We start from the raw sequence: 144,179 nt of genomic DNA on the forward strand, positions 1-144,179 counted from the left end.
CCAGAGCTCTACAGGATTCTCGCTGTTTGAATTGTTATACAGACAACACCCTCGGGGACTTCTGGACATATCAAAGGAGACCTGGGAAGCAGAGGTTACACCCCACCGGAGTGTCATCGAGCATGTGGCCCAAATGCAGGACCGGATTGAAAGGGTAATGCAAATCGTGAAGGAGAGCCTTCTACAGGCACAAAAAGCCCAGGCGAGGTTCTACAAGCGGGCCGCAAGGCTGAGACAATTCAGCACTGGAGATTGTGTGTTGGTATTGGTACCCACGGTCGAGAGTAAGTTTCTGGCTAAGTGGCAAGGACAGTACGAAGTAGCTCAGAAACTGAGTAAAGTCAACTAAAAAGTTCACCATCTGGGTAGAAGGAAGCCGTACTAGACCTACTACATCAACTTACTGAAGCTGTGGCGAGACAGGGAACCAGTGGAAGCTCCATCCTTAGGGGCAAATCCTGAAGCCAAGGTCAAGGACATTACAGTGGCAGAGACACTGTCACCAGCCCAGAAACAACAGTGCCAAGAACTCTTGCAGAGAAACCGAGACCTGTTCTCAGAATTGCCCTGGTGTACGCAAGTTGTGGAACATGAGATCCCGACGGAACCTCATGTACTGGTGAACCAAAGGCCATATCGAATTCCTGAAGCCGGCCGTGAGGTGATCTCCAAGGAGGTGAGGAGAATGTTGTGCCTGAGCATTATTGAGGAATCTAAGAGCAGCTGGTTCAGCCAATTGTTTTTGTGCTCTAGCCGGACAGAGAATGGCGGCTCTGTAATGATTACAGAAAGCTAAACGACGTGTCCAAGTTTGACGCCTACCCGATGCCCCAGGTCAATGAGCTTATTGAGAGGCTGGGGCCTGCCAGGTGCATCATTACCCTGGAACAAACAAAAGGGTATTGGCTGATCCGCCTGGCCCCAGGGGCCAAGGAGAAAACGGCCTTCTCTAAACCCGACGAGTGTTTTCAATACACTAGGGTGCCGTTCGGGCTACAGGGAGCCCCAGCTACCATCCAGAGGGCCATGGACTGGATTCTGGGCTCACATAAAAAATATGCTGCTGCTTACTTAGACGACATTGTGATTTTCAGCCCAGATTGGGGAACCCACTTGCAGAAGGTCCAGACAGTACTGGATGCCTTGAGAAATGCCAGGTTTGCCATAAACCCAAGAAAATGTGCCATAGGAAAGGAAGAGGCAAAATACTTGGGCTACGTGATTGGAAGGGGCAAAATAAAACCGCAAATTAACAAGGTGGAGGCATTCTAGAATTGCCCGCAACCGACCTCCAAGAAACAGATACGGACCTTTCTGGGTAATGTGGGATATTATCGGCGGTTTATCCCGAATTTCACCAAAATATTGGCACCCCTAACCGACTTACTTTGAGGTACGAAGACGATGATGGCTAAGTGGTCTTCTGAGGCAGAGAAAGCGTTCCAGGAGCTGAAATGCACCCTTTTTAACCAGCCGGTCTTGATAGCGCATGATTTACGGAAAGAGTTTGTGCTCCTGGCGGACGCCTCAGACGTCGGCATATGAGCCGTCTTATCACAGGAGGTAAATGGGGAGAAATACCCCATTCTGTACCTGAGCAGAAAACTCTCAGCCTGTGAATTATGTAATTGTGGAAAAGGAGTGCCTGGCCGTCAGGTTTGCGGTTGATACCCTTAGGTACTACCTATTAGGCTACAAATTCAGACTGGTCTCAGACCATGCCCCCTGAGATGGATGAGGGAATGGATGGGAAAAAATGCCTGGGTGACCAGGTGGTTCCTGTCCATCCAGGACTTTAGTTTTTTGGTAGAGCACAGGCCCAGGAAACTGCAGGCTAATGCCAATGCCCTTTCCAGACTTCCCTGTCTAGTGAGTGAATGTGCAAAAACCCCCGACTTTGGGTAGAGGGGGGAATATGTGACAAAGTCACTGGTAGTGTGTCAGAAGGGAGGTATGTATCGCTGAGACAAGTAGGCGCAGAGAGGGTTCAGAACCACATTTACAAGGGAATGTTTTCAGTGGATAACGAAGTGCAGGGAGGGACATTATCCACCATCCCTCCGATTAGGGGACTGTCTGGGCTTTAAATAGCCATCACTGACACTCAGATGTGTTCAGTACCTGGGGAAATTTTGCTCCAGGAAGGAGCTAGCACATGCTGTGCTGAACATGTGTGTGGCTAATTGTGAGTGGCCAGACCTTGGTCGAGTTTCGGACTGTGCTGCAAGTTTTGGATTTTGTTTTGCCTCTTTAGCCGAATTGGCTGTGTTTTCTTTACGGACTCCAGGGTAGTTAATGACTGCTAAATAAACTAACCTGAAAATTTAAAGACACAGTATCCCGTGTTTTACCTCCGCATGCAGCCGAGCTTGTCGCTTTACCACAAATATACAGTATATATATATACTAGCTATTGAACCCGTTCTACACCCGAGTGGCGAGCATTATCATTGGTATATGGTCTCCCATGCTGGTATTTGTGCTGCTCCCATCCTGGTATTTGTGCTGCATAATCCTGTTCCCCCATCCTGTTATGTGCTGCGCCCATCCTATCCTGGTATGCATGGCACCCCTCATCGATATCCTGGTATGCATGGCACCCATCACCCCCAATCCTGGTATGCATGGCACCCCTCACCACCAATCCTGGTATGCATGGCACCCCTCACCCCCCAATCCTGGTATGCATGGCACCCCTCATCCCCCATCCTGGTATGCATGGCACCCCTCATCTCAATCCTGGTATGCATGGCACCCCTCATCCCAAATCCTGACATGCATAGCACCCCTCACCCCCAATCCTGGTATGCATGGGACCCCTCACCCCCAATCCTGGTATCCATGGAATCCCTCACCCCCAATCCTGGTATACATGGCAGTCCATCACTCATCCTGGTATGTATGATACTTCTCATCCCTATCCTGGTATATATGGTACCCCTCATCCTGGTATACATGGCACCTCTCATTCCAATTCGGGTAGGTATTGTTAAAACTCTCCTGTTAGGTTTTTTTTAGTTTGCTGGTCACATGACCATTTTTGCCTATTTAATCCAGCTCCGCCCTCCTGGTCTTGCTGGACTTCATTGTATTTACTACTCTTGAGCTAGCTTGGTGCTCTGTTGCCGTTCTCTGTTAGTTTTGCTAGGTCTTCTGACCTCTATGCTTTTTGTTGTGTGTTTGTCTTTGACTGCTACTATTTCTGCTAGGAGGTGTCCAACTTATCCCAGTCCCTAGTTCTTGTAGGGATCCCTCCCTCACATCTATAGGTCTTCGTTCAGATTAGCCGAAGACTTTAGTCCAGCCCTAAAAGAAAAAAAAAAAAAAATTTTTCTAAGGAAAGACCTCCAGTTTTCCATCATGGTCTCGGTTCAAGATTTGGCTCAACGCTTGCAGGGAATCTCTCTGGAGGTGGCCAAGCTCCAACAACACGTGAGTAGCTGTTCTGGAGCACATTTTGTGGAACCAAAGGTACGTCTTCCTGATTTATTTTTTGGCGAACAACAAGATTTTTTTTCTTTTAAAAATGCTTGTTTATTGTATTTTCGTTTGAGACCCGGATTCTCTGGTGATGAATCACAGCGCATAGGGTTCATAATGTCACTTTTGCACAAAGATCCTCAGGGATGGGCCTTCTCTCTCCAACCTAGTGATCCGTGCTTTAGATCAGTGGATAGTTTTTTTTCTGCTTTGGGTTTGTTGTATGATGATCCTGATCGTGTCTCATCTGCTGAGTCTGAATTGAGACGTTTGAGGCAGGGATCAGGTAATGTGGAAAAATATTGTTCTCACTTCCGTCGGTGGTCTGCCCAGGTGGGGTGGAACGATTACGCTTTGAAAAGCTTGTTTCTTGCAGGGCTAGGTGAAAGGGTTAAGGATTTACTGATTGCTTATCCCACACCTGGTAACTTGCAGGAGGCTATGCAATTAGCTATACGGGTGGACAGGAGACTGCGTGCAAGGGTTAATGAGAGCAAATCCTCTGCTATGTCAGCTCCGAGTCTTGAGAGGGTCTGTGCTGACAATGGAGAGCCGATGGAGATTGGGGCGATGGCACCCCGCTCTCAGGAAAAAGATCGCAGGCTTTCTGAAGGCTTGTGCTTCTATTGCGGAAATTCTGGTCATTTTATTAAGAATTGTGTGCTTCGTATGAAGAAAGAAAAAAAAATGGTCAGTTATGCCCGTATTGCCTGTTTAAATTCTAAGGGAGTATTCCTATCTGCCACTACTGCTGCTCAGGATGAATTAATTGAATTTCGGGTATTTGTGGATTGTGGTTCTACTCTGAATGTGATTGATGGGGGATTCTTGGAAAAACTTAGATTAGAACCTAAAACTTTGTCATCCCCTATTGTTGTGGTTTCTGTTGATGGCTCTCCCTTGAAGAGTGTTACTCATAAGGTCTGTGAATTTCCCCTCACTATTAATGGTATTCACCAAGAAAATTTGGATTTGGTGGTATTGGATAATTTGCCTTCTCCAGTAATATTGGGGTTACCCTGGTTAAAATTGCACAATCCTGTACTGGATTGGTCTACCAATGAAATTAAGTCCTGGAGCCCTAAGTGTTATGACAAGTGTTGTAACGGACGTATTGCTGCTGTGGATAAAGGGGAATTGCCTGTACCTATTCAGGATTTTTGGAGAGTTTTTTCTGAGGAGGAGTCACAAATTTTGCCTCCCCATAGAGACTATGATTGTACCATTGAATTTGTCCCTGGAGCGACTCTTCCTAAAAGTCGTTTATTTAATCTTATTATTCCTGAGAGAAAGGCTTTGGAGGAATACATACAGACAAGCTTGGCCGTCGGTCACATTAGGCCTTCCAAGTTTCCTGTGGCTGTTGGATTTTTTTTTGTAAAAAAAAAAGATGGCGGTTTACGTCCTTGTCTGGACTTTCGTGAGATTAATAAAATTACTGTACGCAATCCTTACCCACTGCCATTGATTCCTGATTTATTTAACCAGTTAGTGGGGGCCAAGTGGTTCTCTAAAATTGATCTCCGGGGGGCATACAATTTGTTTCGCATGAAGGAGGGTGATGAATGGAAGACTGCTTTTAACACTCCTGTGGGTCATTTTGAGAATCTGGTTATGCCTTTTGGTCTTACCAATGCTCCAGCATTTTTTCAGAATCTTATTAATGACATCCTTAGACCTTTAATCGGCAAAAATGTGGTTGTGTATTTGGATGACATTCTGATTTATTCGCCTGATCTGGAGTCTCATTGGCGGAGCGTACGTGAGGTATTACAGTTATTAATGGACAATTCGCTTTTTGCTAAGCTGGAGAAATGTGAGTTCGCTGTACAGAGAATTAGTTTTTTGGGCTACATTATCTCCAGTGAAGGTTTTGAGATGGACCCGGTTAAAGTTCAAGCTGTCCAGGAATGGCCTAGGCCTATTGGTTTGAAATCGATACAGAGGTTTTTGGGTTTCGCCAATTATTACAGAAAATTCATAAAAAAATTTTCTATTATTGTCAAACCGCTGACCGATCTCACCAGGAAAGGTGCTAATGCATTTCAGTGGACTTCTGAGGCCATTGAAGCTTTTGTGTTTCTAAAGGAGAGGTTCACATCTGCTCCCATCCTTATTCAGCCTGATGTGACTAAGCCGTTTTTGGTTGAGGTTGATGTTTCTTCGGTGGGGGTCGGTGCGGTGTTGTCTCAGGAAAACAAGGACGGAGTACATCCCTGTGCCTTTTTTTCAAAAAAATTTTCTGAGACTGAACTTAATTACGATATTGGTAATCAGGAATTGCTGGCGATTAAACTCGCATTTGAACACTGGCGTCACCTCTTGGAAGGTGCTGAATTTCCCATTCAGATTTTCACTGATCATAAAAATCTGATCTATCTTGATGCTGCCAAGCGCTTGAATGCCCGTCAGGCTAGGTGGGCACTTTTTTTCTCGCGGTTTAATTTTTCCGTTACTTACATCCCGGGTACCAAGAATGTTAAAGCGGATGCTTTGTCTCGCAGCTTTTCTCCCATGGTCGGTGTTGAGGAGGAAGAGGAGAGCATTTTACAAGAAGGTGTTGTGATTGCTGCTTTGGACTCCGTTTTGGAGGATGAGATTCTTAAAGCTCAGGAGAATGCCTTATCTAACACTCCCCATGGGAGGTTGTTTGTGCCTAGGACCTTTAGGAGAGATTTGTTTGTTGAGTGTCATGAGTCTCGGTTGGCAGGTCATCCAGGAATTTCTGAGACCAAGAGACTTGTGGGTCGCAATTTTTGGTGGCCTGGATGGCAGAAGGAAGTCATTAAGTGGGTGCGCCAATGTACTGTGTGTGCTAGATCCAAGTCTTCGCATGCTCCTGCTGCGGGGTTGCTTTGCCCTCTGGAGGTTCCTAGTGCACCTTGGACACATCTGGTTATGGACTTTATTACTGACCTTCCCCCCTCTGAAGGTTTCACGGTCATCTGGGTGGTCGTGGACCGTTTTAGCAAGATGTGTCACTTGGTTCTCTTCATCAAACTGCCTTGCGCTAAGACACTCGCTAAGGCCTTTGTCAAGGAAATTGTCAGATTACATGGTGTTCCTACTGACATTGTTTCTGATAGGGGACCTCAGTTCGTGGCTCGTTTTTGGCGTGCCTTTTGTGACAGGTTGGGAGTTCATTGGTCGTTTTCATCTGGATATCATCCTGAGTCTAATGGCCAGACAGAAAGGAAGAACCAGGATGTTGAGCAGTTCTTGCGTTGTTTTGTGGCAGACAATCAAGAGGGGTGGTCTGAGTTTCTGCCACTTGCTGAATTTGCTCTTAACAACCATACATCCTCTTCTGCTGGGTGTTCACCTTTTTTTTGTTGTTCTGGGAGACATCCGTCTTTTGGGTCATTCTCCAAATTGGTTTCGGCTGTGCCTGAGGAGGAGAGTTTTTCCGGTGATTTGGAGAGAGTTTGGATGGATGTGCGTGGTAATCTTCAGGAGGCTAACAAAAAATCTAAGAGGTACTTTGATAGGAAATGGCAAGAGGTTTTGTTTGCTGTTGGTGACATGGTTTGGTTGTCCTCTAAGAATCTGCGATTGAGGATTCCTTCTAAAAAATTGGGTCCCAACTTCGTAGGGCCCTTTAAGGTGCTTCAGATAGTTAACCAATCTGCTGTTAGGTTGGAGGTTCCTACGTCCTGGAAGATTAACCCGGTGTTTCATGTTTCTCTGTTGAAAAAAGCTGATGTGTCTGATGGTGACGCCTCTGCCACTGTTCCTCCGGTGGTGGAGGACGGGGAATATGAAATTTCCCGCATCCTAAATTCTAGACGGTATAGAGGGAGTTTGCAGTATCTCGTCGCTTGGAAGGGTTTCGGACCTGAGGATAACTCATGGATGAGGGCGGATGATGTTTCTGCTTCCAGACTTGTCAGAGCGTTTCACAGGAGGTTTCCTGGTAAGCCTGGGCCTAGGGGATCCGGAGGATCCTCTTAGAAGAGGGGGTACTGTTAGAACTCTCCTGTTAGGTTTTTTTTAGTTTGCTGGTCACATGACCATTTTTGCCTATTGAATCCGGCTCCGCCCTCCTGGTCTTGCTGGACTTCATTGTATTTACTACTCTTGAGCTAGCTTGGTGCTCTGTTGCCCTTCTCTGTTAGTTTTGCTAGGTCTTCTGACCTCTATGCTTTTTGTTGTGTGTTTGTCTTTGACTGCTACTATTTCTGCTAGGAGGTGTCCAACTTATCCCAGTCCCTAGTTCTTGTAGGGATCCCTCCCTCACATCTATAGGTCTTCGTTCAGACTAGCCGAGGACTTTAGCGGGTCTGATCGCAAGATCAGGTTCCCCGTTACATCGTAGGGATCTAGTTTAGTTCTATTGTAGGGACAGTTCTCCTGTCTTTCCTTAGTCCCTGTAGCAGATCATAATAGGTATGGCATCCCTCATCCCCCAATCCTGGTATGTATGGCCTACTCATCCCCCAATCCTGGTATGCATGGTCCCCTCACCCCCCTATCCTGGTATGCATGGTACCGCTCACCTCCCATTACTGGTATGTATGGTACCCCTCACCCCCAATCCAGGTATGCATGGCACCCATCACCCCCCAATCCTGGTATGCATGGTCCCCTCAACCCCCAATCCTGGTAAGCATGGTACCCCCTCACCCCCCAATCCTGGTATGCATGGCCTCCTCATCCCCCAATCCTGGTATTTGTGGTACCCCTCATCCTGGTATGCATGGTACCCCATTCCTCATCCTGGTATGCATGGTCCCCTCACCCCCCAATCCTGGTATGCATGGTCATCCCCTCACCCCCAAATCCTGGTATGCATGGTACTCCTCTTCCCTATCCTGGTATGTAAGGCACCCCTCATCCCCCAATTCTGGTATGCATGGTTCTCCTTCATCGCTATCCTGTTATGCATGGTCCTCTCACCCCCCAATCCTGGTATGCATGGCATCCTCATCCCCAAATCCTGGTATGCATGACACGCCTCACCCCCAATCCTAGTATGCAGGGTCCCATCACCTCCCAATCCTGGTATGCATGGTCCCCTCACCCCCAATGCTGGTATGCATGGCACCCCTCACACACCAATCCTGGTATGCATGGTCCTCCTCACCCTCCATCCTGGTATGCATGGTCATCTCACCCCCCCCAATCCTGGTATGCATGGTCCCCTCACTCCCCCAATCCTGTTATGCATGGTCCCCTCACACCTCAATCCTTGTATGCATTGTATTCCTTCATCCCTATCCTAATATGCATGGTCCCCTCACCCCCCAATCCTGGTATGCATTGCCTCTTCATCCCCAAATCCAGGTATGCATGGCACCCCTCACCGTCCAATCCTGGTATGCATGGCACCTCTCACCCTCAATCCTGGTATGAATGGTCCCCTCACCCTCCAATCCTGGTATACATGATCACCTCACATCTCAATCCTGGTATGCATGGTACCCCCCATCCCTATCCTGGTATGCATGGTCGCCTCACCTCACAATCCTGGTATGCATGGTCCCATCACCGCCCAATCCTGGTATGCATGGTCCCCTTACCCTCAATGCTGGTATGCATGGCATCCATCACCCCCCAATCCTGGTATGCATGGTCCTGCTCACCGCCCATCCTGGAATGCTTGGTCCCCTCACCCCCCAATCCTGGTATGCATGATCCCCTCACCCCCCAATCCTGGTATGCATGGTATTCCTTTATCCCTATCCTGGCATGCATGGTCCACGCACCCCCCAATCCTGGTATGCATGGTACCGCCTCACCTTCCAATCCTGGTATGCATGGCCCCCTCATCCCCCAATCCAGGTATGCATGGCACCCCTCACCCCCCAATCCTGGTGTGCATGGAACCCCTCACCTCAATCCTGGTATGCATGGTCCCCTCACCCCCCAATCCTGGTATACATTGTCCACTCACACCTCAATCCTGGTATGCATGGTACCCCCTCATCCCTATCCTGGTATGCAAGGTCCCCTCACCCCACAAGCCTTGTACGCATGGTACCCCCTCACCCCCCAATCCTGGTATGCATGTCCTCCTCATCCCTCAATCCTGGTATGCAAGGCACCCCTCACCCCCCTATCCTGGTATGCATGGCACCCCTCAACCACCTATCCAGGTATGCATGGCCCCATCATCACCCAATCCTGGTATGCATGTAACCCCTCACTCCTCAATCCCGGGATGTATGGCTCCCCTCATACCCCTATCCTGCTTTGCATGGCACCCCTCATCCCCAATCCTGGTATGTATGGTACCCCTCATCCACAATCCTGGTATGCATGGCCCCCTCATCCCCCAATCCTGGTTTGCATGGCACCCCTCATCCCCCAATCCTGGTATGCATGGCCTCCTCATGCCCCAATCCTGGTATGTGTGGCCTCTCACCCCCCAGTCCTGGTATGCATGGCACCGTTCATCCCTATCACGCTGCACACATACAAAAAAATAAACACTTATACTCACCTTTCTTCCCTGTGCTCCAGCGCTGTGTCCCGTTCTGCCAGAGGCTGGGGGAGGAGTGCAGTGCCGGAGTACGCACGTGTCCATAACGTGCTGTCCGGCACCATTGTGCTGAAGACACACTGCAAATGGGTCTTCAGTAAAATGGCGCCAGATAGCGCAATGCGCATGCGCCGATTCCGATGCCTCACTCCTGCCCCGATCTCCGGCTAGAAGAGAGGCGCCGCGGCAACACTCCTCCCGGTCAGGTAAGTATGTGAGTATGGTGCCAGAGATCGCGGTGTGCGTTCAGTGTCTACAGATTCCACGATCTCCAGCACCATACACACTCCTCTTACCTGTAACGGCTCCATGCGTTCTTCTGTCTGGACCCAGACTGCACTGGCGTGTTGCGCTTGCGCAGTCTATAGAGGCATCAGACAGAGGTACGTATCTCCGGTTATATTATAGATATACAGTACAGACCAAAAGTTGGACACACCTTCTCATTTAAAGATTTTTCTGTATTTTCATGACTATGAAAATTGTACATTCACACTGAAGGCATCAAAACTATGAATTAACACATGTCGAATTATATACTTAACAAAAAAGTGTGAAACAACTGAAAATATGTCTTATATTCTAGGTTCTTCAAAGTAGCCACCTTTTGCTTTGATGACTGCTTTGCACACTCTTGGCATTCTCTTGATGAGCTTCAAGAGGTAGTCACCGGAAATGATTTTCACTTCACAGGTGTGCCCTGTCAGGTTTAATAAGTGGGATTTCTTGCCTTATAAATGGGGTTGGGACCATCAGTTGTGTTGTGCAGAAGTCTGGTGGATACACCGCTGATTGTCCTACCGAATAGACTGTTACAATTTGTATTATGGCAAGAAAAAAGCAGCTAAGTAAAGAAAAATGAGTGGCCATAATTACTTTAAGAAATGAAGGTCAGTCAGTGTGAAAAATTGGGAAAGCTTTGAAAGTGTCCCCAAGTGCAGTTGCAAAAACCATCAAGCGCTACAAAGAAACTGGCTCACATGAGGACCGCCCCAGGAAAGAAAGAACAAGAGTCACCTCTGCTTCTGAGGATAAGTTTATCTGAGTCACCAGCCTCAGAAATCGCAGGTTAACAGCAGCTTAGATTAGAGACCAGGTCAATGCCACACAGAGTTCTAGCAGCAGACACATCTCTTCAACAACTGTTAAGAGGAGACTTTGGGCAGCAAGCCTTCATGGTAAAATAGCTGCTAGGAAACCACTGCTAAGGACAGGCAACAAGCAGAAGAGACTTGTTTGGGCTAAAGAACACAAGGAATGGACATTAGACCAGTGGAAATCTGTGCTTTGGTCTGATAAGTCCAAATTTGAGTTTTTTGGTTCCAACCACCATGTCTTTGTGCGACGCAGAGAAGGTGAACGGATGGACTCTACATGCCTGGTTCCCACCGTGAAGCATGGAGGAGGAGTTGTGATGGTATGGGGATACTTTGCTGGTGACACTGTTGGGGATTTATTCAAAATTGAAGGCATACTGAACCAGCATGGCTACCACAGCATCTTGCAGTGGCATGCTATCCCATTCAGTTTGCGTTTAGTTTTACCATCTTTTATTTTTCAACAGGACAATGACCCCACAGGCTGTGTAAGGGGTATTTGCCCAAGAAGGAGAGTGATGGGGTGCTACGCCAGATGACCTGACCTCCACAGTCACCAGACTTGAACCAAATCGAGATGGTTTGGGGAGAGCTGGACCGCAGAGTGAAGGCAAAAGGGCCAACAAGTGCTAATCATCTCTGGGAACTCCTTCAAGATTGTTGGAAGACCATTTCCGGTGACTACCTCTTGAAGCTCATCAAGAGAATGCCAAGAGTGTGCAAAGCAGTCATCAAAGCAAAAGGTGGCTACTTTGAAGAACGTAGAATATAAGACATATTTTCAGTTGTTTTACACTTTTTTGTTAAGCATATAATTCCACATGTGTTAATTCATAGTTTTGATGCCTTCACTGTGAATGTACAATTTTCATGGTCATGAAAATACAGAAAAATCTTTAAATGAGAAGATGTGTCCAAACTTTTGGTCTGTACTGTATATGCTGTATATATTTACATGTATGCATTTGAACCATAGTATACAGGGTGGTCCAATAGTAGGTGGCCAGGAAATAATAACATTTATTTTGATTTATATATAAAATTATACTAACACAAGCATGACATTGACAATTAAATTTTATTCTGAATAATAATACAAAAGCCCTTAAATTTTATCAACGCAGGTGCACAATCTGTTTTCCATTGCAATTTGCACATGTTTGAAGTCTGCCTCTTACGCTTCGATAAACATTTTTGCACAAGTCTCTTTGGGTATTAATTTCTTGAAATGCATCTCTTATGTCATTTTTCAAATCACTGACACTTTTTGGTTTTCGACTATAAACTTTGTCCTTGAGTACTCCCCAAAAGAAAAAATCCATTGGGGTCAAGTCTGGTGAATGTGCCGGCCAATCAAGTGGGCCTCTTCGGCCAATCCATTTTTTAGGAAATGTTTCATCAAGATACTCGCAGACTACTCTTGAATAATGTGGAGGGGCCCCATCTTGTTGGAAATAAAGGTCATCTGAAATAGGCTGTTGCTGTAACTGGGGAACAACTTGATTCATTTGAATTTCGAGATACTTATCTCCTGTGACTGTTCCATCAAAAAATATTGGTCCTAAAACACCAAAACTTGAAATACCACCCCAAACATTGACACCAGGCTCATTTAGTTGTTGCTCTAATGTTAAATGCATGTTCTCATTATACCAGTAAATACAATTATGTCTGTTAATATGGCCAGATAATTTAAAAGAAGCTTCATCACTCCACATAATGTTATCTAAAATTACTGGATTTTCTTCAATTTCGTTAAGCATAATCTCACTAAATTGCAGCCGCCTGTCTGGATCATCCATGAATTAGACGTGTACGATAAGCTTTCCACCCAATAGATTTCAGGATTTGCATGATAGAAGCTCTTGAAATTCCCAATTCCAAAGAGGCTCTTCTGGTGGACTTTTTTGGACTCTGAACAAATGTTTCAGCAACAAGTTGTTTATTATCTTCTGTACAGACTGTTTTGGGTCGACTAGTTTTTGGAGCATTAAGGATTGAGCCAGTGGCATTGAATTTGTCACGAATGCGGTACATGGTTTGTCTCCCTGAGGCTTGAGTGCCAAATGTTTCAATCCAATTTCAGCATTTTAAGATTTCCAATACTCTTAAAATCCATTTTCTTTGATCTGTATTTAAATTATTTGCCATTATGTGTTATCTGAATTATCTGAAAAGAAAACAGATTTGGAGGAGATCTATCTGTGAAAACTAGATCTGTGAAACTGGCTCAGTCGCCCTTAGCAACCAATCAGATTCCACCTTTCATTTTCCAAAGAGTCTGTGAGGAATGAAAAGTGGACTCTGATTGGTTGCTAAGGTCAACTGAGCCAGTTTCACTTTACACCATGTTTGATAAATCTCCCCTTTCATAACCTTATTACACTTTCTGTCCACCAACTTTTGGACCACCCTGTATTATAATATATTATTACATAATAATGATAAATTCATGGATTGTTCACTTACTTCTGAAAGGATCAATATTAATTAATACAGTGGGTGCACAGAAAAAGTAAAGTAGGTTTATGACAATGGATCAGTAATCTGATTTGTTGCTATAAGCAACTATTCAACTTTTTCTTTATTCAAATTTTAATCAATCTCTCCAATGGGTTAACAAATTGCTCATTTCCACTTCAGTTATTGTACCTGAAATTATAGAAACTGATTATAATTCCTTCAGATGGTAGTAATGTGGTTTACATGACTTTTGAAGTTGTCTTCAGACAATCTTAGAGGCCATACTGTTGATGCATTTCTCTCTTTTGGGATAATAAATGGCTTCAAGATAGGATGCTAACAGCAACTACAGTCAAAGGCCCTTTTTGTTGACATACTTGCATGAAATGAGTTTATAACCTTTCTTTATATTCCATTGTTAATAATACTGCATGGTCTATTGTCCTTTTGTGTTTTGCTGCTCCTATTTTATCTAGAAAATGTAAACTAATTGTGTCAATTCTTTGTCTGATTTTGCTTTAGAATGACATGCTATACTTTCCATTCAATGGATGTAATGGAACAATTTAGTCTGAGATTATTTTTGACATATTCTAGATGTACATCTGTTCTCATGTTTAATTTTAAGAACATTGCTTTTGCTTTGGAATATGTGCTAGAATGTGTTTATTCATACTTACTTTAGACGGACGTCTTTTTGTGTGCATATTTTTTGAATTGATCTGTTGACTACTTTCTGCTTTAAAAAGCAGTACCAAAGAGAACATAGATGAAAGGGAGAAAAGTGAAAGAAAATTGCAGGAGTATAATAGAACCTCTATTCAAAGATGCTTCTATCAGAGGTTAAAAGAACAGACATTTGCTTCAAATACTTATTTTGCTATTTTCAACTAGAGACCAGAATAATATTCTTTTATGTTACTTCTCATGTCCTAATTTCAAGCATATGCTTATTTTGTATATTTTGCATTTCTTTATATTTGATGCACTTGTTTACATATATTTACAGACAGTTTTGCTTGCAATAATAACAAACTGTAGTTGATTGCTTATGTGAGTGCTGTCTGAAAGCTATTTTATAAAACATTAACCTTTGTTATAAACACGGAGCATATATTTTAAAATAAAGTGTATTCAGCTTAACAACTCATTCTTGGGTGTGTTACATCACTTTTAGGATTTTACTGTAATTGATTATAATTTTACCAACTATATCTTCGTTACTAAAGACGTAACTGGTCTGTTTAACTAATCATTTACATAATAAGATTTTTTTAACCAATTCTTCAGAAAGTATTTTTTGGTAGCAACTAGTATCAATTTTCAGAAAAACACTTTTTAAGAAAGTAAATGTAGCAATAAATGTTTTAAAAACAATCTACATGTGCTTTAATGCATTCTAAGTATTTGCAGGAGAAGCATATCTGCAGCTGAGCTGCAACAAAATACACAGGGTGGGATTCCCCATCTGATGCCACTAAGTCTGCAGAGATACTGTGAAGAAAGCCTAAAGGAGTGAGATGGCATACAAAAATGTGACAGCATGAGAGGCGAGATGGTTACCAGTGGTTATGTAGGGCTGGTATCGTGCAAAGGCACAATTCTGGGATAGCAGGTGAACATTTGAGAGCTGCAAGAGATGACCTGCACAGCAATAAAACACAGTTGTAGAAGATGACTCTTACACAAAAGAAGCTCCTGTAATAGGATCCTGATGCAGAGAGGAATATAAAGGAGAAGACCTGAGACTGTGTGGGGCTGGAAACTGACTTTACGGGCATTGCAGTGGGATGCTTGATGCCATGGTTGCTTAGAGATAACAAGAATCCCAGATATTTGGGTTAGCTGCTGCCTAGTGAAACATAATGTAAGCCACTGACTTGAGAGTTGACATTTGGATGTGGACCCCCCCCCCGACTCCAGATACCTAGATACCGTCATTTGCCTAAGTTGCAGAAAAAGAAAGAGAAAAAGAGAAAGTCAAAGAAGATGTTGCATTTATGCCTGGACCTAATTCTTTCATGTCTGCTTTTGTCACTTGGCACTGCGATATACATTCTGTGATTGGCGGTGGTGATCGAGGAGATTGCAGGCCCAGCTGGGTGCCGCAGACCTTGCTCAGCTGATGATGCTAGTATTGCTGGTACCTGTAATGGCATCCAGGCTGCCTCTACAGGCTGGGGAACAGGAGGTCTTTGGGAGGACAGAACCTGGCGTGACAGTTTACCTCTACGCCTTGCACGTCTGGACTGCCTCTTGAGGTTGGGAAAAGAAGTATTCTGTGGAGCATTGTCATCCTGTGTGGATTCTGGGTGGGCAGCAGTCTCTTTGGGCTGGAGGACTGGTAGGCTACCTACACACATTACCCATCGGGGCTGCTCCGGGATATTGGGAAGGGAAGCTTTAGCAGAGGCTTCAGGATTAGGGTCATCGAAGACCATTAGAAAGGCCACCAGGAAGGCCTGCAGGTCAAATATGATAGGATCCCATGCTTCCCATAGGGGGGTGATCCATTTCAAGGCATCACTCGATAGGTAGGACATCATGAATGCTACTTTAACCTGATCAGTAGGAAAATAGTGAGCATAGAACTTGAAATGCAGCATGCATTGCTCCTCAAATGCACGGCTTCGTTTTGGATCCCCATAGTACCGTGGTGGATCCGCAGGAACGAGTGCAGGTAGATCCATTTGGGCTGGTGCATAAATCGCCAGGGCCATAGCTTGAGAAAAAAAAATTTCTAAGTGCACGTATTCGCCAGACAAGGATTCAAAATGTCTCTGAGAGCGAAAGGCCGTGGGGCTCAACGGGAACCATGGCCTGAGCAAACTGTTACACTCGCGCCCGGACTGACTGGCGAGAGCATGATTAGTGATCCCACTGTACCATGAACCGAGGAGTGCCTGGAGGGGCGTAACTAAGTATCAACTCGATCCGACCAAGGTCGCACGGTGGCTTAGTCGACTCCGTGGACCAAGGAGGAACCGGGCAGAGGGACCAGGTGCGACTCCAGGTCAGACCCCGGTCACAGTTGTTGACCCACACCGGGGAATGCAGGAACACGCAGGTTAGACTGGCATACAGGCAGGTGGGTATTGGCAAGTACGACTGGTATGCAGACAGGTGGGTACTGGCAAGTACGGCTGGTATGCAGACAGGTGGGCACTGGCAAGCACAGCTGGTATGCAGACAGGTGGGCACTGGCAAGCACAGCTGGTATGCAGACAAGTGGGCACTGGCAAGCACGGCTGATGTGCAGACAGGGAGATACTTGCAAGCACGGCTGGAGTGCAGACAGGGAGATTCTGGCAAGCACGGCTGGAGTGCAGACAGGGAGGTACTAGCAGGTTGGAGCGCAAGCTGGATAGGGTCCAGTACAGACTTGGAGACAGGTACAGAGCCACAGATGCGGTAGACAAGCAGAGTAAAATGAAACCGCCGGAGCGGAGGACAAAGCAGAGCAGAGAGGAACCGCTGGAGTGGTGGGTAAGTCAGAGCAGAGAGAAACCGCCAGAGTGGTGGGCAAGACAGAGCGGAGCGAAACCGCAGGTGCGGTGGACAAGGCAGAGCAGAGCGGAACCGCTGGAGCGGTGGGTAAGTCAGAGCAGAGAGAAACCGCCGGAGCGGTGGGCAAGTCAGAGCAGAGAGAAACCGCTAGAGCGGTGGGCAAGTCAGAGTGGAGCAAAACCGCAGGCACGGTGGACAAGGCAGAGCAGAGCGGAACCGCCGGTGTGGTCGGTAAGTCAGAGCAGAGAGAAACCGCCGGAGCGATGGGCAAGTCAGAGCAGAGAGAAACCACCGGAGCGGTGGGCAAGTCAGAGCAAAGAGAAACCGCAGGTGCGGTGGACAAGGCAGAGCAGAACGGAACCGCAGGAGAGGTGGGTAAGCCAGAGCAGAGAGAAACCGCCGGAGCGGTGGGCATGACAGAGTGGAGCGAAACCGCAGGTGCGGTGGACAAGGCAGAGCAGAACAGGGCTGAAGGTGCAGGCAGAGAGGACAGGGCTCTGTTCACATGGAACAGACTGGAAAATGCAGGAAGATGGCTAGAACACAGGAGGTGGATAAGGAGGAAGGGAAAAGGGAAAAGTAGAACCAGATACACACAAGGTACTTACTATGAAGTAGCGAGTGGGCTCAAAACTCACAAACAGAACTAGAGAGACAACGAGTTGGAGTTAGGTGCAGGTTCAGATACTGCAGGAAAAGGGAAGGTACGGATATAGAGAAAAACAGGTAACAGGCTAGGATACAGTTCAGACAGAAACTGCTACTGCAAAGAGATACAAGAACGAGCCTGGGTATACAGCCCCCAGAGAGGCGGAAACAGACAAGAAGTCACAGATAACAGGTCTGGGTATGCAGCCCCCAGAGATGGCGGAGACGGACAAGAAGTCACAGATAACAGGTCTGGGTATGAAGCCCCCAGAGATGGCGAAAACAGACAAGAAGACACAGAACTGGACCTGGCAACTTCAGAGTCAAGGAGAACACTGAAAGATAGTGTTGCTCAGGCACCTCCTACTGGGTGGAGGGGGTTTAAATATCCAGAGACTCATAGCAATAGGCTGGAGACGCATTATGGGTTCGCCCACAGCAGCTATAAGAATCAGGAAGTAACCGGGCCGCCGCCCTAAGCAGTCAGTCAAGAGAAAAGCAAACAGCATGAACTGGAGCAAGATTTGCAGGCTGGACTGACAGGTAAGATTGCGGTCTTGCATAGTGGGAGGTGGTGCACTATGCAAGCACGCCGCCAGGGATGTTACAATGTGTGTGCCATCCACCAGAAGTAATTAGCTCACACTTAGCACACATCCTTCTAAAACTTCCTGCTTTTGTTCAATCCTCTGTTTCAGCTCTTGCATAATCTGTTAGATTCCAGTTTTTTTTTACCTTGGCCCATGCTTGGTTGTGTTTGAGCCTAACAATTTTCTGTCTCTATCCATTGGATTCTGACCCTGTGACTTGAACCATTCATGTCAATCCACTCCAATGTTCGATGGCCACTCTGTGGACCAGGACCCTTGTGTAAGCAGAAAACCTGTCCATAGAAGCCCTATTTAGACCTGCAAGGAGACCACAGACAGAACTTCATACCTAAGCAAAGAAAAGGAAGGAAAAAAGAAAGAAAAAAATGAAAGAAGGAAAAAAAAAGGAACGAATTAAAGCATTGAAAGTAAATGAAGGAAAGAAGAAAAGAAAAAGAAGGAAAACTGGAATGAGAAAAAAAAAATGAAAGAACAAAAGTTGAATTAAAGACAAAGAAAAAAGGAAACATAGAAATTGAACAGAAGCTTATAGGATACTATTATTTAGAACATTTTATAGCATGTCACTATCAATTATAACTTGTCACTATAATTTAAAAGATATCAATATTGAGCTCTAAAAATAATAATGTGACTCAGACAAAATAGACTTGATTGCATGCCATAACTCATCTACAACTGATGTTCTCCATTTAGTATTTTTATGAGAAAACAAAACAATTGATTACAATTTGTTGTTCTTTCTTTCACTAACAAATGGCTGTTGCTATTATCATAAATGTTATGATTTTTGCAAAAAACCCTTTGGTTTCTTTTGTAATACACAATACAGGTTAATCACCTAAATAAACAATACAGCCACCATCTAAAATTTTAATTGCTTTTTTTAAAAATGCAAAAAGTTAAAATATTATAAATCTTACAAATGTTATATTGTGAATTTTATTTCTCGTAAATGAGGTTAATGAAGAAATCAAAATTGATTAATTTTAAGAAAATAATTTGCTTTCACCCATGCTAAATATAAAGAAATAAATAAAAAATAAGAGTTAATCAGATTATTGATCCCACTTACAAAGCTGAGGAATTTAGACTGCTAATTTGCATCTGTTTGGCAATGAAATATGTATGTGTTTTTGTATGATGCATCTTTCAGTAGATCTGTACACAAGTACTTTAGTATACATCAGAACTTTTAAAAATGAATAGCAAAAATCACCTAAGACTACATTATTTTAGTTTTAATTCATTAAAAAGTAATCTTTAATTACTTAGTTATTACTGAAAACAAGATTATTCGACTACAGACTTTCAACTGTTTTTCCCTTTATATATTGCAGGTACAGATGGTAATTTCCAAATTGAAAATACAAAATATGAATGCTCTCCAAATACTATAAAAAAAAAGTATATACACAATCAACAGATTAGTTACAAAAAATTCTGTAGCTAAAATTCTGTTCCAAAAAACAAAGGATTATTTTTCTACAATCACACAAATATCCAAAATGTGACTATAACTTAATTGTTCCTTGTTCAGTTAAAAAATATTTCCATAAAATTCTTATTTCTGTAATATCTGAACACTTCCTTACTTCCTTAAATAATTTGGAATGCTTTAAGAATAACTTCATATGGTGCATAAAAAGCTAACATACAGTAATTAGTATGAAAAATCTTCCCAGGAACTTTGATGGCAATTTTTTGCTACAAGTTTTTTTTCAGTTTGCTGATATATTTTAAACTTTACTCTAAAAACAGCAGTCCTGATCCACAAAACAATGCTATGTTGTAACTTTTTTTCCTCCACTATAGGCGTTTAGCTGTTCCTTATAGTCCTTGTACACTATGTTTAAAGGAAGAGTCAGACAGCTGTATAACTTGGACAAGGATTACAACATAATGCTAGGACTGGCCAGCGGCACTTCCGACCCTAGCGAGACAGCTGCATAGAAATACCTGCTGTCACACTCAGATCAGGAGAGCTGACAGCCAGTCCAAGCATTGTGTTGCAATCCTTGCCCACAAAGCTGGTTTCAGACAGCAGTATTTTCATTCAGTGGGTGGTTCATGTCATCCAGGGACAGTACATTGATATTGATCCAATAAGCGGTATGTCTGTATGCATTAGTAATATTGTGCATACTTTGATTTGGAAAAAATAATTTATAGCATGTACTACTTGGGTTCGTTTTATGGATGAGACTAGTATTTATAAAGGCACACAGCTCCAGCACCCGTACACTATGTGGACAATCACGATGAGCAGCACATGGAGCAAGCCAAATTTAGAATGCTAATGACTAGTGTTGAGCGAGCACTAAAATGCTCGGGTGCTCGAAGCTCGGGCCAAGCTCACCGTGATACTCGGGTGCTCGACCCGAGCAATGAGCCCAATATTAGTCTATGGGAGGCCAGAGCATTTTTGCGGCGGCACCCCCGGCAGTCTGTAGAAAGCCTAAAAAGTGCCCAAAACAATAGTGACAGTGCTCAAAAGACACGGGGGACAGCATGGGGATCGCCCCTGGAAGCATTTCTGACTTCCAGGTCACTGCTGTCAACAACGTGGTCAGAGGTATTAAGCAACTTTTACGGGCTCACAATAAAACGTTCAAAAACGAAACTGAAACGGTTTTCCTCTGAAATATGTAAGGAATTTCCTTTCCAGAGTAAAGACTTGTGTATAAGGTAAAATAAATAACCAAAAACAAAAATACTCCTCCACACATTGGGCTATGTTCTCAAGTAGCATTTTTCATGCGTTTTTGCACTTTTGTATTGCTTTCAACCATGACAAATGCATTCACCGGGAAATGTCATTTTAACATTTTACAACCTTATTTGGCCATGTGCTGTGTGACACATGCCGGGCACGACCAATCAGCGATATTGGCATCAAATTTAAACACCGCTCTGCTGATTGGTCGCGACCTCCGGCCGCGACCAATCAGCGATTTTGGCGCCAAATTTAAACACGCTCTCCGGTCCTCAGTAACAGCGTTCGCTGATTGGTCGCGACCAACCAGCGATATTGGCGCCAAATTTAAACACTGCTCTGCACAGAGGTCAGCGGCGATGCAGCCGGGATATGACCGGCGCTAGGCGGTCATCTCCCAGCTGCTCGCAGCACAAGTACCCCGACCGGCGGAGTTGCTGACCTCCATGCGGCTACCGTCGGGAGATCAGCGGCTAGGGCAGCTGATCTCCCGATGGCAAGTGTGAAGGGAGGACCGGGGAGCGGTGCCGCCGGTCGGGATAATTCTGCTGCGAGCAGCCGGTCATCTCCTGGCTGCTCGCAGCGGAAGTACCCGCACAGGCTGCGCCGCTCCCCGGTCCTCACTAATACGATTTGCTGATTGGTCGCGGCCGCCAGCCATCAAATTTAAACACCGCTCTGCTGATTGCGCCCGGTCGGACGCATCCATATTCTAGAATACCCGATGCGTTTGAATCGGGCCACCATCTGGTACTTCTATAGTACTCATCAAACAGTTAGTGTTGTACTGACAAAATCCCTGAAGGCTACATGACAATGACATATTATGAATAGAGATGAGCGTTGTTCTACTCGAACTGTTCGCCAATCTCAAATTCGAGCTGTTTTGGGCGGTGTTCGATCCGATCGGCGAACACGAACAATTTGAGAAAAATTCGGCTGTTCGAGGTTATGTTCGATAACTGTTCGTGCACCAAAATCATAACTGGATTTTTTCTCAGTAATGATGAAAATTAATGTTAATACGCAGTTTGAGTGTACAGCGGGGCGGGGGGAGGGGCAGGGGATGGATCTCTGCAGGAACAATGAAGATCTCCATTTTTTTTTCTCTTTCCCGCATTTGCAGTGGGGAGGTGCAATCTGTCAGCCTATCAGCAGCGCACACACGGAGCGAAGTGCTTTTTTTCACACAAGCAAGGGCATGTGTGATTGGCAGTGTATGTCACATGTCCTTGCCCTATAAGACCAAGCCATTTTCCCCGTCGCCACCATTTTCTCACTGCTGCAGCTGCGTGTTAGACGGCACCGCTGTTGCTGTGTGCGCTATACCTTGTTAATTTCAAGCCAATTTTCGCACAAATATACAGATAGCTTGGGAGTAGGGAATAGTTGTGATTGCAGTCCTTTTAAGGACTAGGTTACAGCATTTCCTACGACTTTTATCAGGCAGTTCTGTGCTCTTAAATAGATAGATTGTGGGAGTAAAGACTAATTGTAATTGGAGTCCTTTTCAGGACTAGGTTACATCAGTTCCTATCAGTTTTTGCCAGGCAGGTCTGTGCCAGTGCTATGCAAGTTTTTTTCACAGCATTTGGCTGAATCTAGCAAAGCTAATCCTTTTTGGCCTATTGCAGAGTGTGTTAGTCAGTGGAGTAGCCTATCTGTGTTGCAAGATATACCACCTGTGTATAGAATACCAATTTTTTTACTGCACCTAGTGAAGTAAAATCTTTTGGGCATAGCATCATTCTATTAGTCCATCTATACTGACCTCCATCAGGTTGCAAACTGAATATAATTTTTTTCTGCATCTAGCTCTGAAAAAATATTTGGGCTTCTAGCAGTGTGTGGGACTTGGTCTATTAGTCCATCTATACTGACCTCCATCAGGTTGCAAATTAAAAATAATTTTTTTCTTCATTTAGCTCTGAAAAAATATTTGGGCTTCTAGCAGTGTGTGGGACTTGTTCTATTAGTCCTTCTATACTGACCTCCAGCAGGTTGCAAATTGAATATAATTTTTTTCTGCATCTAGCTCTGAAAAAATATTTGGGCTTCTAGCGGTGTGTGGGACTTGGTCTATTAGTCCATCTATACTGACCTCCATCAGGTTGCAAATTAAAAATAATTTTTTTCTGCATCTAGCTCTGAAAAAATATTTGGGCTTCTAGCAGTGTGTGGGACTTGGTCTATTAGTCCATCTATACTGACCTCCATCAGGTTGCAAATTAAAAATAATTTTTTTCTTCATTTATCTCTGAAAAAATATTTGGGCTTCTAGCAGCGTGTGGGACTTGTTCTATTAGTCCATCTATACTGACCTCCATCAGGTTGCAAATTAAAAATATTTTTTTTCTGCATCTAGCTCTGAAAAAATATTTGGGCTTCTAGCAGTGTGTGGGACTTGGTCTATTAGTCCATCTATACTGACCTCCATCAGGTTGCAAATTAAAAATAATCTTTTTCTTCATTTATCTCTGAAAAAATATTTGGGCTTCTAGCAGCGTGTGGGACTTGTTCTATTAGTCCATCTATACTGACCTCCATCAGGTTGCAAATTAAAAATAATTTTTTTCTGCATCTAGCTCTGAAAAAATATTTGGGCTTCTAGCAGTGTGTGGGACTTGGTCTATTAGTCCATCTATACTGACCTCCATCAGGTTGCAAATTGAATAAAAAAATTTTCTGCATCTAGCTCTGAAAAAATATTTGGGCTTCTAGCGGTGTGTGGGACTTGGTCTATTAGTCCATCTATACTGACCTCCATCAGGTTGCAAATTAAAAATAATTTTTTTCTGCATCTAGCTCTGAAAAAATATTTGGGCTTCTAGCAGTGTGTGGGACTTGGTCTATTAGTCCATCTATACTGACCTCCATCAGGTTGCAAATTGAATAAAAAAATTTTCTGCATCTAGCTCTGAAAAAATATTTGGGCTTCTAGCGGTGTGTGGGACTTGGTCTATTAGTCCATCTATACTGACCTCCATCAGGTTGCAAATTAAAAATAATTTTTTTCTGCATCTAGCTCTGAAAAAATATTTGGGCTTCTAGCAGTGTGTGGGACTTGGTCTATTAGTCCATCTATACTGACCTCCATCAGGTTGCAAATTGAATAAAAAAATTTTCTGCATCTAGCTCTGAAAAAATATTTGGGCTTCTAGCGGTGTGTGGGACTTGGTCTATTAGTCCATCTATACTGACCTCCATCAGGTTGCAAATTAAAAATAATTTTTTTCTGCATCTAGCTCTGAAAAAATATTTGGGCTTCTAGCAGTGTGTGGAACTTGGTCTATTAGTCCATCTATACTGACCTCCATCAGGTTGCAAATTGAATAAAAAAATTTTCTGCATCTAGCTCTGAAAAAATATTTGGGCTTCTAGCGGTGTGTGGGACTTGGTCTATTAGTCCATCTATACTGACCTCCATCAGGTTGCAAATTAAAAATAATTTTTTTCTGCATCTAACGCAGCCAATAGTTTTGGCCTAATACCACAGTTTGGCCACTCAGCTCTGCTCGGTTACCATCCATTGTTTTTTTGTGCAAACAACTCCAGAGTTGTGAATTAGTTAACCACCAAAATGAGTGGAAAAAGGCCTGCTGCTGGTGGAAAGGGGAATAGGCGTGTTGGGAAGGGGAAAAAAGGTTGTGTCCGTGGGGTAGGTGCAGAAGAAAGACCATCTTCCAGCCAAACTAAAATGTCTACTTCTTTTAGCGGACAATGTGATAAGATCCCTTTCTTACGGCCACGCCAATCGCTACAAATTCCAGATGAGGCACAAAAACAGCAGGTGCTTCAACGGATATCAAGTGCTCCTTTAAGTGGGCTCTCCTCCACATCAACTTCAACATCACAAATACTCCAGTCCTCAAAGGTGTCACCCAAATCGCACTTGCTTCCTCACAGCTCCCAAATCTCCAGCTGCCCGTCTGAGTATGAGGTAGAACAGATGGTTGAGTCTGCAGAGCTGTTTACTCATACTATAGCCTGGGAATCAGAGGTCGACTCCAGCGCTTCTGTGAATCCAGACGAGGAAATGATCTGCACTGATGCCCAGAATCTTTATGAGTCGGATCCAGGACCAGACGCAGAAGGTTCTGACCATAATGTAGACCCTCATTCCCAAACTGTAACTCCTGTTGGTGGAGACAATGAGGAAGACGATGATAAGACTCAAATACCTGATTGGAGCGACAACTTTAGTTTTTTGTCAGGGCAGGAACAGGTTGGCTCTGAGGACGACGGGTGTGATAACGCACAGGGTGATGATGATGAGGTCGGAGATCCCACTTACTGTCAACCCACAGTCAGCCAAGAGATGAGGTCAGCAGAGGAGGTGGAGGAAGATGCTAGTGACGACGAGGTCAGGTTGCGCCTTCCTGGACAGAGACGTAGTACTGGAAGCACGTCAACAACTGCATCCTCAAACACAACTCTGCCTCTCACCACAAGTCGTGGTGGCTCTTCAGGTCGCATGGGTGCTAAGCCTTGCATAGCCTGGGCATTTTTTCAGATCGATAAAGATGACCCAACTCGTGTTATCTGTAACATTTGTCAGCAAAAGCTAAGTAGAGGCCAAAAAATACATAGTTTGAGTACTTCATGCATGAACCGGCACATGGACATGAAGCATAAGTTGCAGTGGGAAGCTCAGTGTGCTACAATGCGGTCTAGCCGGCCAGGCCAACCACCGTCTGCCATATCTTGTGCATCCGCGGCCTCTTCATCCTCTGTGACTGGGGGGACAGCAGTCACACCTGTTTTGGGGCGCAGACCTGCCACCTCTTTACCCGCAACAGCCAGCGTGATTGGCAGGTCATCATTTTCTTTGGAGGTGGTAACACCAGCTGGTCTTGAGCGCTGTCCGACATCGATAGCACCACCTTTGGATCAAGGCAACCTAACATGTCCGCCTGCATCTTCCTCACAGACCGGCAGTTTGCCGGGGACACCCTTATCAACCCCGTCTAAGCACAATAGCCAGCCCTCGGTCCCTCAGATGTGGACAAGTAAAAGACCATTTCCTCCTAGCCATGAGAAAGCTAAGAGGTTGAATTTCACCATCTGCAAGCTCTTGGCTACAGAAATGCTGCCTTTCCGCCTGGTGGACACAGAGGATTTTCGAGACCTTATGTCCGTCGCAGTGCCCCAGTACCAGATGCCCAGTCGGCACTACTTCTCAAAGAAAGGTGTGCCTGCGCTCCACCAGCATGTCGCACACAACATCACCGCTTCTTTGAGAAACTCTGTGTGTGACAGGGTGCATTTCACCACAGACACTTGGACGAGTAGGCATGGACAGGGGCGTTACATGTCGCTGACTGGGCACTGGGTAACTATGGTGACAGCAGGACAAGGGGCTGCTGTCCAAGTCTTGCCGTCCCCACGAGTTGTGCGTCAATACTTTTTATGTCATTTTTCCTCCACTGCTTCTGCCTCCTCAACCTCCTCTCGGTCTTCCACCTGCACCCAAAGCCTGTCTGGTCATGCCACAAGCTTTCTAACTGCGCAGAAGGGATCCTGCACACCTCCTTACTATGCTGGCAGTAGGGCTCAACGTCATCAGGCGGTTTTTACATTGAAATGTCTGGGAAATGTGAGTCACACAGCTGAGGAGTTGTGGTCAGCTCTGGAGAACCAATTTCATGAATGGTTGTCTCCACTGGACCTGAAACCAGGGAAGGCCGTGTGCGACAATGCTGCAAACCTGGGTGCGGCCCTTCGCCGGGGCAATGTCACACACGTGCCTTGTATGGCTCACGTGTTGAACCTGGTTGTCCAGCAATTTTTAGCCCACTATCCCAGACTAGATGGCCTTCTGCAGAGGGCACGGTCGCTGTGTGCTCACTTCCGCCGTTCGCATCCCGCAGCTCAGCGACTTACATCTCTACAGAAGTCGTTGGGCCTGCCACTTCACCGGCTAAAATGCGATGTGCCTACCCGGTGGAATTCAACTCTGCACATGTTGCAGCGACTGTGGCAGCACCGACAAGCCATGGTGCAATACGTTCTGACGTATAGCCTGGGCCAACGAGATTCAGAGGTGGGGCAAATCACGCTGGAGGAGTGGTCTCAGATCAGGGACCTATGCACCCTTCTGCACAGTTTTGAAATGGCGACGAAGATGTTTAGTGCTGACGATGCCATTATCAGCATGACTATTCCGGTGATTTACATGCTGGAGCACATGTTAAACAGAATTCGGAGTCAGGTGGTGGCACAAGAGGAGGTGGAGGAAGTAGAGGAGGAGGAGTTGTATGCGGAAGGGCTAACATCTGCAAGGTCCAGACGGTCGGCAGCACCAAGGCGGCAGGCATGTGAGGGTGGGGGAGATGATTTTACCAGGGCGCATGGTAGCAGCCAAACTAGTGAGGAAGGTGCAGGAGCCCAGGAAGAAGTGGAGGACGAACTGATGGAAGACTCATCAGATGAGGGAGACCTTGATCACATTTCTGTTGTGCGAGGTTGGGGGGAGAGGACAGAGGAAGGAAGAATGATTGCTACCTCGCCACCAACATAACAGGGACTTGGTGCTCCTGGATGCGCAACACACATGAGTGCCTTCTTGCTGCACTACCTGCAACATGACCCTCGAATTGTGAGAATTAGAAATAATCCTGACTACTGGGTTGCCACACTGTTAGATCCCCGGTACAAAAGTAAATTTGCAGAAATTATTAATGCCATAGAAAGGGATGCACGCATGCAGGAGTATCAGCAGAGACTGTTGCAGAATCTTACATGTGCTTTTCCACAAAATACCAGTGGTGCACGTAGTGAATCTCACAGTTCCAACTTGCCAACCGTGGGACCGTCAAGTGTTCAGCACTCAAACCGTAACAGAACCACAGTATCTGCTGGTAACATCAATTTTGCGGAATCATTTCACCACTTTTTTAGCCCATCCTTTGCAAGGCCACAGGAGACAAGAAGTCTGACACATAGTCAACGCCTAGAGACGATGGTACAGGAGTATCTCCAAGTAAACATTGAAGCCACGACTGTGTCACTGGACCCTTGCTCTTTTTGGGCTTCCAATCTGGATAAATGGCCGGAGATAGCCACTTACGCCTTGGAGATCTTGTCATGCCCCGCAGCCAGCGTTCTGTCTGAACGTGTGTTCAGCGCTGCTGGTGGTGTGCTGACAGATAAGCGCACGCGGCTCTCCACTGATAATGTAGACAGACTCACGTTCATAAAGATGAACAAATCATGGATCCGAAACGACTTTTCTACCCCTGTGTCATCCTGGGGAGAGTAAAAGCTTGATGATTGGTTAAAATCACCCTACCAACCGTTTTAAGCTTTCAAATTACTAATCATGTTTATCTGTATCTTGACTGGAAAATAATTTGGGCTTTGTAGCAGTGTGCAGCACTGATCCTATTAGGCCATCTATAATAAGCTTCACCAGATTTAAAATTAAAAATAATTTTTAGCTGCATCTAGCCCGGAAAATAATTTTGGGGCTCCGAGATGCGCAAGACACATAAGTGCCTTCTTGCTGCACTACCTGCAGCATGACCCTCATATTGTCAGAATTCGAAGTAATCATGACTACTGGGTTGCCACACTCTTAGATCCCCCAAACTTTTCGATCAACCTTTTCATTTTAATAAAGACCAAAAAAATGGTCATTTTTGAAATTATAAGCATTAGCAGGTTGTTAGAAACTGAAATCAAACAGTTTTCAACTCAAAACTTTATTCTAGGTGATGTTACATTTTCACATAGGACCCCTTGTTCGAAAGGAGTTTCTGAACTCTCTCGTCCATTGAATTTGTCAGGTTTTGGATGGTTTCTGCTTCAATTGTTTTGCATGAGGACAGAATACCCTCCCAGAGCTGTTGCTTAGATGTGAACTGCCTCCCGCCATCATAGACACTCCTTTTAATGATGCTCCAAAGGTTCTGAATGGGGTAGAGGTCAGGGGAGCATGGGGGTCACACCATAAGTTTGTCCCCTTTTATGCCCATATCAGCCAGAGATGCAGATGTTTTATGTGCAGCATGAGATGGTGCATTATCATGCAGAAAAATGATCTTGCTGTGAAATACACGGTTCTTCTTCTTGAACCATGGCAGGAAGTGCTGTTTGAGAAAATCCACATACATTATGGAGTTCATCTTTAGCGCCTTCAGGGATCCTAAAGGGGCCGACAATCTCTCTCCCCATGATTCCAGCCCAAAACATTACTCCACCTCATCCTTGTTGGCGCTGTAGCCGTGTTTGCGTGGGGTGTCCATCAACCAGCCATCCTCCACTCCATTCATCTGGACCATCGAGCGCTGCACGGCACTCATCCGTGAACAAAACAGTTTTGAAATCAGTCTTCATGTAATGTTTGGCCCACTGGAGCCGTTTCTGCTTGTGTGAAGTGGATAGAGGAGGTCGACAGGATGGCATATGCACAGCTGCAAACCTCTGAAGGACCCTGCATCTTGTTGTTCGGGGGACGTTGGAGGCACAAGCAGCTTCAAAAACTTGTCTGCTGCTATGACAAGGCTTTTTTGCCGCTGCTGTTTCAACCTGACGTAATTGCCTGTAGGAAAGAGTCCTCAATTTGCCCTTATCAGCACGCACACGTGTGTACTGTGAATCAGCTACATACTTCTTGATTGCCAAGACACTTCATCCTGATCATCGCACAATGTTAATTGTAGTCATGCCTTGACCTAAACACTCCACAATTTGTTGCTTCTCAGCAGCCGACACATCCTTTTTCTTTCCCATTTTGGCAGAAAATGTAGGCTGCTTAATAATGTGAGAGAGCCTTCTTAAGTAGTCTTGCCTTTCATTGGACACACCTGCCAAACTAATTAGCACAGGTGTCTGCAATTGCTTACAGTGATATAAAGAGCCCTGACACACATCACCATCAATGAGTTTAACTGACAAACAAACAAATTCTTCCCTTATCACTCCTAAACACTTTTTGCATAATAATTTGGAACGCGGTGTACATGTGCTTTTCCTCAAAACACCAGTGTTTCACGTAGTGAATCTTACAGTTCTAACTTGCCAACCGTGGTCTGTATGGAATTGTTCAATAAAGGGCCCAAAATTAAGATAACATAGATGGGAGAGGTCTCTATGAATAGGAATTCCTAAGTATTTGATACCCTGTGAGGGCCAGGCAAAGGGAAAGTTGGACTGGATGGAATCCTATATGGATTTAGGGAGGGAGACATCGAGGGCCTCAGACTTCGCTGCATTGATTTTAAAATTTTACCATGTAACAAAGTGATCTATTTCAGCCATAACAGCAGGGATGGATATATGTGATTGAGTGATATATACTAGGACATCATCAGCAAATAGAGAGCACTTGTACTCGGTGCCTCCCACCTCAATCCACCTAATATTGGGGTTATGGCGAATTGATGAGAGCAGGTGCTCCGTCACTAGGATGTATAAGAGAGGGGACAGAGGACATCCCTGCCTTGTCCCATTGGTGATTGTGAAAGGTGATGAAAATGTTCTGACGCACCCCCTGGGCCTTGGGACACCCGGAGCCGGACCCTTTTTGGTGGATGCTGGTGGTTGTAGTCTTCGGGGCGGCGATCCGGTTCCGTGGCTCAGGGCGGTCAAACCAGTGGCGGAACTATTTATGTGGTTTTGATGTTTAAATGTCCGACTACGCCACCCGTGGATTGCGGTCAGAGTGAACCGCCGCTACAGGGCAGACCGCTAAGGCTGGTGTTGTGGGTGCAGCAGAGCGTAGCATAACTCCCCACGGGAGGAGTATAGCCTCAGGGCAGTGTATGCGGAGGATGGGGGTGATGGTGCAGGGCAGCAGCAGTAACGACACGGAGTCAGTGATGCAGTTCAGGGCCTTTACTCACAGTTCTTATTATCCAGACCACGTCTGCAGGTAACGGCTGCCCACGTCGTACTGTGCTCACCAGGTGAGGGGCTCAGACAACTCCCAGATAACTTTGGAGCGCTTCACAGGACCCCCTTTGTGTGTCCTTTGTCTGGCCTTTCTTACCAACACTTCTGTCCGGCTGCCTCGGGCCTCCTCTTGGTAAACTTGGCGCCAGTTTCCCTGACCCTATGTGGTGCCTTCCTAGCGGGTGGAGCAAGGGGCTGCGCCACATAAAATGTCAGAGCCTCCGGTTTCTAGCTGAGGGTCGTTTCCTGCCTCCACTAGTTCGGGGACCGGTCTCCCCCTTTGGCCTGACCCCTCCACGCAGGTGGATTCGGGCGTGCGGTGGCGACTCGCCCGTCCGCACCCCTGGGATCCCTTCATTCCTCGTTCCTGGAGCCTTCTCCGCTCCTCTTCCTTCCTTCTCCCTCTTGCAGGCCTGGGCCTCTGTTACTAGGCCCGCCTCCGGAGCAGAGCTCATGCAGAGCCCCTGCTCCCTGCCACTTCTGCTCAGACTTCTCTGCACTGAACTAAGATGGTGCCCACCTTTTATACTCCCTTCTCAATGCACCCAGGAACTGCTTCCTCCCTGCTCCTGCACTGCAGGGTTCCCCTTCCTCAGTGTTCCCTCCCCCCACTCCAGCCAGGGACAGGGACTGTCGTGCCCATCTCAGGGGCATATTGGTCGCCCTGCCCCACGGCAATGTGGTGTAATGCATGCAGGTGTCGGGTCCTGATCCACACTCCATCTTTATCTGAGAGTGAGATATCACACCTCTGGGTGAGGTGCAATACGTCTGTAGCAACCGAGCCCTCGGTGCTACAGTTCCATTTATCTTCAGCCTAGGTGACGTATTGTGATACAGGGCCGTGATTTTGGCTATAAAAGGGTCCCCTAGACCCCTACCCCAAGCTTTTTAAGAGAATCATATATGGCGTGCCAGGAGACTCTATGGAATGCTTTCTCAGCATCCAACGAGAGTATCTACTTACAAATTTTTAACTGCATCTAGCCCAGGAAATACTTTGTGCCTAGTAGCAGTGTCTGCTAGTCAGCGGATTATCCCGGCTGTTAAGCAAGCTACACCACCTGTAGTTTGGACACTTAATTTTTTCAAAAGAAATGCTTCGGGACCACGGGATACTTAGTGAAGAGCATCAGGAGGCACCCCAAGGCATAGGGGCTGGGACTGGCACTAGGATGCCTTGCGGTGGACAGCCGAGCTCGATCCTTATAAAAGCTTTTTAACTGCAGCAGCTTTAGTGGACGCTACTGGAGCTGGAATTACGCGGCTGCTGGCATGAGACTTGCCCTCCAATAGATCCTTGTAAATGGATTTAAAGTGTATTCATTCAAATTAGAGGGACAATTTAAATTAAAAAGCTTAGAGCTGCCTCCACCACAGGGGGGCTCTCTCGACCCACCAGCGGACAGGCACCAGTATTGGGAGAGGGGGGCTGGCCGTCAGGGTTCACCGCGGCTCTGGCACAAACCCGGCGACACGGAGGTGGCACGGGCAGGAGCGGACTGGCCGTCTCGGCTTCTCACTTTTTGGATTTTAGAAGGGCATGACATGCCTATATCTGTGTCTCCCCCTCCTTTTACTCCTCCACCTCTTTTCTTTTCGCATGACTATATGTACTTGTCACTTTTCCATGTGTTAGTTGTGTCTTCTGAGCAGTTTGTCAGCTTTTGGACACCTTTGAAGGTGTTTTCTATGTGTTTCTATGTGTTTTTGTTTGCCTGCCATTGGTTTTAACGGTGTTCGAAGGTGTTCGACGAACAGTTCGGCGAACACACGGGTGTTCGACGAACCGAACCGAACTCGAACACTACGGGGGTGGCTCAACACTAATTATGAACCCTTGCACTCCACCCTTTTGATACTTTAATACTTTAAAAATATTTCACCCTCCCACTCCCAAAAAATTGATTCAAATGCATATGTGTGGTATTGATGGAATGTCATAGCAGATATATCCAAATGTAAAAAGATGTACCAAAAACAGCATAAAATGAACATACAGTTTTTTCCCTTTATTTACAGTATACCTGGATATGAATCTAGTGTAAGGGACTGTTCACATTACGATCTAAGTGTAGTGTCGGCATTCCTGCATGCTTCCCATCCTCCTCTCCCTCGGCAAGGACGCCGACTCACTCACCATACCAGCACTCGCTCTCGCTTCCTCTTACTGCTGCTGCCTCCCGGTCTGCACACATCTGGCAGATTCTCGGGTACTGCTTCTAGGGTGCGCGCACGCTCCCCGTCTCTTAAAGAGACAGTGAGTGCCATCCTAAAATGACCCCAGCCAATGGCTGGGAGAAACTTATTATTTAAAGCACCTCCACCTGTTGGGAGGTGCCTGAGCAATGTGTTTAGTCAGTTGTCTTCATGCTTGTTTGTTATCAGGTCCCCAGTGCTCATATCTCAGTGTATCTGTCCTATCTACCCATGCTTGCTGTGCCTGCCTGTATTTCAGTCGTATCTTCCAGTATACCCATTCTGTCTACCAGTACCTGCCAGCACCTGCCGTCTCAGTCTGTATACCAGCCGTACCTACCTGCACCTGCTGTACCAGTCTGTATACCAGCCGTACCTGCCTGCAACTGCCGTGCCAGTCTGTATACCAGCTGTACCTGTCTGCACCTGCCCTGCCAGTCTGTATACCAGCTGCACCAACCTGAACCTGCCGTGTCAGTCTGTATACCAGCCGTACCCACCTGCACTTGCCATGCCAGTTGGTATACCTGCAATACCTGCCGGCACCGGCTGTGCTAATATGTACCTCCTGATGTCCATCTGGAGCCAAGTCTAACCGCACCTTCAGGGGCTTTAGCAAAGAATGAGATGCTTGCCTAGCTATGCCCCTCCAGGCTCTCCTCGGTCCACAGCACAGTAGTTTCACCACTATTTCCGTTACACTCAGCATGTGTTAAGCTTCACTTTCCTTTTAAAAAATGTATACCCGAAATAATTATGGTTCAGCATAAGCACAAGTTTCACTACGGCTGACCATTACATTAGTGTTTTAGTATGATTCCCCTGAGAAGCAGCAGCCTAACAGATTTTAAGATCATCATGTGAGCTAAATTACAGTTAGCAAATATGCAGCAAACCTCTGAATCTGGGTGCACTTTTACCCACATGCGCGCACACAAACAGCAATACAGTTATTACTAGTGTTGAGCGAGCACTAAAATTCTCGGGTGCTCGAAGCTTGGGCCGAGATCACCGTGATACTCGGGTGCTCGACCCGAGCGACGAGCCCAATGTTAGTCTATGGGAGACCTGAGCATTTTTGCGGCGGCACCCCCGGCAGTCTGTAGAAAGCCTAAAAAGTGCCCAAAACGATAGTGACAGTGCTCAAAAAACATGGGGACAGCATGGGGATCGCCCCTGGAAGCATTTCTGACCCCCAGGTCACTGCTGTCAACAACGTGGTCAGAGGTATTAAGCCACTTTTACGGGCTCACAATAAAAAGTTCAAAACGATTTTCCTGTGAAATATGTTAAAGAATTTCCTTTCCAGGGTAAAGACTTGTGTATAAGGTAAAATAAATAACCAAAACCAAAAATACTCCTCCACACCTTGGGCTATGTTCACAAGTAGCATTTTTCATGCATTTTTGCACTTTTGCATTGCTTTCAACCGTGACAAATGCATTCACCGGGAAATGTCATTTTAACATTTTACAATCTTATCTGGCAATGTGCTGTGTAGTGTTGAGCCACCCCCGTAGTGTTCGAGTTCGGTCCGGTTCGTCGAACACCCGTGTGTTCGCCGAACTGTTCGTCGAACTGTTCGTCGAACACCTACGAACACCGTTCAAACCAATGGCAGGCAAACAAAAACACATAGAAACACATAGAAAACACCTTCAAAGGTGTCCAAAAGCTGACAAACTGCTCAGAAGACACAACTAACACATGGAAAAGTGACAAGTACATATAGTCATGCGAAAAGAAAAGAGGTGGAGGAGTAAAAGGAGGGGGAGACACAGGTATAGGCATGTCATGCCCTTCTAAAATCCAAAAAGTGAGAAGCCGACACGTTCAGTCTGCTCCTGCCCGTGCCACCTCCGTGTCGCCGGGTTTGTGCCAGAGCCGCGGTGAACCCTGACGGCCAGCCCCCCTCTCCCAATACTGGTGCCTGTCCGCTGGTGGGTCGAGCGAGCCCCCCTGTGGTGGAGGCAGCTCTAAGCTTTTTAATTTAAATTGTCTCTCTAATTTGAATGAATACACTTTAAATCCATTTACAAGGATCTATTGGAGGGCAAGTCTCATGCCAGCAGCCCCGTAATTCCAGCTCCAGTAGCGTCCACTAAAGCTGCTGCAGTTAAAAAGCTTTTATAAGGATCGAGCTCGGCTGTCCACCGCAAGGCATCCTACTGCCAGTCCCAGCCACTATGCCTTGGGGTGCCTCCTGATGCTCTTCACTGAGTATCCCGTGGTCCCGAAGCATTTCCTTTGAAAAAATTAAGTGTCCAAACTACAGGTGGTGTAGCTTGCTTAACAGCCGGGATAATCTGCAGACTAGCAGACACTGCTACTAGGCACAAAGTATTTCCTGGGCTAGATGCAGTTAAAAATGTGTAATTAGATACTCTCGTTGGATGCTGAGAAAGCATTCCATAGAGTCTCCTGGCACGCCATATATGATTCTCTTAAAAAGCTTGGGGTAGGGGTCTAGGGTACCCTTTTATAGCCAAAATCACGGCCCTGTATCACAATACGTCACCTAGGCTGAAGATAAATGGAACTGTAGCACCCTGAGGGCTTGGTTGCTACAGAGGTATTGCACCTCACCCAGAGGTGTGATATCTCACTCTCAGGTAAGGATGGAGTGTGGATCAGGACCCGACACCTGCATGCATTACACCACATTGCCGTGGGGCAGGGCGACCAATAAGCCTCTGAGATGGGCACGACAGTCCCTGTCTCTGGCTGGAGTGGGGGGAGGGAACACTGAGGAAGGGGAACCCTGTAGTGCAGGAGCAGGGAGGAAGCAGTTTCTGGGTGCATTAAGAAGGGAGTATAAAAGGTGGGCACCATCTTAGTTCAGTGCAGAGAAGTCTGAGCAGAAGTGGCAGGGAGCAGGGGCTCTGCATGAGCTCTGCTCCGGAGGCGGGCCTAGTAACAGAGGCCTAGGCTTGGAAGAGTGAGAAGGAAGGAAGAGGAGCGGAGAAGGCTCCAGGAATGAGGAATGAAGGGATCCCAGGGGTGCGGACGGGCGAGTCGCCACCGCACGCCCGAATCCACCTGCGTGGAGGGGTCAGGCCAAAGGGGGAGACCGGTCCCCGAACTAGTGGAGGCAGGAAACGACCCTCAGCTAGAAACCAGAGGCTGTGACATTTTATGTGGCGCAGCCCCTCGCTACACCCGCTAGGAAGGCACCACATAGGGTCAGGGAAACTGGCGCCAAGTTTACCAAGAGGAGGCCCGAGGCAGCCGGACAGAAGGGTTGGTAAGAAAGGGCAGACAAAGGACACACAAAGGGGGTCCTGTGAAGCGCTCCAAAGTTATCTGGGAGTTGTCTGAGCCCCTCACCTTGTGAGCACAGTATGACGTGGGCAGCCGTTACCTGCAGACGTGGTCTGGATAATAAGAACTGTGAGTAAAGGCCCTGGACTGCATCACTGACTCCGTGTCGTTACTGCTGCTGCCCTGCACCATCACCCCCATCCTCCGCATACACTGCCCTGAGGCTATACTCCTCCCGTGGGGAGTTATGCTACGCTCTGCTGCACTCACAACACCAGCCTCAGCGGTCTGCCCTGCAGCGGCGGTTCACTCTGACCGCAATCCACGGGTGGCGTAGTCGGACATTTAAACATCAAAACCACATAAATAGTTCCGCCACTGGTTTGACCACCCTGAGCCACGGAACCGGGTCGCCGCCACGAAGACTACAACCAGCAGCATCCACCAAAAAGGGTCCGGCTCCGGGTGTTCCAAGGCCCAGGGGGTGCATCAGAACATTTTCATCACCTTTCACAATCACCAATGGGACAAGGCAGGGATGTCCTCTGTCCCCTATCTTATACATCCTTGTGACGGAGCACCTGCTCTCATCAATTCGCCATAACCCCAATATTAGGTGGATTGAGGTGGGAGGCACCGAGTACAAATGCTCTCTATTTGCTATGATGTCCTAGTATATATCACTCAATCACATATATCCATCCATGCTGTTATGGCTGAAATAGATCACTTTGTTACATGGTCAAATTTTAAAATCAATGCAGCGAAGTCTGAGGCCCTCGATGTCTCCCTCCCCAAATCCATATAGGATTCCATCCAGTCCAACTTTCCCTTTGCCTGGCCCTCACAGGGTATCAAATACTTAGGAATTCCTATTCATAGAGACCTCTCCCATCTATGTTATCTTAATTTTGGGCCCTTTATTGAACAACTCCATACAGACCACGGTTGGCAAGTTTGAACTGTAAGATTCACTACGTGAACCACTGGTGTTTTGTGGAAAAGCACATGTACACTGTGTTCCAAATTATTATGCAAAAAATGTTTAGGAAAGATAAGGGAAGAATTTGTTTGTTTGTCAGTTAAACTCATTGATGGTGATGTGTGTTAGGGCTCTTTATATCACTGTAAGCAATTGCAGACACCTGTGCTAATTAGTTTGGCAGGTGTGTCCAATGAAAGGCAAGACTACTTAAGAAGGCTGTCTCACATTATTAAGCAACCTACATTTTCTGCCAAAATGGGAAAGAAAAAGGATGTGTCGGCTGCTGAGAAGCAACAAATTGTGGAGTGTTTAGGTCAAGGCATGACTACAATCAACATTGTGCGATGATCAGGATGAAGTGTCTTGGCAATCAAGAAGTATGTAGCTGATTCACAGTACACATGTGTGCGTGCTGATAAGGGCAAATTGAGGACACTTTCCTACAGGCAATTACGTCAGGCTAAAAGAGCAGCGGCAAAAAAGCCTTGTCATAGCAGCAGACAAGTTTTTGAAGCTGCTGGTGCCTCCAACGTCCCCCGAACAACAAGATGCAGGGTCCTTCAGAGGTTTGCAGCTGTGCATACGCCATCCTGTCGACCTCCTCTATCCACTTCACACAAGCAGAAACGGCTCCAGTGGGCCAAACATTACATGAAGACTGATTTCAAAACTGTTTTGTTCACGGATGAGTGCCGTGCAGCGCTCGATGGTCCAGATGGATGGAGTGGAGGATGGCTGGTTGATGGATACCCCACGCAAACACGGCTACAGCGCCAACAAGGAGGAGGTGGAGTAATGTTTTGGGCTAGAATCATGATCATGGGGAGAGAGATTGTCGGCCCCTTTAGGATCCCTGAAGGCGCTAAAGATGAACTCCATAATGTATGTGGATTTTCTCAAACAGCACTTCCTGCCATGGTTCAAGAAGAAGAACCGTGTATTTCACAGCAAGATCATTTTTTTGCATGATAATGCACCATCTCATGCTGCACATAAAACATCTGCATCTCTGGCTGATATGGGCATAAAAGGGGACAAACTTATGGTGTGACCCCCATGCTCCGCTGATCTCTACCCCATTCAGAACCTCTGGAGCATTATCAAAAGGAGTGTCTATGATGGCGGGAGGCAGTTCACATCTAAGCAACAGCTCTGGGAGGGTATTCTGTCCTCATGCAAAACAATTGAAGCAGAAACCATCCAAAACCTGACAAATTCAATGGACGAGAGAGTTCAGAAGCTCCTTTCGAACAAGGGGTCCTATGTGAAAATGTAACATCATCTAGAATAAAGTTTTGAGTTGAAAACTTTTTGATTTCAGTTTCTAATAACCTGCTAATGCTTATAATTTCAAAAATGACCATTTTTTTGGTCTTTATTAGAGATGAGCGGTGTTCGACTAGAATTGTTTGCCAATCTCAAATTCGAGCTGTTTTGGGCGGTGTTCGAGTTGTTCGACGAACCCGAACGATTTGCAAAAAATTCGGCTGTTCGAGGTTATGTTCGATAACTGTTCGTGCACCAAAAGCGTGTCCTGCATGTCTGGCGCTATTTTGAGCACCAATCATGCAGGGATTGTCTGCCACTCACTGTAATGCCACAGCCATGGTGGTTTTGGCATTACAGTGATTGCCCAAATCGATGGGAACAGTGCCAACAGTGAAACATGAAAAGCGGCAATTCAGCAGCGGCATAGACCGGTACCCGACAATTTAGAACAGAAAGAATAGAGCATCACACATAGATTAGATAGATAGAAACAAGTCAGCCACATATATACGAAGTACAGTGACAGTGTTGCTTACTGTACTTGTCATTTAGTGTAAAGGATTTATCAAAAAAAATAATAGTGTTTTCATGCAGCGTCTCTTTAAAAAAGCCGGCCGGCAATTCAGCAGCGGTACCCGACAATTTAGAATAGAAAGAATAGAGAATCACACATAGATTAGATAGATAGAAAGATGTCAGTCACATATATGAAGTACAGTGACAGTGTTGCTTACTGTACTTGTCATTTAGTGTAAAGGATTTATTAAAAAAAATAATAGTGTTTCATGCACTGTCTCTTTAAAAAAGCCGGCCGGCAATTCAGCAGCGGTACCCGACAATTTAGAATAGAAGGAATAGAGAATCACACATAGATTAGATTGATAGAAACATGTCAGTCACATATATATGAAGTACAGTGACAGTGTTGCTTACTGTAGTTGTCATTTAGTGTTAAAATAAAGGATTTATTAAAAAAAAATTGGCGTGGGGGTCCCCATAATTTTAGGCTCTAGCGGAGGTTAAGCAGACGGCTGGGGCAGATGTTTGAAGCCTGGGAGGGGGGTAATACCCACGGAGCTTCCCAGGCTACTAATATCAGCCCCCAGCTGAATACCTAGCCTTTACTAGCTATTTAAATGGGGGATCCCCCCCAAAAAATGACGTGGGGTCCCCCCTATTTTAATAGCTAGCAAAGGCTAGGCAGACAGCTGGGGGCTGATATTAATAGCCCAGGAAGGGTGCCATGAATATTGGCCCCCTCCCAGGCTAGAAACACCAGCCGTCAGCCGCCCCAGAACTGGCGCATCCATAGGATGCGCTAATTCTGGCACTTAGCCTCGCTCTTCCCACTGCCCTGTAGCGGTGGCAGTGGGGTAATAGGGCTGGGGTTGATGTCAGCTTATAATGCCAGCTGACATCAAGCCCAGGTTAGTAATGGAGAGGCGTCTATAAGACACCCCCATTACTAATCCCATAGTCAAAGTTAAAAGAAAACACAAACACCCAGAATAAACTCCTTTAATTGAAATAAAGACACATTCCTTTATTGTTCTAAATTAAACCATACTTACCACCACGCCTATTCCAGCTGAAGCCAACGATCTCCTGCAATAAAAGTAAAATAATAAAGCAACATCATCCTTACCTTTCCATGGTTCCCACGACAGCTTCTGCTCTGCTACATCGAGATGACAGGCTGGACCGCAGCAGAATGCTGCCATCCAGCCTGTCATCCCGCTGACACTGAGAAGCGCAGGCATGCTTGCGCTCCTCAGTGTCTCGCTGTGACGGCATAAAGATGAGACGAGTTCATGTCCAATGAGCTCAGCTCACCTCATGCACGTCACTGACAGCGTGGGAGAATTCTCCTGCACTCAGCGCTACAGCGTGAGAATTTTCCCACGCTGTCAGTGACGTGCATGAGGTGAGCTCATTCATGTCCAATGATCTCAGCTCACCTCATGCACGTCACTGACAGCGTGGGAGAATTCTCACGCTGTAGCGCTGAGTGCAGGAGAATTTTCCCACGCTGTCAGTGACGTGCATGAGGTGAGCTGAGATCATTGGACATGAACTCGTCTCATCTTTATGCCGTCACATCGAGACACTGAGGAGCGCAAGCAAGCCTGCCCTTCTCAGTGTCAGCGGGATGACAGGCTGGATGGCAGCGTTCTGCTGCGGTCCAGCCTGTCATCTCGATGTAGCAGAGGTGAAGCTGTCGTGGGAACCATGGAAAGGTAAGGATGATGTTGGTTTATTATTTTTCTTTTATTGCAGGAGATCGTTGGCTTCAGCTGGAATGGGCGTGACGGTAATTATGGTTTAATTTAGAACAATAAAGAATTGTGTGTTTATTTCAATTAAAGGACTTTATTCTGGGTGTTGTGTTTTTTTTAAATACTTTACTAGAAATTCACGGCGGTCATGTCTAATATTGGCGTGACCCCATGAATTTCGGGCTTAGGACCAGCTGATAATGCCAAGCTGGCCCTAACCCCTTTATTACCCAGTGAGCCACCGCACCAGGGCCCTGGATGAGTTGGGTACAGCGCCAGAAGATGGCGCTTCTATGAACGCGCCATTTTCCGGGGTGGCTGCGGACTGCAATTTGCAGCGGGGGGGACCCAGAAAGCTTGGGCCTCCCTGCGCTGCAGATTCCAGACCCCAGCTGCCTAGTTGTACCTGGCTGGACACAAAAATAGGGCGAAGCCCCACGTATTTTTTTTTTAAATTATTTCATGAAATTCATGAAATAATTAAGAAAAAAAGGGCTTCCCTATATTGTTGTGTTCAACCAGGTACAAATAGGCAGCTGGTGGTTGGGGGCAGCCCGTTCCTGCCTGCTGTACCTGGCTGGACACAAATATAGTGCGAAGCCCCACGTCAATTTTTTTTTAAATTATTTCATGAAACTAGATGGTGGCCCGATTCTAACGCATCGGGTATTCTAGAATATGTATGCGGCAGACCCGGCGCAATCAGCAGAGCTGTGTTTAAATTTGGGGCCAAAATCGCTGACTGGTCGCGGCCAGCAACCGCGACCAATCAGCAAAGCGGTGTTGAAATTTGGCGACTATATCGCTGATTGGTCACGGCCGGCGGTTGCGACCAATCAGCAGAGCGGGGTTTAAATTTTGCGCCAATAATGCTGATTGGTTGCAGTTGCGACCAATCAGCAAAGCGGTGTTTAAATTTGGCGCCAATAACGGTGATTGGTCACGACCGCGACCATTCAGCAGGGCGGTGTTTAAATTTGGCGGCAACAATGTTGATTAGTCGCGGCCGGCGGTCGCGACCAATCAGCAGAGCGGCGTTTAAATTTAGCGCCAATAATGCTGATTGGTCGCAATCGCCGGCCGCGACCAATCAGCAGAGCGGTGTTTCAATTTGGCGCCAAAATCACTGATTGGTCGCGGCCGGCAACCGTGACCCATCAGCAGAGCGGGGTTTAAATTTGGCGCCAATACTGCTGATTGGTCGCGGCCGGCAACCGTGACCAATCAGCCGAGCAGGGTTTAAATTTGGCGCCAATACTGCTGATTGGTTGCGGACGGCGACCACGATCAATCAGCAGAGCGGTGTTTAAATTTGGCGCCAATAATGCTGATTAGTCGCGGCCGGCATCCGCGACCAATTAGCAGAGCGGGGTTTAAATTTGGCGCCAAGATCACTGATTGGTCGCGTGCGGAGAGCGCGACCAATCAGCGAATCGTATTGGTGAGGACCGGGGAGAGCCGCTGCCTGATCGTATACTTCCGCTGCGAGAAGCCGGGAGATGAACGACTGCTCGCAGCAGATGTATCCCGACCCGCAGCTCCGCTCCCCAGTCCTCCCTTGACACCCTAGCCGCTGATCTCCCCACAGTATCCGCATGGTGTTACAAAGATCCGGACATTTGTGTTAAAAATCGCTGATTGGTCGCTGGCGCTGGGCGCGACCAATCACCGATTTGGCGCCACATTTAAATAGCGTCCGCGACCAATCAGTACAGCGGTGTTTAAATGTGGAGCCAAGATGGGTGATTGGTCGTGGCCGATATTTAAATTTGGCGCCCAAATCGGTGATTGGTCGCGGGCAGCGCATGCGACCAATCAGCGATTTTTAACACAAATGTCCGGACCTTTGTAACACCATGCTGTGGGGACATCAGCGGCTAGGGTGTGAAGGGAGGACCGGGGAGCGGCGCTGCGGGTCGGGATACTTCTGCTCCGAGCGCCCGCTCATGTCCCGGGTTCTCGCAGCGGAATTATCCGCACAGGCAGCGCCGCTGACATCCATGCGGCTAGGGCGTGAAGGGAGGACCGGGGAGCGGCGCTGACATCCAATTGGTTGCGGCCGCTATTTAAATGTGCCGCACAAATCGGTGATTGGTCGCCGTCTTGACAGCGACAAATCACTGATCTTGCCGCCAAAGTTAAACACTACTGTGCTGATTGGTCGCGGACGCTGCCCGTGACCAATCACCGATTTGGGCGCCAAATTTAAATATCAGCCTCATGCACGTCACTGACAGCGTGGGAAAATTCTCCTGCACTCAGCGCTTCAGCGTGAGAATTCTCCCACGCTGTCAGTGACGTGCATGAGGTGAGCCGAGCTCATTGGACATGACCTCGGCTCATATTTATGCCGTCACAGCCAGACACTGAGGAGCGCAAGCATGCCTGCGCTTCTCAGTGTCTGCGGGATGACAGGCTGGATGGCCGCGTTCTGCTGCGGTCCAGCCTGTCATCTCGATGTAGCAGAGCTGAAGCTGTCGTGGGAACCATGGAAAGGTAAGGATGATGTTGGTTTATTATTTTGCTTTTATTGCAGGAGATCGTTGGCTTCAGCTGGAATGGGTGTGATGGTAAGTATGGTTTAATTTAGAACAATAAAGAATTGTGTGTTTATTTCAATTAAAGGACTTTATTCTGGGTGTTTGCGTTTTCTTTTTACTTTGACTATGGGGTTAGTAATGGGTGTGTCTTATAGACGCCTCTCCATTACTAACCTGGGCTTGATGTCAGCTGGCATTATAAGCTGACATCAACCCCAGCCCTATTACCCCACTGCCACCGCTACAGGGCAGTGGGAAGAGCGAGGCTAAGTGCCAGATTTGGCGCATCCTACGGATGCGCCATTTCTGGGACAGCTGACGGCTGGTGTTTCTAGCCTGGGAGGGGGCCAATATTCATGGCACCCTTCCTGGGCTATTAATATCAGCCCCCAGCTGTCTGCTTAGCCTTTGCTAGCTATTTAAATAGGGGGGACCCCACGTCATTTTTTTTGGGGGGTCCCCCATTTTAATAGCTAGTAAAGGCTAGGTATTCAGCTGGGGGATGATATTAGTAGCCTGGGAAGCTCCGTGGGTATTACCCCCTTCCCAGGCTTCAAACATCTGCCCCAGCCGTCTGCTTAACCTCCGCTAGAGACTAAAATTACGGGGAACCCCACGCCAATTTTTTTTTTAATAAATCCTTTATTTTAACACTAAATGACAAGTACAGTGATCAACACTATCACTGTACTTCTTATATATGTGACTGACATGTTTCTATCTATCTAATCTATGTGTGATGCTCTATCTTTCTGTTCTAAATTGTCGGGTACCGCTGCTGAATTGCCGGCCGGCTTTTTTAAAGAGACGGTGCATGAAAACACTATTATTTTTTTAAATAAATCCTTTACACTAAATGACAAGTACAGTAACCAACACTGTCACTGTACTTATTATATATGTGATTGGCATGTTTATATCTATCTATGTGTGATGCTCTATTCTTTCTGTTATAAATTGTCGGGTACCGCTGCTGAATTGCCGGCCAGCTTTTTTAAAGAGACGGTGCACGAAAACACTATTATTTTTTTTAATAAATCCTTTACACTAAATGACAAGTACAGTAAGCAACACTGTCACTGTGCTTCTTATATGTGTGACTGACATGTTTCTATCTATCTAATCTATGTGTGATGCTCTATTCCTTCTTGTCTAAATTGTCGGGTACCGGTGTATGCCGCTGCTGAATTGCCGGCCGGCTTTTTTAAAGAGAGCGTCTTCTGAGCAGTTTGTCAGCTTTTGGACACCTTTGAAGGTGTTTTCTATGTGTTTCTTTGTGTTTTTGTTTGCCTGCCATTGGTTTTAACGGTGTTCTAAGGTGTTCTAAGGTGTTCGACGAACAGTTCGAGAACAGTTCCTCGAACATCCCGGTGTTCGACGAACCGAACCGAACCCGAACACTACGGGGGTGGCTCAACACTAGTCTTTATTAAAATGAAAAGGTTGATCGAAAAGTTTGGGGGATCTAAGTGTGTGGCAACCCAGTAGTCATGATGACTTCGAATTCTGACAATATGAGGGTCATGTTGCAGGTAGTGCAGCAAGAAGGCACTTATGTGTCTTGCGCATCTCGGAGCCCCAAAATTATTTTCCGGGCTAGATGCAGCTAAAAATTATTATTAATTTTAAATCTGGTGGAGCTTAGTATAGATGGCCTAATAGGATCAGTGCTGCACACTGCTACAAAGCCCAAATTATTTTCCAGTCAAGATACAGATAAACATGATTAGTAATTTGAAAGCTTAAAACGGTTGGTAGGGTGATTTTATCCAATCATCAAGCTTTTACTCTCCCCAGGATGACACTGGGGTAGAAAAGTCGTTTTGGATCCATGATTTGTTCATCTTTATGAACGTGAGTCTGTCTACATTATCAGTGGAGAGCCGAGTGCGCTTATCTGTCAGCACACCACCAGCAGCGCTGAACACACGTTCAGTCAGAACGCTGGCTGCGGGGCATGACAAGATCTCCAAGGCGTAAGTGGCTAGCTCCGGCCATTTATCCAGATTGGAAGCCCAAAAAGAGCAAGGGTCCAGTGACACAATCATGGCTTCATTGTTTACTTGGAGATACTCCTGTACCATCGTCTCTAGGCGTTGACTATGTTTCAGACTTCTTGTCTCCTGTGGCCTTGCAAAGGATGGGCTAAAAAAGTGGTGAAATGATTCCGCAAAAATGTTACCAGCAGATACTGTGGTTCTCTTACGGTTTGAGTGCTGAACACTTGACGGTCCCACGGTTGGCAAGTTGGAACTGTGAGATTCACTACGTGCACCACTGGTGTTTTGTGGAAAAGCACATGTAAGATTCTGCAACAGTCTCTGCTGATACTCCTGCATGCGTGCATCCCTTTCTATGGCAGGAATAATTTCTGCAAATTTACTTTTGTACCGGGGATCTAACAGTGTGGCAACCCAGTAGTCAGGATTATTTTTAATTCTCACAATTCGAGGGTCATGTTGCAGGTAGTGCAGCAAGAAGGCACTCATGTGTGTTGCGCATCCAGGAGCACCAAGTCCCTGTTGTGTTGGTGGCGAGGTAACAATCATGCTTCCTTCCTCTGTCCTCTCCCCCCAACCTCGCACAACAGAAATGTGATCAAGGTCTCCCTCATCTGATGAGTCTTCCATCAGTTCGTCCTCCACTTCTTCCTGGGCTCCTGCACCTTCCTCACTAGTTTGGCTGCTACCATGCGCCCTGGTAAAACCATCTCCCCCATCCTCACATGCCTGCCGCCTTGGTGCTGCCGACCGTCTGGACCTTGCAGATGTTAGCCCTTCCGCATACAACTCCTCCTCCTCTACTTCCTCCACCTCCTCTTGTGCCACCACCTGACTCCGAATTCTGTTTAACATGTGCTCCAGCATGTAAATCACCGGAATAGTCATGCTGATAATGGCATCGTCAGCACTAAACATCTTCGTCGCCATTTCAAAACTGTGCAGAAGGGTGCATAGGTCCCTGATCTGAGACCACTCCTGCAGCGTGATTTGCCCCACCTCTGGATCTCGTTGGCCCAGGCTATACGTCAGAACGTATTGCACCAGGGCTTGTCGGTGCTGCCACAGTCGCTGCAACATGTGCAGAGTTGAATTCCATCGGATAGGCACATCGCATTTTAGCCGGTGAAGTGGCAGGCCCAACGACTTCTGTAGAGATGTAAGTCGCTGAGCTGCGGGATTCAAACGGCGGAAGTGAGCACACAGCGACCGTGCCCTCTGCAGAAGGCCATCTAGTCTGGGATAGTGGGCTAAAAATTGCTGGACAACTAGGTTCAACACGTGAGCCATACAAGGCACGTGTGTGACATTGCCCCGGCAAAGGGCCGCACCCAGGTTTGCAGCATTGTCGCACACGGACTTCCCTGGTTTCAGGTCCAGTGGAGACAACCATTCATGAAATTAGTTCTCCAGAGCTGACCACAACTCCACAGCTGTGTGACTCACATTTCCCAGACATTTCAAAGTAAAAACCGCCTGATGACGTTGAGCCCTACTGCCAGCATAATAAGGAGGTGTGCAGGATCCCTTCTGCGCAGTTAGAAAGCTTGTGGAATGACCAGACAGGCTTTGGGTGCAGGTGGAAGACCGAGAGGAGGTTGAGGAGGCAGAAGCAGTTGTGGAACTTTGACATAAAGAGGATTGACGCACAACTCGTGGGGACGGCAAGACTTGGACAGCAGCCCCTTGTCCTGCTGTCACCATAGTTACCCAGTGCCCAGTCAGCGACATGTAACGCCCCTGTCCATGCCTACTCGTCCAAGTGTCTGTGGTGAAATGCACCCTGTCACACACAGAGTTTCTCAAAGAAGCGGTGATGTTGTGTGCGACATGCTGGTGGAGCGCAGGCACACCTTTCTTTGAGAAGTAGTGCCGACTGGTCATCTCGTACTCGGGCACTGCGACGGACATAAGGTCTCGAAAATCCTCTGTGTCCACCAGGCGGAAAGGCAGCATTTCTGTAGCCAAGAGCTTGCAGATGGTGAAATTCAACCTCTTAGCTTTCTCATGGCTAGGAGGAAATGGTCTTTTACTTGTCCACATCTGAGGGACTGAGGGCTGGCTGTTGTGCTTAGACGGGTTTGATAAGGGTGTCCCCGGCAAACTTACGGTCTGTGAGGAAGATGCAGGCGGACATGTTAGGTTGCCTTGATCCAAAGGTGGTGCTATCGATGTCGGACAGCGCTCAACACCAGCTGGTGTTACCACCTCCAAAGAAAATGATGACCTGCCAATCTCGCTGGCTGTTGCGGGTAAAGAGGTGGCAGGTCTGCGCCCCAAAACAGGTGTGACTGCTGTCCCCCCAGTCACAGAGGATGAAGAGGCCGCGGATGCACAAGATATGGCAGACGGTGGTTGGCCCGGCCGGCTAGGCCGCATTGTAGCACACTGAGCTTCCCACTGCAACTTATGCTTCATGTCCATGTGCCGGTTCATGCATGAAGTACTCAAACTATGTATTTTTTGGCCTCTACTTAGTTTTTGCTGACAAATGTTACAGATAACACGAGTTGGGTCATCTTTATCGATCTGAAAAAATGCCCAGGCTATGCAAGGCTTAGCACCCATGCGACCTGAAGAGCCACCACGACTTGTGGTGAGAGGCAGAGTTGTGTTTGCGGATGCAGTTGTTGACGTGCTTCCAGTACTATGTCTCTGTCCAGGAAGGCGCAACCTGACCTCGTCGTCACTAGCATCTTCCTCCACCTCCTCTGCTGACCTCATCTCTTGGCTGACTGTGGGTTGACAGTAAGTGGGATCTCCAACCTCATAATCATCACCCTGTGCGTTATCACACCCGTTGTCCTCAGAGCCAACCTGTTCCTGCCCTGACAAAAAACTAAAGTTGTCACTCAAATCAGGTATTTGAGTCTCATCATCGTCTTCCTCATTGTCTCCACCAACAGGACTTACAGTTTGGGAATGAGGGTCTACATTATGGTCAGAACCTTCTGCGTCTGGTCCTGGATCCGACTCATAAAATTCTGGGCATCAGTGCAGATCATTTCCTCGTCTGGATTCACAGAAGCGCTGGAGTCGACCTCTGATTCCCAGGCTATAGTATGAGTAAACAGCTCTGCAGACTCAACCATCTGTTCTACCTCATACTCAGACGGGCAGCTGGAGATTTGGGAGCTGTGAGGAAGCAAGTGCGATTGGGGTGACACCTTTGAGGACTGGAGTATTTGTGATGTTGAAGTTGATGTGGAGGAGAGCCCACTTAAAGGAGCACTTGATATCCGTTGAAGCACCTGCTGTTTTTGTGCCTCATCTGGAATTTGTAGCGATTGGTGTGGCCGTAAGAAAGGGATCTTATCACATTGTCTGCTAAAAGAAGTAGACATTTTAGTTTGGCTGGAAGATGGTCTCTTCTGCAGATGTTACTGTTGCTTTAACACCTACCCCACGGACACAACCTTTTTTCCCCTTCCCAACATGCCTATTCCCCTTTCCACCAGCAGCAGGCCTTTTTCCACTCATTTTGGTGGTTAACTAATTCACAACTCTGGAGTTGTTTGCACAAAAAAACAATGGATGGGAACCGAGCAGAGCTGAGTGGCCAAACTGTGGTATTAGGCCAAAACTATTGGCTGGGTTAGATGCAGAAAAAAATTGTATTCAATTTGCAACCTGATGGAGATCAGTATAGATGGACTAATAGTACAAGTCCTACACACAGCTAGAAGCCCAAATATTTTTTCAGAGCTAGATGCAGACAAAAAAATATTTTTTAATTTGCAACCTGATGGAGGTCAGTATAGATGGACTAATAGAGAAAGTCCCACACACTGCTAGAAGGCCAAATGTTTTTTCAGAGCTAGATGCAGATATAAATTATTTTTAATTTGCAACCTGATGGAGGTCAGTATAGATGGACTAATAGAAAAAGTCCCACACACTGCTAGAAGGCCAAATATTTTTTCAGAGCTAGATGCAGAAAAAAATTATATTCAGTTTGCAACCTGATGGAGGTCAGTATAGATGGACTAATAGAACAAGTCCCACACACAGCTAGAAGGCCAAATATTTTTTCAGAGGTAGATGCAGATAAAAATTATTTTTAATTTGCAGCCTGATGGAGGTCAGTATAGATGGACTAATAGAGAAAGTCCCACACACAGCTAGAAGGCCAAATATCTTTTTCAGAGCTAGATGCAGACAAAAAATTATTTTTAATTTGCAACCTGATGGAGGTCAGTATAGATGGACTAATAGAGAAAGTCCCACACACTGCTAGAAGGCCAAATATTTTTTCAGAGCTAGATGCAGACAAAAAATTATTTTTAATTTGCAACCTGATGAAGGTCAGTATAGATGGACTAATAGAGAAGGTCCCACACACTGCTAGAAGGCCAAATATTTTTTCAGAGCTAGATGCAGATAAAAATTATTTTTAATTTGCAACCTGATGGAGGTCAGTATAGATGGACTAATAGAGAAAGTCCCACACACTGCTAGAAGGCCAAATATTTTTTCAGATGTAGATGCAGAAAAAAATTATATTCAGTTTGCAACCTGATGGAGGTCTGTATAGATGGATTAATAGAACAAGTCCCACACACAGCTAGAAGCCCAAATATTTTTTCAGATGTAGATGCAGAAAAAAATTATATTCAGTTTGCAACCTGATGGAGGTCTGTATAGATGGATTAATAGAACAAGTCCCACACACAGCTAGAAGCCCAATATTTTTTCAGAGGTAGATGCAGAAAAAAAATATATTCAGTTTGCAACCTGATGGATGTCAGTATAGATGGACTAATAGAGAAAGTCCCACACACTGCTAGAAGGCCAAATATTTTTTCAGAGCTAGATGCAGACTAAATATTATTTTTAATTTGCAACCTGATGGAGGTCAGTATAGATGGACTAATAGAGAAAGTCCCACACACTGCTAGAAGGCCAAATATTTTTTCAGAGCTAGATGCAGATATAAATTATTTTTAATTTGCAACCTGATGGAGGTCAGTATAGATGGACTAATAGAGAAAGTCCCACACACTGCTAGAAAGCCAAATATTTTTTCAGAGGTAGATGCAGAAAAAAATTATATTCAGTTTGCAACCTGATGGAGGTCTGTATAGATGGATTAATAGAACAAGTCCCACACACAGCTAGAAGCCCAAATATTTTTTCAGAGGTAGATGCAGAAAAAAATTATATTCAGTTTGCAACCTGATGGAGGTCTGTATAGATGGATTAATAGAACAAGTCCCACACACAGCTAGAAGCCCAATATTTTTTCAGAGGTAGATGCAGAAAAAAAATATATTCAGTTTGCAACCTGATGGAGGTCAGTATAGATGGACCAATAGAAAAAGTACCACACACTGCTAGAAGGCCAAATATTTTTTCAGAGCTAGATGCAGACTAAAAATTATTTTTAATTTGCAACCTGATGGAGGTCAGTATAGATGGACTAATAGAGAAAGTCCCACACACTGCTAGAAGGCCTAATATTTTTTCAGAGCTAGATGCAGAAAAAAATTATTTTTAATTTGCAACCTGATGGAGGTCAGTATAGATGGACTAATAGAGAAAGTCCCGCACACTGCGAGAAAGCCAAATATTTTTCAGAGCTAGAAGCAGAAAAAAATTATATTCAGTTTGCAACCTGATGGAGGTCAGTATAGATGGACTAATAGAACAAGTCCCACACACAGCTAGAAGCCCAAATATTTTTTCAGAGGTAGATGCAGAAAAAAATTATATTCAGTTTGCAACCTGATGGAGGTCTGTATAGATGGATTAATAGATCAAGTCCCACACACAGCTAGAAGCCCAATATTTTTTCAGAGGTAGATGCAGAAAAAATATATATTCAGTTTGCAATCTGATGGAGGTCAGTATAGATGGACTAATAGAGAAAGTCCCACACACTGCTAGAAGGCCAAATATTTTTTCAGAGCTAGATGCAGACAAAAAATTATTTTTAATTTGCAACCTGATGGAGGTCAGTATAGATGGACTAATAGAGAAAGTCCCACACACTGCTAGAAGGCCAAATATTTTTTCAGAGCTAGATGCAGATATATATTATTTTTAATTTGCAACCTGATGGAGGTCAGTATAGATGGACTAATAGAGAAAGTCCCACACACTGCTAGAAGCCAAATATTTTTTCAGAGGTAGATGCAGAAAAAAATTATTTTTAATTTGCAACCTGATGGAGGTCAGTATAGATGGACTAATAGAGAAAGTCCCACACACTGCTAGAAGGCCAAATATTTTTTCAGAGCTAGATGCAGAAAAAAATTATATTCAGTTTGCAACCTGATGGAGGTCAGTATAGATGGACTAATAGAACAAGTCCCACACACAGCTAGAAGCCCAAATATTTTTTCAGAGGTAGATGCAGAAAAAAATTATATTCAGTTTGCAATCTGATGGAGGTCAGTATAGATGGACTAATAGAGAAAGTCCCACACACTGCTAGAAGGCCAAATATTTTTTCAGAGCTAGATGCAGACAAAAAAATATTTTTTAATTTGCAACCTGATGGAGGTCAGTATAGATGGACTAATAGAGAAAGTCCCACACACTGCTAGAAGGCCAAATATTTTTTCAGAGCTAGATGCAGATATAAATTATTTTTAATTTGCAACCTGATGGAGGTCAGTATAGATGGACTAATAGAAAAAGTCCCACACACTGCTAGAAGGCCAAATATTTTTTCAGAGCTAGATGCAGAAAAAAATTATATTCAGTTTGCAACCTGATGGAGGTCAGTATAGATGGACTAATAGAACAAGTCCCACACACAGCTAGAAGGCCAAATATTTTTTCAGAGGTAGATGCAGATAAAAATTATTTTTAATTTGCAGCCTGATGGAGGTCAGTATAGATGGACTAATAGAGAAAGTCCCACACACAGCTAGAAGGCCAAATATCTTTTTCAGAGCTAGATGCAGACAAAAAATTATTTTTAATTTGCAACCTGATGGAGGTCAGTATAGATGGACTAATAGAGAAAGTCCCACACACTGCTAGAAGGCCAAATATTTTTTCAGAGCTAGATGCAGACAAAAAATTATTTTTAATTTGCAACCTGATGAAGGTCAGTATAGATGGACTAATAGAGAAGGTCCCACACACTGCTAGAAGGCCAAATATTTTTTCAGAGCTAGATGCAGATAAAAATTATTTTTAATTTGCAACCTGATGGAGGTCAGTTTAGATGGACTAATAGAGAAAATCCCACACACTGCTAGAAGGCCAAATATTTTTTCAGAGCTAGACGCAGAAAAAAATTATATTCAGTTTGCAACCTGATGGAGGTCAGTATAGATGGACTAATAGAACAAGTCCCACACACAGCTAGAAGCCCAAATATTTTTTCAGAGGTAGATGCAGAAAAAAATTATATTCAGTTTGCAACCTGATGGAGGTCTGTATAGATGGATTAATAGAACAAGTCCCACACACAGCTAGAAGCCCAAATATTTTTTCAGATGTAGATGCAGAAAAAAATTATATTCAGTTTGCAACCTGATGGAGGTCTGTATAGATGGATTAATAGAACAAGTCCCACACACAGCTAGAAGCCCAATATTTTTTCAGAGGTAGATACAGAAAAAAAATATATTCAGTTTGCAACCTGATGGATGTCAGTATAGATGGACTAATAGAGAAAGTCCCACACACTGCTAGAAGGCCAAATATTTTTTCAGAGCTAGATGCAGACTAAAAATTATTTTTAATTTGCAACCTGATGGAGGTCAGTATAGATGGACTAATAGAGAAAGTCCCACACACTGCTAGAAGGCCAAATATTTTTTCAGAGCTAGATGCAGATATAAATTATTTTTAATTTGCAACCTGATGGAGGTCAGTATAGATGGACTAATAGAGAAAGTCCCACACACTGCTAGAAAGCCAAATATTTTTTCAGAGGTAGATGCAGAAAAAAATTATATTCAGTTTGCAACCTGATGGAGGTCTGTATAGATGGATTAATAGAACAAGTCCCACACACAGCTAGAAGCCCAATATTTTTTCAGAGGTAGATGCAGAAAAAAAATATATTCAGTTTGCAACCTGATGGAGGTCAGTATAGATGGACCAATAGAAAAAGTACCACACACTGCTAGAAGGCCAAATATTTTTTCAGAGCTAGATGCAGACTAAAAATTATTTTTAATTTGCAACCTGATGGAGGTCAGTATAGATGGACTAATAGAGAAAGTCCCACACACTGCTAGAAGGCCAAATATTTTTTCAGAGCTAGATGCAGATATAAATTATTTTTAATTTGCAACCTGATGGAGGTCAGTATAGATGGACTAATAGAGAAAGTCCCGCACACTGCGAGAAAGCCAAATATTTTTTCAGAGCTAGATGCAGAAAAAAATTATATTCAGTTTGCAACCTGATGGAGGTCAGTATAGATGGACTAATAGAACAAGTCCCACACACAGCTAGAAGGCCAAATATTTTTTCAGAGGAAGATGCAGAAAAAAATTATATTCAGTTTGCAACCTGATGGATGTCAGTATAGATGGACTAATAGAGAAAGTCCCACACACTGCTAGAAGGCCAAATATTTTTTCAGAGCTAGATGCAGACTAAAAATTATTTTTAATTTGCAACCTGATGGAGGTCAGTATAGATGGACTAATAGAGAAAGTCCCACACACTGCTAGAAGGCCAAATATTTTTTCAGAGCTAGATGCAGATATAAATTATTTTTAATTTGCAACCTGATGGAGGTCAGTATAGATGGACTAATAGAGAAAGTCCCACACACTGCTAGAAAGCCAAAAATTTTTTCAGAGGTAGATGCAGAAAAAAATTATATTCAGTTTGCAACCTGATGGAGGTCTGTATAGATGGATTAATAGAACAAGTCCCACACACAGCTAGAAGCCCAATATTTTTTCAGAGGTAGATGCAGAAAAAAAATATATTCAGTTTGCAACCTGATGGAGGTCAGTATAGATGGACCAATAGAAAAAGTACCACACACTGCTAGAAGGCCAAATATTTTTTCAGAGCTAGATGCAGACTAAAAATTATTTTTAATTTGCAACCTGATGGAGGTCAGTATAGATGGACTAATAGAGAAAGTCCCACACACTGCTAGAAGGCCAAATATTTTTTCAGAGCTAGATGCAGATATAAATTATTTTTAATTTGCAACCTGATGGAGGTCAGTATAGATGGACTAATAGAGAAAGTCCCGCACACTGCGAGAAAGTCAAATATTTTTTCAGAGCTAGATGCAGAAAAAAATTATATTCAGTTTGCAACCTGATGGAGGTCAGTATAGATGGACTAATAGAACAAGTCCCACACACAGCTAGAAGCCCAAATATTTTTTCAGAGGTAGATGCAGAAAAAAATTATATTCAGTTTGCAACCTGATGGAGGTCTGTATAGATGGATTAATAGATCAAGTCCCACACACAGCTAGAAGCCCAATATTTTTTCAGAGGTAGATGCAGAAAAAATATATATTCAGTTTGCAATCTGATGGAGGTCAGTATAGATGGACTAATAGAGAAAGTCCCACACACTGCTAGAAGGCCAAATATTTTTTCAGAGCTAGATGCAGACAAAAAATTATTTTTAATTTGCAACCTGATGGAGGTCAGTATAGATGGACTAATAGAGAAAGTCCCACACACTGCTAGAAGGCCAAATATTTTTTCAGAGCTAGATGCAGATATATATTATTTTTAATTTGCAACCTGATGGAGGTCAGTATAGATGGACTAATAGAGAAAGTCCCACACACTGCTAGAAGCCAAATATTTTTTCAGAGGTAGATGCAGAAAAAAATTATTTTTAATTTGCAACCTGATGGAGGTCAGTATAGATGGACTAATAGAGAAAGTCCCACACACTGCTAGAAGGCCAAATATTTTTTCAGAGCTAGATGCAGAAAAAAATTATATTCAGTTTGCAACCTGATGGAGGTCAGTATAGATGGACTAATAGAACAAGTCCCACACACAGCTAGAAGCCCAAATATTTTTTCAGAGGTAGATGCAGAAAAAAATTATATTCAGTTTGCAATCTGATGGATGTCTGTATACATGGATTAATAGAACAAGTCCCACACACAGCTAGAAGCCCAATATTTTTTCAGAGGTAGATGCAAAAAAAAAATATATTCAGTTTGCAACCTGATGGAGGTCAGTATAGATGGACTAATAGAGAAAGTCCCACACACTGCTAGAAGGCCAAATATTTTTTTAGAGCTAGATGCAGACAAAAAAATTATTTTTAATTTGCAACCTGATGGAGGTCAGTATAGATGGACTAATAGAGAAAGTCCCACACACTGCTAGAAGGCCAAATATTTTTTCAGAGCTAGATGCAGAAAAAAATTATATTCAGTTTGCAACCTGATGGAGGTCAGTATAAATGGACTAATAGAACAAGTCCCACACACAGCTAGAAGCCCAAATATTTTTTCAGAGGTAGATGCAGAAAAAAATTATATTCAGTTTGCAACCTGATGGAGGTCTGTATAGATGGATTAATAGAACAAGTCCCACACACAGCTAGAAGCCCAATATTTTTTCAGAGGTAGATGCAGAAAAAATATATATATAGTTTGCAACCTGATGGAGGTCAGTATAGATGGACTAATAGAGAAAGTCCCACACACTGCTAGAAGGCCAAATATTTTTTCAGAGCTAGATGCAGACAAAAAATTATTTTTAATTTGCAACCTGATGGAGGTCAGTATAGATGGACTAATAGAGAAAGTCCCACACACTGCTAGAAGGCCAAATATTTTTTCAGAGCTAGATGCAGACAAAAAATTATTTTTAATTTGCAACCTGATGAAGGTCAGTATAGATGGACTAATAGAGAAAGTCCCACACACTGCTGGAAGGCCAAATATTTTTTCAGAGCTAGATGCAGAAAAAAATTATTTTTAATTTGCAACCTGATGGAGGTCAGTATAGATGGACTAATAGAGAAAGTCCCACACACTGCTAGAAGGCCAAATATTTTTTCAGAGCTAGATGCAGAAAAAAATTATATTCAGTTTGCAACCTGATGGAGGTCAGTATAGATGGACTAATAGAACAAGTCCCACACACAGCTAGAAGCCCAAATATTTTTTCAGAGGTAGATGCAGAAAAAAAATATATATAGTTTGCAACCTGATGGAGGTCAGTATAGATGGACTAATAGAGAAAGTCCCACAGACTGCTAGAAGGCCAAATATTTTTTCAGAGCAAGATGCAGATATAAATTATTTTAAATTTGCAACCTGATGGAGGTCAGTATAGATGGACTAATAGAGAAAGTCCCGCACACTGCGAGAAAGCCAAATATTTTTTCAGAGCTAGATGCAGAAAAAAATTATATTCAGTTTGCAACCTGATGGAGGTCAGTATAGATGGACTAATAGAACAAGTCCCACACACAGCTAGAAGCCCAAATATTTTTTCAGAGGTAGATGCAGAAAAAAATTATATTCAGTTTGCAACCTGATGGAGGTCAGTATAGATGGACTAATAGAGAAAGTCCCACACACTGCTAGAAGGCCAAATATTTTTTCAGAGCTAGATGCAGATATATATTATTTTTAATTTGCAACCTGATGGAGGTCAGTATAGATGGACTAATAGAGAAAGTCCCACACACTGCTAGAAGCCAAATATTTTTTCAGAGGTAGATGCAGAAAAAAATTATTTTTAATTTGCAACCTGATGGAGGTCAGTATAGATGGACAAATAGAGAAAGTCCCACACACTGCTAGAAGGCCAAATATTTTTTCAGAGCTAGATGCAGAAAAAAATTATATTCAGTTTGCAACCTGATGGAGGTCAGTATAGATGGACTAATAGAACAAGTCCCACACACAGCTAGAAGCCCAAATATTTTTTCAGAGGTAGATGCAGAAAAAAATTATATTCAGTTTGCAACCTGATGGAGGTCTGTATAGATGGATTAATAGAACAAGTCCCACACACAGCTAGAAGCCCAATATTTTTTCAGAGGTAGATGCAGAAAAAAAATATATATAGTTTGCAACCTGATGGAGGTCAGTATAGATGGACTAATAGAGAAAGTCCCACACACTGCTAGAAGGCCAAATATTTTTTCAAAGCTAGATGCAGACAAAAAATTATTTTTAATTTGCAACCTGATGGAGGTCAGTATAGATGGACTAATAGAGAAAGTCCCACACACTGCTAGAAGGCCAAATATTTTTTCAGAGCTAGATGCAGACAAAAAATTATTTTAAATTTGCAACCTGATGAAGGTCAGTATAGATGGACTAATAGAGAAAGTCCCACACACTGCTAGAAGGCCAAATATTTTTTCAGAGCTAGATGCAGAAAAAAATTATTTTTAATTTGCAACCTGATGGAGGTCAGTATAGATGGACTAATAGAGAAAGTCCCACACACTGCTAGAAGGCCAAATATTTTTTCAGAGCTAGATGGAGAAAAAAATTATATTCAGTTTGCAACCTGATGGAGGTCAGTATAGATGGACTAATAGAACAAGTCCCACACACAGCTAGAAGCCCAAATATTTTTTCAGAGGTAGATGCAGAAAAAAATTATATTCAGTTTGCAATCTGATGGATGTCTTTATAGATGGATTAATAGAACAAGTCCCACACACAGCTAGAAGCCCAATATTTTTTCAGAGGTAGATGCAAAAAAAAAATATATTCAGTTTGCAACCTGATGGAGGTCAGTATAGATGGACTAATAGAGAAAGTCCCACACACTGCTAGAAGGCCAAATATTTTTTCAGAGCTAGATGCAGACAAAAAAAATATTTTTAATTTGCAACCTGATGGAGGTCAGTATAGATGGACTAATAGAGAAAGTCCCACCCACTGCTAGAAGGGCAAATATTTTTTCAGAGATAGATGCAGATATAAATTATTTTTAATTTGCAACCTGATGGAGGTCAGTATAGATTGACTAATAGAGAAAGTCCCACACACTGCTAGAAGGCCAAATATTTTTTCAGAGCTAGATGCAGAAAAAAATTATATTCAGTTTGCAACCTGATGGAGGTCAGTATAGATGGACTAATAGAACAAGTCCCACACACAGCTAGAAGCCCAAATATTTTTTCAGAGGTAGATGCAGAAAAAAATTATATTCAGTTTGCAACCTGATGGAGGTCTGTATAGATGGATTAATAGAACAAGTCCCACACACAGCTAGAAGCCCAATATTTTTTAAGAGGTAGATGCAGAAAAAAAATATATTCAGTTTGCAACCTGATGGAGGTCAGTATAGATGGACTAATAGAGAAAGTCCCACACACTGCTAGAAGGCCAAGTATTTTTTCAGAGCTAGATGCAGACAAAAAATTATTTTTAATTTGCAACCTGATGGAGGTCAGTATAGATGGACTAATAGAGAAAGTCCCACGCACTGCTAGAAGGCCAAATATTTTTTCAGAGCTAGATGCAGATATAAATTATTTTTAATTTGCAATCTGATGGAGGTCAGTATAGATGGACTAATAGAGAAAGTCCCACACACTGCTAGAAGGCCAAATATTTTTTCAGAGCTAGATGCAGAAAACAAATTATATTCAGTTTGCAACCTGATGGAGGTCAGTATAGATGGACTAATAGAACAAGTCCCACAAACAGCTAGAAGGCCAAATATTTTTTCAGAGCTAGATGCAGACAAAAAATTATTTTGAATTTGCAACCTGATGGAGGTCAGTATAGATGGACTAATAGAGAAAGTCGCACACACTGCTAGAAGGCCAAATATTTTTTCAGAGCTAGATGCAGACAAAAAATTATTTTTAATTTGCAACCTGATGGAGGTCAGTATAGATGGACTAATAGAGAAAGTCCCACACACTGCTAGAAGGCTAAATATTTTTTCAGAGCTAGATGCAGACAAAAAATTATTTTTAATTTGCAACCTGATGGAGGTCAGTATAGATGGACTAATAGAGAAAGTCCCACACACTGCTAGAAGGCCAAATATTTTTTCAGAGCTAGATGCAGATATAAATTATTTTTAATTTGCAACCTGATGGAGGTCAGTATAGATGGACTAATAGAGAAAGTCCCACACACTGCTAGAAGGCCAAATATTTTTTCAGAGATAGATGCAGACAAAAAATTATTTTGAATTTGCAACCTGATGGAAGTCAGTATAGATGGACTAATAGAGAAAGTCCCACACACTGCTAGAAGGCCAAATATTTTTTTAGAGCTAGATGCAGACAAAAAATTATTTTTAATTTGCAACCTGATGGAGGTCAGTATAGATGGACTAATAGAACAAGTCCCACACACAGCTAGAAGCCCAAATATTTTTTCAGAGGTAGATGCAGAAAAAATTTATATTCAGTTTGCAACCTGATGGAGGTCTGTATAGATGGATTAATAGATCAAGTCCCACACACAGCTAGAAGCCCAATATTTTTTCAGAGGTAGATGCAGAAAAAATATATATTCAGTTTGCAATCTGATGGAGGTCAGTATAGATGGACTAATAGAGAAAGTCCCACACACTGCTAGAAGGCCAAATATTTTTTCAGAGCTAGATGCAGACAAAAAATTATTTTTAATTTGCAACCTGATGGAGGTCAGTATAGATGGACTAATAGAGAAAGTCCCACACACTGCTAGAAGGCCAAATATTTTTCAGAGCTAGATGCAGATATATATTATTTTTAATTTTCAACCTGATGGAGGTCAGTATAGATGGACTAATAGAGAAAGTCCCACACACTGCTAGAAGCCAAATATTTTTTCAGAGGTAGATGTAGAAAAAAATTATTTTTAATTTGCAACCTGATGGAGGTCAGTATAGATGGACTAATAGAGAAAGTCCCACACACTGCTAGAAGGCCAAATATTTTTTCAGAGCTAGATGCAGAAAAAAATTATATTCAGTTTGCAACCTGATGGAGGTCAGTATAGATGGACTAATAGAACAAGTCCCACACACAGCTAGAAGCCCAAATATTTTTTCAGAGGTAGATGCAGAAAAAAATTATATTCAGTTTGCAATCTGATGGATGTCTGTATAGATGGATTAATAGAACAAATCCCACACACAGCTAGAAGCCCAATATTTTTTCAGAGGTAGATGCAAAAAAAAAATATATTCAGTTTGCAACCTGATGGAGGTCAGTATAGATGGACTAATAGAGAAAGTCCCACACACTGCTAGAAGGCCAAATATTTTTTCAGAGCTAGATGCAGACAAAAAAATTATTTTTAATTTGCAACCTGATGGAGTTCAGTATAGATGGACTAATAGAGAAAGTCCCACCCACTGCTAGAAGGCGAAATATTTTTTCAGAGATAGATGCAGATATAAATTATTTTTAATTTGCAACCTGATGGAGGTCAGTATAGATGGACTAATAGAGAAAGTCCCACACACTGCTAGAAGGCCAAATATTTTTTCAGAGCTAGATGCAGAAAAAAATTATATTCAGTTTGCAACCTGATGGAGGTCAGTATAAATGGACTATTAGAACAAGTCCCACACACAGCTAGAAGCCCAAATATTTTTTCAGAGGTAGATGCAGAAAAAAATTATATTCAGTTTGCAACCTGATGGAGGTCTGTATAGATGGATTAATAGAACAAGTCCCACACACAGCTAGAAGCCCAATATTTTTTCAGAGGTAGATGCAGAAAAAAAATATATATAGTTTGCAACCTGATGGAGGTCAGTATAGATGGACTAATAGAGAAAGTCCCACACACTGCTAGAAGGCCAAATATTTTTTCAGAGCTAGATGCAGACAAAAAATTATTTTTAATTTGCAACCTGATGGAGGTCAGTATAGATGGACTAATAGAGAAAGTCCCACCCACTGCTAGAAGTCCAAATATTTTTTCAGAGCTAGATGCAGACAAAAAATTATTTTTAATTTGCAACCTGATGAAGGTCAGTATAGATGGACTAATAGAGAAAGTCCCACACACTGCTAGAAGGCCAAATATATTTTCAGAGCTAGATGCAGATAAAAATTATTTTTAATTTGCAACCTGATGGAGGTCAGTATAGATGGACTAATAGAGAAAATCCCACAAACTGCTAGAAGGCCAAATATTTTTTCAGAGCTAGATGCAGAAAAAAATTATATTCAGTTTGCAACCTGATGGAGGTCAGTATAGATGGACTAATAGAACAAGTCCCACACACAGCTAGAAGCCCAAATATTTTTTCAGAGGAAGATGCAGAAAAAAATTATATTCAGTTTGCAACCTGATGGAGGTCTGTATAGATGGATTAATAGAACAAGTCCCACACACAGCTAGAAGCCCAATATTTTTTCAGAGGTAGATGCAGAAAAAAAATATATTCAGTTTGCAATCTGATGGAGGTCAGTATAGATGGACTAATAGAGAAAGTCCCACACACTGCTAGAAGGCCAAATATTTTTTCAGAGCTAGATGCAGACAAAAAATTATTTTTAATTTGCAACCTGATGGAGGTCAGTATAGATGGACTAATAGAGAAAGTCCCACACACTGCTAGAAGGCCAAATATTTATTCAGAGCTAGATGCAGATATATATTATTTTTAATTTGCAACCTGATGGAGGTCAGTATAGATGGACTAATAGAGAAAGTCCCACACACTGCTAGAGGCCAAATATTTTTTCAGAGCTAGATGCAGAAAAAAATTATTTTTAATTTGCAACCTGATGGAGGTCAGTATAGATGGACTAATAGAGAAAGTCCCACACACTGCTAGAAGGCCAAATATATTTTCAGAGCTAGATGCAGAAAAAAATTATATTCAGTTTGCAACCTGATGGAGGTCAGTATAGATGGATTAATAGAACAAGTCCCACACACAGCTAGAAGCGCAATATTTTTTCAGAGGTAGATGCAGAAAAAAAATATATATAGTTTGCAACCTGATGGAGGTCAGTATAGATGGACTAATAGAGAAAGTCCCACACACTGCTAGAAGGCCAAATATTTTTTCAGAGCTAGATGCAGACAAAAAATTATTTTTAATTTGCAACCTGATGGAGGTCAGTATAGATGGACTAATAGAGAAAGTCCCACCCACTGCTAGAAGGCCAAATATTTTTTCAGAGCTAGATGCAGATAAAAATTATTTTTAATTTGCAACCTGATGGAGGTCAGTATAGATGGACTAATAGAGAAAGTCCCACACACTGCTAGAAGGCCAAATATATTTTCAGAGCTAGATGCAGAAAAAAATTATATTCAGTTTGCAACCTGATGGAGGTCAGTATAGATGGACTAATAGAACAAGTCCCACACAAAGCTAGAAGCCCAAATATTTTTTCAGAGGTAGATGCAGAAAAAACTTATATTCAGTTTGCAACCTCATGGAGGTCTGTATAGATGGATTAATAGAACAAGTCCCACACACAGCTAGAAGCGCAATATTTTTTCAGAGGTAGATGCAGAAAAAAAAAATATATAGTTTGCAACCTGATGGAGGTCAGTATAGATGGACTAATAGAGAAAGTCCCACACACTGCTAGAAGGCCAAATATTTTTTCAGAGCTAGATGCAGACAAAAAATTATTTTTAATTTGCAACCTGATGGAGGTCAGTATAAATGGACTAATAGAACAAGTCCCACACACAGCTAGAAGCCCAAATATTTTTTCAGAGGTAGATGCAGAAAAAAATTATATTCAGTTTGCAACCTGATGGAGGTCTGTATAGATGGATTAATAGAACAAGTCCCACACACAGCTAGAAGCCCAATATTTTTTCAGAGGTAGATGCAGAAAAAATATATATATAGTTTGCAACCTGATGGAGGTCAGTATAGATGGACTAATAGAGAAAGTCCCACACACTGCTAGAAGGCCAAATATTTTTTCAGAGCTAGATGCAGACAAAAAATTATTTTTAATTTGCAACCTGATGGAGGTCAGTATAGATGGACTAATAGAGAAAGTCCCACACACTGCTAGAAGGCCAAATATTTTTTCAGAGCTAGATGCAGACAAAAAATTATTTTTAATTTGCAACCTGATGAAGGTCAGTATAGATGGACTAATAGAGAAAGTCCCACACACTGCTGGAAGGCCAAATATTTTTTCAGAGCTAGATGCAGAAAAAAATTATTTTTAATTTGCAACCTGATGGAGGTCAGTATAGATGGACTAATAGAGAAAGTCCCACACACTGCTAGAAGGCCAAATATTTTTTCAGAGCTAGATGCAGAAAAAAATTATATTCAGTTTGCAACCTGATGGAGGTCAGTATAGATGGACTAATAGAACAAGTCCCACACACAGCTAGAAGCCCAAATATTTTTTCAGAGGTAGATGCAGAAAAAAAATATATATAGTTTGCAACCTGATGGAGGTCAGTATAGATGGACTAATAGAGAAAGTCCCACACACTGCTAGAAGGCCAAATATTTTTTCAGAGCAAGATGCAGATATAAATTATTTTAAATTTGCAACCTGATGGAGGTCAGTATAGATGGACTAATAGAGAAAGTCCCGCACACTGCGAGAAAGCCAAATATTTTTTCAGAGCTAGATGCAGAAAAAAATTATATTCAGTTTGCAACCTGATGGAGGTCAGTATAGATGGACTAATAGAACAAGTCCCACACACAGCTAGAAGCCCAAATATTTTTTCAGAGGTAGATGCAGAAAAAAATTATATTCAGTTTGCAACCTGATGGAGGTCAGTATAGATGGACTAATAGAGAAAGTCCCACACACTGCTAGAAGGCCAAATATTTTTTCAGAGCTAGATGCAGATATATATTATTTTTAATTTGCAACCTGATGGAGGTCAGTATAGATGGACAAATAGAGAAAGTCCCACACACTGCTAGAAGCCAAATATTTTTTCAGAGGTAGATGCAGAAAAAAATTATTTTTAATTTGCAACCTGATGGAGGTCAGTATAGATGGACAAATAGAGAAAGTCCCACACACTGCTAGAAGGCCAAATATTTTTTCAGAGCTAGATGCAGAAAAAAATTATATTCAGTTTGCAACCTGATGGAGGTCAGTATAGATGGACTAATAGAACAAGTCCCACACACAGCTAGAAGCCCAAATATTTTTTCAGAGGTAGATGCAGAAAAAAATTATATTCAGTTTGCAACCTGATGGAGGTCTGTATAGATGGATTAATAGAACAAGTCCCACACACAGCTAGAAGCCCAATATTTTTTCAGAGGTAGATGCAGAAAAAAAATATATATAGTTTGCAACCTGATGGAGGTCAGTATAGATGGACTAATAGAGAAAGTCCCACACACTGCTAGAAGGCCAAATATTTTTTCAAAGCTAGATGCAGACAAAAAATTATTTTTAATTTGCAACCTGATGGAGGTCAGTATAGATGGACTAATAGAGAAAGTCCCACACACTGCTAGAAGGCCAAATATTTTTTCAGAGCTAGATGCAGACAAAAAATTATTTTTAATTTGCAACCTGATGAAGGTCAGTATAGATGGACTAATAGAGAAAGTCCCACACACTGCTAGAAGGCCAAATATTTTTTCAGAGCTAGATGCAGAAAAAAATTATTTTTAATTTGCAACCTGTTGGAGGTCAGTATAGATGGACTAATAGAGAAAGTCCCACACACTGCTAGAAGGCCAAATATTTTTTCAGAGCTAGATGGAGAAAAAAATTATATTCAGTTTGCAACCTGATGGAGGTCAGTATAGATGGACTAATAGAACAAGTCCCACACACAGCTAGAAGCCCAAATATTTTTTCAGAGGTAGATGCAGAAAAAAATTATATTCAGTTTGCAATCTGATGGATGTCTGTATAGATGGATTAATAGAACAAGTCCCACACACAGCTAGAAGCCCAATATTTTTTCAGAGGTAGATGCAAAAAAAAAATATATTCAGTTTGCAACCTGATGGAGGTCAGTATAGATGGACTAATAGAGAAAGTCCCACACACTGCTAGAAGGCCAAATATTTTTTCAGAGCTAGATGCAGACAAAAAAAATATTTTTAATTTGCAACCTGATGGAGGTCAGTATAGATGGACTAATAGAGAAAGTCCCACCCACTGCTAGAAGGGCAAATATTTTTTCAGAGATAGATGCAGATATAAATTATTTTTAATTTGCAACCTGATGGAGGTCAGTATAGATGGACTAATAGAGAAAGTCCCACACACTGCTAGAAGGCCAAATATTTTTTCAGAGCTAGATGCAGAAAAAAATTATATTCAGTTTGCAACCTGATGGAGGTCAGTATAGATGGACTAATAGAACAAGTCCCACACACAGCTAGAAGCCCAAATATTTTTTCAGAGGTAGATGCAGAAAAAAATTATATTCAGTTTGCAACCTGATGGAGGTCTGTATAGATGGATTAATAGAACAAGTCCCACACACAGCTAGAAGCCCAATATTTTTTAAGAGGTAGATGCAGAAAAAAAATATATTCAGTTTGCAACCTGATGGAGGTCAGTATAGATGGACTAATAGAGAAAGTCCCACACACTGCTAGAAGGCCAAATATTTTTTCAGAGCTAGATGCAGACAAAAAATTATTTTTAATTTGCAACCTGATGGAGGTCAGTATAGATGGACTAATAGAGAAAGTCCCACACACTGCTAGAAGGCCAAATATTTTTTCAGAGCTAGATGCAGACAAAAAATTATTTTTAATTTGCAACCTGATGAAGGTCAGTATAGATGGACTAATAGAGAAAGTCCCACACACTGCTAGAAGGCCAAATATTTTTTCAGAGCTAGATGCAGAAAAAAATTATTTTTAATTTGCAACCTGATGGAGGTCAGTATAGATGGACTAATAGAGAAAGTCCCACACACTGCTAGAAGGCCAAATATTTTTTCAGAGCTAGATGGAGAAAAAAATTATATTCAGTTTGCAACCTGATGGAGGTCAGTATAGATGGACTAATAGAACAAGTCCCACACACAGCTAGAAGCCCAAATATTTTTTCAGAGGTAGATGCAGAAAAAAATTATATTCAGTTTGCAATCTGATGGATGTCTGTATAGATGGATTAATAGAACAAGTCCCACACACAGCTAGAAGCCCAATATTTTTTCAGAGGTAGATGCAAAAAAAAAATATATTCAGTTTGCAACCTGATGGAGGTCAGTATAGATGGACTAATAGAGAAAGTCCCACACACTGCTAGAAGGCCAAATATTTTTTCAGAGCTAGATGCAGACAAAAAAAATATTTTTAATTTGCAACCTGATGGAGGTCAGTATAGATGGACTAATAGAGAAAGTCCCACCCACTGCTAGAAGGGCAAATATTTTTTCAGAGATAGATGCAGATATAAATTATTTTTAATTTGCAACCTGATGGAGGTCAGTATAGATGGACTAATAGAGAAAGTCCCACACACTGCTAGAAGGCCAAATATTTTTTCAGAGCTAGATGCAGAAAAAAATTATATTCAGTTTGCAACCTGATGGAGGTCAGTATAGATGGACTAATAGAACAAGTCCCACACACAGCTAGAAGCCCAAATATTTTTTCAGAGGTAGATGCAGAAAAAAATTATATTCAGTTTGCAACCTGATGGAGGTCTGTATAGATGGATTAATAGAACAAGTCCCACACACAGCTAGAAGCCCAATATTTTTTAAGAGGTAGATGCAGAAAAAAAATATATTCAGTTTGCAACCTGATGGAGGTCAGTATAGATGGACTAATAGAGAAAGTCCCACACACTGCTAGAAGGCCAAATATTTTTTCAGAGCTAGATGCAGACAAAAAATTATTTTTAATTTGCAACCTGATGGAGGTCAGTATAGATGGACTAATAGAGAAAGTCCCACGCACTGCTAGAAGGCCAAATATTTTTTCAGAGCTAGATGCAGATATAAATTATTTTTAATTTGCAATCTGATGGATGTCAGTATAGATGGACTAATAGAGAAAGTCCCACACACTGCTAGAAGGCCAAATATTTTTTCAGAGCTAGATGCAGAAAACAAATTATATTCAGTTTGCAACCTGATGGAGTTCAGTATAGATGGACTAATAGAACAAGTCCCACAAACAGCTAGAAGGCCAAATATTTTTTCAGAGCTAGATGCAGACAAAAAATTATTTTGAATTTGCAACCTGATGGAGGTCAGTATAGATGGACTCATAGAGAAAGTCGCACACACTGCTAGAAGGCCAAATATTTTTTCAGAGCTAGATGCAGACAAAAAATTATTTTTAATTTGCAACCTGATGGAGGTCAGTATAGATGGACTAATAGAGAAAGTCCCACACACTGCTAGAAGGCTAAATATTTTTTCAGAGCTAGATGCAGACAAAAAATTATTTTTAATTTGCAACCTGATGGAGGTCAGTATAGATGGACTAATAGAGAAAGTCCCACACACTGCTAGAAGGCCAAATATTTTTTCAGAGCTAGATGCAGATATAAATTATTTTGAATTTGCAACCTGATGGAAGTCAGTATAGATGGACTAATAGAGAAAGTCCCACACACTGCTAGAAGGCCAAATATTTTTTTAGAGCTAGATGCAGACAAAAAATTATTTTTAATTTGCAACCTGATGGAGGTCAGTATAGATGGACTAATAGAACAAGTCCCACACACAGCTAGAAGCCCAAATATTTTTTCAGAGGTAGATGCAGAAAAAATTTATATTCAGTTTGCAACCTGATGGAGGTCTGTATAGATGGATTAATAGATCAAGTCCCACACACAGCTAGAAGCCCAATATTTTTTCAGAGGTAGATGCAGAAAAAATATATATTCAGTTTGCAATCTGATGGAGGTCAGTATAGATGGACTAATAGAGAAAGTCCCACACACTGCTAGAAGGCCAAATATTTTTTCAGAGCTAGATGCAGACAAAAAATTATTTTTAATTTGCAACCTGATGGAGGTCAGTATAGATGGACTAATAGAGAAAGTCCCACACACTGCTAGAAGGCCAAATATTTTTCAGAGCTAGATGCAGATATGTATTATTTTTAATTTTCAACCTGATGGAGGTCAGTATAGATGGACTAATAGAGAAAGTCCCACACACTGCTAGAAGCCAAATATTTTTTCAGAGGTAGATGTAGAAAAAAATTATTTTTAATTTGCAACCTGATGGAGGTCAGTATAGATGGACTAATAGAGAAAGTCCCACACACTGCTAGAAGGCCAAATATTTTTTCAGAGCTAGATGCAGAAAAAAATTATATTCAGTTTGCAACCTGATGGAGGTCAGTATAGATGGACTAATAGAACAAGTCCCACACACAGCTAGAAGCCCAAATATTTTTTCAGAGGTAGATGCAGAAAAAAATTATATTCAGTTTGCAATCTGATGGATGTCTGTATAGATGGATTAATAGAACAAATCCCACACACAGCTAGAAGCCCAATATTTTTTCAGAGGTAGATGCAAAAAAAAAATATATTCAGTTTGCAACCTGATGGAGGTCAGTATAGATGGACTAATAGAGAATGTCCCACACACTGCTAGAAGGCCAAATATTTTTTCAGAGCTAGATGCAGACAAAAAAATTATTTTTAATTTGCAACCTGATGGAGTTCAGTATAGATGGACTAATAGAGAAAGTCCCACCCACTGCTAGAAGGCGAAATATTTTTTCAGAGATAGATGCAGATATAAATTATTTTTAATTTGCAACCTGATGGAGGTCAGTATAGATGGACTAATAGAGAAAGTCCCACACACTGCTAGAAGGCATAATATTTTTTCAGAGCTAGATGCAGAAAAAAATTATATTCAGTTTGCAACCTGATGGAGGTCAGTATAAATGGACTAATAGAACAAGTCCCACACACAGCTAGAAGCCCAAATATTTTTTCAGAGGTAGATGCAGAAAAAAATTATATTCAGTTTGCAACCTGATGGAGGTCTGTATAGATGGATTAATAGAACAAGTCCCACACACAGCTAGAAGCCCAATATTTTTTCAGAGGTAGATGCAGAAAAAAAATATATATAGTTTGCAACCTGATGGAGGTCAGTATAGATGGACTAATAGAGAAAGTCCCACACACTGCTAGAAGGCCAAATATTTTTTCAGAGCTAGATGCAGACAAAAAATTATTTTTAATTTGCAACCTGATGGAGGTCAGTATAGATGGACTAATAGAGAAAGTCCCACACACTGCTAGAAGGCCAAATATTTTTTCAGAGCTAGATGCAGATAAAAATTATTTTTAATTTGCAACCTGATGGAGGTCAGTATAGATGGACTAATAGAGAAAATCCCACAAACTGCTAGAAGGCCAAATATTTTTTCAGAGCTAGATGCAGAAAAAAATTATATTCAGTTTGCAACCTGATGGAGGTCAGTATAGATGGACTAATAGAACAAGTCCCACACACAGCTAGAAGCCCAAATATTTTTTCAGAGGAAGATGCAGAAAAAAATTATATTCAGTTTGCAACCTGATGGAGGTCTGTATAGATGGATTAATAGAACAAGTCCCACACACAGCTAGAAGCCCAATATTTTTTCAGAGGTAGATGCAGAAAAAAAATATATTCAGTTTGCAATCTGATGGAGGTCAGTATAGATGGACTAATAGAGAAAGTCCCACACACTGCTAGAAGGCCAAATATTTTTTCAGAGCTAGATGCAGACAAAAAATTATTTTTAATTTGCAACCTGATGGAGGTCAGTATAGATGGACTAATAGAGAAAGTCCCACACACTGCTAGAAGGCCAAATATTTATTCAGAGCTAGATGCAGATATATATTATTTTTAATTTGCAACCTGATGGAGGTCAGTATAGATGGACTAATAGAGAAAGTCCCACACACTGCTAGAAGCCAAATATTTTTTCAGAGCTAGATGCAGAAAAAAATTATTTTTAATTTGCAACCTGATGGAGGTCAGTATAGATGGACTAATAGAGAAAGTCCCACACACTGCTAGAAGGCCAAATATATTTTCAGAGCTAGATGCAGAAAAAAATTATATTCAGTTTGCAACCTGATGGAGGTCAGTATAGATGGATTAATAGAACAAGTCCCACACACAGCTAGAAGCGCAATATTTTTTCAGAGGTAGATGCAGAAAAAAAATATATATAGTTTGCAACCTGATGGAGGTCAGTATAGATGGACTAATAGAGAAAGTCCCACACACTGCTAGAAGGCCAAATATTTTTTCAGAGCTAGATGCAGACAAAAAATTATTTTTAATTTGCAACCTGATGGAGGTCAGTATAGATGGACTAATAGAGAAAGTCCCACCCACTGCTAGAAGGCCAAATATTTTTTCAGAGCTAGATGCAGATAAAAATTATTTTTAATTTGCAACCTGATGGAGGTCAGTATAGATGGACTAATAGAGAAAGTCCCACACACTGCTAGAAGGCCAAATATATTTTCAGAGCTAGATGCAGAAAAAAATTATATTCAGTTTGCAACCTGATGGAGGTCAGTATAGATGGACTAATAGAACAAGTCCCACACACAGCTAGAAGCCCAAATATTTTTTCAGAGGTAGATGCAGAAAAAAATTATATTCAGTTTGCAACCTCATGGAGGTCTGTATAGATGGATTAATAGAACAAGTCCCACACAGAGCTAGAAGCGCAATATTTTTTCAGAGGTAGATGCAGAAAAAAAAAATATATAGTTTGCAACCTGATGGAGGTCAGTATAGATGGACTAATAGAGAAAGTCCCACACACTGCTAGAAGGCCAAATATTTTTTCAGAGCTAGATGCAGACAAAAAATTATTTTTAATTTGCAACCTGATGGAGGTCAGTATAGATGGACTAATAGAGAAAGTCCCACCCACTGCTAGAAGGCCAAATATTTTTTCAGAGCTAGATGCAGATATAAATTATTTTTAAATTGCAACCTGATGGAGGTCAGCATAGATGGACTAATAGAGAAAGTCCCACACACTGCTAGAAGGCCAAATATTTTTTCAGAGCTAGATGCAGAAAAAAATTATATTCAGTTTGCAACCTGATGGAGGTCAGTATAAATGGACTAATAGAACCAGTCCCACACACAGCTAGAAGCCCAAATATTTTTTCAGAGGTAGATGCAGAAAAAATTATATTCAGTTTGCAACCTGATGGAGGTCTGTATAGATGGATTAATAGAACAAGTCCCACACACAGCTAGAAGCCCAATATTTTTTCAGAGGTAGATGCAGAAAAAAAATATATATAGTTTGCAACCTGATGGAGGTCAGTATAGATGGACTAATAGAGAAAGTCCCACACACTGCTAGAAGGCCAAATATTTTTTCAGAGCTAGATGCAGACAAAAAATTATTTTTAATTTGCAACCTGATGGAGGTCAGTATAGATGGACTAATAGAGAAAGTCCCACCCACTGCTAGAAGGCCAAATATTTTTTTAGAGCTAGATGCAGATATAAATTATTTTTAATTTGCAACCTGATGGAGGTCAGTATAGATGGACTAATAGAGAAAGTCCCACACACTGCTAGAAGGCCAAATATTTTTTCAGAGCTAGATGCAGAAAAAAATTATATTCAGTTTGCAACCTGATGGAGGTCAGTATAGATGGACTAATAGAACAAGTCCCACACACAGCTAGAAGCCCAAATATTTTTTCAGAGGTAGATGCAGAAAAAAATTATATTCAGTTTGCAACCTGATGGAGGTCTGTATAGATGGATTAATAGAACAAGTCCACACACAGCTAGAAGCCCAATATTTTTTCAGAGGTAGATGCAGAAAAAAAATATATTCAGTTTGCAACCTGATGGAGGTCAGTATAGATGGACTAATAGAGAAAGTCCCACCCACTGCTAGAAGGCCAAATATTTTTTCAGAGCTAGATGCAGATATAAATTATTTTTAATTTGCAACCTGATGGAGGTCAGTATAGATGGACTAATAGAGAAAGTCCCACACACTGCTAGAAGGCCAAATATTTTTTCAGAGCTAGTTGCAGAAAACAAATTATATTCAGTTTGCAACCTGATGGAGGTCAGTATAGATGGATTAATAGAACAAGTCCCACAAACAGCTAGAAGGCCAAATATTTTTTCAGAGCGAGATGCAGACAAAAAATTATTTTGAATTTGCAACCTGATGGAGGTCAGTATAGATGGACTAATAGAGAAAGTCGCACACACTGCTAGAAGGCCAAATATTTTTTCAGAGCTAGATGCAGACAAAAAATTATTTTTAATTTGCAACCTGATGGAGGTCAGTATAGATGGACTAATAGAGAAAGTCCCACACACTGCTAGAAGGCTAAATATTTTTTCAGAGCTAGATGCAGACAAAAAATTATTTTTAATTTGCAACCTGATGGAGGTTAGTATAGATGGACTAATAGAGAAAGTCCCACACACTGCTAGAAGGCCAAATATTTTTTCAGAGCTAGATGCAGATATAAATTATTTTTAATTTGCAACCTGATGGAGGTCAGTATAGATGGACTAATAGAGAAAGTCCCACACACTGCTAGAAGGCCAAATATTTTTTCAGAGCTAGATGCAGAAAAAAATTATATTCAATTTGCAACCTGATGGAGATCAGTATACATGGACTAATAGAACAAGTCCCACACACAGCTAGAAGGCCAAATATTTTTTCAGAGATAGATGCAGACAAAAAATTATTTTGAATTTGCAACCTGATGGAAGTCAGTATAGATGGACTAATAGAGAAAGTCCCACACACTGCTAGAAGGCCAAATATTTTTTTAGAGCTAGATGCAGACAAAAAATTATTTTTAATTTGCAACCTGATGGAGGTCAGTATAGATGGACTAATAGAGAAAGTTCCACACACTGCTAGAAGGCCAAATATTTTTTCAGAGCTAGATGCAGATAAAAATTATTTTTAATTTGCAACCTGATGGAGGTCAGTATAGATGGACTAATAGAGAAAGTCCCACACACTGCTAGAAGGCCAAATATTTTTTCAGAGCTAGATGCAGAAAAAATTATATTCAGTTTACAACCTGATGGAGGTCAGTATAGATGGACTAATAGAACAAGTCCCACACACAGCTAGAAGCCCAAATATTTTTTCAGAGGTAGATGCAGATAAAAATTATTTTTAATTTGCAACCTGATGGAGGTCAGTATAGATGGACTAATAGAGAAAGTCCCACACACTGCTAGAAGGCCAAATATATTTTCATAGCTAGATGCAGACAAAAAATTATTTTGAATTTGCAGCGTGATGGAGGTCAATATAGATGGACTAATAGAACAAGTCCCACACACTGCTAGAAGCCCAATATTTCTTCAGAGCTAGATGCAGAAAAAAATTATATTCAGTTTGCAACCTGATGGAGGTCAGTATAGATGGACTAATAGAACAAGTCCCACACACTGCTAGAAGCCCAAATATTTTTTCAGAGCTAGATGCAGAAAAAAATTATATTCAATTTGCAACCTGATGGAGGTCAGTATAGATGGACTAATAGAATGATGCTATGCCCAAAAGATTTTTCTTCACTAGGTGCAGTAAAAAAATTGGTATTCTATACACAGGTGGTATATCTTGCAACACAGATAGGCTACTCCACTGACTAACACACTCTGCAATAGGCCAAAAAGGATTTGCTTTGCTAGATTCAGCCAAATGCTGTGAAAAAAACTTGCACAGCACTGGCACAGACCTGCCTGGCAAAAACTGATAGGAACTGATGTAACCTAGTCCTGAAAAGGACTGCAATTAAAATTAGTCTTTACTCCCACAATCTATCTATTTAAGAGCACAGACCTGCCTGATAAAAGTCGTAGGAAATGCTGTAACCTAGTCCTTAAAAGGACTGCAATCACAACTATTCCCTACTCCCAAGCTATCTGTAGATTTGTGCGAAAATTGGCTTGAAATTAACAAGGTATAGCGCACACAGCAACAGCGGTGCCGTCTAACACGCAGCTGCAGCAGTGAGAAAATGGTGGCGACGGGGAAAATGGCTTGGTCTTATAGGGCAAGGACATGTGACATACACTGCCAATGACACATGCCCTTGCTTGTGTGAAAAAAAGCACTTCGCTCCGTGTGTGTGCTGCTGATAGGCTGACAGATTGCACCTCCCCACTGTAAATGCGGGAAAGAGAAAAAAAAATGGAGATCTTCATTATTCCTGCAGAGATCCATCCCCTGCCCCTCCCCCCACCCCGCTGTACACTCAAACTGCGTATTAACATTAATTTTCATCATTACTGAGAAAAAATCCAGTTATGATTTTGGTGCACGAACAGTTATCGAACATAACCTCGAACAGCCGAATTTTTCTCAAATCGTTCGTGTTCGCCGAACGGCTCGAACACCGCCCAAAACAGTTCGAATTTGAGATTGGCGAACAGTTCGATTCGAACAACGCTCATCTCTAGTGCTGTGTGACACATGCATACAGTGCTGAAAAGACATGGGAACAGCATGGGGAAGACCACTGGAAGCATCTCTGACTCCCAGGTCACTGCTTAAAAGTGTGCCCATCAGAAGTGATCCTTGCCGCATCAGAAGATGCAGACTTGCAACTATCCCCATGCAAGTCCTTGTCCCAGGGCAGTGTTCAATTGTACCTCCCCCATTCCTTGCAATGCAAGCGCAAATATGCAGCCAACCACCCACCCACCCGCAGGCTGCAATACCATACTGCTAGCTTTCACTTGAAATTGGGCCTTTTAGTTTGGAGGAGGCCAAAGCTGGCCACTACCTCATGGCTGCTTCGGCAGCGAGGTATCCATACTCAGTCCCCAGCCGCCCGGAATCCGGGTGTCCACGCTCGGTCCCGAGCCGCCAGGGGGTGGCCGGGTGTCCACACACAGTCCCCAGCCGCCTGGGGGCAGCCGGGTGTCCATAAACGGTCCCCAGCCACACCTAATTCTCCTGTCACCTTCACCCACACTTTTCTTAGCCTGGCCTGCTTTAGGGCAGCATTGGACGAACCCACAAGAGAACCAGACTCCTCCGGTGGGCCCTGGCTTCTCCATCAGGGGAGTTGAGAGTGCCAAGGTGAGGAGCATGATGATGATGATGATAGAAGTTAGAATCTGCTTTGGTTTCTTTTAATGCAAGCGTAAGTGTGCAGCCTGCCACCCACTCACCCCCAGGCTGCAATGCCATACTGGTAGCTTGCACTTGAAATGGGGCCTTTTAGTTTGGAGGAGGCCGAAGCTGGACACTACCTCATGGCTGCTTCGGCGGCCTGGTATCCATACTCAGCCCCCTGCCGCCCAGCGGCCTGCTGTCCACACTCGGTCCCCAGCCGCCAGGGGGCGGACGGGTGTCCATACTTGGTCCCCAGCTGCCCCGCGGCCGGGTGTCCACACACGGTCCCCAGCCGCCTGGGAGCGGCCGGGTGTCTATAAACGGTCCCCAGCAGCCCCTATTTCTCCTGTCACCTTCCCACACACTTTACTTAGCCTGGCCTGCTTTAGGGCAGTATTGGACGAGCCCACCAGAGAACCAGACTCCTCTGGTGGGCCCTGGCTTCTCCATCAGGGGAGTTGAGAGGGCCAAGGTGAGGAGCATGATGATGATGATAGAAGTTAGCATCTGCTTTTTTTTCTTGGAATGCAATCGCATGTATGTAGTAGTGGCTAGGCCTGAGGTGGTCAGCGTTTTGGCACATACCCTACCTCCTCCGAGGATTGGTGGATGTTTTCCTGCTACTATCCCAGTTCTATGATTCCCGTTGAAACAAAGCTTCAGGTGATAAATGATGGATGAGGTGGTGGCAAAGGAGAAAGAGCAGGAGGAACAGGGACCATTCACATCAATATTAGGCCAGTCAACCACACATGTCTTGTAGGATATGTTTCTGTACCAAAAGGAGTGGTTTGGCTACACAGTTATAGGGCAAACAGTGAGTGCAATGCCTACCAAAAATTTAGAGGCACTCCAATGCCCCTTGGAAATGACATGGAGGTCAGAGGGCCTTAACTAAACCATTTTTGCAATGAAAAGCAAAAGCTGACTAAAATTAGGAGGAAATGCAATGCCCGTTGGAAGAGTTGTGGAGGTCGCAGTAGCTTAACAATACGGTTTGAATGCCCCTTGGAAAAGTGGTGGAGGTCACAGTAGCTTAACAAGATGGTTTTAATGCCCCTCGGAAGAGACGTGGTGGTTGCAGTAGCTTAACAAGACGGTTTTAATGCCCCTTGGAAAAGTGGTGGCGGTCTCAGTACCTTAACAAGACGGTTTGAATGCCCCTTGGAAAAGTGGTGGAGGTTGCAGTAGCTTAACAAGACGGTTTTGTTGGCCCTTACAAGAGCCATACAGCACAGCATCTTAAAAATATTATTCCCATTATTGGGGAGTGGGTCTACCATAGTCTTTGCTTATGCCTTCCAAGCAAAAGCTGACAAAAATAAGGACGGAGGAACTTTTAATAATGGCAACATGGACCACGGTCACCTGGTGCAATAGTGGTGGTGGATAAGGAGAAGAACATAAAACAGCCGAAATGAGGAAGCATATACCCATGTGTGGGTGTGAAGCGGTGCATGTGAATAAACCTCCCGAAATAACACAGTGGATTTGACTTTATGTTACTCTGCTGTCATTTGGTGGTGATGAGAAGTCAGGCCCAATCCAGCCCTTGTTCATTTTGATAAGGGTCAGCTTGTCAGCATTGTCAGTAGACAGGCGAGTGCGCTTATCAGTTATAATTCCCCCAGCGGCACTAAAAACACGCTCCGATAACACGCTAGCGGCAGGGCAGGTCAGGACATCCAAGGCGTACAGAGCGAGTTCATTCCAATGGTCCAGCTTGGATACCCAATAATTAAAAGGCACAGAGGAATCACGGAGGATGCTGGTACGGTCGGCAAGGTACTCCCTCACCATCTTTTGAAACATTCCACTCCTTGCGAGAGTACCCCGTGCCTCAGGGTCTGTCCGAAGGGAGGGTCTGAGAAAACTGTCCCAGAACGTTGACAGTGTTCCCCTGCCTCTGCTGGATTGGAGTTGCATCTCTCTCGCATGTACGCCTTGGTTGGGCAACAAACTGTGACCTCTGCCGCTAGCGTGTTCAGATGGGAATTTTATTAACAGTTCTGCAGCAAGGGCCTTCTGGTACTGCCCCATTTTTGTAGACCTCTCCACCTCAGGAATAAGAGGGTGAAAGTTCTCCTTGTAGCGGGGGTCTAAAAGTGTCACCAACCAGTAATGACTGTCACTTAACATTTTAACAAAGCGAGGGTCAGCGTAACATAAAGTCAGCCATGCGTGCCAGACTGGTAATGGGCAAGACGTCCGTGTCCTCACCAAGATGACCACTGACCATGCTCTCCTCCTCTTCCTCCTCCTCCCCCCTGTCCTCAGGCCACCCAAACTGAACCAACGGTATGACAGTTGTACAGGTACTACCTTCTACAGCGCATGATACAAGCTCCTGTTCTTCCTCCTCCTCCTCCTCTCCCTCATTGTCCCCCAATGCATGTTGGGATGAGATGAGGCTGGGCTGTGTGTAATCGACCGCTAAGGCTTCTTGATCCATCTCATCATGCTCTGGCAGCAATGTCTCCTCTTTAATTATCTGCAGAGAGCGTTGCAAAAGACAGACAAGTGGAATTCTAACGCTAATGATGGTGTCATCGCCACTCACCATCTTGGTGGACTCCTCAAAGTTTGTCAAGATGGTACATATGTCATAAATCCAGGTCCACACCTGAGGTTTTATGTGTGGAGTCTGACCAGAATATCGATGGCCTTGTTGCTGCTGGTACTCCACAACTGCTCTCTTCTGCTCACAAATCCTTTGCAACATGTGGAGGGTAGAGTTCCAACGTGTGGGGACATCACACACCAGTCGGTGTGACGGAAGCTGCAAACGCTGCTGCAACACAGCAAGGGCGGCGGAAGCTATAGTCGACTTGCGAAAATGAGCTGACAGGCGGCGTACTTTGATGAGCAGATCAGGCAACTCGGGGTACGATTTAAGAAACCGCTGAACCACGAGGTTAAGCACATGAGCCAGGCAAGGTACGTGTGTGATCTCGCCTCGCCTCAGAACCGCCACCAGGTTATGGCCATTGTTACACACGACCATGCCTGGATGTAGGTTCAGCGGTGTAATCCACAGATCTGCCTGCTCTTTCACAGCTGTCCACAACTTACAAGCAGTGTGAGATTTCTCACCTGAGCTTATGAGTTTCAGCACAACCTGTTGCCGCTGGGTGGAGGCAGTACTGCAGTGCTTCCAGCTTGTAACTGATGTGGTGATATCTGAGATGGAGGCTGAACATGAGGAGGAGGAGGAGGAGGATCATGCGCAGGAGCTGTACAATGTGGGGCAACTCTGACTGACATAGGGCCCGCAATCCTCGGTGAGGGGAGGATGCGTTCCGTCCTAAGGTCCGACTGGGTCCCGGCTTCCATCATGTTTAACCAGTGTGCTGTCAGGGAGATGTGCCGTCCCTGGCCACAAGCACTTGTCCACGTGTCCGTTGTCAGGTGGACTCTCCCAGTAACTGCGTTGTTGAGGGCACGGCAGATGTTTTGGGACATGTGCTTGTGTAGTGCGGGGATGGCACACAAGGCAAAATAGTGTCGGCTGGGGACCGAGTACCGAGGGACTGCCGCGGCCATAAGGTTGCGGAAGGATTCCATCTCCACCAGCCTAAAAGGCAGCATTTCCAACGCAAGCAGTCGTGAAATGTGCGAATTTAGGACTGTGGCCTGTGGGGCGTTAGCTGCGAATTTTCGATTGCGTTCAAAGGTCTGGGATATGGACAATTGAACGCAGCGGTTGGACGTGTACGTGGATGCTGATGCTGTTTCTTGAGAAACTGCCATAACAAGTGAAGACTGAGAAGAGGGGGCATCTTTTCATGCAGTATGGACAGAGGATTGCCTTGCACACACAACAGGGGGTTCTATTGCACGCACAACAGTGGAAGAAGCAGTGGTGACACCCGCTGACACTGGTCGTGGACCCTGGGGTTCGTCCCACAAAGTCGGGTACTTTGCTGCCATGTGCCTGATCATGCTGGTGGTGGTCAGGCTGGTAGTTTTGTCACCCCTGCTGATGCTGGCATGGCAGGTGGTATAAATGGCCTTTTTGGGGTTATCAGCAGAGTCTTTAAAAAAATTCCAGACTCTGGAAGACCTACTGGTTGTACTGGCAACGTCCCTCGTGTTGGTGTTATGGGGAACTGTTGCCTGCCTTCTGTGTGCGGCCACCACACTGCTTCTTCCTGCCTGTTTAGGTACTCTGCCTCCCTCATCCTGTGTGCTGCTGGCCTCGCTCTGCGTGTCCTCCTGCCACGTTGGGTCAGTTACTAGATCATCCACCACCTCCTCCTCTTCCATTTGAGCACCACGATCCTCCTCCTCACTTCCTGGCAATTGTGTCTCGTCATCGTCCACCTCTTGTGACAAATTGCCAGCGTCGACTTCCTGTGGCCGTGGCTGTTCAAATATTTGGGCATCGCTACATGGTATCTCCTCTTCCACCACTTCAAGCGGAGCAGGCGAGGGGCACAAATATGGAAATGGACCAGTGAACAGCTCTTCAGAGTGTCCAAGTGTGGGATCAGTTGCTGTCTGACTCCACTCTGCATGGTGGGAGGAAGGAGCATCAGGGTGCGGAGGAGTATCCAGTCGAGACTCATGGCTACTAAGATTTGACCGTGTGGAAGACAGACCGGAGGTGGTGGTGCCCAGGTAACTGGAAGTATTATCTGCTATCCAATTAATAACCTGTTCACACTGATCAGTTCGCAATACTGGTGTTGTTCTGTGCTTCCCTAGTAATTCGGTCAAGAAGTGGGAGCGAGAAGATGTGGCTGTTGGTTGTGGTACATTTTCACCTTGGCCACGGCCCCGTTCTCTGCACGCACCATCACCAGAACGTCCAGTTCCACGTCCCTTGCCACGCGCCATGCCCATTGTAAAGGAAGTAAAATAGCTTACACTCGCACTATCAATGGAAAAAGGGTAATAAAAAGTAGATTTGAACCGTGGAAGAGGAAAACCACAGTTCTATTTCTCTGGCCTACACCTGACTCTTTTAAACAATCTGAACAATCAGGGAGAAACTATTATTGTTTTTCTTTACGGAAAAATTACCAAAAGCTGAATAATAGAGATTTTTTACCGTGGAGTGGCAAAACCACAGTTATTGTTTACTGGGGTATACAAGACAATTTTAAATAAATATATTCGCGGCTGAACAGTGAGCGACACACTCAAACTGTTTTTTTTTAGGTAAAGATGGCCCAAAAGTGGATAATACAGAGGTTTGAACCGTGGAACTGCAAAACCACACTGTTTCTCTGGCCTTCACCAGACTATTTTCAACAGATATATTTGTGTCTGAACAATCAGGGAGACACTATTACTGTTTTTCTTTACTGCAAAAAATGCCAAAAGCAGGATAATAGAGATTTTTTACCGTGGAACATCAAAACCTCAGTTATAATTTACTGGTTTATACCAGACTCTTTTAAACAGATATATTGGTGTCTGAACAATCAGGAGACACTATTACTGTTTTCCTTTACGGCTAAAAATGCCAAAAGCAGGATAATACAGAGATTTTTTTACCGTGGAACAGCAAAACCACAGTTATAATTTACTGGTGTATACCAGACTTTTTAAAATATATATATTTGTGGCTGAACAGTGAGCGACTCACTCAAACTGTTTTTTTTTTTAGGTACAAATGGCCCAAAAGTGGATAATACAGAGGTTTGAACTGTGGAACTGCAAAACCACACTTCTGTTTCTCTGACCTACACCAGACTATTTTAAACAGATATATTTGTGTCTGAACAATCAGGGAGACACTATTACAGTTTTTTTTTACAGCAAAAAATGCCAAAAGCAGGATAATAGAGATTTTTTTACCGTGGAACAGCAAAACCACAGTTATAATTTACTGGTGTATACCAGACTTTTTTCAATATATATATTTGCGGCTGAACAGTGAGCGACACACTCAAACTGTTTTTTTTTTAGGTAAAAATGGCCCAAAAGAGGATAACACAGAGGTTTGAACCGTGGAACGGCGAAACCACAGTTATAATTTACTGGTGTATACCAGACTCTTTTAAACAGATATATTGATGTCTGAACAATCAGGAGTCACTATTACTGTTTTTCTTTACGGAAAAAATACCAAAAGCTGTGTAATAGAGATTTTTTACCGTGGAACGGCAAAACCACAGTTATAATTTACTGGTGTATACCAGACTCTTTTGAACAGATATATTGGTGTCTGAACAATCAGGAGACACTGTTACTGTTTTTCTTTACGGCTAAAAATGCCAAAAGCAGGATAATACAGAGATTTTTTACCGTGGAAAAACAAAATCACAGTTATAATTTACTGGTGTATACCAGACTTTTTAAAATATATATATTTGCGGCTGAACAATGAGTGACACACTCAAACTGTATTTTTTTAGGTATAAATGGCCCAAAAGTGGATAATACAGAGGTTTGAACCGTGGAACTGCAAAACCACACTTCTGTTTCTCTGGCCTACACCAGACTGTTTTAAACAGATATATTTGTGTCTGAACAATCAGGGAGACACTATTACAGTTTTTTTTGTTACGGCAAAAAATGCCAAAAGCAGGATAATACAGAGATTTTTTACTGTGGAACAGCAAAACCACAGTTATAATTTACTGGTGTATACCAGACTTTTTTAAATATATATATTTGCAACTGAACAGTGAGTGACACACTCAAACTGTTTTTTTTTGGTAAAAATGGCCCAAAAGTGGATAATACAGAGGTTTGAGCTGTGGAGCTGCAAAACCACACTTCAGTTTCTCTGTCCTACACCAGACTATTTTAAACAGATATATTTGTGTCTGAACTGTCACAGACACACTTTTTTTTTAGGGGGTGGGACACCAAAAGTTTAATAAGACGGGTATTTGTACAGTGTGAAGGAGAAAAAAAAAAGAGGATTTAGATGAAAAAAAAAGGATTTTTCCTGGCCCCCCAGGACCTGGAGCTAAGTCCAGAAATTTCAGCAACAGGAGCACACAGGACTGTAATGCAGCGTTTGCTCGTATAACCACTGCGTCTCCTATACAGCCTGCCTGCCTGATATTTGGGATGTATATTGGTCCTGAGAAGGACTGTTTGTTTGATTTGGCAGCCTTTACAGATCCTACACTAACTATTTCGCAGTATAATTCTCTCCCTAGCTCAGCAGCGCTTTCCCTACACTAGCTGATCTGGAGCGACTGTGTCCAAGAAGGCGGTGCCCGGTTTTAAATACTCGAGGTGATGCTGTGCGGCCAGCCAATCAATGTAATGCCCACAACCAACATGGCTGCGGCATTACAGTGACTGGCTGGCAATCCCTGCATGTTCATGGGCTCTGTAAAGAGCGCCAAACATGCAGGGCGGAGACCCGAGCTCCCGCCCAAGTAACCCGGAAATGCTCGGTGCTCGCCGAACATCCCGAGTAGCGTGATGCTCGGGCGAGTACCGAGCAGTGTCGAGCATGTTCGCTCAACAATAGTTCCCAACAAAGAAAGGTTGCCTTGTCGTTGGCTGTTGGGCACACATGATTTGGCCAATTTATGTGCTTAGTATCTTCATTTTTAACTTATTTTCTATAGCAATAATGCAGTTGCAATTTCATATATTCAATGTGTGCATACTATAGCATTACAGATTGGAGCTTTGTTAGTTAATAATGAAAATCTGACATTGCTTTTGAATTGCGGTTCAACAGAAAAAAAACAAGCAAAAAAACCTAAGTAATGAAAATGATGATACCTATAACTTAATATTTTATTGCACAACATTTTGAGGTAATTTCTGCAAATAGATTATTTGAGACTTCTGCACCTGTCCACAGGTGTTTTGGCTTATTCCTCAAGAGCAAACTGTTCATTCTACTTATGTTCAATAGGATTTAGATCAGGGTTTATAAAAGGCCACTTCAGAATAGTTCAATGCTTTGATTTTAACCATTCTTGGATGCTTTTAGCTGTGTGTTTTGGGTAATTATCCTGTTGGAGGATAAATGACCTGCAACTCAGACCAAGCTTTCTAACACTGGGCAACACATTTTGCTCCAGAATGCCTTGATAGTCTTGAGATTTCATTGTACTTTGCACAGATTCAAGATACCCTGTGCTCACTGCTTGAGATGCTCGCCGCTCGCTGAGTATTTCCGGGGTTGCTCGGCGGGAGCTCGGGTCCCCTCCCTGCATGTTTGGAGCTCTTTAGAGTGCCAATGAACATGCAGGGATTGTCTGCCACACACTCTATTGCAGCAGTCATGTTGGTTGTGGCACTACAGTGATTGGCTGGCCACCCAGCGTTATCAGGGCTATATCAGACCTGGTGCCTCCATACTCGTCACAGTCTACTCCGGAATCAGGCAGTGTAGGGAGAGGTGCTGCAGAGCTAGGGAGAGATTTGATTGTTTCTTAGTTAGTGTAGGTATACCACAACATATTATACACATATCCATCTCAACTAACAGTCCTTCTGAGGACTAATCCAGCTGCATAGATATCAAAGCTAGGCAGGCAGGCAGTGTATGTAGCAGACTGCAGTGCATATTCCAGTTCTGTCTGCTGGTGCTTTTACAGATATTTCTAGAAATAGCCCCAGGTATCAGGGGCCAGGAATAATTTTTTTTTCTATCTTAGTCTTGAATATTTGCTTAAAAAGCAATCCAGAGAACACAGGTTTTCCCCTCCATTTGTTTGTTGGCACTGCAGAATACAGCCAGATCCTTTCCATATTACAGCCATAAAAAAATCCATCTATTTAAAACTGTGGTTTGTCCGTCACACGGATCACATATAATTGCGCTGTAAAATTCTGCCATTATGGCCTCCATTGAAATTTTGTTGCAGTGTGTCAGCGAAGTTATTGACACGAGTTCACTGTTCAAAATAGTTACCTACAGGCAAGCTATTTAAAACTGTGGTTTGTCCATCACACGGATCAAATATAATTGAGCTGAAAAAGCTTTCCGCAACCTGATGGCGGCGGCCGTCCCTCGGTACTCGGTCCCCTGCCACCACTATTTCTCCAGGTGTGCCGTCTCCGCATTACACGAGCAAGTGTCCCACAACAGTAGCCATGCCCTCAACAATGCAGTTACCGGGAAAGTCCACCTAACCACGAACACGGGGACAAGTGCTTGTGGGCAGGGATGGCACATCTCGCTGACGGAACATTGGGTCAACATAGTGGAAGAAAGGACCCAGTCGCACCTTGGCATGGAACACGTCCTCCCGATGCCAAGCATTGGTGGCTCTGGGTCAATCAGGGTTGACCCCACATTCTACAGCTCCTGCACCTCCTCCTCCTCTATAGCATCCATCTCTGAAATGACCACATCAGTCGCAAGCTGGAAGCATTGCAGCACTGTCTCAGCCAAGCGGCAGCAGGCTATGCTGAAGCTAATATGCTTAGGTGACAAACCACACAATGCTGAAGAGTTGTGGACAACTCTGAAAGAACAGGCAGATCTGTGGCTCACACCGCTGAACCTACAGCCAGGAATGGTCATATGTGAAAATGGCCAGAACCTGGTGGCGGCTCTGAGGTGAGGTGAGCTCACACACGTACCATGCTTGGCCCATGTGCTTAACCTCGTGGTTCAGTGGTTTTTAAAAACCTACCGAGAGCTGCCGGATCTGCTTGTCAAAGTGCGCCGCCTGAGTGCCCATTTTAGAAAGTTACCTACAGCTTCTGCCGTCCTTGCAGTGTTTCAGCAGCATTTGCAGCTTCCAGCTCAAAGACTGGTGTGTGATGTCCTCACAAGTTGGAACTCTACATTGAAGATGTTGAGAAGGATTTGTGAGCAGAAGAGGGCAGTTTTTGAGTACCAGCATCAACAAGGCCATCGGTATTCAGTTCAGACTCCACACATAAGACCTCAGGAATGGACATGGATGTCAGACATATGCACCATCCTCCAAAACTTTGAGGACTCCACCAAGATGGTGAGCAGCGATAACGCCATAATTAACGTCACCATCCCGCTTCTCTGTCTTCTGAAACACTCTCTGATCACAATCAAGGAGGATGCACTGAAGGCGGAGCATGATGAGATGGAGCAAGGAACCATACAGGGTGATTACACACAGCCCAGCCTCATCTCATCCCAACGTGGATTGGGTGACAATGAGGAAAAGGAGGAGGAGTTAGTTTCATGCGCTATAGATGGTACTACCTGCACAACTGTCATACTGTCTGTTCAACGTGGATGGCTTGAGAACAAGGAGGAGGAGAGCATGGTCAGTCATCCTCTTGGTGAGGACATGGAAGTCTTGACTGTTATCAGTCTGACATGCATGGCTGAGTTTATTCTACACTGCTTTTACCGTGACATTACTGGTTGGTGACACTTCTAGACCCATGCTTCAAGGAGAACTTTCTATCTCATATTCCCGAGGCGGACAGGACTACTAAAATGGGGCAGTACCAGAAGACCCTTGTTGCGGAAATATTCAAAAAATTCCCATCTGAAAACACTGGTGGCAGAGGTCACAGTTCATTGGACAACCAAGGAGTACAGGCGAGAGAGACCCAACTCCAATCCAGCAGAGGCAGGGGAACACTGTCAAAGTTTTGGGACAGTTTTCTCAGACCCTCCCATCGCACAGGCCCTGATGTGTGGGGTACTCTGACAAGGAGTGCAAAGTTTGGGAAAATGGTGAGGGAGTACCTTGGCGACCGTACCAACGTCCTCAATGATATTTCTGTGCCTTATAATTATTAGATATCCAAGCTGGACATCTGGAATGAACTGGCTCTTTATGCCTTGGAGGTCCTGGCCTGCCCTGCCGCTAGCGTTTTGTCAGAGCAGGTTTTTAGTGCCGCTGGTGGAATTATAACTGATAAGCGCATCCGCCTGTCAACTGAAAATGCTGACAGGCTGACTCTAATAAAAATGAACAACTGCTGGATTGGGCCAGGCTTCTCAACACCACCGAATGATAGCAGCGTAACATAAACTCAAATCGAGTGTCTTTTTTTGGGATATCTATTCCCATGCAGCTCTTCACACCTACACATGGGTATATGCTTCCTGATTTTGTCTATTTGCTCTTGTCCTCCTCCTTCTCCTCATCCTCCATCACCATATCATTCACCACCATATCTACAATATCACCACCTCTACATCTCTTGCAAGCGGAATTGGAGTTCCTCCAAATTTTCGGCAGCCGTTCCTTCACAGCATAGGCAAACAGTATGGGAGACCTACTTCCTAATTATGGGAACATTGTTTTTTGGAGGCTCTCCGACCTCAACGTTTCTTCCAAGGGCCTTGGATTTCCTCCAAATTTTTGGTAGCCGTTGCTTCACTGCAAACAGTATGGGAGACCCTCTCTTTTCTAATGGGAAAAAGTCTTAACTGGGTCCCCGCTCTATGTGTCTTTAAATTGTTAGTGTGGTTTTTCCTACATTTTGTCAGCCGTTGGACTCACTGCATACCCTATAACTGTATAGCACACCCGCTCCTTTGTAATGAAAACATGTCATTACTGTGGCCCTGCTCTAGGTGTCTTTAAATCGTTATTGGTTTTTTTCCCAAATTTTGGCAGCCCTTGCAGTGACAACATGGGCATTACCACTATAGGAGTCCCGCTACTTTATAATGGGAACATTTTTTTTACTGAGACCCTACTCTATGTCTCTTCAATGGTGTATTGGGTTGTGTCCAAATTTTGGCAGCCCTTGCAGTCACTGCATATGCAATAACAGTATGGGAGACCCACTTGTTAATAATGGGAACAGATGGCTTTCTAACAATAGTTAGGGCCAACTGCTGGCCCTTTAAGAAAAGTAAGGACTGTCTGATGGCCCTATGAAAATAGACTTTGTGACATTTAGAGTCCCTCCATCATAAATAAAACAGGATGTGTCTGATGATGTGTCACACTCTACATGGCCAGAAAAGATTGTAAAATGTTACAATGACATTTCCCGGTGAGTGCATTAGTCTTAAAAAATAACGTAAATAAAAAAAAAAAACAGTAGGATTTTTCTTTAGTATAAAAACCAGAGTCGCCAATGTAACCTCAATGTAATCACATTGTTAAGCTCCTGCACCTCCTCCTTTAGTTCGGCCTCCATCTCCGAAATGACCACATCAGTCACAAGCTGGAAGCACTGCAACACTGCCTTGGCCAAGCGGCAACAGGCTGTGCTGAAGATATTATGCTTAACGCTTAGGTGACAAACCGCTCAGCTCTGCAGAGTTGTTGAAAGCTGCCACACAGCAGCCTGATCTGTGGCTCTCACCGCTGAATATACAGCCAGGCATAGTCGTGTGTGACAATGGGCGGAACCTGGTGAAGGAGAAATGACAGCAGGAGTAGATACAGTTTCCCTCTATGCCAGTCCTTTCACCGAGCTAAAGAATATGTCTGTGGTGAAATACAACTCCCACTGAGAAGCAGTTGCAAACTGAAAAACATTGGGCCCACCAGAGGATTTGATTCTGAGGGCTCACCTTTCTCCCCCGCTCAAGAGCCCCATAGCTGCTGCAAAGTTTGCACTATCATGAACTCTCCTGATGGAGAAGCCAGGGCCCACCCGAGGATTCTCTGGTGGGACAGTCTAACCCTGCCGAGAAGCAGTCCTGGCTAAGAAAAGTGTGTGGGAAGGTTCCTGGACACTCTATGTCTCCTTTTTTACTGAGGTTGAAACCCACGCAAACACGTGAAGAACATACAAAATCCTTGCAGATGGTGTCCTTGCTGGGATTTGAACCCAGGATCACAGCGCTGCAAGGTTTCAGTGCTTACCACTGAGCCAATGTGCTGCCGTTCACGCTCTGATATCTAACAGGCTTTAGAAACTTGCACCTACTGCCACTCTATCATCAGCTCCTTTGTGAGAAGCTAATGTATTTGGGCAGCCACTCAGTCTACCAAATAGAATTCCTGAGAAGTAAATTGGGGATGGCTTCACTACTGGTACTGGGGCCAGTGCTAATACCATGGCGTCGTACCATAGTTCAATGGAAATATTACAGGCTGGTAGGAGGCAAGCAGATTCCCACAGAAAAGTACCAGCAGTAATGTTCAGGGACCCTTGCCTGTGGAAGGCGGAGATGACACCGAGAGAAATAGTGGCGGCTGGGCACCGAGTATGGACACCAGTTTACCGCCGGCATAAGGTTGTGAAACGCTTCCACCTCCACGAGCCTAAAGGGCCACATTTCAAGTGCAAGCGGCTTTAGAGCAATTCTTGGGAGAAATGACAGCTGGAATAGATACGGTTTCCCAAAAGTCAGTCCTTTCACCAAGCTAAAAAAAATGGCTGTGGTGAAAGACAACTCACCGACAAGCTGTAGACTGGCTCCGTGTAACGGGTCTGGGAGGTGGAACCTCTGAGCTGCAATACAAAGGGGAAGTCCTTGTAAGGAAGCGGGTGACTCCCAGGGAAGGCAAGCAGGTAGTCACAGCAAGTGACGGGGACAGTCTCAGGGTAAGCGGGCAGGTGGTCACGGCAGGTGACGGGGACAGTCTCTGGGTAGACAGGCAGGTGGTCACGGCAAGTGACGGGGACAGTCTCTGGGTAGACAGGCAGGTGGTCACGGCAAGTGACGGGGACAGTCTCTGGGTAGACAGGCAGGTGGTCACGGCAAGTGATGGGGACAGTCTCTGGGTAGACAGACGAGGCGGATACCTGACAGGTAACTGGCGGGCGCTCCCAGGTGAGCGGGCTGACGGAGACAGCAGGTAACAGGCAGGTAACTGGTGGACGCTCCCAGGTGAGCGGTCTGACAGACGAGGCGGGGGTCAGGCAGGTTACTGGTGGACGCTCCCTGGTGAGCGGTCTGGCAGACAAGGCAGGTAACAGGCAGGTAACTGGTGGACACTCCCAGGTGAGCGATCTGACAGACGAGGTAGGTAACAGGCAGGTACGTGAAGGATGTTCCCAGGTGAGCTGTCTGACAAACGAGGCAGGTAACAGGCAGGTAACTGATGGATAACAGGCTGGCAGGCAGGACGAGAAGTCAGGCTAGCAGCGGGACCTGAGGGCTGAAGCACAGGAAGTCACAGTGCAAACAACTTTGCTCGGGCATCTCCATTTTGGAGGAGGTGCCTTATATATGGGAGCTTAACCGGCAATTGGCCGGGGACTCCTTAGGATGGCGCGCGCGGCCCATTTAAGAGAGAGGGAGCGCGCGCACGCATGCCCTAAGCACAATGCCCGGGAAGCAGCGAGTGCTACCAGCAGCGCGGGCAGAGGACGCCGAGGACGGAGCAGGGAGGTGAGGGGAACAGCGTCTCTGCCTAGCAGGAGGCAGGGACGCCGACGCTACACTCCGTACCATCCCTGGCCACATTCACTTGTCCACGTGTTTGTGGTTAGTAGAGATGAGCGGTGTTCGAATCGAACTGTTCGCCAATCTCAAATTCGAGCTGTTTTGGGCGGTGTTCGAGCCATTAGGCGAACACGAACGATTTGAAAAAAATTCGGCTGTTCGAGGCTATGTTCAATAACTGTTCATGCACCAAAATCATAACTGGATTTTTTCTCAGTAATGCTGAAAATTAATGTTAATACGCAGTTTGAGTGTACAGCGGGGCGGGGGGGGGAGGCAGGGGATGGATCTCTGCAGAAATAATGAAGATCTCGTTTTTTTTTCTCTTTCCCGCATTTACAGTGGGGAGCTGCAATCTGTCAGCCTATCAGCAGCGCACACACGGAGCGAGCTGCTTTTTTTCACACAAGCAAGGGCATGTGTCATTGGCAGTGTATGTCACATGTCCTTGCCCTATAAGACCCAGCCATTTTCCCCGTCGCCAGCATTCTCTCACTGCTGCAGCTGCGTGTTAGACGGCACCGCTGTTGCTGTGTGCGCTATACTTTGTTAATTTAAAGCCAATTTTCGCACAAATCTACAGATAGCTTGGGAGTATGGAATAGTTGTGATTGCAGTTCTTTTAAGGACCAGGTTACATCATTTCCTATGACTTTTATCAGGCAGGTCTGTGCTCTTAAATAGATAGGTTGGAAGTAAAGACTAATTGTAATTGCAGTCCTTTTCAGGGCTAGGTTACATCAGTTTCTATCACTTTTATCAGGCAGGTCTGTGCTCTTAAATAGATAGGTTGGGAGTAAAGACTAATTGTAATTGCAGTCCTTTTCAGGGCTAGGTTACATCAGTTCCTATCACTTATTGCCAGCCAGGTCTGTGCAAGTTTTTTTCACAGCATTTGGCTAAATCTAGCAAAGCAAATCCTTTTTGGCCTCTTGCAGCGTGTGTTAGTCAGTGGAGTAGCCTACCTGTGTTGCAAGCTACACCACCTGTGTATAGAATACCAATTTTTTTACTGCACCTAGTGAAGTAAAACCTTTTGGGCATAGCATCATTCTATTATTCCATCTATACTAACCTCCACCAGGTTGCAAATTCAAAATAATTTTTATCTGCATCTAGCTCTGAAAAAATATTTCGGCTTGGGCTTGTAGCGGTGTGTGGGACTTGTTCTATTAGTCCATCTATACTAACCTCCACCAGGTTGCAAATTCAAAATTATTTTTATCTGCATCTAGCTCTGAAAAAATGTTTGGGCTTCGGCTTGTAGCAGTGTGTGGGACTTGTTCTATTGGTCCATCTATGCTAACCTCCACCAGGATGCAAATTCAAACTAATATTTAGCTGCATCTTGCCTGGAAAATAATTTTGGGCATAGTAGCAGTGTGTGGTACTCATTGTATTAGGCCATCTATACCAAGCTCCACCATCTTTGAAATTAATAAAAATTTTTAGCTGCATCTAGGCCGGAAAAAAATTTTTCTTCCCAATAGTGGTAGCAATGGAAATATGGGGCGCTCTCCTGGCTAACAAAAATATACGCTTCATAACAAAAAACACCAGCCTAGCGCGCTGCATTAATAAGATGGCATCATCGTCTCTCCCGTCTACGCCGGCTAGCATTCCTGTGCCTAAAACACAATGCATGGGTCCACGCTAGCCACGATGCTGAGGTGTCTAAAGCTGCTGCTAACGCTTTATCACAATTCAATTGGCAGATTTTCACAGAGCTCCTCCCCAACACCCACCTATTAGGCAACAGTTGCCCACCCTTCCCTATGGGATGTAGTGGCGAATAGTTGATGCCATTAATCAGAGCGTCAGTTGCTCCGTCGACGTGGCAAGCATACGGTAAGGCATGGGAAGAGTGGACACGACTAGTAGCAAACAGACGGGTTGACCAATGTGAACAAGCCAGATTACAAGTCACCATAGAATTTCTCCACCAGATAATGATGAGGGGCATATCAGGGGCGTCAGCGCAGCAGTGTCTGACCGGAGTAGCATTTCACTTCCAACTACTGAATTGGGGAGATGTGACAAAGAGATTCATCATCAGACAATCCATATAAGGGTGGAAAAGGGGTCAGCCAAGTCAGGAGTGTAGACGTGCCGTCCCGTGTCACTAAAACTGATTTCTCACATCATATCCCTAACACCATTAATATGATACTCATAATTTGAAGCAACACTACTGTCTACTGCATTTGCGATCGCCTTCTTCGGGGTGCTATGCATAAGCGAATTAGTCCCTCAATCCAAAATTACCACCAGTGGAGGCTTATTACACCTGGACATAGTCATAGCCAATAATACAATAAGTCTACGCATACGCCAATCGAAAACGGTTCCAGTGGGCAGGGGCACTTGGGTACTTCTACCACCCACAAACGGTACACTGAGTCGGGTAACAATAGTATAAACATATATAGCCATCAGATCACAAAGTAATTTCTTCCTATCACACATTGATGGAACGCCATTATTAAGATACCAGTTCCAAGCTATATTTAATAAATGCATAACATCGGCAGGGAACCACCCCAAAGATTACGGGACACACTCATTCCGCATAGGCGCGGCCACGGAAGCAGCAAGAGCAGGTCTGTCAGAAACGGAAGTTCAGAGGATAGGTAGATGGCGATCCACGTGTTTGGCGAGATACATAAGACCGGACTTGTTATCCTAATGTGGTTTGTTTCTTTTACAGGTGACGCTAAGCCAACAGTGTGGGTGATAGATCACTCGCATATATATTGGGCAGAAAAAAGGGCGAAAGTCCACCCAGGAGGGAGGAAATTAGAGTTTCATAACACATATTTCAACTGGATAGGTATTAGAGGCCTGGTATGGCCACAGGTACTAATGGAGGTAATCAAGGTAGGGAGAGAGGCAAGAGGTCCGGTCATCTTAGTTTTACAGGCCCGGGGAAACACCTAGGTCATCACAAGAACGCATAACTAATGGCAATAATGAAACTAGACACTGAGCGCTTCAGAGAATTTTTCACAAAACTAACTATAGTATGGTCAGAGATTGTGCCGATAGCGGTATGTCAAGGTGCGTGAGACATCACGGCCATCGAACGGACAAGGCGGGTAATAAATATTCGGATGGCAAAATTTAGAAGACAACTGGAGGGAGATAAAGCAGGCCTCATACGGCCCGACGGTGTTCACTTGATGGATATTGGACTGGACATATTCCTGTCAGGACTCCAGGACGGAGTGGAACAAGCGTTAAGAGTGATGGATGGGGGTCAGAGTCCTGCATACAAGTACGCAGGATCCTCCGTGGCTTGGAAATAGAAAGGACATGTTGGAGAGTTACACTTGTTGGCCAACTTGCCGATGTGGAGACCCAGTGCATGCTGCAACAAGCTGAATTATTTTAGAAATAAAATGCCTTTCTAATGGAATGAGTATAAAGAGTTAATAAAGCTGTGACCGATCCTCACCCATCCAGTTGTAAGAGTTACATTATTGTATTGTCAAGGAAAGAGGGGCGGTAGGGGGGCTGAGCATCTGGGTTTGGTTGGGGGTCCCCACAGTCTGCCTAGGCTAGATGCATTTAAAAATTCTTATTAGATACACAGGCGTTGCAGCTTGCTTCACAGCTGGGCTACTACGCCCAAAGTATAGCCTAGGCTAGATGCAGTTGAAAATTCTACGCTGACTAGCAGACACTGAAGGTTTGGAGCAAAACTCTGAGTAAACAGCTCTTCCTACTCAACCATCTGTGTTACCCCAAGCCATAGTGTATGTAGTTTCTTACAGTTAAAAGGGGGGGGAGCGACCCAACCCACCTGGAATTGACGATGCCAACGTCACGTAATACACAGCAAGAGGACTCCTAAAAGAGTCTCCATTTTTTCCAAAAATTGTTGCACAGACACCACTTAAGTGGCATGAATTGCCCCAAAGTTGCTTAAAACGGTTGGTGAGGTGATTTTACCAAATCCTCATGCTTTTAGTCTCCCCAGGATGACACAGGGGTAGAAAAGTCCTTGCGGATCCATGATTTGTTCATTTTTATGAACGTGAGTCTGTCTACATTCTCAGTGGATAGCCGTGTGCGCTTATCTGTCAGCACACCACCAGCAGCGCTGAACACACGTTCAGAGAGAACGCTGGCTGCAGGGCATGACAAGATCTACAAGGCGTGAGTGGCGAGCTCCAGGTATTTTTCCAGATTGGAAGCCCAAAATTAGCAAGGGTCCAGTGACACAGTCATAGCTTCAATGTTCACTTGGAGATACTCCTGTACCATCCTCTCTAGGCGTTGACTATGTGTCAGACTTCTTGTCTCCTGTGGCCTTGCAAAGGAGGGTCTAAAAAAGTGGTGAAACGATTCCACAAAATTGCTGCTACCAGCAGATACTGTGTTACTGTTACGGTTTGAGTGATGGAAGACTCGACAGTCCCACGGTTTGCAAGTTAGAACTGTGAGATTTACTACGTGCACCACTGGTGTTTTGTGGAAAAGCACATGTAAGATTCTGCAACAGCCTCTGCAGATACTCCAGCATGCGTGAATCCCTTTCTATGGCAGGAATTATTTCGGCAAATTTACTTTTGTACCGGGGATCTAAAAGTGTGGCAACCCAGTAGTCGGGATTACTTCGAATTCTGACAATCCGATGGTCATGTTGCAGGTAGTGCAGCAAGAAGGCACTCATGTGTCTTGCGCATCCAGGAGGACCAAGTCCTTGTTGTGTTGGTAGCGAGGTATGAAGCATGCTTCCTTCCTCTGCCCTCTCCCCCCAACCTCGCACAACAGAAATGTGTTCAAGGTCTCCCTCATCTGATGAGTCTTACATGCCCATCGCAAGTTCGTTCTCCACTTCTTCCTTGGCTCCTGCACCTTCCTCAACTGTTTGGCTGTTACCATGCGCCCTGGTTAATCCCTCTCCCCCACCCTCCAATGCCTGCCGCCTTGGTGCTGCCGACCGTCTGGACCTTGGAGATGTTATCCCTTCCGCATACGACTCCTCCTCTACTTCCTCCACCTCCTCTTGTCCCACCACCTGACTCTGAATTCTGTTTAACGTGTGCTCCAGCATGTAAATCACAAGAATAGTCATGCTGATAATGGCATCGTCGTCAGCACTAAACATCTTCGTCACCATTTCAAAACTGTGCAGAAGGGAGTGTGGTGCCCCTGAGGGTTCAGTCGCCACAGAGGTACTGCATCTCACCCAGAGGTGTGGTATCTCACTCTCAGGTAAGGAAGGAGTATGGCTCTGGACCCTAACACCTGCATCCAATACTTACCCGCAGTGGGGGTAGGGCGAGATTGCTCCTAAGGGAGAGCACAGTCACAGGTCCCTAGCTGGTGGCAGGGTCCTATGTAGTGGGTGTGGGTGGAGAAAGCAGCTTAAGGGAGCACAGGACAGGGAGAGTATAAATAGGAAGCCATCTTAGAAAGAGCAAGCCAGTCAGAGGTGGAGAAGTGACAGAAGCAGAGGCTCTGCATGAGCTCTGCTCCGGAGGCGGGCCTTGCCTGGGAGGCCCAGGACTGTAGGAGAGAAGAGAGGAGGGGGAGCAGGAAGGCTCCAGGAACCGAAGGGACCCTAGGGGTACGGGCCGTGCAGAAGGCCACCCGTACGCCCGCTGCTACCAGGAGGTAGAGGGGTCAGGCCAGATAAGGGGAACCGATCCTTCAACTAGCGGAGAAACAGCAAGGCTCAACTAGAAACCGGAGGCTGCAGCATTTCATGTACTGCAGGCCAAAGTCCACACCAGTCTCACTAAAAAGGTAGCCACATAGGACCCAGGGGACGGAACACACGTCGCCCGCCAAGGCCCGAAGGTACCGGATAGAAGTGTCACTGGGTGTGAGGTGCAGGGAGAAGGCCAGAGAAAGGACACACAGAAGTGGGTCCTGCTAAGTACTCCGGAGCTATCTGGGGGTGGACTGAGCCCCTCACTGAGTATGCACAGCACGACGGGGGAGATTCCTCTGGTACCTGTAATCTGGACTGCAACAACTGTGAGTAAAGATCTTGGGACTGCATCACACAGACTGTGTGTTCATTACTGACTCCCTGAACTACAACCACCATCATCCACCCACACTGCCCTGAAGCTACACTCTTCCTGTGAGGAGTAATAATACCATTGCTGAAAAACCACCAGCTTCAAAGGACTGTTCCGCAGCGGCGGCCCCTTTGGCCGCACTCCACAGGTGGCGTAGTCGGACATTATAAAACCCATATATACAAATTACCCTTGGATTGACCACCCTGGGTCACGGACCGGGTCACCGCCACAGTGACTACAACCCCCAGCGTCCACTGGCCCAGCTCCGGGTACCCCATGGCCAAGGGGGTGCATCAACTTCATAGGTTCCTGATCTGAGACCACTCCTGCAGCGTGATTTGCCCCACCTCTGGATCTCGTTGGCCCAGGCTATACGTCAGAACGTATTGCACCAGGGCTTGTCGGTGCTGCCACAGACGCTGCAACATGTGCAGAGTTGAATTCCACCGTGTCGGCACATCGCATTTCAGCCGGTGAACTGACAGGCCCAACGACTTCTGTAGAGATGTAAGTCATTGAGCTGCGGGATGCGAACGGCGGAAGTGAGCACACAGCGACAGTGCCCTCTGCAGAAGGCCATCTATTCCGGGATAGTGGGCTAAAAATTGCTGGACAACCAGGTTCAACACGTGAGCCATACAAGGCATGTGTGTGACATTACTCCGGCGAAGGCCCGCACCCAGGTTTGCAGCATTGTCGCACACGGCCTTCCCTGGTTGCAGGTCCAGTGGAGACAACCATTCATGAAACTGGGTCTCGAGAGCTGACCACAACTCCTCAGCCGTGTGACTCACATTTCCCAGACATTTCAAAGTAAACACCGCCTGATGCCGTTGAGCCCTGTTGCCAGCATAGTAAGGAGGTGTGCAGGATTCCTTCTGCACAGTTAGAAAGAGGGTGGCATTACCAGACAGGCTTTGGGTGCACGTGGAGGACCGAGAGGAGGTTGAGGAGGCCAAAGCAGTGGTGGAACTTTGAGATAAAGAGGATTGATGCACAATTCGTGGGGACGGCAAGACTTGGACAGCAGCCCCTTGTCCTGCTGTCACCATAGTTACCCAGTGCCCAGTCAGCGACATGTAACGCCCCTGTCCATGATTACTTGTCCAAGTGTCTGTGGTGAAATGCACCCTGTCACACACAGAGTTTCTCAAAGAAGCGGTGATGTTGTGTGCGACATGTTGGTGTAGCGCAGGCACAGCTTTCTTTGAGAAGTAGTGCCGACTGGGCATCTGGTACTGGGGCACTGTGACAGACATAAGGTCTCGAAAATCTTCTGTGTCCACCAGGCGGAAAGGCAGTATTTCTGTAGCCAAGATCTTGCAGATGGTGAAATTCAACCTCTTAGCTTTGTAATGGCTAGGATCTGAATTACAGACAAAGGGAGGACAACAACAGGCTACCTCTTGTGGTCACATACAACCCCCACATGAACATCCTAAGGAAAATTGGTGCTGATCTCCAACCCATATTCCACAGAGACCACAAACTGAAAGAAATATTCCCAGAACTACCACTTCTCTCCTACAAATTGCCCCCTAACTTAAGGAATCTCCTTGTCAGAAGTGTCCTCACATCACCATCAGTGACGGGCACATTCCCATGTAAAAACAAAAAATGCAAATCTTGTACCCACATATTACCATCAAATACAGTCTGCATACCTAACACAAATCAGGACTACAAAATCATGGATGTCTTTTCCTGTACATCCTCCAATGTGGTGTACATGATACAATGTACAAAGTGCCCAGAAGGAGTTTATATTGGAGAAACTATGCAAAGGCTGCAAACCAGAACGAATTTACACAGACACACAATTAAGAATGAACTGGATACACCTGTGGGAAAACATTTCTCTGGCCGGGGACACTGTATGAAAGATCTAAAAGTTTTAATACTAAAATGTCACTTCAAGGGCAACAGAGAAAGAAAAATTTGGGAATTCAAATTTATAAGGATGTTCAATTCACTGACAACAGGACTAAATATAACACCTGGGTTTATGAGTCACTACATGGACACAATTCACACCTCCAGATAATTAAACATTACCAAGGCCTCTCATTTTGCAACAAAAAAAAACTAATTAGCTCTCCCTAACTTATCAGTAGGAGGCATCACAACTTACACCTCATGAACAAATGTCTTGTAACATCTCTCAAATGCTGTGCCTTTTGTCTTATGAATTCATTTGTCATCTTGCGGAAGAAGGAGTCTCTGTGCTCTGAAAGCTTGCATATATATATATTTTTTTTTTCTGGTTAGCCAATAAAGGTATCACCACAAAAATACTTCTGTCATTTTTGGCATAAAAGTATTTACATCGATTTTTCTGGCTAACATGGTACCACAATATAGCTTTGTATTGTACATCATCATGGCTAGGAGGAAATGGTCTTTTACTTGTCCACATCTGAGGGACCGAGGGCTGGCTGTTGTGTTTAGATGGGGTTGAGTAGGGTGTCCCCGGCAAACTGCGGGTCTGTGAGGAAGATGCAGGCGGACATGTTATGTTGCCTTGATCCAAAGGTGGTGCTCTCGATGTCAGAGAGCGCTCAACACCAGCAGGTGTTTCCACTTCCAAATGAACTGACGACCTGCCAATCACACTGGCTGTTGCGGGTAAAGAGGTGGCAGGTCTGCGTCCAAAAACATGTGTGACTGCTGTCCCCCCAGTCACAGAGGATGAAGAGGCTGCGGATGCACAAGATAGGGCAGATGGTGGTTGGCCCGGCCCGCTAGGCCGCATTGTAGCACTGTGAGCTTCCCACTGTAACGTATGCTTCATATCCATGTGACGGTTCAGGCATGAAGTACTCAAACTATGGATTTTTTGGCCTCTACTTAGCTTTTGGTGACAACTGTTACAGATTACATGAGTTGTGTCATCCTTATCGATCTCAAAAAATGCCCAGGCTATGCAAGGCTTAGAGCCCATGCGACCTGAAGAGCCACCACGACTTGTGGTCAGAGGCAGAGTTGTGGTTGAGGATGCAGTTGTTGACGTGCTTCCAGTACTCCGTCTCTGTCCAGGAAGGCGCAACCTAACCTCATCGTCAATAGCATCCTCCTCCACCTCCTCTGCTGACCTCATCGACTGGCTGACTGTGGGTTCACAGTAAGTGGAATCTCCAACCACGTCATCATCACCCTGTGTGTTCTCACACCCGTTGTCCTCAGAGCCAACCTCTTCCTGCCCAGACCGAAAAGTCAAGTTGTCGCTCCAATCAGGTATCTGAGTCTCAGCATCGTCTTCCTGATTGTCTCCACCAACAGGAGTTACAGTTTGGGAATGAGGGTCTACATTATGCTTAGAACCTTTTTCATCTGGGCCTGGATCCGACTCATAAAGATTCTGGGCATCAGTGCAGATCATTTCCTTGTCTGGATTCACAGAAGTTCTGGAGCAGACCTCTGATTCCCAGGCTATAGTTTGAGTAAACAGCTCTGCAGACTCAACCATCTGTGTTACCCCATACTCAGACGGGCAGCTGGAGACTTGGGAGCTGTGAGGAAGCCAGTGCGATTCGGGTGACACCTCTGAGGACTGGAGTATTTGTGATGTTGAAGTTGAGATGGAGGAGAGCCAACTTGAAGGAGAACTTGATATCCATTGAAGCACCTGCTGTTTTTGTGCCTCATGTGGAATTTGTAGTGATGGGTGTGTCCGTAAGAAAGGGATCGTATAACGTTGTCCACGAAAAGAAGTAGACATCTTAGTTTGGCTGGAAGATGATCTTTCTTCAGCAGATGTTACCTCCCCCACCGCGGGGGGGCTCGACCCACCAGCGGACAGGCACCAGTATTGGGAGAGGGTGCTGGCTATCAGGGTCCACCGCGGCTCTGGCACAAATCCTGCGACACGGAGGTCGCATGGGCAGGAACGGACTGGCCGTGTCGGCTTCGCACTCCAGCGTAGTCCCTCTGCCCGCTCGCACCCGTAACCTCAAAGGGATGCGCAAGCGGCTTTTCTTCCCCGGGCTGTTCCCCACCCAGCAGGAATGTGGGGGAGCTCAGGTCGGCCTTCCACTGTACTCCCTTACCTCCCTCGCCCTCTTTCCTTCTTTCATTCTCCATCTAACCACTCGGCTCTGTGGTGTCCGCTCTCCCTCCAGCTCTCTCCTTCTCACAGGTGGACTACCACGTGTATTCACACTGTGGCAAATCTTTTGGGCCCAGGCATAAGAAGTTGTCGAGGTAATGGATAATATGTGCCCCCTTAGAAACGTCCATTACAACCCATTCGAGGAAGCAACTAAACGCCTCAAATAGTGAGCAGGATCTGGAGCACCCCATGGGCAAACAGCGATCTATATAGTATGCTCCTTCCCAGAAGCAGCCAAATAGGTGGACACTATTCGGAGGCACAGGTAGTAAGTAACCGGAACGCCGCATCAATGTCTGTTTTGGCCATTAGGGTGACCCTTCCCAACTTCTTGATCCGCCTGATTGCCTTGTCAAAGGATGTCCAGTATATACAACTGTACTTGGTTCCGCATCGATGTTGTCGTTTACTAACCTACCCCTTGGATATGACAAATGGTGGATTAGTCTGAATGTATTGGGTTCCGTTTTTGGCCCAACTCACAACGGGGATACCACTCCGTCTTGTAAGGAAAGTCTTCTGAATGGAACCGCCATTCTCCCTAAAGATATTTCTTTTTTTAATTTTCTTGTCTGGGTATTGGTAGGCTGATTTTATATTTTTACTCCAGCCTTTCTTGATTTTAGAAGGGCATGACATGCCTATATCTGTGTCTCCCCCTCCTTTTACTCCTCCACCCCTTTTCTTTTCACATGACTATATGTACTTGTCACTTCTGAGCAGTTTGTCAGCTTTTGGACACCTTTGAAGTGTTTTCTATGTGTTTTCTATGTGTTGCTATGTGTATTTGTTTGCCTGCCATGGTTTTAACAGTGTTCGAAGGAGTTCGTCGAACAGTTCGACGAACAGTTCGTCGAACATACGGGTGTTTGACGAACCGAACCGAACTCGAACACTACGGGGTGGCTCAACACTAGTGGTTAGGCGGTCCTTCCCAGTAAGTAAACTGGGGAGGCCACGGGTAATGTTGTAGGACCGTGATTGTGGAAGGTGGAGACGACACCGGACAAATAGTGGCGGCTGGGCACCGAGAATGGACACTCGTTCAGCGTCGCCATAAGGTTGTGGACAGCTTCCACCTCCATGAGCCTAAAAGGCCACATTTCATGTGCAATCAGCTGTCAAAAATTTGGCAGTATAGTACTGCAGCCTGTGGGTAAGTGGCTGACTACATATTTGTGCTTGCATTCCAAGGAATGAGGCAGGGACAACTGAACGCTGCACTGGGACAAGGACGTGGATTGTTGCAAGTCTGCAACAACAGGTGCATGGCAGGAGGCATCTTCACATGCACCAAGGATCACTTATGATGGGCACACTTTTAGGCAGTGACCTGGAAGTTAGAGATGCTTCCAGGGGTCTTCCCTATGCTGTTCCTGTGTCTTTTCAGCACTGTATGCATGTGTATGATGATGTGTCACACACCACATGGCCAGATAAGGTTGTAAAATGTAAAAATGACTTTTCCCAGTGAATGCATTTGTCTTGGTAGAAAGCAATGCAAAAGTGCAAAAATGCATCAAAAACGCTATGTGTGAACAACCCAAGATGTGGAGGAGCATTTTTGTTTTTGTTTATTTATTTTGCCTTATATACAATACGATTTGGGCAATTTTTAGGCCCTCTGCAGACCGCCAGGGGGGAGCAGCCTGAAAAATGCTCGAGTTTCCCATAGACTTACATTAGGCTCGTTGGTTGGGTCGAGCTCCCGAGCATTCGAATTTGCTCGACCTGAGCATCGAGCACCATGCATTTACAGCTGCCCGGTGTTATATCTGAATCCCTCCTGTGTGCATGATTTGCAACTGTTTGACAGCTTTAAAACATGTGAGGAATGTGTAAGAAATAGACATTCCTCACATGTAATAAAGCTGTCAAACAATCGCAAATCATACACATGGGAGTGATTCAAACATATCACCGAGCAGCTGTAACTACTCTGTGCTCGCCCGAGCATACTCGGCGAAAGGATTAACAAAACATACTCGCTCATCACTACTAATAACTATATTTGAGTGAGCATGCTCGACACTGCTCGGTACTCTCCCGAGCATCTCACTACTCGGGATGTTCGGCGAGCACCGAGCATTTCCGGGTTACTTAGGCGGGAGCTCGGGTCTCCGCCCTGCAAGTTTGGCGCTCTATATAGAGCCAATGAAGATGTAGGGATTGCGAGCCAGTCACTGTAATGCCGCAGCCATGTTGTTTGTGGGCATTACAGAGATTGGCTGGCTGCACAGCATCACCTCGAGTATTTAAAACCGGGAGCCTCCATCTTGGACACAGTCGCTCCGGATCAGACAGTATAGGGTCAGTGCTGCTGAACTAGGGAGAGATTTATCCTACGAAATAGTTAGTGTAGGGTCTCTAAAGCCTGCCAAATCAAACAAACAGTCCTTCTCAGGACTAATATCCATCCCAGATATCAGGCAGGCAGGCAGGCTGTATAAGCGATGCAGTGGTTATACCAGCAAACGCTGCATTACAGTCCTGTGTACTCCTGCAGGTCAAATTGCTAGACTTATTCCCCGGTCTCAGGGGCCAGGAAAAATCCTTTTTTTTCTTCATCTAAATCCTGTATTTTTTTTTCCTCAGTCAGACTGTCCCAATACGTGTCTTATTAACCTTTGGTATCCCCCCCCCCCAAAAAAAAAAATTGAGTGTTTCTGTGACTGTTCAGACACCAATATATCTGTTTAAAAGAGTCTGGTGTAGGCCAGAAAAATATAACTGTGGTTTTGCAGTTCCACAGGTCAAATCTCTGTATTGTCCGTTTTTTGGCATTTTTTGCCGTTAAAAAAACAGTAATAGTGTCTCCCTGATTGTTCAGACACAAATATATCTGTTTGAAAGATTCTGGTGTAGGCCAGAAAAGTATAACTCTAGTTTTGAAGTTCCACAGGTCAAATCTCTGTATTATCCTTTTTTTGGCATTTTTTGCCGAAAAAAAACCTGTAATATTGTCTCCCTGACTGGCCAGACACAAATATATCTATTTAAAAGTGTCTGGTGTAGGCCAGAAAAATATAACTGTGGTTTTGCAGTTCCACGGGTCAAATCTCTGTAATATACTATTTTTGTAATTTTTTACCATAACAAAAAACATTAATAGTGTCTCCCTGATTGTTCAGACACAAATATATCTGTTTGAAAGATTCTGGTGTAGGCCAGAAAAGTATAACTGTGGTTTTGCAGTTCCACAGGTCAAATCTCTGTATTATCCTTTTTTTGCCATTTTTTGCCTTAAAAAAAACAGTAATAGTGTCTCCCTGACTGGTCAGACACAAATATATCTATTTAAAAGAGTCTGGTGTAGGCCAGAAAAATATAACTGTGGTTTTGCAGTTCCACAGGTCAAATCTCTGTATTGTCCTTTTTTTGGCATTTTTTGAAGTTAAAAAAACAGTAATAGTGTCTCCCTGATTGTTCAGACACAAATATATCTGTTTGAAAGCTTCTGGTGTAGGCCAGAAAATTATATTTGTGGTTTTGCAGTTCCACAGATCAAATCTCAGTATTGTCCTTTTTTTGGCATTTTTTGCCGTAAAAAAAAACTGTAATAGTGTCTCCCTGACTGGTTAGACACAAATATATCCGTTTAAAAGAGTCTTGTTTAGGCCAGAAAAATATAACTCTGGTTTTCCTCTTCCACGGTTCTAATCTCCTTTTTATTAGCCTTTTTCCATTGATAATGTGAGTGTAAGCTATTTTACTTCATTTACAATGGGCAAGGCTAGTGGCAAGGGACGTGGAACTGGACGTTCTGGTGATGGTGCGTGTAGAGGATGGGGCCGTGGCCAAGGTGAAAATGTGCCGCAACCAACAGCCACATCTTCTCGCTCCCAGTTATTGACCGAATTACTAGGGAAGCACACAACAAGAAGACCACTATTGCGAACATATCAGTGTGAACAGGTTATTCATTGGATTGCAGATAATACTTCCACTTACCTGGGCACCACCACCTCTGGTCTGTCTTCCACATGGTCAAATCTTAGTTGCCGTGAGCCTCAACCGCATACTCCTCATCACCCTGATGCTCCTTCCTCCCACAATGCCTAGTGTCGTCAGACAGCAACTGATCCAACACTTGGACACTCTGAAGAGCTGTTCACTGGTCCATTTCCATATTTGTGCCCCTCGCCTGCTCCGCTTGAAGTGGTGGAAGAGGAGATCCCATGTAGCGATGCCCAAATATTTGAACAGCCACGGCCAGAGGAAGTAGACGCTGGCAATTTGTCACAAGAGGTGGACGATGACGAGACACAATTGCCACGAAGTGAGGAGGAGGATCGTGGTGCGCAAGTGGAAGAGGAGGAGGTGGTGGGTGATCTAGTAACTGACCCAACGTGGCAGGAGGACACGCAGAGTGAAGCCAGCAGCACACAAGGGGAGGGAGGCAGAGTACCCCAACAGGCAGGAAGAAGCAGTGTGGTGGCCGCAGACAGAAGGCGGGTAACCGATCCCCGTAACACCAACACAAGGGACGTTGCAAGTACAACCGGAAGGTCTTCCAGAGTCTGGAATTTTTTTAAAGACTCTGCTGATAACCCCAAAAAGGCCATTTGTACCACCTGCCATGCCAGCATCAGCAGGGGTGACAAAACTACCTGCCTGACCACCACCAGCATGATCAGGCACATGGCAGCAAAGCACACGACTTTGTGGGGCGAACCCCAGGTTCCTCGACCAGTGTCAGCGGGTGTCACCACTAGAGATGAGCGGTGTTCGACTTGAACTGTTCGCCAATTTCAAATTTGAGCTGTTTTGGGCGGTGTTCGAGCCGTTCGGCGAACACGAACGATTTGAAAAAAATTCGGCTGTTCGAGGTTATGTTCGATAACAGTCTGTGCACCAAAATCATAACTGGATTTTTTCTCAGAAATGATGAAAATTAATGTTAATACGCTGTTTGAGTGTACAGCGGGGCGGGGGATGGGGCAGGTGATGGATCTCTGCAGGAATAATGAAGATCTCCATTTTTTTTTTCTCTTTCCCGCATTTACAGTGGGGAGGTGCAATCTGTCAGCCTATTAGCAGCGCACACACGGAGCGAAGTGCTTTTTTTCACACAAGCAAGGGCATGTGTCATTGGCAGTGTATGTCACATGTCCTTGCCCTATAAGACCCAGCCATTTTCCCCGTCACCACCATTTTCTCACTGCTGCAGCTGCGTGTTAGACGGCTGTTGCTGTGAGCGCTATACCTTGTTAATTTCAAGCCAATTTTCGCACAAATCTACAGATAGCTTGGGAGTAGGGAATTGTTGTGATTGCAGTCCTTTTAAGGACTAGGTTACAGCATTTCCTACGACTTTTATCAGGCAGGTCTGTGCTCTTAAATAGATAGGTTGGGAGTAAAGACTAATTGTAATTGCAGTCCTTTTCAGGACTAAGATAGATCAGTTCCTATCAGTTTTTGCCAGGCAGGTCTGTGCCAGTGCTGTGCAAGTTTTTTTCACAGCATTTGGCTAAATCTAGCAAAGCTAATCCTTTTTGGCCTATTGCAGAGTGTGGTAGTCAGTGGAGTAGCCTATCTGTGTTGCAAGCTACACCACCTGTGTATAGAATACCAATTTTTTTACTGCACCTAGTGAAGTAAAACCCTTTGGGCATAGCATCATTCTATTAGTCCATCTATACTGACCTCCATAAGGTTGCAAATTGAATATAATTTGTTTCTGCATCTACCTCTGAAAAAATATTTGGGCTTCTAGCTGTGTGTGGGACTTGTTACATTAGTCCATCTATACTGACCTCCATCAGGTTGCAAATTGAATATAATTTTTTTCTGCATCTAGCTCTGAAAAAATATTTGGCCTTCTAGCAGTGTGTGGGACTTGTTCTATTAGTCCATCTATACTGACCTCCATCAGGTTGCAAATTGAATATAATATTTTTCTGCTTCTAGCTCTGAAAAAATATTTGGCCTTCTAGCAGTGTGTGGGACTTGTTCTATTAGTCCATCTATACTGACCTCCATCACGTTGCAAATTGAATATAATATTTTTCTGCATCTAGCACTGAAAAAATATTTGGCCTTCTAGCAGTGTGTGGGACTTGTTCTATTAGTCCATCTATACTGACCTCCATCAGGATGCAAATTGAATATAATATTTTTCTGCATCTAGCTCTGAAAAAATATTTGGCCTTCTAGCAGTGTGTGGGACTTGTTCTATTAGTCCATCTATACTGACCTCCAATAGGTTGCAAATTGAATATAATTTTTTTCTACATCTAGCTCTGAAAAAATATTTGGCCTTCTAGCAGTGTGTGGGACTTGTTCTATTAGTCCATCTATACTGACCTCCATCAGGTTGCAAATTGAATATAATTTTTTTCTGCATCTAGCTCTGAAAAAATATTTGGCCTTCTAGCAGTGTGTGGTACTTGTTCTATTAGTCCATCTATACTGACCTCCATCAGGTTGCAAATTGAATATAATATTTTTCTGCATCTAGCTCTGAAAAAATATTTGGTCTTCTAGCAGTGTGTGGGACTTGTTCTATTAGTCCATCTATACTGACCTCCATCAGGTTGCAAATTGAATATATTTTTTTTCTGCATCTAGCTCTGAAAAAATGTTTGGCCTACTAGCAGTGTGTGGGACTTGTTCTATTAGTCCATCTATACTGACCTCCATCAGGTTGCAAATTGAATATAATTTTTTTCTGCATCTACCTCTGAAAAAATATTTGGGCTTCTTGCTGTGTGTGGGACTTGTTCTATTAGTCCATCTATACTGACCTCCATCAGGTTGCAAACTGAATATCATTTTTTTCTGCATCTAACCCAGACAATAGTTTTGGCCCAATACCACAGTTTGGCCACTCAGCTCTGCTTGGTTCCCATCCATTGTTTTTTTGTGCAAACAACTCCAGAGTTGTGAATTAGTTAACCACCAAAATGAGTGGAAAAAGGCCTGCTGCTGGTGGAAAGGGGAATAGGTTGGGAAGGGGAAAAAAGGTTGTGTCCATGGAGTAGGTGTTAAAGCAACAGTAACATCTGCTGAAGAAAGACCATCTTCCAGCAAAACTAAAATGTCTACTTCTTTTAGAGGACAATGTGATAAGTTCCCTTTCTTACGGCCACGCCAATCGCTACAAATTCCAGATGAGGCACAAAAACAGCAGGTGCTTCAACGGATATCAAGTGCTCCTTTAAGTGGGCTCTCCTCCACATCAACTTCAACATCACAAATACTCCAGTCCTCAGAGGTGTCACCCCAATCGCACTTGCTTCCTCACAGCTCCCAAATCTCCAGCTGCCCGTCTGAGTATGGGGTAGAACAGATGGTTGAGTCTGCAGAGCGGTTTACTCATACTATAGCCTGGGAATCAGAGGTCGGCTCCAGCGCTTCTGTGAATCCAGATGAGGAAATGATCTGCACTGATGCCCAGAATCTTTATGAGTCGGATCCGGGACCAGACGCAGTAGGTTCAGACCATAATGTAGACCCTCATTCCCAAACTGTAACTCCTGTTGGTGGAGACAATGAGGAAGATGATGATGAGACTCAAATACCTGATTGGAGCGACAACTTTAGTTTTTTGTCAGGGCAGGAACAGGTTGGCTCTGAGGACGACGGGTGTGATAACACACAGGGTGATGATGATGAGGTTGGAGATCCCACTTACTGTCAACCCACAGTCAGCCAAGAGATGAGGTCAGCAGAGGAGGTGGAGGAGGATGCTAGTGACGACGAGGTCAGGTTGCTCCTTCCTGGACAGAGACGTAGTACTGGAAGCACGTCAACAACTGGATCCTCAAACACAACTCTGCCTCTGACCACAAGTCGTGGTGGCTCTTCAGGTCGCATGGGTGCTAAGCCTTGAATAGCCTGGGCATTCTTTCAGATCGATAAAGATGACCCAACTCGTATTATCTGTAACATTTGTCAACAACAGCTAAGTAGAGGCCAAAAAATACATAGTTTGAGTACTTCATGCATGAACCGGCACATGGACATGAAGCATAAGTTGCAGTGGGAAGCTCACTGTGCTATAATGCGGCCTAGCCAGCCGGGCCCACCACCGTCTGCCCCATCTTGTGCATCTGCGGCCTCTTCATCCTCTGTGACTGGAGGGACAGCAGTCACACCTGTTTTGGGACGCAGATCTGCCACCTCTTTACCCGCAACAGCCAGCGAGATTGGCAAGTCATCATTTTCTTTGGAGGTGGTAACACCAGCTGGTGTTGAGCGCTGTCCGACATCGATAGCACCACCTTTGGATCAAGGCAACCTAACATGTCCGCCTGCATCTTCCTCACAGACCGGCAGTTTGCCGGGGACACCCTTATCAACCCCGTCTAAGCACAACAGCCAGCCCTCAGTCCCTCAGATGTGGACAAGTAAAAGACCATTTCCTCCTAGCCATGAGAAAGCTTAGAGGTTGAATTTCACCATCTGCAAGCTCTTGGCTACAGAAATGCTGCCTTTCCGCCTGGTGGACACAGAGGATTTTCGAGACCTTATGTCCGTCGCAGTGCCCCAGTACCAGATGCCCAGTCGGCACTACTTCTCAAAGAAAGGTGTGCCTGCGCTCCACCAGCATGTCGCACACAACATCACCGCTTCTTTGAGAAACTCTGTGTGTGACAGGGTGCATTTCACCACAGACACTTGGACGAGTAGGCATGGACAGGGGCGTTACATGTCGCTGACTAGGCACTGGGTAACTATGGTGACAGCAGGACAAGGGACTGCTGTCCAAGTCTTGCCGTCCCCACGAGTTGTGCGTCAATCCTCTTTAGGTCAAAGTTCCTCCACTGCTTCAGCCATCTCAACCTCCTCTCGGTCCTCCACCTGCACCCAAAGCCTGTCTCGTCATGCCACAAGCTTTCTAACTGCACAGAAGGGATCCTGCACACCTCCTTACTATGCTGGCAGTAGGGCTCAACGTCATCAGGCGGTTTTTACTTTGAAATGTCTGGGAAATGTGAGTCACACAGCTGAAGAGTTGTGGTCAGCTCTGGAGAACCAATTTCATGAATGGTTGTCTCCACTGGACCTGCAACCAGGGAAGGCCGTGTGCGACAATGCTGCAAACCTGGGTGCGGCCCTTCGCCGCGGCAATGTCACACACGTGCCTTGTATGGCTCACGTGTTGAACCTGGTTGTCCAGCAATTTTTAGCCCACTATCCCGGACTAGATGGCCTTCTGCAGAGGGCACGGTCGCTGTGTGCTCACTTCCACCGTTCGCATCCCGCAGCTCAGCGACTTACATCTCTACAGAAGTCGTTGGGCCTGCCACTTCACCGGCTAAAATGCGATGTGCCTACCCAGTGGAATTCAACTCTGCACATGTTGCAGCGACTGTGGCAGCACCGACAAGCCCTGGTGCAATACGTTCTGATGTATAGCCTGGGCCAACGGGATCCAGAGGTGGGGCAAATCACGCTGCAGGAGTGGTCTCAGATCAGGGACCTATGCACCCTTCTGCACAGTTTTGAAATGGCGACGAAGATGTTTAGTGCTGACGATACCATTATCAGCATGACTATTCCAGTGATTTACATGCTGGAGCACATGTTTAACAGAATTCGGAGTCAGGTGGTGGCCCAAGAGGAGGTGGAGGAAGTAGAGGAGGAGGAGTTGTATGCAGAAGGGCTAACATCTGCAAGGTCCAGACAGTCGGCAGCACCAAGGCGGCAGGCATGTGAGGGTGGGGGAGATGGTTTTACCAGGGCGCATGGTAGCAGCCAAACTAGTGAGGAAGGTGCAGGAGCCCAGGAAGAAGTGGAGGACGAACTTATGGAAGACTCATCAGATGAGGGAGAACTTGATCACATTTCTGTTGTGCGAGGTTGGGGGGAGAGGACAGAGGAAGGAAGCATGATTGTTACCTCGCCACCAACACAACAGGGACTTGGTGCTCCTGGATGCGCAAGACACATGAGTGCCTTCTTGCTGCACTACCTGCAACATGACCCTCGAATTGGGGGAATTAGAAATAATCCTGACTACTGGGTTGCCACACTGTTAGATCCCCAGTACAAAAGTAAATTTGCAGAAATAATTCCTGCCATAGAAAGGGATGCACGCATGCAGGAGTATCAGCAGAGACTGTTGCAGAATCTTACATGTGCTTTTCCACAAAACACCAGTGGTGCACGTAGTGAATCTCACAGTTCCAACTTGCCAACCGTGGGACCGTCAAGTGTTCAGCACTCAAACCGTAACAGAAACACAGTAACTGCTGGTAACATCAATTTTGCGGAATCATTTCACCACTTTTTTAGCTCATCCTTTGCAAGGCCACAGGAGACAAGAAGTCTGACACATAGTCAACGCCTAGAGACGATGGTACAGGAGTATCTCCAAGTAAACATTGAAGCCATGACTGTGTCACTGGACCCTTGCTCTTTTTGGGCTTCCAATTTGGATAAATGGCCAGAGGTCGCCACTTACGCCTTGGAGATCTTGTCATGCCCCGCAGCCAGCGTTCTGTCTGAAAGTGTGTTCAGCGCTGCTGGTGGTGTGCTGACAGATAAGCGCACACGGCTCTCCACTGATAATGTAGACAGACTCACGTTCATAAAGATGAACAAATCATGGATCCGAAACGACTTTTCTACCCCTGTGTCATCCTGGGGAGAGTAAAAGCTTGATGATTGGTTAAAATCAACTCACCAACCGTTTTAAGCTTTCAAATTACTAATCATGTTTATCTGTATCTTGGCTGGAAAATAATTTGGGCTTTGTAGCAGTGTGCAGTACTGATTCTATTAGGCCATCTATACTAAGCTCCACCAGATTTAAAATTAATAATAATATTTAGCTGCATCTAGCCCGGAAAATAATTTTGGGGCTCCGAGATGCGCAAGACACATAAGTGCCTTCTTGCTGCACTACCTGCAACATGACCCTCAGATTGTCAGAATTCGAAGTAATCCTGACTACTGGGTTGCCACACTCTTAGATCCCCCACACTCTTCGATCAACCTTTTCATTTTAATAAAGACCAAAAAAATGGTCATTTTTGAAATTATAAGCATTAGCAGGTTATTAGAAACAGAAATCAAACAGTTTTCAACTCAAAACTTTATTCTAGGTGATGTTACATTTGCACATAGGACCCCTTCTTCGAAAGGAGCTTCTGAACTCTCTCGTCCATTGAATTTGTCAGGTTCTGGATGGTTTCTGCTTCAATTGTTTTGCATGAGGACAGAATACCCTCCCAGAGCTGTTGCTTAGATGTGAACTGCCTCCCACCATCATAGACACTCCTTTTGATGATGCTCCAGAGGTTCTGAATGGGGTAGAGGTCAGGGGAGCATGGGGGTCACACCAAAAGTTAGTCCCCTTTTATGCCCATATCAGCCAGAGATGCAGATGTGTTATGTGCAGCATGAGACGGTGCATTATCATGCATGAAAATGATCTTGCTGCGGAATACACGGTTCTTCTTCTTGAACGATGGCAGGAAGTGCTGTTTAAGAAACTCCACATACATTATGGAGTTCATCTCTACCCCTTCAGGGATCCTAAAGGGGCTGACAATCTCTCTCCCCATGATTCCAGCCCAAAACATTACTCCACCTCCTCCTTGTTGGCGCTGTAGCCGTGTTTGCGTGGGGTGTCCATCAACCAGCCATTCTCCACTCCATCCATCTGGACCATCGAGCGTTGCACGGCACTCATCCGTGAACAAAACAGTTTTGAAATCATCTTCATGTAATGTTTGGCCCACTGGAGCCGTTTCTGCTTGTGTGCAGTGGATAGAGGAGGTCGACAGGATGGCGTACGCACAGATGCAAACCTCTGAAGGACCCTGCATCTTGTTGTTCTGGGGACGTTGGAGGCACCAGCAGCTTCAAAAACTTGTCTGCTGCTATGACAAGGCTTTTTTGCCGCTGCTCTTTTAACCTGACGTAATTGCCTGTAGGGAAGTGTCCTCAATTTGCCCTTATCAGCACGCACACGTGTGTACTGTGAATCAGCTACATACTTCTTGATTGCCTAGACACTTCATCCTGATCATCGCACAATGTTGATTGTAGTCATGCCTTGACCTAAACACTCCACAATTTGTTGCTTCTCAGCAGCCGACGCATCCTTTTTCTTTCCCATTTTGGCAGAAAATGTAGGCTGCTTAATAATGTGGGACAGCCTTCTTAAGTAGTCTTGCCGTTCATTGGACACACCTGTCAAACTAATTAGCACAGGTGTCTGCAATTGCTTACAGTGATATAAAGAGCCCTGACACACATCACCATCAATGAGTTTAACTGACAAACAAACAAATTCTTCCCTTATCACTCCTAAACACTTTTTGCATAATAATTTGGAACACAGTGTACAAGTGCTTTTCCACAAAACACCAGTGGTTCATGTAGTGAATCTTACAGTTCTAACTTGCCAACCGTGGTCTGTATGGAGTGGTTCAATAAAGGGCCCAAAATTAAGATAACATAGACGGGAGAGGTCTCTATGAATAGGAATTCCTAATAATTTGATACCCTGTGAGGGTCAGGCAAAGGGAAAGTTGGACTGGATGGAACCCTGTATGGATTTGGGGAGGGAGACATCGAGGGCCTCAGACTTCGCTGTATTGATTTTAAAATTTGACCATGTAACAAAGTGATCTATTTCAGCCATAACAGCAGGGATGGATATATGTGATTGAGTGATATATACTAGGACATCATCAGCAAATAGAGAGCACTTGTACTCAGTGCCTCCCACCTCAATCCACCTAATATTGGGGTTATGGCGAATTGATGAAAGCAGGTGCTCCGTCACTAGGATGTATAGGAGAGGGGACAGAGGACATCCCGGCCTTGTCCCATTGGTGATTATGAAAGGTGATGAAAATGTTCTGACGCGCCCCCTAGGCCTTGGGACATCCGGAGCCGGACACTTTTTGGTGGATGCTGGTGGTTGTAGTCTCCGTGGCGGCGACCCGGTTCCGTGGCTCAGGGCGGTCAAACCAGTGGCGGAACTATTCATGTGGTTTTGATGTTTTACTGTCCGACTACGCCACCCGTGGATTGCGGTCAGAGTGAACCGCCGCTGCAGGGCAGACCGCTGAGGCTGGTGTTGTGGGTGCAGCAGAGCGTAGCATAACTCCCCACGGGAGGAGTATAGCCTCAGGGCAGTGTATGCGGAGGATGAGGGTGATGGTGCAGGGCAGCAGCAGTAACGACACGGAGTCAGTGATGCAGTCCAGGGCCTTTACTCACAGTTCTTATTACCCAGACCACTTCTGCAGGTAACGGCTGCCCACGTCGTACTGTGCTCACCAGGTGAGGGGCTCAGACAACTCCCAGATAACTTTGGAGCGCTTCACAGGACCCCCTTTGTGTGTCCTTTGTCTGGCCTTTCTTACCAACCCTTCTGTCTGGCTGCCTCGGGCCTCCTCTTGGTAAACTTGGCGCCAGTTTCCCTGACCCTATGTGCTGCCCTCCTAGCGGGTGTAGTGAGGGGCTGCGCCACATAAAATGTCACAGCCTCCGGTTTCTAGCTGACGGTCGTTTCCCGCCTACACTAGTTTCGGGGACCGGTCTCCCCCTTTGGCCTGACCCCTCCACGCATTTGGATTCGGGCGTGCGGTGGCGACTCGCCCGTCCACACCCCTGGGATCCCTTCGTTCCTCGTTCCTGGAGCCTTCTCCGCTCCTCTTCCTTCCTTCTCCCTCTTCCAGGCCTGGGCCTCTGTTACTAGGCCCGCCTCTGGAGCAGAGCTCATGCAGAGCCCCTGCTCCCTGTCACTTCTGCTCAGAATTCTCTGCACTGAACTAAGATGGTGCCCATCTTTTATGCTCCCTTCTCAATTCACCCAGGAACTGCTTCCTCCCTGCTCCTGCACTACAGGGTTCCCCTTCCTCAGTGTTCCCTCCCCCCACTCCAGCCAGGGACAGGGACCGTCGTGCCCATCTCAGGGGCATATTGGTCGCCCTGCCCCACGGCAATGTGGTGTAATGCATGCAGGTGTCGGGGTCCTGATCCACACTCTATCCTTACCTGAGAGTGAGATATCACACCTCTGGGTGAGGTGAAATACCTCTGCAGCAACCGAGCCCTCGGGGTGCTACAGTTCCATTTATCTTCAGCCTAGGTGAAGCATTGCGATACAGGGCCGTGATTTTGGCTATAAAAGGGTCCCCTAGACCCCTACCCCAAGTTTTTTAAGAGAATAATATATGGCGTGCCAGGAGACTCTATGGAATGCTTTCTCAGCATCCAACGAGAGTATCTAATTACAAATTTTTAACTGCATCTAGCCCAGGAAATACTTTGTGCCTAGTAGCAGTGTCTGCTAGTCAGCGGATTATCCCGGCTGTTAAGCAAGCTACACCACCTGTAGCTTGGACACTTAATTTTTTCAAAGGAAATGCTTCGGGACAACTGATACTCTGTGAAGAGCATCAGGAGGCACCCCAAGGCATAGTGGCTGGGACTGGCGGTAGGACGCCTTGCAGTGGACAGCCGAGCTCGATCCTTATAAAAGCTTTTTAACTGCAGCAGCTTTAGTGGACGCTACTGGAGCTGAAATTACGCGGCTGCTGGCATGAGACTTGCCCTTCAATAGATCCTTTTAAAAGGATTTAAAGTGTATTCATTCAAATTAGAGAGACAATTTAAATTAAAAAGCTTAGAGCTGCCTCCACCACAGGGGGGCTCGCTCGACCCACCAGCGGACAGGCACCAGTATTGGGAGAGGGGGGCTGGCCGTCAGGGTCCACCGTGGCTCTGGCACAAACGGAGGTGGCACGGGCAGGAAAGAACTGGCCGTGTCGGCTTCTCACTTTTTGGATTTTAGAAGGGCATGACATGCCTATATCTGTGTCTCCCCCTCCTTTTACTCCTCCACCTCTTTTCTTTTCGCATGACTATATGTACTTGTCACTTTTCCATGTGTTAGTTATGTCTTCTGAGCAGTTTGTCAGCTTTTGGACTCCTTTGAAGGTGTTTTCTATGTGTTTCTATGTGTTTTTGTTTGCCTGCCATTTGTTTTAACGGTGTTTGAAGGTGTTCGACGAACAGTTCGACGAACAGTTCGGCGAACACAAGGGTGTTCGACGAACCGAACCGAACTCGAACACTACGGGGGAGGCTCAACACTAGTCACCACTGCTTTTTCCACTGTTGTGCATGTAATAGAACCCCCTGTTGTGCGTGCAAGACAATCCCCTGTCCATACTGCATGCAAAGATGCCCCCTCCTCTCAGTCTTCACTTGTTATGGCAGTTTCTCAAGAAACAGCATCAACGTCCACGTCCCACTGCAGCATTCAATTGTCCATATCCCAGACCTTTGAATGAAAGCACAAATTTGCAGCCAACGCCCCAAAGGCCACAGTCATAAATTCGCACATTTCACGACTGCTTGCGTTGGAAATGCTGCCTTTTAGGCTGGTGGAGACGGAATCCTTCCGCAACCTTATGGCGGTGGCCGTCCCTCGGTACTCGGTCCCCAGCCGACACTATTTTGCCGGGTGTGCCATCCCCGCACTACACAAGCACGTGTCCCAAAACATCTGCCGTGCCCTCAACAACGCAGTTACTGGGAGAGTCCACCTGACAACGGACACGTGCACAAGTGCTTGTGGCCAGGGACGGTACATCTCCCTGACGGCACACTGGGTAAACATAGTTGAAGCCGGGACCCAGTCGGACCTTGGGATAGAACACATCATCCCCACACCGAGGATTGCGGGCCCTATGTCAGTCAGAGTTGCCCCCACAGTGTACAGCTCTTGCGCATCATCCTCCTCCTCCTCCTCATGTTCAGCCTCCATCTCAGATATCACCACATCAGTTACAAGCTGGAAGCACTGCAGTACTGTTTCAGCCAAGCGGCAACAGGCTGTGATGAAACTCATAAGCTAAAGTGATAAACCTCACACTGCTTGTGAGTTTTGGACAGCTGTGAAAGAGCAGGCAAATCTGTGGCTGAGACTGCTGAACCTACATCCAGGCATGGTCATGTGTGACAATGGCCATAACCTGGTGGTGGCTTTGAGGCGAGGAGAGATCACACACGTACCATGCCTGGCTCATGTGCTTAAACTCGTGGTTCAGCGGTTTTTTAAATCATACCCCGAGTTGCCAGATCTGCTCGTCAAAATACGCCGCCTGTCAGCTCATTTTCGGAAGTCGGCTACAGCTTCAGCCGCCCTTGCTGTGTTGCAGCAGCGTTTGCAGCTTCCGTCACACCGACTGGTGTGTGATGTCCCCACACAATGGAGCTCTACCCTCCACATGTTGCAAAGGATTTGTGAGGAGAAGAGAGTGGTTGTGGAGAACCAGCTGCAACAAGGAAGTTGATATTCAGGTCAGACTCCACACATAAGACCTCAGGAGCGGACCTGGATGTCTGACATATGTACCATCCTGACAAACTTTGAAGAGTCCACCAAGATGGTGAGTGGCGATGACACCATCATTAGCGTCAGCATCCCACTTATCTGTCTTTTGCAACGCTCTCTGCAGATAATTAAATAGGAGGCATTGCAGCCAGAGTATGATGAGATGGATCAAGAAGCCGTAGCGGTCGATTACACACAGCCCAGCCTCATCTCATCCCAACGTGCATTGGGGGACAATGAGGGGGAGGAGAAGGAGGAGGAAGAACAGGAGCTGGTATCATATACTGTAGACGATAGTAACTGTACAACTGTCATACAGTCTGTTCAGTGTGGGTGGTCTGAGTACAGGTGGGAGGAGGAGGAGGAGGAGAGCATGGTCAGTCGTCATCTTGGTGAGGACACAGAAGTCTTGCCCGTTACCAGTCTGGCAAGCATGGCCCTGAGGCGCGGGGTTCTCTCACAAGGAGTGGAAAGTTTCAAAAGATGGTGAGGGAGTACCTTGCCGACCGTACCAGAGTCCTCCGTGATTCCTCTGTGCCTTTTAATTATTGGGTATCCAAGCTGAACTCTTGGAATGAACTCGCTCTGTACGCCTTGAAGGTCCTGGCCTACCCTGCCACTAGCGTGTTATCGGAGCTTGTTTTTAGTGCTGCTGGGGGAATTATAACTGATAAGCGCACTCGCCTGTCAACTGACAATGCTGACAAGCTGACCCTTATCAAAATGAACAAGGGCTGGATTGGGCCAGACTTCTCATCACCACCAAATGACAGCAGAGTAACATAAAGTCAAATCCACTGTGTTTTTTCCGTCCTAATTTTTGCCTGCTTTTGCTTGGAAGGCATAGGCAAAGACTATGGGAGACCAACTCCCCAATAATGGGAATAATGTTTTTAATATGCTGTACTGCATGGCTCTTTTAAGGGGCACTAAAATCATCTTGTTAAGCTACTGCGGCCTCCACCATTCTTCCAAGGGGCATTTAAACCGTCTTTTTAAGCTACTGCATCCTCCACGTCTCTTCCAAGGGGCATTTAAACTGTCTTGTTAAGCTACTGCGACCTCCACGTCTCTTGCAATGGGCATTAAATGTTAGAACTCTCCTGTTGGTTTTTTTCTAGTTTGCTGGTCACATGACCTTTTTTGCCTATTTAATCCGGCTCCGCCCTCCTGGCCTTGCTGGACTTCATTGTAATTACTACTCGTGAGCTAGCTTGGTGCTCTGTTACCTTTCTCTGTTGGTTTTGCTAGGTCTTCTGACCTCTATGTTCTATGTTGTGTGTTTGTCTTTTTGCTCTGCTACAAATTCTGCTAGGAGGTTTCCAACTTTATCCCAGTCCCTAGTTCTTGTAGGGATCCCTCCCTTGCATCTATATGTCTTCGTACAGACTAGCTGAGGACTTTAGCGGGTCTGATCGCAGGATCAGGTTCCCCATTACATCGTAGGGATCCAGTTTAGTTCTATTGTAGGGACAGATCTCCTGTCTTTCCTTAGTGCTAGTAGCAGATCACAACAGTAAGTCCAGCCCAAAAAAAGAAAAAAAGTTTCTCTAAGGAAAGACCTCCAGTTTCCATCATGGTCTCGGTTCAAGATTTGGCTCAACGCTTGCAGGGACTCTCTCTGGATGTGGCCGAGCTCCAACAACACGTGAGTAGCTGTTCTGGAGCACATTTTGTGGAGCCAAAGGTACGTCTGCCTGATCTATTTTTTGGTGAACAACAAGATTTTTTTTCTTTTAAAAATGCTTGTTTATTGTATTTTCGTTTAAGACCCAGATCCTCTGGTGATGAATCACAGCGCATAGGGTTCATAATGTCACTTTTGCGCAAAGATCCTCAGGGATGGGCCTTTTCACTCCAACCTAGTGATCCGTGCTTTAGATCAGTGGATAGTTTTTTTTCTGCTTTGGGTTTGTTGTACGATGATCCTGATCGTGTCTCATCTGCTGAGTCTGAATTGAGATGTCTGAGGCAGGGATCAGGTAATGTGGAAAAATATTGTTCTCACTTCCGTCGGTGGTCTGCCCAGGTGGGGTGGAACGATTCAGCTTTGAAAAGTTTGTTTCTTGCAGGGCTAGGTGAAAGGGTTAAGGATTTGCTGATTGCTTATCCCACACCTGGAATCTTGCAGGAGGCAATGCAATTAGCTATACGGGTGGACAGGGGACTGCGTGCAAGGGTTAATGAGAGTAAATCCTCTGCCATGTCAGCTCCGAGTTTTGAGAGGGTCTGTGCTGACAAAGGAGAGCCGATGGAGATTGGGGCGATGGCACCCCGCTTTCAGGAAAAAGACCGCAGGCTTTCTGGAGGTTTGTGCTTTTATTGCGGAAATTCTGGTCATTTTATTAAGAACTGTGTGCTTCGTATGAACAAAGAAAAAAAAATGGTCAGCCATGCACGTATTGCCTGTTTAAATACTAAGGGAGTATTCCTATCTGCTACTACTGCTGCTGAGGAAGAATTAATTGAATTTCGGGTATTTGTGGATTGTGGTTCTACTCTGAATGTGATTGATGGGGGATTCTTGGAAAAACTTAAATTAAAACCTAAACCTTTGTCATCCCCTATTGCCGTGGTTTCTGTCGATGGCTCTCCCTTGAAGAGTGTTACTCACAAGGTCTGTGAATTTTCCCTCACTATAAATGGTATTTATCAAGAAAATTTGGATTTGGTAGTATTAAATAATTTGCCTTCTCCAGTAATTTTGGGGTTGCCCTGGTTAAAATTGCACAATCCTGTACTGGATTGGTCTACCAATGAAATTAAGTCCTGGAGCCCTAAATGTTACGACAAGTGTTGTAACGGACGTATTGCTGCGGTGGAAAAAGGGGAATTACCTGTACCTATTCAGGATTTTTGGAGAGTTTTTTCTGAGGAGGAGTCACAAATTTTGCCTACCCATAAAGACTATGATTGTACCATTGAATTTGTCCCTGGAGCGACTCTTCCTAAAAGTCGTTTATTAAATCTGACTATTCCTGAGAGAAAGGCTTTGGAGGAATACATACAGACAAGCTTGGCCGCCGGTCACATTAGGCCTTCCAAGTCTCCTGTGGCTGTTGGATTTTTTTTTGTAAAAAAAAAAGATGGCGGTTTACGTCCTTGTCTGGACTTTCGTGAGATTAATAAAATTAATGTACGCAATCCTTACCCACTGCCATTGATTCCTGATTTGTTTAACCAGTTAGTGGGAGCCAAGTGGTTCTCTAAAATTGATCTCCAGGGGGCATACAATTTGTTGCGCATGAAGGAGGGTGATGAATGGAAGACTGCTTTTAACACTCCTATGGGTCATTTTGAGAATCTGGTTATGCCTTTTCGTCTTACCAATGCTCCAGCATTTTTTCAGAATCTTATTAATGACATCCTTAGACCTTTGATCGGCAAAAATGTGGTTGTGCATTTGGATGACATTCTGATTTATTCGCCTGATCTGGAGTCTCATTGGCGGAGCGTACGTGAGGTTTTACAGTTATTAATGGACAATTCGCTTTTTGCTAAGCTGGAGAAATGTGAGTTCGCTGTACAGAGAATTAGTTTTTTGGGCTACATTATCTCCAGCGAGGGCTTTGAGATGGACCCTGTGAAGGTTCAGGCGGTTCAGGAATGGCCTAGGCCTATTGGTTTGAAATCGATACAGCGGTTTTTGGGTTTCGCCAATTAATACAGAAAATTCATTAAAAAAATTTCTATTATTGTTAAACCACTGACCGATCTCACCAGGAAAGGTGCTAATGCGGTTCAGTGGACTACTGAGGCCATTGAAGCCTTTGTGTTTCTAAAGGAGAGGTTCAGCTCTGCTCCCATCCTTATGCAGCCTGATGTGACTAAGCCGTTTTTGGTTGAGGTTGATGCTTCTTCTGTGGGGGTCGGTGCGGTGTTGTCTCAGGAAAGCAAGGATGGAGTACATCCCTGTGCCTTTTTTTTCAAAAAATTTTTCTGAGACTGAACTTAATTACGATATTGGTAATCGGGAATTGCTGGCTATTAAACTCGCATTTGAACACTGGCGTCATCTCTTGGAAGGTGCTGAATTTCCCATTCAGGTTTTCACTGACCATAAAAATCTGATCTATCTTGATGCTGCCAAGCGCTTGAATGCCCGTCAGGCTAGGTGGCCACTTTTTTTCTCACGGTTTAATTTTTCCGTTACTTACATCCCGGGTACCAAGAATGTTAAAGCTGATTCGTTGTCTCGCAGCTTTTCTCCCATGGTCGGTGCTGAGGAGGAGGAGAGCATTTTACAAGAAGGTGTTGTGATTGCTGCTTTGGACTCCGTTTTGGAGGATGAGATTCTTAAAGCTCAGGAGAATGCCCCATTTAACACTCCCCATGGGAGGTTGTTTGTGCCTAGGACCTTTAAGAGAGATTTGTTTGTTGAGTGTCATGAGTCTCGGTTGGCAGGTCATCCAGGAATTTCTGAGACCAAGAGACTTGTGGGTCGCAGTTTTTGGTGGCCTTGATGACAGAAGGAAGTCATTAAGTGGGTGCGTCAATGTATTGTGTGTGCTAGATCTAAGTCTTCGCATGCTCCTGCTGCGGGGTTGCTTTGCCCTCTGGAGGTTCCTAGTGCACCTTGGACACATCTGGCTATGGACTTTATTACTGACCTTCCCCCCTCTGAAGGTTTCACGGTCATCTGGGTGGTTGTGGACCGTTTTAGCAAGATGTGTCACTTGGTTCCCTTCATCAAACTGCCTTGCGCTAAGACACTCGCTAAGGCCTTTGTCAAGGAAATTGTCAGACTACATGGCGTTCCTACTGACATTGTTTCTGATAGGGGACCTAAGTTCGTGGCTCGTTTTTGGCGTGCCTTTTGTGACAGGTTGGGAGTTCATTTGTCAATTTCATCCGGATATCATCCTGAGTCTAATGGCCAGACAGAAAGAAAGAACCAGGATGTTGAGCAGTTCTTGCATTGCTTTGTGGCAGACAATCAAGAGGGGTGGTCTGAGTTTCTGACACTTGCTGAATTTGCTCTTAACAACCATACATCCTCTTCTGCTGGGTGTTCGCCTTTTTTTTGTTGTTCTGGGAGACATCCGTCTTTTGGGTCATTCTCCAAATAGGTATCGGCTGTGCCTGAGGAGGAGAGTTTTTCCGGTGATTTGGAGAAAGTTTGGACGAATGTGCGTGATAATCTTCAGGAGGCTAACAAAAAATCTAAGAGGTACTTTGATAGGAAACGGTAAGAGGTTTCATTTGCTATTGGTGACATGGTTTGGTTGTCCTCTAAGAATCTGCGATTGAGGATTCCTTCTAAAAAATTGGGTCCCAAGTTTGTAGGGCCCTTTAAGGTGCTTCAGATAGTTAACCAATCTGCTGTTAGGTTGGAGGTTCCTACCTCCTGGAAGATTAATCCGGTGTTTCATGTTTCTCTGTTGAAAAGAGCTGATGTGTCGGTTGGTGACGCCTCTGCCACTGTTCCTCCGGTGGTGGAGGACGGGGAATATGAAATTTCCCGCATCCTAAATTCTAGACGGTATAGAGGGAGTTTGCAGTATCTCGTCGCTTGGAAGGGTTTCGGACCCGAGGATAACTCATGGGTGAGGGCGGATGATGTTTCTGCTTCCAAACTTGTCAGAGCGTTTCACAGGAGGTTTCCTGATAAGCCGGGGCCTAGGGGATCCAGAGGAACCTCTTAGAAGAGGGGGTACTGTTAGAACTCTCCGGTTGTTGTTTTTCTAGTTTGCTGGTCACATGACCTTTTTTGCCTATTGAATCCGGCTCCGCCCTCCTGGCCTTGCTGGACTTCATTGTAATTACTACTCTTGAGCTATCTTGGTGCTCTGTTACCTTTCTCTGTTGGTTTTGCTAGGTCTTCTGACCTCTATGTTCTATGGTGTGTGTTTGTCATTTTGCTCTGCTACAATTTCTGCTAGGAGGTTTCCAACTTTATCCCAGTCCCTAGTTCTTGTAGGGATCCCTCCCTTGCATCTATAGGTCTTTGTACAGACTAGCTGAGGACTTTAGCGGGTCAGATCGCAGGATCAGGTTCCCCGTTACATCGTAGGGATCCAGTTTAGTTCTATTGTAGGGACAGCTCTCCTGTCTTTCCTTAGTGCTTGTAGCAGATCACAACATTAAAACCGTCTTTTTAAGCTACTGCGACCTCCACCACTTCTCCAAGGGGCATTAAAACCGTCTTGTTAAGCTACTGCGACCTCCACCACTGCTCCAAGAGGCATTAAAACTGTCTTGTTAAGCTACTGCGACCTCCACCACTTTTACCAGGGGCATTAAAACCGTCTTGTTAAGCTACTGCAACCTCCACCACATTTTCAAGGGGCATTGATATTGCCTTTTTATTCCACTGTGACCTCCACGTCTCTTCCAAGGGGCATTAAAACCGTCTTGTTAAGCTACTGTGACCTCCACCACATTTTCACGGGGCATTGATATTGTCTTTTTATTCCACTGTGACCTCCACGTCTCTTCCAAGGGGCATTAAAACCGTCTTTTTAAGCTACTGCAACCTCCACCACTCTTCCAAGGGGCATTAAAACCATCTTTTAAAGCTACTGAAACCTCCACGTCTCTTCCAAGAGGCATTTAAGCCGTCTTGTTAAGCTGCTGCGACGTCCACGTCTCTTCCAAGGGGCATTAAAACCATCTTTTTAAGCTACTGCGACCTCCACGTCTCTTCCAAGGGGCATTTAAACTGTCTTGTTAAGCTACTGCGACCTCCACGTCTCTTCCAAGGGGCATTAAAACCGTCTTGTTAAGCTACTGCAACCTCCTCGTCTTTTCCAAGGGGCATTAAAACCATCTTGTTAAACCATTCTGAACTCCACAGCTCTTCCAAGGGTCATGGAAATGTTGTTTTTAATTAACTCTAACCTCCATGACTCTTCCAACGGGCATTGCATTTCCTCCTAATTTTAGTCAGCTTTTGCTTTTCCATGCATAGGCGAGCACTAAGGGAGACCGACTCCCCAATAATGGGTAGAAGTTTTTTAGTATGCTGTAATCCACGTCTGTTTCAAGGGGCATTGCAGTTCCTCATATTTTTTGGAAAGCCTTCCATTCACTGCTTAGGCCCACAGTGCACTGGAGACCCAGTTGCTATAAATGGAAAAAAACAGTTTAGCTAAGGCCCTCTGACCTCCATGTCACTTCCAAGGGGCATTGGAGTGCCTCTAAATTTTTGGTAGGCATTGCACTTGTTAGAACCTTGCTGTTAGGTTTTTTTTCCTTTGCTGGTCACATGACCTTGTTGGCCTATTTAGTCCTGCTCCGCCCTTCTGGCTTTGCTGGACTTCATTGTATATCTACTTTCTAGCTAGCCTGTGCTCTGTATCTAACTCTGTTAGTTTGCTTGGTCTACAGACCTCTATGTTCTATCTATTTTGTTTGTTCGTCTGTCTGCTACTATTTCTGTTAGGAGGTGTCCCATATTCCTCCCAGTCCTTAGTACTTGTAGGGATTCCCTCCCCACATCTATAGGTCTTCGTACAGACTAGATTAGGACTTTAGCAGGTCTGATCGCAGGATCAGGTTCCCTGTTACATCGTAGGGATTCAGCTGAGTCTCATAGTAGGGACAGATCTCCTCTCTTTCCTTAGCTTTGGTAGCAGAACATGACAGTAAGTCCAGCCAGCAAATTCTCTAAGGAAAGATTTTTCTGTTCCATCATGGTGTCGGTTCAGGATTTGGCTCATCGCCTGCAGGGACTCTCTCTGGAGGTGGCCGAGCTCCGTCAGCACGTGAGTAACTGTCCTGGAGCACATTTCTTGGAGCCTAAGGTATGTTTGCCGGATTTGTTTTTTGGTGAACACCGAGAATTTTTTTCATTTAAAAATGCTTGCTTATTGTATTTTCGTTTGAGACCTAAGTCCTCTGGGGATGAATCCCAGCGCGTAGGGTTCATAATGTCACTTTTGCGCAAAGAGCCTCAGGAGTGGGCCTTTTCTTTGCAACCTAGTGATTCATGCTTCAGATCAGTGGATAGTTTTTTTTCTGCTTTGGGACTATTATATGATGATCCTGACCGTGTCGCATCAGCTGAGACTGAGTTGAGACGTCTAAAACAAGGATCGGGTAATGTGGAAAAATATTGTACACATTTTCGTCGTTGGTCCACTCAAACAGGGTGGAACGATTCTGCTCTGAAAAGTCTATTTCTTGCTGGGCTCAGTGAAAGGGTTAAAGACCTGCTAATTGCTTATCCTACACCTGAAGATTTGCAACAGGCTATGCAATTAGCTATACGGGTGGATAGAAGACTGCGTGCTAGGGTTAATGAGAGCAAATCCTCTGCTATGTCAGTTTCTGGTTATGATAATGTGTGTACTAACAGTGGTGAACCGATGGAGATTGGATCGGTGGCACCTCGCTCTCAAGAAAAAGACCGTCGTTTTTCGCAAGGCTTGTGTTTCTACTGCGGAAAATCTGGTCATTTGATTAAAGGCTGTGAGCTTCGCATGAAGAAAGAAAAAAAAATGGTCAGTCACGCCCGTATTGCCTGTTTAAATTCCAAGGGTATATTTTTAGCTGCTTCCACGAATGCTCAGGAAAAATTAATGGAATTTCGGGTGTTTGTTGATTGCGGGTCTACACTGAATGTAATTGATGGGATTCGTGGAAAAACTCAATTTAAAACCTGAACCTTTGTCATCCCCCATTGCTGTGGTTTCTGTGGATGGCTCCCCTTTGAAGAATATTACTCTCAAGGTCAGTGAATTTCCTCTCACTATTAATGGTGTTCACCATGAGAAATTGGATTTGGTAGTGTTGAATAACTTGCCTTCTCCAGTAATATTGGGTTTGCCCTGGTTAAAATTTCACAATCCTGTACTGGATTGGTCTACCAGTGAAATTAAATCCTGGAGCCATAAATGTTATGACAAGTGTTGTAACGGGCGTATTGCAGCTTTGGATAGGGGAGAATTGCCTGTTCCTATTCAGGATTTTTGGAGAGTTTTTTCTGAGAAGGAATCGCAGGTTTTGCCTCCCCATAGAGACTATGATTGTTCTATTGAATTTGTCCCTGGAGCGACTCTTCCTAAGAGTCGTTTATTTAACCTTACTATTCCTGAGAGGAAGGCTTTGGAGGAATACATACTGACAAGCTTGGCCGCCGGTCACATTAGGCCCTCTAAGTCTCCTGTGGCGCTTGGATTTTTTTTTGTAAAAAAAAAGGACGGCGGTTTACGTCCTTGTCTGGATTTTCGTGAGATTAACAAAATTACGGTACGCAATCCTTACCCACTGCCATTGATTCCTGATCTGTTTAACCAGTTATTGGGGGCCAAGTGGTTCTCTAAAATTGACCTTAAGGGGGCATACAATCTGTTGCGCATGAAGGAGGGTGATGAATGGAAGACTGCTTTTAACACTCCTGTGGGTCATTTTGAGAATCTGGTTATGCCTTTTGGTCTCACTAATGCTCCTGCATTTTTTCAGAATCTGATTAATGACATCCTTAGACCTTTGATCGGTAAAAATGTGGTTGTGTATTTGGATGACATTTTGATTTATTCGCCAGATCTGGAGTCTCATTGGCGGAGCGTGCGTGAGGTATTACAGTTATTAATGGACAATTCGCTTTTTGCTAAGCTGGAGAAATGTGAGTTCGCTGTACAGAGAATTAGTTTTTTGGGCTACATTATCTCCAGCAAAGGTTTTGAGATGGATCCGGTTAAGGTTCAGGCTGTGCAGGAATGGCCTAGGCCTATTGGTTTGAAATCGATACAGAGGTTTTTGGGTTTCGCCAATTACTATAGAAAGTTCATAAAAAATTTTTCTAGTATTGTCAAACCTCTGACTGATCTCACCAGGAAAGGTGCTGATGCGGTTCAGTGGTCTTCTGAGGCCATTGAAGCTTTTGTGTATCTCAAGGAGAGGTTCACCTCTGCTCCCATCCTTATGCAGCCTGATGTTACTAGGCCGTTTTTGGTTGAGGTTGATGCTTCCTCTGTGGGGGTTGGCGCAGTATTGTCTCAGGATAACGGGGATGGATTACATCCCTGTGCCTTTTTTTCAAAAAAATTTTCGGAGACTGAATTGAATTACGATATTGGTAATCGGGAATTATTGGCTATTAAACTCGCATTTGAACACTGGCGCCACTTCTTGGAAGGTGCGGAATTTCCCGTTCAGGTTCTTACGGATCATAAAAATCTGATATATCTTGATGCTGCCAAGCGCCTGAATGCCCGTCAGGCTAGGTGGGCACTGTTTTTCTCGCGGTTTAATTTCTCCGTTACTTACATCCCTGGTACTAAGAATGTTAAGGCGGATGCCTTGTCTCGCAGTTTTTCTCCCATAGTCGGTGCTGAGAAAGAGGAAAACATTTTACAAGAAGGTGTTGTGATAGCTGCTTTAGACTCCGTTTTGGAAGATGAGATTCTTAAAGCTCAGGAGAATGCCCCATCTAACACTCCTCATGGGAGGTTGTTTGTGCCTGAGACCTTTAGGAGAGATTTGTTTGTTGAGTGTCACGAATCTCGGTTGGCAGGTCATCCCGGAATCTCTGAGACCAAGAGACTGGTGGGTCGCAGTTTTTGGTGGCCTTGATGGCAGAAGGAAGTCATTAAGTGGGTGCGCCAATGTACTATATGTGCTAGATCTAAGTCCTCACATACTCCTGCTGCGGGGTTGCTTTGTCCTTTGGAGGTCCCCAGTGCTCCTTGGACACATTTGGCTATGGACTTTATAACTGACCTTCCCCCCTCTGAGGGTTTTACTGTCATCTGGGTGGTCGTGGACCGCTTTAGCAAGATGTGTCACTTGGTTCCCTTCGTCAAACTGCCCTGCGCTAAAACTCTCGCTAAGGCCTTTGTCAAGGAAATTGTCAGACTTCATGGCGTTCCTACTGACATTGTTTCTGATAGGGGTCCTCAGTTCGTGGCTCGTTTTTGGCGTGCCTTTTGTGACAGGTTGGGAATTCATTTGTCGTTTTCGTCCGGATATCATCCTGAATCTAATGGCCAGACAGAAAGGAAAAACCAGGATGTTGAGCAGTTCTTGCGTTGTTTTGTGGCAGACAATCAAGAGGGGTGGTCTGAGTTTCTGCCACTTGCCGAATTTGCTCTGAACAATCATACATCTTCTTCTGCTGGTTGTTCGCCTTTTTTTTGTTGTTCTGGGAGACATCCGTCGTTTGGGTCGTTCTCCAAGTTGGGATCTGCCGTGCCTGAGGAGGAGAATTTTTCCGGTGATTTGGAAAGAGTTTGGACGGATGTGCGTGGTAATCTTCAGGAGGCCAACAGAAAATCTAAAGACTACTTTGATAGGAAACGACAGGAGGTTTTGTTCGCTGTTGGTGACATGGTTTGGTTGTCCTCTAGGAATCTGCGGTTGAGGATTCCCTCTAAGAAATTGGGTCCCAAGTTTGTAGGGCCCTTTAAGGTGCTTCAGGTTGTCAACCAATCTGCTGTTAGGTTGGAGGTTCCTACCTCCTGGAGAATTAATCCGGTCTTTCATGTCTCTCTGTTAAAAAAAGCTGTTGTGTCGGATGGTGACGCCTCTGCCTCTGTTCCTCCGGTGGTGGAGGACGGGGAATATGAAATTTCTCGCATCCTTGACTCTAGACGGTATAGAGGTAGTTTGCAGTATCTTGTGGCCTGGAAAGGTTTCTGACCCGAGGATAACTCTTGGGTGAGGTCAGATGATGTTTCCGCGTCCAGACTTATCAGAGCGTTTCACAGGAGATTTCCTGATAAGCCTGGTCCTAGGGGATCCGGAGGATCCTCTTAGAAGGGGGGGTACTGTTAGAACCTTGCTGTTAGGTTTTTTTTCCTTTGCTGGTCACATGACCTTGTTGGCCTATTTAGTCCTGCTCCGCCCTTCTGGCTTTGCTGGACTTCATTGTATATCTACTTTCTAGCTAGCCTGTGCTCTGTATCTAACTCTGTTAGTTTGCTTGGTCTACGGACCTCTATGTTCTATCTATTTTGTTTGTTCGTCTGTCTGCTACTATTTCTGTTAGGAGGTGTCCCATATTCCTCCCAGTCCTTAGTACTTGTAGGGATTCCCTCCCCACATCTATAGGTCTTCGTACAGACTAGATTAGGACTTTAGCAGGTCTGATCGCAGGATCAGGTTCCCTGTTACATCGTAGGGATTCAGCTGAGTCTCATAGTAGGGACAGATCTCCTCTCTTTCCTTAGCTTTGGTAGCAGAACATAACAGCACTCACTGTATGCCCTATAACTGTGTAGCTGAACCGCTCCTTTTGGTACAGAAACATATCCTACAAGACATATGTGGTTGACTGGCCTTATATTGATGTGAATGGTCCCTGTTCCTCCTGCTCTTTCTCCTTTGCCACCACCTCATCCATCATTCATCACCTGAAGCTTTGTTTTAACGGGAATCATAGAACTGGTATAGTAGCAGGAAAGCATCCAGCAATCCACGGAGGAGGTAGGATATGCGCCAAAACGCTGACCACCTCAGGCCTAGCCACTACTACATACATGCGCTTGCATTCAAAGGAACAGAAAGCTAAGCAGATGGATGGCCTCATGAATAATTTACTAGTTGTGTAGGAGGCCGACCACTGCTGCTGTCTACATTTTGAACTTTGTGTTGAAGCCTGATTGACCCAGGACCCGCAATTGACGCGCCCCCTGGGCCGTGGTGTACCCGGAGCCGGGCCGGTAGATGCTGGTGGCTGTAGTCACTGTGGCGGTGACCCGGTCCGTGACCCAGGGCGGTCAATCCAAGGGTAATTTATGTATAGGTTTATAATGTCCGACTACGCCACCTGTGGAGTGCGGTTAATAGAGACCAACGCTGTGGAACAGTTCTCTGAAGCCGGTGGTATAGCAGCAAAGGTGGTATAACTCCCTACAGGAAGTGATAGCTTCAGGGCAGTGTGTGTGGATGATTGTGGTTGTGCAGGGTGTCACGGTGTAGAAATAACCAGAGTCCATATAGTGCAGTCCCAGGGTCTTTACTGGTAGCAATTAGACAGGCCTGGACTGGAGTACTGGCTAGAGATAAGAGTCTGGTCAGTCTGGGAGCAAGCATAGAGTCCCCCTGGACAGGTGTAGTTGTAGGCCTGCCGTTCTCACTATACTCTTTGGCTATCCTGCTTGTAGTTGTGTTGTAGCCCACATCCCTGACTGTAACGTGCTGTGCTCACCCGTATGGCTGTCAGCTTGGGCCTTGTGGATGGCTCGCTCCTCCTTGGCGGTACTGGTCCCTCGGTGCTGCTGAGCCTCCGCGCGTCTGATGGGGGCCAGGAGACCTGCAATCTCCTACCCTACGGCGGTATCTGCTGCTGGGTCTGGAATCCCTCACAGCCTCGGACTCCGGTGTCCGGTTCTCTGTGTATTCTTTCTAGGACGAGCTATCAATAGCTCCAGTCCCTAGCTCCTCTCTCTTCGATGTCCTAAACTCAACTCCTTGCACTGACTAAACTAACCCCCTCTCCAGATCCAGTTGCCAAGTGGAGGGTCCTCCCCTTGCTGGTCTAGAGCCAGGAAGTGTTGCATGTATTATGTTCCTGACCAGGAAACCCCTGCTTGCCTCCAGACATGGAATTACTCCTTTTGAGGGAAGCAATACCACTGTGGCAACCAGACTCTCTGGGGTGCCACATTCACCCCTAGTTAATTTCAGCACTCCGGGACTGAACATATTTTTCAAAAGTAACATCAACATTAACAATAACAGGCACACTAGAATATTTACAAACATTACAGTCCTTGATAGGTTACAGTATAATCTGCAACCAGGTGTCCATTCCACTACGCAAGGTGTAATTTGAGGGACCCGTCCAAAATCCTCCATGGAGGCCCTGGGGTGGCTGCAGTGCATAGATGATCCAGTGTTGGACCACGTCTTCGGCCACCTCCAACGAGTTTTTGCTCAGTGTTCTTTCAATAAGGGGCACTTTAGCAAGTGCAACTATTTACAAGGGAAAGTTCTTTGGTTATTCACCGTCCATAACCTAAAAGTCTCTGGATCCCTTTCGGGTAACTGGAAAAACACACATTTCAATACTATTACATTTTAAACTTTGCATTTTAAATTCTCCAACGGGCAAGGGGCTGACCTCTTGTAGCTCTGGTAGATCTATGTAATCTGTCAGTGCTCTACCCTGGTCCCTTGTGTCTACCCCTGGTGTGGTGGGTTCAGTGTGAACTGCATTACTAGTATTTTGAGGTGACACTGGTAGGTTGGGCAACTTCCTACGGATTCTTTGGCTCACCATGGATACAACAGGTTCGCTACTAGCAGAGGGTAGATTCTCTTGGTCTGCTGATGGGGAAACTTCTGCCTCCGGGGCCAACTGTTCTTCCAGCTGTTCTGGGACTTCTACAGCTTCCTGAGGGGCTGGTTGGAGAAAGGTAAGGACTGGCACGACAATTGCATTGTTCACTTGTGTCCACGACCGGGGAAATTCTCCGAGTACTGTTTTGACCATTTCTTCCACTTCCTCTGGGGGTTGAGGGCTATCCCGGTCTTCTTTAGTGTGTTGTAATTGCTCGCGACATTTCTTCAAGTGGTCTCTTGAAACTGTTGCTGATGTTTCTCCTCCATCCTTACTAATGAGGCACACCTTGGTATTATCATGACTCGAGAATAGGATGGTGTACGGCTCTACCTCCCACTGGTCATCCAATTTGTGGAGTCGCCTCTTTCTCTTAAGGACCTGTTCTCCAGGTGACAATGGAACAGCAGGTGTGTGTTGATTGTAAGTCTTCTCTTGTCTTTGTCTTGCTTGGGACAGACTTCTTTCAACACTCTCTTGCACTTTGCGGTATTGTTGTTGCCGCTCAGTGTCCCAATCTGCATCTGGTGAGGCCGTCTCTGGTGTTAGGACTCCCATGTCCAGGTCGATGGGCAGCTTACCAGGTCTTGCTCTCATCAGATAAGCAGGTGTGCAGTTGGTAGAGTTTACTAGGATATGGTTATAGAGGTCCACCAGACCTGGTAGCTTTTCTGGCCACAGGCTGCGTTCCTCAAGGGGCAACGTCTTCTGCAGGTCTATCACCACCTGGTTCATCTTCTCACACAACCCATTGGTTTGGGGGTGATAAGGCGTTGTCCTGATTTTCTTGCAACCGTACAGGTTGCAGAATTCTTGGAACACTTCCGCTTCGAAGGCTGGACCTTGGTCAGTAAGCACACGGTCAGGGTAACCGTGCGGGCGACAGAAGTGCTGTTGGAATGCTTTGGCTGCTGTCTGAGCCGTCTGGTCCTTTACTGGCACTACTACCAGGAACCGGGAGTAGTTGTCTACGATGGTGAGAGCGTAGACATAGCCTGACCTGCTTGGGGCTAGCTTCTTGTGGTCCAAGGCTACCAGTTAAAGTGGCTCTTTGGTGATGATGGGCTGCAGGGGAGCCTTCTGGCTGTCACGGTCTTTTCGCCTCAGGTTGCATGGTCCGCATTCTCGACACCACCTCTCGATTGCTTTCCTCATGCCAGCCCAGTAGAACCGTTCATGTAGCAGAACTTCCAACTTCTTCCAGCCAAAGTGTCCTGCTCCATCGTGGTACCCTTCCAAGACCATTGACGCATCCCGCCTCGGGACTACCACCTGCCAGACCAATTCATGTGTCCGGGAGTTGATGGCTCTTCGACACAGCTTCCCTTCATAGATGAATAGCTTGCCCTTCTCCTTCCACAGCTGTTTGGTCTCCTCTGGAGCATCTGGATCAAGGTACGAGTCAGCTCGTGTCAGCAACTCCTTGGCTAGGTGGACAGCCGGGTCACTATCTTGTGTCTCTGCCCATCCATGGTGGGGCAATGGATTGAACATGGCCTCTCTGTTGGCGGAGCACCTGTTATTTACACAATGGGAGCACTGGGTCACCCCATGACGGAGGAAAGTGGGGATCTCTATCTCCTCCAGCTCTTCCGGGTCTTCTCCCCCATCTGGAAAGTTAGGCATCCTGGACAGCGCATCGGCGATTGCATTCTTGCGCCCTGCCCGGTACTTGATGGTGAACTCATAATTAGACAGTCGGGCGATCCATCTTTGTTCCAGGGCATCAAGTTTTGCAGTGTCCAGGTGCGTCAGCGGGTTATTATCCGTGAAGACGGTGAATTTGGAGGAGGCGAGATAATGCATGAAGCCCTCTGTCACAGCCCAGACTACGGCGAGGAACTCCAACTTGAAGGAACTGTAATTTTCGGGATTCCTTTCTGTGGGCCGGAGCTTCCTGCTGGCATAGGCAATCACTCTTTCTCTGCCTTGCTGTATCTGGGACAGCACCACTCCTAGCCCCACGTTACTTGCACCTGTATGGAGTATGAAGGGTTGGCCATAGTCAGGGTAGGCCAGGATCTCGTCTCCTGTGAGAGCCATCTTCAGCCTACTGAAGGATTCGTCTTCTGGCTTATCCCATTTGAATGGAGGCTTCGGGTTTTTGGCCTTCCTGGACTGGCCTACTAGGAGGTCCTGCATGGGTGCCGCCATCTTGGTGAAGCCTTAGATAAATCTTCGGTAGTAGCCCACCGACCAAAGGAACTGTCGCACTTCCTTGATAGTGGAGGGTCTTGGCCAGTCCTTTATAACTGTGACCTTGTCAGGGTCTGGCGCTACACCTTCAGCGCTTACCACATGAGCTAGGTACTGTAACTTGGGCTTCAACAGGTGGCATTTTGATGGGTTCACCTTCAGGCCAAAACCAGCTAGGGCTTCAAACACCTCTGCCAGGTGCTTCAGGTGATCTTCATAGGACTTGGAGTATACTATGACATCATCCAGGTACAGCAGGACTGTCTCGAAGTTCTTATGTCCTAGACAGCACTCCATCAACCGCTGGAAGGTTCCTGGGGCTTTGCAGAGCCTGAATGGCATGCAGTTGAACTCGCTGAGGCCCATCGGCATTGTGAATGCGGTCTTTTCTTTATCCGCCTCTGCTACAGGAACCTGCCAATACCCACTAGTGAGATCCAAAGTACAGAAATAATTATCAGATCTTAATGCAGCTTGCGACTCCTCAATCCTGGTAACGGGTAGGCATCTTTATGTGTAATGCGGTTAATTTGCTGTAGTCTACACACATTCTCATCGTGCCATCTTTTTTCCTTACGAGAACTAATGGAGCTGCCCAGGGGCTACAACTATCTCTTATCACCCCAGCCTCCTTCATCTCTTGTAACACCCCTTTGGCATTTTGGTAGTGTGCAGGGGGTACAGGCCGGTACCGCTCTTTAATGGGTGGATGGTCTCCCGTGGGGATATGGTGTTGAACACCTTTCACCAGCCCGAAGTCGAGCGGGTGTTTGCTGAAGACCCTTTCATACTCCGGGACCACCCAGTATACTCCATGTTTTTGGTGCTGAGGGGTGGAGTCAGTGCCCACGTGTAGCTTTTGACACCAGTCCTCCATCTGTCCCTTGGAGCCAATATCCTCCGCCGGTTTGGATGGAGGTAAGGGTTCCACTGTTTTTATAGAATTGTTGCTGATGGTGAATAATTTGGCAAGGGTAGCATACCGGGACAAATGGACTTCTTTCTCCCCAATATTTAGGATGCGGACTGGCACTCTCCCATGGCGGACATCAACCACCCCCCTGGCTGTCAAGATGGTGGGCCTACTGTCAGAGTATACGGGCTGTACCAGGGCCTGGTAATCTCTACCCCTGAGACCGATTGCTGCCCGGCGCCATATCAACATTTCACTTCTTGGGGGCATGGCAATGGGGAACGGGTCACTCATCCTGACACTGCCAATTTCACCACCAGACAGTTCTACCTGTTGTCTTCTCATCAGGGCTCTGATTTCTCTCTGCAGAACCCGCTGCTGACTGGAACTGGCAGTCTCCGCAACCTGCTGTTGCAAGACAATAATTTCTGAAAAACAATTTTCAATAACATTAGTGCCTAAGGTTATCATGGGGTGACTTTCTCGGCTCTCAATGTCAACAATTATCATTCCTTGCGCCGGCAATTCCACTTTGCCAACCTTTATGGTCACTTCTTTATACCCCACTTGAGGTACAGGCTGACCATTGCTGGCATAAATGCTTAAATGTTCATCTGGACGGCGGGTAATGTCTGAATCAGTCCAGTAGTGTTGGTAGAGAATGTAGGGGACAGTGGTCACCTGGGATCCAGTGTCCAGCAACGCGCTCATCGGGATGCCGTCAAGCACGACAGGTAGGACCGGTTGTCCCCCCACATACTTGTCTCACCAGTTGTGTTGGCCTGGTGGTCTTACGCCTGGGGGTTGGCCCTCTGCCCCAGGTTTTGCTCGTTTAAATTACAGTACCTTGCATAATGTCCTGGCTTGTGACAGCGGCGGCAGATGGGTTGTCCGTCCTGGTCATAGCTGTCGCTCTTCCTCCCTCTGGTTGGTGGAATCCTCCTCTGTTGTCGCCTCGGGATGTCCTCTGGACTGGAAGCCAGCTGGATCTTCCCTTTGGGGGACACCTGCAAAGACTGCAAAGTTTTGGTTAGTGCAGCTACACTTTAAGTCTGCTCTTGGACCTGAAGGTGCAGGTCTGTAGACGGATCATTGTCCAGAGTCTGTGCATCAGCTCCCACAGGCTCTGGGGAAAAGGGTGCCACCTCCTGGTGGTAGGTGATAGCTGGACGCCGGTGAGATGTAGTGCCACCTGGTGTTGGTTCACGCAGCACCCGGATGGCTCTGTCTTTAAATTGTGCAAAGTCCACATCGGGGTTTTGCAGAGCCATTATGCGCAGCTGTGTCCGGTGAGCACTGGACAGTAGACCCTCAATAAACTGCTCAGTTAACAGTCTGTTCTCATCATGCACACTGTCGGGGTCTACCTGTTTGATGGCCCTCAGCGCCTCCTGCAGGTTTAACGCATAGCCCCGTACACTGTCCTGCGCCCTTTGTTTGCACCCATAAAACTTCATTTTTATCTCAGCTGTAGTACGGGTGTCAAAGGTGTCCTTTAGGCGGGCCAATATCTCTTTCACAGTCCCTTTGTCTCTGGCTGACGAGGACTTCACTTCTCTCTGGGCTGCTTCAATTAACTGGCCTATGAGGATGCTAATTTTCTGCTCCTCGGACAGGGGGTACACTTTAAACAAGCTGCTCAGTCTTTCTTTAAAGTCACTCAGGGTGTGCGACTCTCCAGAGTACTGGGGCAACCATGTCGCCCCCGGTATATATGTCATGGAAACGGCATTACCGGGGCAGCGGCCGCGCCTGCGGCTGAAGTTCCCTCCATCTTGGGCGTCTTCCTCCCCCCCTAGTGAACCGTTGCCTACCTTCTTTCACTTTGCTTCCGTAGGCCGCAGTTTCGCAGGCGATGGTCTCCTTTGAGGACCTGGCGTCGCTTGCTTCTGACGTCAGGGCTTGCTGGGGCTCCTTCCAGGACCTGGCGCCATGTCGGTGTGTGGGGCGGAGCTTGGGCTTCTCGCGCTTCCAGCGGTTACGCCCCTCTTCTTCCCAAGCGGCGATCCGGAAATGGCGGACAATGGTGGGAAACAGCGGCAATTGGTGGGAAAACTTCACCACGGTATGCGACACAGTTCGTGTAGGCGCACAGTACCCGGTGGGAACGGGCACGAAATCCTGCTGACTACGCCAAAGTTGATGCGCCCCCTGGGCCGTGGGGTACCCGGAGCCAGGCCGGTAGATGCTGGGGGTTGTAGTCACTGTGGCGGTGACCCGGTCCGTGACCCAGGGCGGTTAATCCAAGGGTAATTTATGTATAGGTTTATAATGTCCGACTACGCCACCTGTGGAGTGCGGTTAGTAGAGACCGCCGCTGCGAAACAGTCCTCTGAAGCCGATGGTATAGCAGCAAAGGTGGTATAACTCCCTACAGGAAGAGTTAGCTTCAGGACAGTGTGTGTGGATGATGGTGGTTGTGCAGGGTGTCGCGGTGTAGAAATAACCACGGAGTCCGTATAGTGCAGTCCCAGGGTCTTTACTGGTAGCAATTAGACAGGCCTGGACTGGAGTACTGGCTAGAGATAAGAGTCTGGTCAGTCTGGAAGCAAGCATAGAGTCCCCCTGGCAGGTTGCACACTTACGCTTGCATTCCAAGAAAACAAAGCAGATGCTAACTTCTATAATCATCATCATGCTCCTCACCTTGGCACTCTCAACTACTCTGATGGAGAAGCCAGGGACCACCGGAGGAGTCTGGTTCTCTGGTGGGCTCGTCCAATGCTGTCATAAAGCAGACCGGGCTAAGAAACGTGTGAGGGATGTTCCGCGGAGAAATAGGGGCGGCTGGGGACCGTTTATGGACACCCGGCCGCCCCCAGGCGGCTGGTGAGCGTGTGTGGACAACCGGCCGCGGGGCAGCTGGGGACCAAGTATGGACACCCGGCCACCCCCTGGTGGCTGGGGACCGAGCGTGGACACCCGGCCGCCGGGCGGCTGGGGACTGAGTATGGATACCTCGCTGCCAAAGCAGCCATGAGGTAGTGGCCAGCTTCGGCCTCCTACAAACTAAAAGGCCCCATTTCAAGTGCTGGCAGTACGGTATTGCAGCCTGGGAGTGAGTGGGTGGCAGGATGCATACTTTCACTTGCATTGCAAGGAATGGGGGAGAATAAAGTCCTTTAATTGAAATAAAGACACAATTCTTTATTGTTCTAAATTAAACCATACTTACCATCACACCCATTCCAGCTGAAGCCAACGATCTCGTGCAATAAAAGAAAAATAATAAACAAACATCATCCTTACCTTTCCATGGTTCCCACGACAGCTTCAGCTCTGCTACATCGAGATGACTGGCTGGACCGCAGCAGAACGCTGCCATCCAGTCTGTCATCCCGCAGACACTGAGAAGCGCAGGCATGCTTGCGCTCCTCACTGTCTCGCTGTGACGGCATCCAGATGAGCCGAGGTCATGTCCAATGAACTCGGCTCACCTCATGCACGTCACTGACAGCGTGGGAAAATTCTCACGCTGAAGTGCTGAGTGCAGGAGAATTCTCCCACGCTGTCAGTGATGTGCATGAGGTGAGCTCATGTCCAATGAACTCAGCTCACCTCCTGCACGTCACTGACAGCGTGGGAAAATTCTCCTGCAATCAGCGCTTCAGCGTGAGAATTTTCCCACGCTGTCAGTGACGTGCATGAGGTGAGCCGAGTTCATTGGACATGAACTCGGCTCATCTGGATGTCGTCACAGAGAGACGCTGAGCAGCGCAAGCAAGCCTGCGCTTCTCAGTGTCTGCGGGATGACAGGCTGGATGGCAGCGTTCTGCTGCGGTTCAGCCTGTCATCTCGATGTAGCAGAGCTGAAGCTGTCGTGGGAACCATGGAAAGGTAAGGATGAGGTTGCTTTATTATTTTTCTTTTATTGCAGGAGATCGTTGGCTTCAGCTGGAATGGGCGTGATGGTAAGTATGGTTTAATTTAGAACAATAAAGGATTGTGTCTTTATTTCAGTTAAAGGACTTTATTCTGGGTGTTTGTGTTTTTTTTAACTTTGACTATGGGGTTAGTAATGGGGGTGTCTTATAGACGCCTCTCCATTACTAACCTGGGCTTGATGTCAGCTGGCATTATAAGCTGACATCAACCCCAACCCTATTACCCCCTGCCACCGCACCAGGGCAGCGTGGAAGAGCGAGGCTAAGTGCCAGAATTGGCGCATCCTATGAATGCGCCATTTCTGGGGCGGCTGACGGCTGGTGTTTCTAGCCTGGGAGGGGGCCAATATTCATGGCTCCCTTCCTGGGCTATTAATATCAGCCCCCAGCTGTCTGCCTAGCCTTTGCTAGCTATTAAATTAGGGGGGACCCCACGTCATTTTTTTGGGGGGGTCCCCCATTTTAATAGCTAGTAAAGGCTATGTATTCAGCTGGGGGCTGATATTAGTAGCCTGGGAAGCTCCGTGGGTATTACCCACTTCCCAGGCTTCAAACATCTGCCCCAGCCGTCTGCTTAACCTCCGCTAGAGCCTAAAATTAAGGGGAACCCCACGCCAATTTTTTTAATAATAAATCCTTTATTTTAATACTAAATGACAAGTACAGTAACCAACACTATCACTGTACTTCATATATATGTGACTGACATGTTTCTATCTATCTAATCTATGTGTGATGCTCTATCTTTCTGTTCTAAATTGTCGGGTACCGCTGCTGAATTGCCGGCCGGCTTTTTTAAAGAGACAGTGCATGAAAACACTATTATTTTTTTAAATAAATCCTTTACACTAAATGACAAGTACAGTAAGCAACACTCTCACTGTACTTATTATATATGTGACTGACATGTTTCTATCTATCTAATCTATGTGTGAAGCTCTATTCTTTCTGTTCTAAATTGTCGGGTACAGATGCTGAATTGCCGGCCGGCTTTTTTAAAGAGACGGTGCATGAAAACACTAATATTTTTTTTAATAAATCCTTTACACTAAATGACAAGTGCAGTAACCAACACTGTCACTGTGCTTCTTATATGTGTGACTGACATGTTTCTATCTATCTAATCTATGTGTGATGCTCTATTCCTTCTTGTCTAAATTGTCGGGTACCGGTGTATGCCGCTGCTGAATTTGCCGGCCGGCTTTTTTAAAGAGAGTGTCTTCTGAGCAGTTTGTCAGCTTTTGGACACCTTTGCAGGTGTTTTCTATGTGTTTCTATGTGTTTTTGTTTGCCTGCCATTGGTTTTAACGGTGTTCGACGGTGTTCTAAGGTGTTCGACGAACAGTTCGACGCACAGTTCCTCGAACATCCCGGTGTTCGACGAACCGAACCGAACCCGAACACTACGGGGGTGGCTCAACACTAGTGAACATAGCCCAAGGTGTGGAGGAGTATTTTTGTTTTTGGTTATTTATTTTACCTTATACACAAGTCTTTACCATGGAAAGGAAGTTGCTTAACATATTTCACAGGAAAGCACTTTCAGTTTTGAATTTGAATGTTTTCTTGTGAGCCCATAAAAGTGCCTTAATACCTCTGACCACGTTGTTGACAGCAGTGACCTGTGGGTCAGAAATGCTTCCTGGGGCGATGCCCATGCTCTCCCCATGTCTTTTGAGCACTGTCACTATCGTTTTGGGCACTTTTTAGGCTTTCTACAGACTTCCTGAGTATCACGGCGAGCTTGGCCCGAGCTTCAAGCACCCGAGCATTTTAGTGCTCGCTCAACACTACTAATAACCAAGCCTTCTCCATGTTTCACTGTGGGTGCAATGTTATTTAATGTGAATGTTTCCTTTTTATGTCTATGTACAGGATCTGATGTGACTTGCCGTAAATTTCCATTTTTTTCTCATCTGTCCAAATGACAATCCCCTAGAAACTTTGTGGCTTGTCAATAAGTCTTGCATTTTTATGTTTTGCTTTCAACAGTGGTTTCCTCCTTGGTTGTCTTCAATGAAGTCATCTTTAGCCAAGACAATAACAGATGGTACAACACCGATATACCTTTACCTTGGAGTTCACCTCTAATCTCTTTGGAAGTTGTTCTTGGCTCTTTGGCTACCATTAGCATCAATTTGTCATCAATTTTCTTCTTGTGGCCATGTCCAGGTAGGTGGACTACAATCCCATAGACCATAAACTTCTGACTTATATGTGCAATTGTAGTAATAAGAAGATCAAGCTATTTTGACAAGGTCTTATAGCCTTTAACTTTAACATATTTGTCTATAATATTATTTCTAATCTCCTTACACATCTCCTTAGCTTTCTTTTACCTATGTTCAGTGTTATACACCATGACACCAAACAGCACAATAACTACTTTTCACTCTTCATATAGGCAAACTAACTTACTACAAGTTTGTAGACGCGTGCTATGCTTATTACAAGTTTAACATGTCAGTATAGTGTAATTATTTAATCTTTATTAGTGTTGAGCCACCCCCGTAGTGTTCGAGTTCGGTTCGGTTCGTCGAACACCCGTGTGTTCGCCGAACTGTTCGTCGAACTGTTCGTCGAACACCTTCGAACACCGTTAAAACCAATGGCAGGCAAACAAAAACACATAGAAACACATAGAAAACACCTTCAAAGGTGTACAAAAGCTGACAAACTGCTCAGAAGACACGACTAACACATGGAAAAGTGACAAGTACATATAGTCATGAGAAAAGAAAAGAGGTGGAGGAGTAAAAGGAGGGGGAGACACAGATATAGGCATGTCATGCCCTTCTAAAATCCAAAAAGTGAGAAGCCGACATGGCCAGTCCGCTCCTGCCCGTGCCACCTCCGTGTCGCCGGGTTTGTGCCAGAGCCGCGGTGAACCCTGATGGCCAGCCCCCCTCTCCCAATACTGGTGCCTGTCCGCTGGTGGGTCGAGTGAGCCCCCCTGTGGTGGAGGCAGCTCTAAGCTTTTTAATTTAAATTGTCTCTCTAATTTGAATAAATACACTTTAAATCCATTTACAAGGATCTATTGGAGGGCAAGTCTCATGCCAGCAGCCGCGTAATTCCAGCTCCAGTAGCGTCCACTAAAGCTGCTGCAGTTAAAAAGCTTTTATAAGGATCGAGCTTGGCTGTCCACCGCAAGGCATCCTACTGCCAGTCCCAGCCCCTATGCCTTGGGGTGCCTCCTGATGCTCTTCACTGAGTATCCCATGGTCCCGAAGCATTTCCTTTGAAAAAATTAAGTGTCTAAACTACAGGTGGTGTAGCTTGCTTAACAGCCGGGATAATCCGCTGACTAGCAGACACTGCTACTAGGCACAAAGTATTTCCTGGGCTAGATGCAGTTAAAAATTTGTAATTAGATACTCTCGTTGGATGCTGAGAAAGCATTCCATAGAGTCTCCTGGCACGCCATATATGATTCTCTTAAAAAGCTTGGGGTAGGGGTCTAGGGGACCCTTTTATAGCCAAAATCACGGCCCTGTATCGCAATACGTCACCTAGGCTGAAGATAAATGGAACTGTAGCACCCTGAGGGCTCGGTTGCTACAGACGTATTGCACCTCACCCAGAGGTGTGATATCTCACTCTCAGGTAAGGATGGAGTGTGGATCAGGACCCGACACCTGCATGCATTACACCACATTGCCGTGGGGCAGGGCGACCAATATGCCCCTGAGATGGGCACGACAGTCCCTGTCCCTGGCTGGAGTGGGGGGAGGGAACACTGAGGAAGGGGAACCCTGTAGTGCAGGAGCAGGGAGGAAGCAGTTCCTGGGTGCATTGAGAAGGGAGTATAAAAGGTGGGCACCATCTTAGTTCAGTGCAGAGAAGTCTGAGCAGAAGTGGCAGGGAGCAGGGGCTCTGCATGAGCTCTGCTCCGGAGGCGGGCCTAGTAACAGAGGCCCAGGCCTGGAAGAGGGAGAAGGAAGGAAGAGGAGCGGAGAAGGCTCCAGGAACGAGGAATGAAGGGATCCCAGGGGTGCGGACGGGCGAGTCGCCACCGCACGCCCGAATCCACCTGCGTGGAGGGGTCAGGCCAAAGGGGGCGACCGGTCCCCGAACTAGTGGAGGCAGGAAACGACCCTCAGCTAGAAACCGGAGGCTCTGACATTTTATGTGGCGCAGCCCCTCGCTACACCCGCTAGGAAGGCACCACATAGGGTCAGGGAAACTGGCGCCAAGTTTACCAAGAGGAGGCCCGAGGCAGCCGGACAGAAGTGTTGGTAAGAAAGGCCAGACAAAGGACACACAAAGGGGGTCCTGTGAAGTGCCCCAAAGTTATCTGGGAGTTGTCTGAGCCCCTCACCTGGTGAGCACAGTACGACGTGGGCAGCCGTTACCTGCAGACGTGGTCTGGATAATAAGAACTGTGAGTAAAGGCCATGGACTGCATCACTGACTCCGTGTCGTTACTGCTGCTGCCCTGCACCATCACCCCCATCCTCCGCATACACTGGCCTGAGGCTATACTCCTCCCGTGGGGAGTTATGCTACGCTCTGCTGCACCCACAACACCAGCCTCAGCGGTCTGCCCTGTAGCGGCGGTTCACTCTGACCGCAATCCACGGGTGGCGTAGTCGGACATTTAAACATCAAAACCACATAAATAGTTCCGCCACTGGTTTGACCGCCCTGAGCCACGGAACCGGGTCGCCGCCACGAAGACTACAACCACCAGCATCCACCAAAAAGGGTCCGGCTCCGGGTGTCCCAAGGCCCAGGGGGTGCGTCAGAACATTTTCATCACCTTTCACAATCACCAATGAGACAAGGCAGGGATGTCCTCTGTCCCCTCTCTTATACATCCTAGTGACGGAGGACCTGCTCTCATCAATTCGCCATAACCCCAAAATTAGGTGGATTGAGGTGGGAGGCACCGAGTACAAGTGCTCTCTATTTGCTGATGATGTCCTAGTATATATCACTCAATCACATATATCCATCCATGCTGTTATGGCTGAAATAGATCACTTTGTTACATGGTAAAATTTTAAAATCAATGCAGCGAAGTCTGAGGCCCTCGATGTCTCCCTCCCCAAATCCATATAGGATTCCATCCAGTCCAACTTTCCCTTTGCCTGGCCCTCACAGGGTATCAAATACTTAGGAATTCCTATTCATAGAGACCTCTCCCATCTATGTTATCTTAGTTTTGGGCCCTTTATTGAACAATTCCATACAGACCACGGTTGGCAAGTTAGAACTGTAAGATTCACTACGTGAACCGCTGGTGTTTTGTGGAAAAGCACATGTACACCGCGTTCCAAATTATTATGCAAAAAGTGTTTAGGAGTGATAAGGGAAGAATTTGTTTGTTTGTCAGTTAAACTCATTGATGGTGATGTGTGTCAGGGCTCTTTATATGACTGTAAGCAATTGCAGACACCTGTGCTAATTAGTTCGGCAGGTGTGTCCAATGAAAGGCAAGACTACTTAAGAAGGCTCTCTCACATTATTAAGCAGCCTACATTTTCTGCCAAAATGGGAGAGAAAAAGGATGTGTCGGCTGCAGAGAAGCAACAAATTGTGGAGTGTTTAGGTCAAGGCATGACTACAATCAACATTGTGCGATGATCAGGATGAAGTGTCTTGGCAATCAAGAAGTATGTAGCTGATTCACAGTACACACGTGTGCGTGCTGATAAGGGCAAATTGAGGACTCTTTCCTACAGGCAATTACGTCAGGTTGAAAGAGCAGCGGCAAAAAAGCCTTGTCATAGCAGCAGACAAGTTTTTGAAGCTGCTTGTGCCTCCAACGTCCCCCGAACAACAAGATGCAGGGTCCTTCAGAGGTTTGCAGCTGTGCATACGCCATCCTGTCGACCTCCTCTATCCACTTCACACAAGCAGAAACGGCTCCAGTGGGCCAAACATTACATGAAGACTGATTTCAAAACTGTTTTGTTCACGGATGAGTGCCGTGCAGCGCTCGATGGTCCAGATGGATGGAGTGGAGGATGGCTGGTTGATGGACACCCCACGCAAACACGGCTACAGCGCCAACAAGGAGGAGGTGGAGTAATGTTTTGGGCTGGAATCATGGGGAGAGAGATTGTCGGCCCCTTTAGGATCCCTGAAGGCGCTAAAGATGAACTCCATAATGTATGTGGATTTTCTCAAACAGCACTTCCTGCCATGGTTCAAGAAGAAGAACCGTGTATTTCACAGCAAGATCATTTTTCTGCATGATAATGCACCATCTCATGCTGCACATAAAACATCTGCATCTCTGGCTGATATGGGCATAAAAGGGGACAAACTTATGGTGTGACCCCCATGCTCCCCTGACCTCTACCCCATTCAGAACCTTTGGAGCATCATTAAAAGGAGTGTCTATGATGGCGGGAGGCAGTTCACATCTAAGCAACAGCTCTGGGAGGGTATTCTGTCCTCATGCAAAACAATTGAAGCAGAAACCATCCAAAACCTGACAAATTCAATGGACGAGAGAGTTCAGAAGCTCCTTTCGAACAAGGGGTCCTATGTGAAAATGTAACATCACCTAGAATAAAGTTTTGAGTTGAAAACTGTTTGATTTCAGTTTCTAACAACCTGCTAATGCTTATAATTTCAAAAATGACCATTTTTTTGGTCTTTATTAAAATGAAAAGGTTGATCGAAAAGTTTGGGGGATCTAAGAGTGTGGCAACCCAGTAGTCATGATTACTTCGAATTCTGACAATATGAGGGTCATGCTGCAGGTAGTGCAGCAAGAAGGCACTTATGTGTCTTGCGCATCTCGGAGCCCCAAAATTATTTTCCGGGCTAGATGCAGCTAAAAATTATTTTTAATTTTAAATCTGGTGGAGCTTATTATAGATGGCCTAATAGGATCAGTGCTGCACACTGCTACAAAGCCCAAATTATTTTCCAGTCAAGATACAGATAAACATGATTAGTAATTTGAAAGCTTAAAACGT

The sequence above is a fragment of the Phyllobates terribilis genome, unplaced genomic scaffold, assembly GCF_046119375.1.
Source record: "Phyllobates terribilis strain yellow unplaced genomic scaffold, ASM4611937v1 Scaffold_1__5_contigs__length_1240528914, whole genome shotgun sequence".
NCBI lineage: Eukaryota > Metazoa > Chordata > Amphibia > Anura > Dendrobatidae > Phyllobates > Phyllobates terribilis.